At 38.7% G+C, this 102,184-nt stretch overlaps 1 protein-coding gene across 2 annotated transcripts; it reads left to right on the top strand.

Annotated features, from left to right (window-relative positions):
• The first annotated feature begins 2,657 nt into the window (after positions 1 to 2,657).
• On the top strand, positions 2,658 to 92,981 carry wts (serine/threonine-protein kinase warts). 2 transcript variants are annotated; one of them, XM_083134446.1, is made up of 9 exons: positions 2,658 to 2,791; positions 11,541 to 11,896; positions 27,945 to 28,472; positions 70,117 to 70,231; positions 71,326 to 73,664; positions 75,210 to 75,307; positions 77,876 to 78,054; positions 81,327 to 81,607; positions 90,688 to 92,981. In XM_083134446.1, exons 3-9 carry the CDS (start codon positions 28,137 to 28,139, stop codon positions 91,117 to 91,119), a joined length of 3,780 nt encoding a protein of 1,259 aa, XP_082990572.1. In that variant the 5' UTR covers positions 2,658 to 2,791; positions 11,541 to 11,896; positions 27,945 to 28,136; the 3' UTR covers positions 91,120 to 92,981. The 2 variants fall into 2 exon arrangements, with proteins under 2 accessions (XP_082990572.1, XP_082990573.1); XM_083134447.1 differs by lacking the exon at positions 2,658 to 2,791 and adding an exon at positions 2,888 to 3,096.
• Positions 92,982 to 102,184: the final 9,203 nt, after the last annotated feature.

Below are 102,184 nucleotides of genomic sequence, written 5' to 3'. Positions count from 1 at the left end.
GACATCCTGATTATGAACTATACACCATTCATCATCCACCACAATTACGACCACATTTATACCCTTCATATTGCAACTAATAATCAAACTACAAGAAGGGGTATTTATTTACTAACATAAGAATGAAAGTAGGGTGTTATATAATATAGCAATGAAAATCCAAGGTCATTTCAAGACTAGGTTAGTGTTCATTTCATAATCCCAAAAATAGAAAAAGTGCACTTAGCCTATATATTATTATTATTATATATTTAAAAGTATCTAGCACGTACCGAAGAGAGGGACATAACCCTCTAAACGGATGAACGAAAAAAAAGCTGTAAAAAGAAACCGATTACCAGGTGTAGTTAGACATTTGTTAATTCATGAAAATCTCCAGACTAACAATTGTCTATTTTGGTGAAGCAGGAAAAGTTTCTATAATATGTAAAGAGAAACTGTGACGTTGCAAACATGTAGTATATACAAAAATGTGGCAAGATTGCTAATAGCTTACCATGTGAAATAACCATATTTTAAATGTGCATTGCTATATTCGTAAATTACACAGGCAGCAAGGTAATGTTGCAAAAAAAGTTGTGGCAACGTTAACTCCTTACATACCTAACGTTGCTACATAATGTTCAGTATATGTTGCAAAAACGTTGTCAACCAACGTTGCAGCAACGTTGAAATAAATGACCCTTAAACGTTGACACAACGTTTTCGCAACGTTGTATCAACATACATTCAACGTTGTAACAACGTTAGGTATGTTAGGGGCTAACGTTGCCACAACGTTGTGGTAACATTACCTTGTTGACTGGGTCGTCACTGCACCAAATGTTCTGGGTTCGCGGGAGGACCCTCTAAATTATCGGACCAAGACCCTTTCTTATCATTTATTTACTTATTTTTCTATCTTGATGGGGGTTTGGAACATAAATTCGGAGTTTTAGTTTTCTACACCTCATCGAGGTTTTTTTTTACAAAGTTCAAATCATTGGATATTTTATACTACGTAGTCTATATATTTTCAGAAGTACGTAATTTTAATCTCCAGGAATGGGCGTCGGTAGAGAAGGGGTCGAACAGGTCGGTGAACCCCCCCCCCCCTGGAAATCGACATCGTTCATTTAAAGAAACAAGAAAGCCGAAAATTTGTTACTCTTATTGTTAAAAACAGAAAAATGTTCATTTAGTTTGTATTCGAGCAGAATAATCAAATAAAAATGCATTGATCGAAATCACTGAGTGAAAAATGCAGGAACAAGGTTGTATTCTACCATTTCATCCAAAGAACAAGTGGTTCCATAGGTTTCAAAATTCCAATAATTACAGTTGTTGAGTTGGTTGGTGTTTTAAGTCGACTTTATGCACAGTAAGGCTAATCGGGACTGGACCTACAGTTTAAAGTGGGATCCGAACCACTTGTGCCTCCACCGGGTATTGAACCCGGGACCCCTTGATTACAAGGCAATGACGCCTACCACTGCGCCATGGGGGAGGCCCTAATAATTACAGTTGTAGGTGAGGGGTCACACAACAAGATTTAAGGAAAAAAATCCCCTATCATTTAAAGCCTTTTCTTGAACCAGACGTGCAAAAGTTAATACCAAAATGCATTTCAGATACTAACTGCATAAAGTGCGACAGAAATAATGGAAAATAGTTGTATTCACTCGTTTTGTGGATCGAGTCTCCACATTTATATAATAATAATAATTATTATTATTATTTCGAATAAAATTGTTTTTATTAGTTTATAATATTTATTATTATATAATGACATTAATAACCATGGTAATAATACTCATTGTTATTTTTTCTGCTATTCAACTTTTATCATTTGCCCGACCCCCTACAAAAATTTCTGGCTACGCCCATGTAGGCAACAATTTTACTTTCGCTATGATTTCACCAGATCAGCATTTAAAAAATCACATTTTGTCAGAATGAAATTTAGACGATTCGAGTTTAACGGAGTTTGAAATTCCAATCAAACTTTTATTTGCTTCGTTTCTTCAGAGAATACTTTTTTTAGTATCAGATTTATTGATTAACATGTATTTTGAAAATTGAAAAACCGCGAATCGAAATGATCGTGTGTATTATCGCTCATGCTGTATTTATCTCACACAAACGCGCCCAGTTAAGCTAATACCGCAAACCAAATCCCAAAGAAGCGATTTGCTGCTGGTCTTCGTAACAATTTCGAGAATGTTAATTAGTTACCAAATCAAGGTCGACCGAGAAGTTTAGATATAACGTTCCAGCATGTCTGTGAAGCTTAATTAAGTTAATGGATAGTTGTAGTTAGTGGAACTTGGTTTTCTCTTATTATCTCCAACTCAATTTCCTTTTGAAACAATATATCAGCTTCCAAGTATGCCTCCTAGAAATACTTCTGCATGCTTTCGATGTTCCCTGTTTGCTCAAGGTCTGCTCAGAAAAGAATGTGGTGACCACTCCCTGCTAATTATAAATTTATTAAAGGTTAAAATAATAAAGATAAATAAATATTGATGGAAACAGAACCAAGTAACTTTAATTTGATTATTGATATTAAAACAGCACTATATTTACGTAAACTTATAGCAATTTGCTAGAAAAGTAGTTCATAGCATTGATGATGAGTTCGAGATTCTCCTTTAAGCTGCATTCCACAGACTACATCCCGTTTTTCGTGTCGACTATAATAATGTAGCAAAGCAAAGTGTTTATAGTGATACTGTGCAACATGTTTAAATTTTATGTATTTTCCGTAATTAGTCAAGATTTTGAAGGAACCTAATATTATATAAACATGGAGGTAAGTTTATTTTATTGCAAACTAATGCAAGAATGAGTGCGTTGAGTCTTGACTCGTAAGGCTGTGGAGCTGGTGTGAAGGAATGTGGGACTACAAGATGGCGACCTCGGGATTTGCCAATTTGGTGAACTGTATATAAAGTATACATTTTCCATCTGCTTACTTGATTGAGAGGAATTACGAAAACAAACAAGATTTTGATGATTATTTGAAGAAATGACATATGCTAATGTAAGAAATACGATACGTGCGGTATTAAAGAGCGGAGTAAGCAGCATTTGATGTGGAATGCATCTTCATGTCAGGTAGCTGTGTGTATAGCCTGTGGCTTTTTGTTAAAACTCTTCATGTAGATCAGTAATAGATAAGAATAAATATAAACAGAACTTAGTGATATGTATATATTATATGCTGTAATATGTTTGGAAATGTAACAACAAGTTTTTCAAACACGCAAGTTATTAATGATGTTGAGAATGATGTGCTTTTTCCAACTGACAATTGCTAATGAAAATAGCACATATTTTTGATTGGACTGTAATTCGGCTTTATATTATTTAAGAAGGCCCGGTGTGTTTCAGATAAATATAATTTTTCAGCGTTTATTTATTATGCATTTCATTTATTAATATTTGTGCCTTTTGTAAAACAGTATTGTGTCAGCATTGCATCACTCCAGGTGGAATATATGTGGCTAAAAGTAATAGCCTAATACAAAAAAGTGGTCTTGTTTTGACACTATTCACTAGTACATACTAGACCTACATATTTATTATGTTATGTACACCTAGTAGCTTTTGATTATGCAGTGCACTTTGTTTTTGTTGAGAACATGAACAAATGTACAAGTAGGACACACATTTATAGAACAGTTTGCCTTATTTCTCATGTGGGAAGCTAATTTAAGTAATTCTTGACCTTATTTCTCATGTGGGAAGCTAATTTAAGTAATTCTTGACCTTGTGCACTTCCCTATTAAAAACAAACCTTTTTAAAAATGCAAAGTAAGTAAATACAACAGGAGTATGAGTCATCAGTATGTAATTATTTTTATTTGCCATTGCATTGATGGATTTTATGTTCCTTGTAAACACTTTCATATTAATGGTGAAACTGTGACACTTAATAGTGTTAATGTGCACATAGCTGCAAGACATTTTGTTAACATTGGTGTATAACATTGGAAAACACGAGTCACAACAATATTTACTATATTCAGTGTTGTTATTTTTCTATATATTAAAATCCCCTTTATGTTTGTATTGCAAGATTTTATCTATTAACTCCAATTCCCATGTGTGTTGTTTATTTGTAAGTCCCTCTTAAATCCAAGGATTGTCATGTTGATACAATTATAGTTTTCAATCTGTTGCGTGGAATCAACAGAAATCAAACTGGAATCAATGTTTGTCAGTCCTATTTGTAAAAATTCTCCATAATTATTCAAATACCTACAATACTAATTCCAAATAAAAAAAAAAAATATTATATTTAATGGCAAAGTGACTATCACCGTCACTTTGTAATCAAGGGCCCTGGGTTCGATTTCTGGTGGAGATACATTGTACCATGGTTTGGATTCCACTTTAAACAGTAGATCCATCTAGGCGAACCTTTCTGAGCATAAAGTGAATTTGAACGTTCATGGGTTCTATATTTTTGTTACGTTGATTATGTAGTGAGAGCTGGAACGTAGATGATTATAATATTCCAATTAATCTTATGCATGCTCATTCATATTTTACAAGCTATTATGGAAGGGAGATCCTAGACAATTAATTTTGCCAGCCCCTGTGGCAGAATAGTTAGCCTATGTGAATTTTTGTTACTTAGTTTTACTGTTCTCACTTTGGCTAATGAAGACTATGAGTGATGATTAGATGGAACTATTGTCGTACACAGAATGTCCATGTGCAGACATGGACTTGAACCTGAGAATGGATGGTGCGATCGTGAACGTGGATCACCATGCTGGCTGGCATTGTGTGCTATGGACCAGCTTGATTGATTTGATTTATTTTATGTCACTTTTCTGCTACTTCTGGCTAATTGTGAAGCTGATGTGAATTGTGATAAGTAGGGAATGTATAAAAAGTTCTGAAAATGTTTTAAAAAAGGTGCAGATAAAATGCTGTTATTCAATGCTCTCTTTTTCTGCACCTTCTGTATATAATGCGCATGGACCGCATAGGGAACTGTGCTTCTTCCGAATAGATTTTGTTGAAGTTGTGTGTTTCCTCTCGCGGGTTTTGTCACATTATCTTGGGAACTATTGGGGCTGCAATGATTATATTATACCATTTTATACCTAGGATTTTATGTAGCTGCTCAAGAGTGAGAATCATTTATTTTTCTGTCCTAAATTTTTAACAAAATATGAAAGAAAAGGAAGGGAGATGGAGCTGAAACATCAAAGAGGGGGTAATAATCCTTTGTGCAACAGCCCATGAAGGGCCTACACATACCTACCGACTGCCGGTCTCCCTCCCACGCTTTCCTTCGTCACCTCTAAGCGTGGAGATCTTCAACCAGTATTGGAATAGTCGGGGGGTCAGCCCGACGTATCCCCAGCCGTTATAGTAGGTCGTCTCGACCGGATTACGCTCACTCACTCGGAGCTCCCCAATTTCCTCACGATGGTGGGTTGCCACCGGCCCTATACGTAGGCCGAATAAATTCCGACCAGAGCCGGATTCGAACCTACGCCGTCCCGCAGCGAACGATCTGAAGACGAGTAAACGCCTTAACCCGCTTGACTACGGAGGAGGACATCAAAGAGGGGGGTAGATGTGTTAATCTCTTGAAAAGGTGCAACAAAGTGTGTTCATTTTATTTGATTTCATGTCCTAAAATGCATATCTGAAACGACCTGTATAAAACAGCTAAAAATTCATTCCCTAGTGATAAGATTAAATTGGTGAAAAACACACGTGGACAGCACAAAACAAGTCTTACATAGAATTATTAATTCATTTATGATTTACAAGACCATTGTTTTTATTAAACTATCCTAATCTTGATCGAGTGAGTGAGATAACAAAGAGAATAGTCGCTTTAGCTGGTAATCTGGAGGATTTTAATGTTGTTGAAATTTGTCCTCAGAGGGTTATACTGGCTATGGGTTCAGATGCCAGATCCAGGTGTTGGAGGGTTGAATTGAAAGCAGTCATTGTGTGTGCAGTTTTGCCTCTTTTGTCAATTTGTCATTCATTCACATCATTAGAACTGACCCACTGGATTGGAAAAGTCAAGTTAAGTAAACAAACATGACAAATTCTTCTTTAAACTATACTTTGACTTCAAAACAATAATATCACATTGGGTGCTTTTGGCATGTTGGGCTGCTCTGAAGTGGCTTCGCAATAGATTTCTTCAAATGACATGATCAGTACTGAAGTCTCGGCTAGTGGTAAATTGTATGTGAAACATGCTTGCTGTAATGAGGGTCATGATGGTCAAGAATGAGGCAGACAACAAAATTGGATATAAATTCAACAAGACAATGCATGCAGCCATAACTGACACCACGTACAGTATTAGATTTTGCTAGTATAAAATACCCTTTAATTTAATTGGAAAGTAACCTTTAGTTGCTGTCGACGAGGTAGAATTCTTTTTGCCAGATCTACTGCAGGAGCATTCTACATGTTTTATGCTGTGCATCAATAGTAAAAGGCAGTTCATTCACTACAATCTGAATTGTTCCTCGCAAATTTATTTACTACAAAAAATAATGCATTGTTTTGAACTGGAGTACTGCATGAGATCGCTTTTGCACACTCATACTTGTTTGAGCCTCCCACCCTTGAGCGTACAATGGAATTTAATTGTAAAGTGACAATAATCATACATGTAAAATATCTGCTTTGGTAGTTTCACCCGACAGGCATCTATTTCATTTTCACATATCACTGTGTGTGGGTTAGATAGACTAAACTACATTTTAGCATGGGGATGAGGGCTATGTTCACGTAAGTTTCAGTCTTGCTGCATCTTTCACTTTATGATCGATCTTTTGGAATCCACTACTACAGACAAATTACGGTTACATGCATTCTAATGGGCTTCCAGTGCATACCGTTCATTTTGTCTGGTCAAGCCTCTTTCACTCGAGTGAAGAAGCTCTCAATTCCGAATGCTATCTAGTGTGGTCTGTGCAAACTATTTGACGCTTTAGCAAAATCCTCTCGCTACAGCAATTTTTGATTGATTTGCTTTTTGTGCCACTTTGGACTAATTTGTGAAGATGGGGATGTGTGAATTTGATGAACGGACACTCACAAACATCCATGCCCAGGCCAGGATTTGAACCTAGGACCCCTGGCATCGCAGCGCGCTGTGCTAACTACTCCGCCATGGGGTCCGGCGTTGCTATTATTGCATTCCACTCATGATGCCAGCAACCTCCTTTTGTTTAGCATGAGAAACACCAGGGCCACACACCTTCTTGAACACAGCTAAGATAGTATCGATGTTGGTTAGCAAAACCACTGGAGGCACTTGCTAGCTGGTTGTTGAAATGGATTTACTTGAGTCAACTTAAAATTCTCAGTGTATCAATAAATCTGCTGTAGTTGCAAGTAGGTGCATGCAGTATTCGTTGAGAGTGCAACATTGAAAGAGCCATCCTCTATGGTGTAATGGTGAATGCATAACAAAGTCAGAGATCCCAGGTTCAAAAAATATTGTGCATCAAGGCTCACAGCATCTACTTGTTTGTGTGTTTTATGTACCTATGCAATGGTTTTGGTGGCCGAGCACATTAACTTGTTAACTTTCATTTTTGCACCCAGGTTCCTGACCTGTGCATGGGTGTTCTTTGCGACTGTCCTTTCGTCACTTATCCTCGTTGTTGCAATTAGCCAAAAGTTGCAGAAAGGTGATACTAAATAACACAAATACAATTTTTTGTGTGCTAACTAGTCATAAACATATGATTTTTTAGTAATCTCGAATTTTAGCTACACCATTTTTTTTTGTCAAATTTTGTGTGAGAGATATGTGGCCTATGCGTGTCTATGTACAACATGTTGAGTATTACATAAGTTTTTTTTTTATCTTACTGTTATAGTAATAACAGCCCGTGAGGTCCAGGGCCTTTATATCGACTGCCAGCCTCGCTCCCACCTGCCGAGGGTGGGAGATCATCCAACATGTTACGGCATGATGTGTGGTCAGCACGATGAACCCCCAGTCGTTGTTGTCCCATACACAGGCCGAAATCTCTTGAGAGAGGTTGTTACGATTCCCCCAGGAGGCTTCAAACCTGCACACATCCCATGTCCGGAGCGCAAGGCATGACGTCTTAGACCTCTGTGGGACTTTAGTGTTATAGTAGGCTTGTAAAAGGAGTGTTGTTTCCATCTCAGCTACCAGTTTTGATTGACCAACTTACTGTCTCCCCACCAAGTGTTTCAGGTTCGAGTCATGGCGATGGCATGGGCATTCCTTTGAAAGTGTCCATTCATCAATTTCAGTATTTTACAGCAAAATTGGTGCAATGCAAAGAGAGAGTTCAAATTTTGCACAATGTCCATGACAGTTACACTCCCTGAAAGTGTGGGGCAGCAGTTTTGCAGACCCCATGAGAGACCGAACTGACGCATTCACTTTCTTCAAACACTGTAGCAAACATTCAACAAGCAAATCATGCTATACGTGAACATTCAATGTGCATAAACAGTAGGGCTGAGCCGATACGAGTGCCCATCAGAGATATTAGAGCCCAAATATGACTCAGAGTCTGAAGATTGACGGCCCTCTTAAATCAATAGTACAATAGAAATGTTATTGAGAAAAAAAAGAGATGATTTTTTGTTAAGGATGCTCTGAGAATAGTACTAGTTTGAATATATTTACAGAAATTATTTTATTACTCTGAATTGTACTAAAAATTGGCTGATTAGAACAATTCATATTCGAGAGGTATATGTTTGACCATTTCATAGATATTGATGAATGTATAAATAAACGAGTCCAAACACAAAATTCACTCTACTCTGTCTCTGTTATCTCTGGAGCAAGACTGCGCATAGCATGAGAGGAGGAGGTGGGAATCGAGTGTGCAGATCAAAGCAGTACACCCTGCTGCGAAGGTTGGTAACTACAGTCACTTCCCCCTCCATGCAATCCTAGGATACCTTGAAATTGAATAGTTAAATTTGAGTTTGAAATACTTATACAATTAACATATTTTGTAATTAGTATATTCCGTAACATTTGTGACTGGTTTTTGTAGATGTAGTTTGAGCCCGAGAATGTGAAATGGCAAATGTAAACTCCGCACTTTAAGTTAAATATATGTAGTACCGTTTAATTCAATTGAATTAAAGTTTTTTGGATACATTGCAATCACACCGACCCTTTATATTGTTAATATATTTGTGTTTGTGAGTGATAAGAGGCGCTAGGTAATATGTAAGGTTGAAATAGAGAAAACATCTGTTTGTACCCTTGAATTTTGGGCACCTTGAAAACCAGGAATTATACTTGAATTTTATCATGGTCCTAGAGTAGCCACACTGAAGATAAATCATTTTTTCAAAAATGAAATCAAACCATATGATATGGGTTGACCTTGATTTACATTTTAGAAATGGTAACTTGATTTCCTTTTTGAAACAGGAAAAGATGTCCATATTATCTGCCATTGAAGTTTGGGTGGTATGATACCAACATTTAAAACAGAATGTATGTTACACATCTTAATAAGAAAACAAATAAAGGAATATTTTATAGTTAGCAAAGGAATCTAGGCTCCGACACCACCAAATAGTTAGAACTGTTGCCTTTGATGCAAGCGGTCCCAGGTTCAGTTCCTGGTGGAATCCTCCAAAATTTCAGCATTGACCCAGAGTCTTGAGGATAACTGGGGAGCTACTTCAAAAGTAGAAGCAGGTTCTGGTCACGAATGCCAGAAAACAGTGTCTATGGGACTTGATGCACTGACCACACATCACCCAATGAAAAAACTTTTCTATCAGGCCCTGGCCCTTACATGGCTATTACGCCATGGCAGAGGCGTGGGGTAACAGTAAAATGTAAAGAATTAAAAAGTTGCTTCAATAAAATGACAACATTGTTAAATACAGGGTGACAATTAATGAACTATATGAAATAAAACCATAATAATTTCTGAACGGTTCGAGTGATGACATCCAAACTGCATGACTGGCCACAGGGCATGATGGGAATTCGTATGCGTATGCGCACGCAACGTGTTGATGTCGGCCATTTGCAAGTGAAAATGTCCTGGAGGAGTATTTTGGGGACCGCATTCTGGCTCTGGGGTACCCAGAGGCCACTGGAAGGGTACTATGTTAAGGATAAGGTGTACAGAAATAACCCCAAAACCATTGCCGAGCTGAAAACTGCCATTCAGGAGGTCATCGATGTTTCGACACTTCAGCGGGTCATGCAGAATGTTGCTGTTCATCTGCCCCACATCATCGCCAGAGATGGCAGACATATCGAACATGTCATAACCTAAATCCGAATGTCTGTAGTGCCGTTTACATGTGCAATACAGTTTGTGTACTACGTGGTTTGTCACTAATTTCCATTTTATTTCATATAATTCATTAATTGTCACCCTGTACGTTAATGAACACCATTGCCGTCGAGTGACAGAAGTGAAGAGGGAGGCCGTTCCGCTACCCTGAAGAGGCAACAAGGGAGAAGACAATGCAAGGAAAGAGCGAGGAAGGACTTTGGGGCATAGTGCACTATGGGGTTATTCATATGCCTGTTAAGGGACCCTGTTGCTATTCAGACTACCGGATCAGCCCGTGTTGTCTCATCAGATTGGCAGAAAAGAGCTAAGTCCCACCTAGGAATACCTTTTCTGTGAAGCAACTAGAGGTAGACTGCAGAGCCAAGGCTGGATTGAACTGCAACTGAGACCAGTTAGGTAATAGACGAATATATAGTTCCTTGGTGTGATTCGTGATTTGGACAAACCTTGTTCCAAAATACTAAGTTGGCAGCAGTAGTACGTACAGCTGGGCTTCCCTTCCTCAAAGGAGCGGAGTTCTGTCATCTGCTCAGTGCTCACCACACAAACGTCAAACTGACCCGAGAAAAGTGGTTCTTCTTCTTCCTCTTCGCACCTCATTGCAAAGAAACAGAGAGAGATGAAGAACTGACAAGGGTCTACCACTATTCATTGGATTTTTGTGGTAACTGTCTCATGAGTGGTAGTTCTTTCTAGGAGTGTTTGTGGCTAAATCACTGTGCTGATTGCAAAACAAGAACGAAATGAACAAACATCTAGCTCGAAGACATATTTTCTTTACCGAGTGGGGGGAGGGGGGTTATAATGTCTAGCAGTCATAATTGTCATACTGATAGCCGGCAATACTTTTGAAAAAGTCACACCACTACACCATGTAGTTTAATAGTTTAGTTCAACTGATGAATTACTATGAGAGTTTGACTGTAATCTTACCCTTGCCTGATGTCATACAAAAGTCAGTTTAAGTCCACTCTGTGCGTAGTATTAAGCAGGCAAGGTTCAGCCAAGGGCTGCTCTGGCACCTAACCCTGGGACATCTTGATTACAAGGAAACAGTGGGTCATTCAGGAAGTGAATGTGGGGGAGAACTGTACTATGTAGAACAAGCTCTATTTCAGGCATGTGTTGCTTTTATCTTTGAGTTAGTTTTATTTATGCACATGCTTATGAATATTGTTGAACTTTCTACTTATGGCATACATTAAATGTTTATTATTATTATTATTTTTTTTGCAGGTCCCTATAACACATCCGTCCAGCTAAGTGCCTTCGATTTATGATTTTTATATTGAATTACCAAGATTCTATCAAGTGAACTTAACTCTTTATTAACTCAGTCATAAAGTTCTTGAAGTGGTGTAACGACTAGTGTTTTATGGCAGTGCATGAGTGTTTTCCAAGTAATATTTGAAGAGTGCTTTCAGGAGCCAGTTTTTTGTGAAATATAGTGCCTTTTGTGTAATGAGAGCCTTAAATATGTGATAGATACGTGGCTACAATGTTTGTGATTGAATGGCTTTTATATATTTTAAAGTGGAAATTTGTTCTGTGCTATGGTGTGCAACTTCAGTATGCTGTCAGGATAATTGAAGGTATGTATATCTGTTAAAATGTATATTTTTTGAGGTTGTGATCTTTTTATTTTGTTACTCATTTAAAAGCCTTTCTTAAAGAAATGCTTATTTCTAAAGATAATATGTTTGGGATACTATTGAACTGATTTGCCTGTTTTGATATGACTGGGACATTCCTATTTGTGCTTCTATTCCAAACACTGCCCTTAGATGATGCTCAGAATACTTTCTTAGGCTTGTATGAACACCACACTTGCCTCACTTTTTCCGTAGTCTTTCATTTATTTTTCTTTGAATATGGACTCCTTGAAAGCAGGTACAGCATTCCCTAAGGGTGCAGCTGCATTTTTCTATGCATATCTTAGCTTCTGGCAGGGTTGGCATTTTGCCCGGGTATTTTTGTTGGGAAAACTGGGTTTTATTGGTTTTCTTCAGGTTATGTTTATAAATATATATATTTTAATAAATACATTTTCCCTGATAGTAATATATTGGAACATTCAATTTGTATTGTTTTAGTTCACTGAGTCAAAAACTATTTACATTTGACAATCAAGGTCTCACACCTTGAAATGATTAAACTATAAACATACATAATCTGTGCCACAACAGGCCATTGAGGGTCCAGGCCTACCTACAGACTGCCGGCCGCAGTCCCACCTGATCCTACTCTGAGGTGGGAGACCATCCAACCAGTTAGGGAGTGACGTCTGGTCAACACGACGAACCCCCAGTCATCATTCTAGGTTTTCGTGATGGGTTACACTACTCATTCGTAGGTCCCTAATTTAATCATGATGGTGAGTGTTCACCAGTCTCATTCACGGGCCGAAATCTCACAAGACTCAAACGTGCACACGTCCCATAGCCAGAGCCCCAAGCATGAACACACAGCCACAGTCCGGGACAAATGATTAAATTATCTAAAATACCAGGTTCTGAAAAAAAATTGACCAACAGTTTGATCCCACTCTTACTGGATGGTAGAACAGTTAATATACAGGGTGTCCACAAAGTCCTGCTACCGCTACAGTGAAACTTAACTCCTAAACTTTATGAGATAAATACATGCAGTTTTTTGCAACCTGTTCTTTAGCTCATGAACCGCCCCATTAGTTGCCATCAGGACGTCGAGACTATATTCGATCTCCACCCACACATGCTGCAGCATAGCAGCATCAACCTGTTCGAGAACTTCTGTAATCCGTGCAAAGTGTGACAAGATCTGGAATAGGGGTTTCGTAGACACGATCCTTGACGTACCCCCAAAGGAAAAAAATCCAAGGGGGTGATATCAGGGGAGCGCGGTGGCCAGAAGATTGGTCCATCGCAGCCAATCCATCTCCCAGGGAAATGTCTATCCAAAAGGTCCCTCACATCTAGAGACCAATGAGGAGGCTCTCCATCTTGCTGGAAGATTATGATTGGCTGCATTTCCAACACCTGAGGGAGTAGGTATTCATGAATCATGTTGTAGTAATTAGCCCCTGTAACCGTGTCCTCAGCAAAGATAAATGGACCGATTACTCTATCATGCATAAGAGCACACCAAACGTTCAGTTTTGGGCTAGCTCGAACATGTTCACGAATGACGTGAGGATTTTCAGAACCCCATATCGAATGTTATGGAGGTTAACATGTCCAGACACATGGAAAGAGGCTTCATCAGAGAACATCACCCTGTGCTGTCGTCATTGTCGCAAAGAAAAACAATAAAAAATTAAAATAATAATAAAATACCAGTACTTATTAAAACTTTGAGAGCTATATTGTTAAAAAATTATTTGTCACACCATAGCTTAAGAAATGCCCTAAAATATTGAAGTCTCTTTTCTTAATGTCCAAAAATGTAGTTTAGGCAGATATTTGAAAATGCCATCAGAATTTGGAGTTACCTCAGAATATGAAAAATCAGTTTTTTATCCAGCATCTTGAAATGCTTTCAACAAATGCACACAAGATAAAATTATTCCCTGGGTGTACCTATTTGCGACATGAATTTCAGCTTAAAAACTCTAAATTTGCTACAGATATCGTGGTCTCAAAATTGGTGACCCACCCTTCCTAAACCACACACTATATTACAGAGTTTTTATTAAAAACTTAAAGCTCAAGTAATGTCCTTACGTAGCTGAGACTTGGTCTTCTTAATCTACGAAAATCTAACCTCAAATATTTGTATATGTCATGTCAAATCGTCCACCATCTTTTAAACATGGTGACAATTTTTTCTCAAATACAATATGACAACGATCCTTTAAGTTATCTTGTAACTCTAAAAATTGCAACTCAAAAGCTTTACATTTATGACAAAGTGTATGTTTGTGATTTTACCACCACTCCTTTCCTAAACTATGAAAATTTGGTATGACTTAAGATGACCGGACCGGACCCCTCTCCGATTTTCTTCATATTGACATACTCACTAATTGAGGCCTCCTAATCACGAATCTGAAGTTAAAAATTGTCAGTCACGTCTAGAAATTGCGAACCATTGACGCTAGCCCCACGAACCATTGGCACGTGGTTAGGTTAGGCAAACATAGTTAAAATTTGGTGTCGTGGTAGTATCAGGAATAAATATATTTGGTTGTGAAACAAAAAATTTCGCGAAAATCGACAGTTTCCATTCCGAAAACTAACACCTTATTTTCGTTTATTTTGCAATTTCTAGACGTTTCCGACAAATTTTAACTTCAGATTCGTGATTAGGAGGCCTCAATTAGTGAGTATGCCAAATATGAAGAAAATCGGAGAGGGGTCCGGTCATCTCAAGTCGTTCCGAAAATTTTAAAAGTTTTACTTCAAAATTGCAGACCGACGGATTATCTGCAATGACTGAGTTTAGTTCCTTGTACTCCGAAAATGCATTGTAGACAGACATTTTTGGGATAAAAGAGTATGGTATAGAGCATGCATGCAACATGAGGAAAATCACTGTCTCAGTGCAAGCCTTCGAAAGAAAACAGAACATTTGCACGAGAAATGAAATTAATCATTTGAAAAGTGTTTGATTTAATTATACCACAGTTAACTTTATTCTACTTTCACGACATTTAAATAAAATGTTGTCAATTCTCGTTTGTAATGTTTTATGCATGGAAAAAATTATTGTGAAAGTTGATCGTCACAGGTGAAACTATGTGGCTTGCCCACATACGGAAGTGACTGATATATAAAGTGCTACCACATTTCAAAATTATAACCTTTGTTCGTTCAATGTTTTATATAAATATTTCAGACCCTTTTGATTTTTTTGTTTCTTGGATATATGTTCGTATTATTTCTTTTTTTTTTTGGTGGTTTTTTTTTTCAAGGTGGGTTTTTCTGAAAAAAACCTGCGTGGGGAAATCTGGGCTGATCCCACCCGGGCCAATCCTAGCTTCTGGGGGGAAAAAATCCCAGTTAAGATGATTTTTGTGGTTTCAAGAAGGGAAAAAAAAGTGACATGGGTTGCAAGTGACACATGTGTCTCTTGCAAACCAGCCCTAGGAAATATATGCAACTCTGTGAAATGATGCAACACAACAAGCTCTTCATGGCAGTTGCATGTTGCTCGTACTGGGCCGTTATCTCAATACTGTGCTTCGTGATGTCTCAAGTAGTCTATTGTTCCAAGTAGTCTATTGTTCACACATTCAAGATGAATGCTTGCTATAGACTGAAGGGCCCATGTCGCTTCTGCGAGAACACCCTGTGTTGCTTGTCAATTCAGTTGGAAAGTTCCCGAAGAGTAGACATTTCTCTGGATAAATTGGATGTCAATGTACATGTTCAGTGCGTAGTGTCCCATCACCACTGTTTTCGGACTTTTGAAGTTGGAGCCTGCTACTTATTCTTTTTGAGTATCTTCCCAATTGTCCTCTCAATGCTGGGTCAACCCTGACATTTTGGGGCTCCTACCATAATCGATCCTGGGACCACTTGCACCATAGACAGGAGCTCTTAACAATTTGGCTGCGCAGGAGCCACTTCAGTGTTAAAATTTCTCCTTAAAGAGTAAGATCAGAAAAAAAAACATGTCCCAACATGCACATAACAGATGCTTAGAAAACAAGAAACTATCATGCTGCCCTCAGAAGCACAGTCGCATCAAGGCTGAGCACACCAGGCAAGGCAAAATTCATCATCAGAATTGAAGATCACATCATAGATTTTTTCTGGACTTGATATAAGATGAAATCAACTTGACAAAATTGTTTATCTTGTCTCGGGCAACCAGCGTAAGTGAAACTAGACTGGAGAAAACCTGTATTTTTTCACAGCCATGGACTTGACACTTTTAGAGACAAGTGCTGAGGGGAAAGCTACATTCTGTACACATTCTTTGCTTGCGGCAGTTGCCCTGGGAGACGTTGCGCTTTTCGGCGACTTCAACCTTTCAATTGACTGGCAAGACCCTGTGAATGGAACAGCGAAGTGTACGAACGACGCATGGTTTATTGAAACTTTCATCTGTGGTTTAAACCTGAAACAACATAATTTGTTCAACACCAGGAAGGACAGCAACCTGGATTATGTTCTATCCACCCTAAACGATATTAGTATCACGCCACGTAAGAACCTCCTGACCTCCGACCACGACAGTTTGGATGTTTCTATTCTCATCCCCCCACCCCCTAGAAGAGGTCATCGCCCCTCCATCCAGAACAAACGCTACCTGTGGAACCGAGCGCCGTGGGAGGAGATAAGACTTTCCCTCGACTCCTTCCCCTGGTGCATCTTGGAAGACGGGACGGTCGACGAGGCAGCTGACCTATTTACAGGTGTCATTCAAGCAGCAGTGACGGACCACGTGCCTACAGGGAAAATATCTTCTCGGAGATTTCCGTGTTGGTTCGACTCCGAAGTGCGGGATGTACTGGCCAACAAGACACGAGCATGGCAACTTTGGAAGGGCTTCCCGAGTGAACACACGCACAATACCTTTGCGGCTCTGCGACGACACTCAAAGTATCTGCTTCGAAAAAAATATAAGGAACATATAGACAATATCACTGCAACAATCCCGGAAAACCCAAAAAAAAATTTTAATCTAATAAACTCAAGGAAAAATAACAGTAGGATTCCAGCTGAAATTACGCATGATAGTGAAAGTGCGATAGGGGACCGAAGGGCAGAACTCTTCAACGCTTATTTTCATGGTAACTTCTGCCCCCCGTCTTCCCTTGCAGCGTTGCCAAACGTAAGACCAGTCTGTTCCTCCTCCCTAACAACGCTTGTCACTACACCCGATGAGGTGAAGGATCTATTGTCGTCTCTTTCAGTTCACCGTGCCCTAGGACCGGACGATATCAACACCATGTTCCTCAGGAAAACTGTGCAATCCCTGTGCTATCCTCTTTCCATTCTCTTGAACAGATGTTTTTCGGAAGGCATCTTTCCTCACGCTTGGAAACAAGCTAACATCACACCGATTCACAAAAGTGGTAACAAAAATTTTGTTTCATCTTACAGACCAATCTCCTTACTCTCTCCTCTGTCCATCATCTGTGAAAAAGTAATCAAAGACAGACTGTACAAATTTGTTTCTCCGTACTTAAGCTCTAAGCAACATGGTTTTCTTCCTGGTAGCTCCTGTCTTACAAACCTGTCTGTTTTACTCTCACATGCTATGGAATGCATTTCAAATAATTCACAATTAGATGTAATATACTTTGATATGGCCAAAGCCTTTGATACTGTTAGTCATCGTCTTCTGATTCACAAATTATGCAACAGATTCAACATTCATGGCAAATTTCTCACCCTTCTCACAGACTACCTTAGCGATCGCCAACAACGTGTTGTTTTTCCTGGAACTGTTTCTAACTTTCTTCCTGTCCTCTCTGGAGTTCCACAGGGTAGTGTTCTAGGACCTATCTTGTTTATATTATTCGTCGATGACCTTGCCGACCATCTCACAGCTCCCTCTAGCAATTACCTTCTTTTCGCAGATGACTGTAAAATTTTCAGGGAAATCTCCACTTCCGACGATACTCATCTTCTTCAGAATGACATAGCAACATTTACTTCCTGGTGCCTGACATGGGACCTTACATTACATCCTGACAAGTGTACTACTCTCACTATCTCTCTCAAGAAGAATCTGTTAAAGTCATCTTACTCCATCTCTGGCAATAACATCAAAGCAGTATCCTCTCACAAAGACCTAGGCATTGTTTTCGACCAAAAGCTCACATTTGAGGAACATATTTTATGCACCACAAAAAAGGCCATGCGTCTCTTAGGTTTACTCTACCGTTTCACTGAAATTAGTGACATCTCAGCCCTCACTTTGTACTTCACATCATTCATCTCCCCAATAATAGAATACTGCTCTCCCGTCTGGTCCATGGCATGTCCCACTCACCTCTCCAGATTCGATTCAGTCTTTCACTTCTTCCTAGCTATAGTCCGTCACAGGGTTCCCTCATTACGCAATTTTTCATCTCCGCATCTCTTGTCTTTTCTAAACTTACAAACTGCTTATCAGCGACGTTTGCAGAATGATTTCAGTTACTTATACAAAATTGTGAATGGCAAAATCCGCTGCAACACACTCCTTGAGGAATTCCACTTTAGAGTACCTATGCGCACAACTCGCAATACAAGGTTATTTTATACTAAAAAACCTAGACTAGAAATTCAAAAAAGATCTCTCTTTTATAGACTTGCAGCACAATACAATGATCTCCCCTCAAGTATTGATATATTTTCCTCCGAGTTTGCCTTTCGGTCTTCTATCAGAAGAAATACTTGTAATTAATATCACATAGTGCCATCTCTTACTTATTTTTTTGTTCATTTGCTATTCACTTTTATGTTGTTTTGTTACTCTTAATTATTTCTTATTTATTTTTATTTATTTATTTTATTTTTTATTTTTATGCTTATTATAATTACTGCTTTCTCATTGTTGACAATTTCAGTGTAAAATGGCCACCTGTGCTGTATCTGAAATTTTCTCAAATAAATAAATAAATAAATAAACAAAAGTGTCCATGGCCCTCTGAGGCTGAAGGCCTACAAATTGGCATTTCACTATTTGATGCAAGGTCAGCCCAACGAGTCTTTACTTCTGTTATCTAGTTTTCTAGGGTCGCGTACCCTATTCTACACCCTCGAATTTTGATTTTTTTTTTTTCATTATGTAGGTTATGTGATCCCATTTGTGAATAAAAAAAAATTGGAGTGCGGAAAGAAGTAATTACAACTGTACAGCCGTTTAAAGTTGCGATTTTGTCGTTTCAAATTGCAGAGTCAAAATTTCCCACCGGTTCCGGGCTCCGCCCCTGGGGTAATTGACTTACCGCCCCGTACTGCTACCGTGGCCCCGCCTGTATCTATAGAGTCCCTTTTAAAGGCATGTTAGAAATTGGCCAAAGTCACCTGCCCCCAACACTATTTCTCACTGTTTTCCGCATTGACACATGAAGATACAAAAAATGAAGGCTAAAATTAAACCAAAGAAGGTAACTTACCTCTTTTTACCAAGGCCAGGTATTGAATTGTAGGTCGAAGTTCAATTTGTAAGTCCAAAAATGAAGTAACTCCTACGAGGAAAGTCCTTGGTGTTCTTTTCCACAGAATACCAACCTCCACTTCCTTCCCATCATGAAAATTAGAAGTCGCAAATTATCCCATCCCACAAGTCATTTAGAAAAAACAACCGTACCCTTTACGGCATGCAGTTGCCAAAAAAATATTATTATTTCGAATTTCTCAAGTCGCATAAATGAAATCGAATGTCTGAAATGTCCAATCTGCCAATATATCACACATAGGCGTAGCTAAGGGTTGCCTAATGGGCTGCTTTATCAAAGAGAATTAAAGACAGACATTTCAATAAGAAAGAAAATAAGCGGCAGTTTGTAAGAAGTTCAAAATATGATTACTTGGTACAAACGTGTGCATTATCGCTGATGAAACGAGTGTCTGTAGTTTTTCGATTTTTTGATGTTACTGGAGAAAGAAGATATTTACTGCATTCTACTCTGTACTACAGTGCTTTTCTTCTATACCTGTCACAAGCTGCACGTGTGAGAGAGCTTTCTCCAAGCTTTCCCAAGTTAAAACTAAATTAAGAGCAACTCAGAAGCAGGGTAGATTGGAAGCCCTGCTCTTGCTATTTGTGGAACAGGAAAAAGCTTAGTCTATTGATGTAAATGAAGTTATTGATGAGTTTAAGAACATTGTACCTTTTGACAGATGTCTCTTGTTATAGATGACTTGTATTTTGATGTATTTGTTTGTAACATTTATGAACATTTTGTGTGTGTGTGTGTGTGTAATTTCTATGCAATTTGATTTTTTTCTACTACATATATTCAGAAATTTTCAACACTGTCATTTAGTGAATTTATATTCCTTTACAAACATCAGTGCAGTTAAAGAGCCAAATGATTGTGTTGCAAAATATGCTATTAAAAAGGTACAAGACCTCATTTTTTTTCTTTGTGCACACCCAAATATAAAGTTCTAGCTACGCCTATGATATCACACAAAGAACATATCGCAATCGCAAATGTTCCTATTGCACAAGTCAATCATAAGAAGAAAAAGGAAAAAAATCAGACGTGCGCCTGCGACATAAATCGATGATCCGAAATCTTCAGACTTGCGCCTGTGACATGAATGCATCATTCGCCATCATAAAGTTGTTGAAAACCTTTTTGACGTTACGCAAGGAATTTTAATTTCATAAAAAACGTAAGTTTCGTAGCACATAGATCTAAAAAATTACTTTCCGCGCTATTTAGAAACATCGTTTATTATGAAGAACTAATTTTTGTAACGAGAATATTTGAAATGTGCGAAAAATCGAGGGTGTAGAAAGGGGTACCCGAGCCGTTTTCGAGACCAGAGTCTAGCCTACTGCTTTTGCTTTCATGATGCTGGATCAGCACCCCAATTTTTGGGGATCTCTCATTGAGGAACAAACCCCATTACAGTACAGAGCTGGGTACACTTGAACCCTCTGTTCTCCATAGAGAAAGTGAAATATTTTGCATGGTTTATGAATATTCCGTTGTTTATGAATGTTTACAGTTGTTTTTATCTCACGGAAATGTGTTATTGTGAAGTAAAGTACATCTTTACCTTAGCGTGTTATCTTACTGTGAAGCAGAACAGCCCGAAGGCTTTGTGCAAGTGATTATGGCACAACACAACATTCCACAACAGCAGCAATAATTTTACATTGTTTGCTTTGGAGCTGAAAGCATTTCCAATGTGATCTTTTTCTATTTTAATATGCATTCAAATAGTTTTTACTAATAAAAAGCAGCAAAAGTACTCCGAGATGGCAGGTTTTTCTTTACGCGAACCACACTAAGAGAAAATCTCTCCCGTTATTTGTTTTTTTCTGAGTGCTGTGACCAGATTTATATTATGTAAAACATTGGAATCTGTCAATTAAAAAAAATTAATTCAACATAATTCTCGAGGGGATACATTGGCAAACAACCCCAGAGTGCTGGTCATTTGGCTATGGGGGAGCTTAGAAGAAAATGTAAGTAGTAATGAATTTGGAAAATCTCTTATAATCATTTATATCTTGCAAGAACCTCTCTTCAGGATAAATGAACTTTTCACCACAGAACATCTAGCTGCACTACTAGCTTTACATCAAATTTCCTGTCCCAGTCAAGAACTAATTGTTTAGTTTCGAAAATTGGATACTTTCTTCTTTGATGTAACTCCTCACAGTCCCGTCAGACAAGAATTTTAAAGAGTCAGCATGGTTTCAGTGCTGTTTATTGCATGTAGAAACAACAAAAACTTTAGTGGTAGTTGATTTTCATTCGTTGTGCAACATTTTGACAAATACTTCCACGTGTAGTCAGGAGGAGGTGGCTGTTGGTAGATAATCATTCAAATACCCCAAAATTTCTACATTTTACAAATTTTATGGCATACAAGCCACATAATGTTAAAAATAAAAAAACCAACACAACTATCTTTTTGAGTTTTTGAGCACACCAGTAGTTAGAGTAATAGTGCTGTTTGAAGGTAGTAATCCTTTTAACAAAGGAGGCATGGCTAAGTCTCATGAGATTCAGGAGGCCCTCTGTGTTCTTTCTGACATTTCTGTAAAACATAGCACACTACCACCGCTGTTCCACTGTCTGCATGTAATGATAACCCTTCCATTTATGCCAGGATTTTTGACGGTTGAGAAGGCTCCAGTCCTTTGAAAAGTGCTACTTTTGTTGCTTTGATGAAGGACATGCATTATTGTGGTGAACCATTCAGGACTAGTTCTACCACATCTGTGTCCTATTCCGCTGCACCTTTTCTTGTAATTGTTGCATGACTTAGAACGTTGCATTCACTGTGGAACGATGTGGCCCAAACTCCGATCCCCTAAGAAAGTTTTTTGCAATTTCACACAGAATTTCAGACACACTTGCTGCTCTTCCCTTCCAGTTACTTCATAGTAGGGTAACTGAAAATCAACACACCTGCATTCAACATGATGTCCTGTGTTACTGCTGTTAGCAACAGCTTTGAATCTGGACCAAGTTAATAACTAAGGACACCGCTGTGCACCACCATTGTCGGTTCTCTACAACGATTGTATATACAAACTTTACAAAGGAGTTTGCCTTATACTTGCAGTGAGACAGTTTCGAGAACTGCATTTACAAATGTGACATTATTCTGGTTATTAATATTAGTACATGTACTACCAACTGGCTTGTTATTTTTGTATATTTATTTGAGTAAGTTTTTTAGACCACTTCATGTTCAGAAAGACTAATGAGGACTGGACCTACAGTTTAAAGTGGGATCTGAACCACACTACCAGGTATTGAGCTTGGGACCCCGTGATTACAATGTGATGAAGTCACTATGCCATCGGGGAAGCCATTATATTGTGTGTCCTTATTTTGTCCCTTATTTAATTTGTGTCTCCTATTCAATAATATTCCATTCCTTTAGACACTAATGGTCATTTGATTACATCAAAGTATGTGTTTTATGCAAGCCCTGCTATAAATTTACAATAAGTAAATAAGTTCTTGTATATTCATCAAGTCATGAAGTAGATTATGATGTGCTCTAAGTTTAGCTGAAATTAGCTGTGTGAGTAAGGAAACATACAGGGAACACTGATCATTGGTCTCACTGTACACAGTACTGTCTAGTTCACTTCACTTTTTGACACACTGTGTAGTGCAGGTGTATTCCAGTGTCAGGGTGGTGCAAGGAAATGACGTTCGGGTCGGGTACCCTGTTCTACACCCTCAATTTTTTTTTTTTTTTTCATTATGAAGATTATGTGATCCTCTTTGTGAATTAAAAAAATTGGAGCGCGGAAAGAAGTATTTACGACTGTACAGCCGTTTAAAGTTGCGATTTCGTCGTTTGAAATTGTTGAGTCCAAATTTCCCACCGGTTCCGGGCTCCGCCCCTGGGGTAATTGACTTACCGCCCCCTACCGCTACCATGGCCCCGCCTTTATCTATAGAGTCCCTTTTAAAGGCATGCCGAAGTCACCTGCCCCCAACACTATTTCTCACTGTTTTCCGCATTGACACATGAAGATACAAAAAATGAAGGCTAAAATTAAACCAAAGAAGGTAACTTACCTCTCTTTACCAAGGTCAGGTATTGAATTGTAGGTCGAAGTTCAATTTGTAATTCCCAAAATGAAGTAACTCCTATGTTGAAAGTCCTTGTTGTCCTTTTCCACAGAATACCAACTTCCACTCCCTTCCCATCATAAAAATTAGAAGTCGCAAATTATCCCATCCCACAAGTCATTTAGGAAAAACAACCCTCCCCTTTACAGCATGCAGTTGCCAAAAACAAAATTATTTCGAATTTCTGAAGTCGCATAAATGAAATCCAATGTCTGAAATGTCCAATCCGCCAATATATCACACAAATATCATATCGCAATCGCAAATGTTCCTATTGCACAAGTCAATCATAAGAAGAAAAAGAAGAAAATCAGACGTGTGCCTGTGACATCAGTCGATCATCTGAAATCTTCAGACTTGAACCTGTGACATGAATGCATCATTCACCATCATAAAGTTCTGAAAAACCTTTTTGACGTTACGCAAGGAATTTTAATTTCATAAAAAACGTAAGTTTCGTAGCACGTAGATCTAAAAAATTACTTCCGGCGCTATTTAGAAACATTGTTTATTATGAAGAACTAATTTTTGTAACGAGAATATTTGAAATGTGCGAAAAATCGAGGGTGTAGAAAAGATTACCGGAGCCTGACGTTCAACCAAGGAGATGGAAAGTGGTGTTCAAATTCAGAAGATTCAACAAATGCCTGTCTGCTGCTTTAAATGTTCATTTGATAGTTAGCACTCACCACGTGACCGTACACGGACCCAGAACGTAGTGCAAACTGTGCAGACACCAAACAGGGGCTGGTGACCGACCGTACCCCCTCGAAAATGCACGTCGAATTCATCGCTACTCTCACCACTGTCGCAACTTATTTGAAGAAATGTTCAACATACAGGCAAGAAATCATTGAAACATGTACAACAACAACGCATAATTACTATCATCATGACCTAATTCTTCAAGATAAATGATGTACATACCTTTAAAGCATACACTTGCCAATCTGTTGATGCAGTATGTGAAGTGGCAGACTAATCACAGTGTACTCACCACAAGCACATGCCCTGTACATAACGGGTCTCACTTATTGCGCAACACTTGAGCAACCTTGTGTTCTGACGTCACGTGAGAATGCTTTTTAATTTTAGGCCAAAAGCCTTGCATTCATGCTAATGTTACCTAACCTAACAGGCCTAACCTAACCTGGTAGGCATTCCTCGTCTGACATCCGAACTCTAATGGAACCTAACCTAACAGGCCTAACCTAACCTCGTAAGCATTCCTTGTCTGGCGTCTGAATGAGAGGTTGACGTAGTGTTGTGCGATAAGAGAGAAACCCGTCGGAACACGGAGGTGTCCGCCTCTTGTACGATTAGCAAGATGTCAATCACGCTGTGTGTGACGTCATGAATCACACACACAAAATCGCTAATTACTCACTTGTAGCGCATCTCCGCGAGCTAAAAACAACAAACGTTCATATGAATTATAATCTTCCTAACCCACTAAAAAGTTTCACGTTTTTCGCAGGGGTACGGTGGGTCACCATCACCACCAAATACACTACTTGAATCCAAATCAACAAACTAAACGACTCTGTATTGCACTGTGTAACCAACTAGACGCGTCGGTGCAAAGAGAGTCAAAGAGTGCATCGAACTAGACGGGCCTATTGTGTAGCTTGGATAGATGTGGTGTGACGTGGAAGTAGATTTGCTATAATTTATTGTCAGTTTGAAGTTTCTAATAAGCAAATATTCCTTTCAAGTAGCTGCTAATTGCATGCATGAGCATACCAGATCCAAACAATGGTGTAAGAAGCACAATTTTACAATCCTGAAAGATAAATTAAAATGTTAAATTATCAGATGTATTTAAGTGACATGACTGATTGTGTGAAGTTTACATGAAACTATCCTATGTGTTCCATTTGTGTAAGTTGTTCCTACTAGGGTAATGTCAGCAGAAAAGTTACTTTCACAATATAAAAATGTTAACATCCGAAATATTTATACTGTACTGTAATTGAGAAATAAGTACGACTGATTAGTTCTGCTGACCAATTTATAAAATCTTGACCATGGGTCATTGTTCGTATATCAGAAGTTTTCTTCTTTACCTGTCGATATGCCATTAATTATGTGAAGGCATGTTCTCTTGTTTTTTATGAGTTTTGTCTATAACTAATTTTTTTATCGAAGTATAGAGAATAATTGCATCCTAAATCTCCAAAATGTAACTGTGTAACTTTGTAAATTAAAGTTTTCACATTATTATTAAAGAATATGCAGTGTGTAGTTTGAAAGCGCTTCTTTTTTTCTAGTTTACGGTTGTTACAAGCATTGAAACATGTTTTTTTATGTAACATTTTGGGGCACACCCCCTTCATCAGACATTTATTTGTAGATTGGACTCCTCAGACATTGCATCAAGAAATGTGTTCAGATACTTGTAACTACCATAAACTAAAATAATTCTAAAATGCAAGCATTACATATATACAACATCAACTATGCATCAAAATGTCTGTAACTATGGAATTGCCCATTTGTTTTGCAAAGAAAAAATAACTCCGTGGAATACCAATCTCCCAACAGAGGTTACTACTAGAGTCGTTTTCACGTTCAGAAGACACAATGGGCTCTTATGGGCAATGCTTTTCTTATGGGAAATACGAGCGCGCTGTTGTGAAATTTCTGGATTTACAAATTTAAGTAAAATCGGTACCTGCAGTTTTGCAGGAAATTTTGTAGAGAATACGATGATGAACACAAAAAACTGGTAACTTGCTTACATAATTTTAGATAAATTTAAACGCAAATTTTCTGTGAAAACACAATTTTTACATTGTTTTCATTCCTAACATTGAAACATGCCGTAAAATTGAAGCATTCATTATTAAAAAAATTGACACTGTTTTTTAATTGCCATAGGTGATGGTGGTACTCAGAATTTATCAATACTTTAAAGCATATTTGCATTAAAAAATATTCAAATAAAGTATGTGGAGATTTTTTATATTCATGCAGTAGAAAATGTCGTCGCTGGCCATTTCTTGTTCTGTAATTCCAAGTAAAAACTTCCAGCGACAAAATTGTGGAGAAAATAATGAAATTATTTTTTATAACCACTGAAAGGTTCCCAGAAATATTGCTTCCATGCATTTGGAGTTTCTTTTTAACCCGAACCGCGCACGAAGTAAGGAGACGTCTGGTCATCTTGAGCTGGCTCACCGCAGCATTCCGGCTAATCACCACCAAGTTTTCGAGTTGTTATTTTATTTCCATTCAGTAAAAATATGAACTTAATGCAGTTTGTTATAATAGAATTGAAATTACTTAAATTTAATAATTGACAATTATTTCCAATGCTGCTGTTGTGAGCAACATTAGTTCTGTGGCAAATACACGTTGTTTTTGTTTACATTACTGTCGACATTAATACTGAAATGAAGATCATCTTTCAGTTTCCAATGTACACATACATTCATAGACACCATATTAACCTTTGAAAGGCTTTCCAACACGTGACAAAATATGGGGCTTCAAGATAGAAATATGACATGCCTTGCTTGAGAAATTCACGTCTTATCAGTTCAGGTGGGCCAAAACTCATTTGTTTGTTTGGCTTGCAATTTGAATGTAACCCATGTGCCAGGTTCCCCTTACTTGAGTGAGAGATCTGCTTTGGTCTGTTTAGACTTTTTCCCTCTCTCAAAAAAGTGTTTTCAGTTGTGTGAGCGCTCAGTGATTTTTACTTTTTTAAGTGATTTCTGAAGTGTCATATTTGTGCATTACACTCGCGTGTGTAGTGATCGCAATGGATCATAGTAAAAAGGGTAACTGTAACGTTCACAGTATAATATTAATATTAATAATTACATATAATTATCATTAAATATACAAAATATGTAACACCTTCATTGTGAAGGAAGGTCATCATTTCCCGGCGACATGAGGTAACGCTGTATTGGCAACACTGTGCGGTTTCTCCATAAGCGCCGTTGTGTCTTCTGAACGTGAAAACGACTTTAGTGTTGGGCAATATTGTTCAGATGATATATCATGATATTAAAAAATATTGTCCAGGCGATGTCTACTAAATGATATATCGTCATGATATTTTGGTGATATATATCATGTTGGCAATATATCATTATGATATTTTAGCAACATATATCATGTCGGCGATATATTGTCACGGTATTTGATGATATATATCATGTTGGCGATATATCGTCACAAAATTTAGCGATACGTATCGTGTCAGTGATATAAAGTCACCATATTTGGCTATATATATCGTGGAGATGATATATTGCCGATATCATGATACGGAGAAAATATTGTGTCGTATCGTCACAGATGATATTTTGTTGACGATATATTGCAGTATCAAATTTTCGATATTTCCATCACAAGTTACTACTCTCTCTTAAATCTTGTAAGTTGAGAAAACACTGAAGTTATTGCTTTTTTCTCTTTTTCAGGTCCCTGGCATCTTACATAACTATAATGCGGGAAGGAAGTTCCAGTGAAATGGCACTCAAAGGAATTGGTGTAGTGTGAAGTTTTCATATGCGTGTTCGTGTACGTGTGAGCATATCTATCATTGGGGGATTGTTGGTGGATAATTTGAAGCTGGAACTGCTGTGGCCCATATTAAAATAAATGGGACCTGTATGCAGCTCTGGCAATCATATGAATGTCAGTCCCCGACTAGTATGGGCCAGCAGACCAATATGAACCCTGCAGGGGGGAAATCGACCCGATCGGGATACCATCAAAAGGCATTAGCCGAAATTCGCAATTCGTTACTTCCTTTCGCCAATAGCGAGAATGGCTCGAGTGCAGCTAGTACTATCAGTACTCTGTCCACCACAAGTGGGGTTAGTTCGGCGAGTGGTTTAAGTGGCCTTAGTGGACTCAGTGCGGGATCAGGAGTAAATGGATTTGACAAGGAGATCGGAATTTTGCGGCAGGCTGTTCAGCAGATAGTAGCCATGGGGTTCACAGAGGTGAGTACAGAGTGCATGTAAACTTGTAGTGTATCAATTTATGTATACCAGTGTATGAAATTAAGAGTTGAAAAATGTGACTAATTTTTTTGTACAGCACTTAGAATGTTCTTATGAAATTTGGGCCATTCCATGCAAAATCACCCAGAGCAGGTTGCTTCATAGTCATGGATTTCCTTCATATTTTTTTTAGTGATAGATACTTGGTCCAATATGACAAATATGTAATATTAGACTTGCCCAACAAGTATTTTGAAAGTTACGAATTTTTCTCATATCTCGGAAACTATGTGGGTATTGTGATGATTTAGGTATTGTTGGAGAGGAGAAGGACAGTCCTAACACAAAATGACTATATTGCCACTCTTACCTACTCAGAAAGTAGAAACATCTTTAAATAAAGTAATATGTTGTGATAAAAAAGACACTCCACTTGGGTAATTGTTTGGTAGGGAGTCCCAGGTTTTACCACAATGAAATTGTTACACAGCATAACTAATTCATGTCAAACATAATATTAAAAAACCAGAAAGGTACTATGTTTCATGGTAAAAATATCACAGGTTTCAGAATAGGATGTATGAACCAATTTTCCACTGGCATACAGCTATATTTTTGACACATGACCCTAAAACACTAACAAATTACCGCTAATATGGGTACACATAATATTGTTAGAAATGTTGAATAACTGGGAGAAGCATTACTATGATGATCATCCACTTTTAGTTCACAGGAATTGTACTAAGACCAGAGTTTTTGTCCAGAATGCATGTGTGTCAATCCATACTGAATGTTCCAGCACTGGTTGCTTGACCACTTTTAAAATTTTCAATATTTTTGTTGTTCTAACACAGATGCAGGGGTAGTTAGTTCAAAGCAGGCATTATTTTTCTAAAACTTGACTTCGTATTTTTTTGTTTCATGACTTCGGGCATGTTTGACCTTTGCAGACAGTTGTGATAATTATGATCACACATCTAATAAAAATGATAAAAGTTGTGGTAAACAAAATTTTTTTTCAGTACATTTCAAACATTATTTTATGTTCTGTGCCTTTTTGCACAATCTCTAATGAAAATGGCTGAAATTTAGGGGCAAAATTGATATTCAATTTTGAACAGAAATCAAAGTGTAGGATTTTTTTTAGTAGGGAAGTAATATCATATAAGAGCTATATTTTTTTTTAGATAAAACATATGCATCCAAAGTTTTGGAAGAAAATATTTGAGCTCTGCTATTGGTTTCTTCTTCTAGTTAAAGCTCTTCGAAAGTGCTCATTAATGGGGAACTAAAAATATTGATATTTGCAGCATAAAGTGTACTCTGAGAAGTACACTAGCGGCAGAAAGTTTAGACTCACCTGTAAAAATTTGTAATTCACTGAAAGTAAAGTTTAAAATGTGACAACAGGAGACACTACTGTGCTGGAATTTCACTATTGATATTTATAGAATGTTTTTAACCCATCCGCATACCATTTAAATGGCAAATTTTTTGCCATGAAATACCATTTAAATTTGGCTATCTCCCGTGATGTTGCACAGCAAGGCAAGATGTCAACTATCCAAGCAATTTATGTGAAAATTTTATATATTGAAGTGGAAGTACAGTAATAAGTACAAGGTGCATTCAATAAATAACCGGAAAAGTAGTATAAAAAATCTAAAATACGACCGTGATTGTTATATGTTTGTTATTTTGTGGATACTTCTGTAAGCTATGATGTGATCAGCATCACGCCCCTAACCGCCTTTACCCCCCAGGGTTTCCCCCAGGTACCCATGTTATTCGACGCTGGGTGGGCGCCGGAGCCGCTTTCACCGTTAGAAAAGTTCCCGGATTTGAACCGGCCGGGGATCGAACCCGGGACCTTGAGCATGGTAGTCAGACGCGTTACCGACTGAGCGTGGCCGCGGTGGCTCAGTCGGTAACGCGTCTGACTACCATGCTCAAGGTCCCGGGTTCGATCCCCGGCCGGTTCAAATCCGGGAACTTTTCTAACGGTGAAAGCGGCTCCGGCGCCCACCCAGCGTCGAATAACATGGGTACCTGGGGGAAACCCTGGGGGGTAAAGGCGGTTAGGGGCGTGATGCTGATCACATCACCCCCACTCACGACCGGATCAAGAAAGTGTGGGGCGTTACCCCCACACCCCCTATACGCCTTCATGGCGTGGTGCTATGCACAGGGGAACACTTTACCTTTTTCTGTAAGCTATACATAGCTGAGGTTGGCACACCCACCTTGTGCACGGGACGCTGGGAAACAGTTACCCAAGATGGCGGCACCCTTACAGGAGTGCTTCACGCTGGAGCAGAGAAGTATCGTGAGATTTTTGTTGAGTGAAGGCATGAAACCGAAAGAAATTCATCGCCGCATGACAGTTCAGTACGGTGACAACTGTATGAGTCCTTCACAAGTGTACGAGTGAGCTGAGAAGTTCAAACAGGGCATAACCAGTGTTGAAGATTCACCGCATCCAGGTCGTGCTGTCACTGCAGTCACGGGAAGCAACATTGCTCAAGTGAAGGACTTGATACGGGAGAGCCAGCGTATTACTGTCAGTGAAATTGCTTCCCAGATGGTGATAATGTAAACAGTACCATTTACTCCCAACCTTTTGCGCTACGACTTGGTCTGGTGCCCACTTGTGTGCTTTTGCTCCATGACAATGCAAGACTACACACAGCCAGTGTCACATTGACTACCATCGAGGACTTAAAGTTAGTCCAGTTAATGGTGCATAAATGGTTACGTACGCTCCCGAAAGATATTTTTTCCTGTGGAATCAGTGTCCTTATGAAGCGCTGGCGTAGGTGCATTGAACTAAGGGGGACTATGTTGAAACATATTACTGTAGTTCTTTTGGTGCCTGTAATAATATTCGATCCCCGGCCGGTTCAAATCCGGGAACTTTTCTAACGGTGAAAGCGGCTCCGGCGCCCACCCAGCGTCGAATAACATGGGTACCTGGGGGAAACCCTGGGGGGTAAAGGCGGTTAGGGGCGTGATGCTGATCACATCACCCCCACTCACGACCGGATCAAGAAAGTGTGGGGCGTTACCCCCACACCCCCTATACGCCTTCATGGCGTGGTGCTATGCACAGGGGAACACTTTACCTTTTTCTGTAAGCTATACATAGCTGAGGTTGGCACACCCACCTTGTGCACGGGACGCTGGGAAACAGTTACCCAAGATGGCGGCACCCTTACAGGAGTGCTTCACGCTGGAGCAGAGAAGTATCGTGAGATTTTTGTTGAGTGAAGGCATGAAACCGAAAGAAATTCATCGCCGCATGACAGTTCAGTACGGTGACAACTGTATGAGTCCTTCACAAGTGTACGAGTGAGCTGAGAAGTTCAAACAGGGCATAACCAGTGTTGAAGATTCACCGCATCCAGGTCGTGCTGTCACTGCAGTCACGGGAAGCAACATTGCTCAAGTGAAGGACTTGATACGGGAGAGCCAGCGTATTACTGTCAGTGAAATTGCTTCCCAGATGGTGATAATGTAAACAGTACCATTTACTCCCAACCTTTTGCGCTACGACTTGGTCTGGTGCCCACTTGTGTGCTTTTGCTCCATGACAATGCAAGACTACACACAGCCAGTGTCACATTGACTACCATCGAGGACTTAAAGTTAGTCCAGTTAATGGTGCATAAATGGTTACGCACGCTCCCGAAAGATATTTTTTCCTGTGGAATCAGTGTCCTTATGAAGAGCTGGCGTAGGTGCATTGAACTAAGGGGGACTATGTTGAAACATATTACTGTAGTTCTTTTGGTGCCTGTAATAAATATTTGTTACAACATATTTCCTATTATATATTGAATGAGCCTTGTATGCACATGCAGTTTACTTGAAACATAAATAGAAACTCGCCTAATAATTTTGATCACACACATCTGTCCATTTTCATTCCTCAACCTTTTATTTTTTTCCTGCCACAGCCACCTCTTCCTCCACTTCAAAATCCACATTTTCCTCTTCATCGCTATTGAAAAGCAACTTTTCAATCGCAGAATCTTCTACAACATGTTTGCAAGACGTAACAAATGAAGGTTTGTTTGCATGAGAAATTACTGAACAAAACATGCTTGAAATGGTATGAAAAACTTAGCAGCACAAACATACACATCATAGATTTGAAAGATCATACAACCTCTGCCATCTATTGACAGAAAAAGAAACTACGTGATGAAAATCGGGAACCTGTCGATTTGACGACTAGGTACAGCAAGTGAACGTCCAGACAGGCCGTCGATTCAACGACTAGGTATGCGAATGGGTTAAAGCTGTTTTGATATGTCTTGGAAATTTTAATCTATTTATTGAATGATGTTTATGTAATATCAGTGTGCAGTCCTCTTCTATAAACTTTTTCCTCTGTTATCGGTCACTATGTTAATCTTCAACGTTGCAATGATATTACTGATTGTGAGTGGTTGCATCAGCCTACTGACGAGTTATTGTGGGGTCATTGACCTGCTATTGTAGTGCTATTTGTATTTGAACCTTGTAAAGTATTAGTGCCCAATTGTACGTAAAGGCAGGAACAAGTTCCCATTTACCAGCAACTATGGGGAAAATGGCTAATATATGCCAATAAATTAGGGCCAAGGCATGTGCATATAAGGAAATTGGATGGTCAAACCAACAAATAGCAAAACAATTAAACATTTCCGAATGCAGTGTCCGTAGAGCAGTTATACGAAATACGAAGAGAGGAAACTGGCAGTCATGATGATTGGCCATGCCGTGGGCGTCGAAGAAAGACTTCCATCATCGAGGACAACCACATTGTCATCCTCAGATCCTCAGTAAGCGTGACAGAAGGCGTTCGGCAGTGGACATATGCGAGCATCCACATGGAACACACTCCGATCATCCCAGCGCAGGGTGTTACTGAGAATTACGAGAGCATTTGGAACCACATCCACCGAGGCTCTCCTAGCCCTGACTGGAACTATGCCCATTGACTGTGAGCTTCGTTGGAGAGCGGCGAAATACCACTAAAAGAGGAAACAAAGCGGCACTGGTCGGCTGCGTGGGGGAATTCTATCCCACACTCCAGGAGATCAAGAACAAACTTTTGGCAGATTGGCAGAGGGAATGGAACAACTCGACAAATGGTAGTAGACTGTACGACTTCATCCCTAACGTCCTGAGCAACCCTCTTAGAGGAACCAGAATATCCAGAGGATTGGTCCACCTCCTAACAGGTCATGGCCCATACGGTACCTACCTCCACCGCATAGGCAGGAGGGGCACTGAACGATGTGCAGACTGTGGCTGTGACCGATATTTGCCTGAACACAGAGTTTTTCACTGTCCAGTGGCTGACGAATCGATGAAAAGACTCAGATCTGAACTTCCAACTGCGGACATTAGAACCCTTCTGTGCAAACAACAACTAGAGAAGCTTAACGAGCTCGCTCAATCCATCTCTGATGTGGAGCTAATAAAATACAGAACTCAACCCCGTAGGCGCCGGTCTCCCCAAAGGGCCCCAAATCCCCCTCCCTCCTCATCTGCGAAGACAAGAGTGCAACCAAAGAGAACCCAGTCTACTCCACGAACTCCGATGCCAGCGGCCCCCAGAGAGGGGCAGGAAGATGAAGAAGAGGGTTCATCTAGACGAAGGTTTTTCATCGTGTCGTCTGAGAGAAGAGAATAAGCGGAGAGAAGGAGAATTTGACCAGTTCAAATGCAGGGTGAACGCCACAAAGACTACTTGGTCAGAGTGGCACTTGCTAGAAACAATTCCATGTAAGAGTATTGGTTTCAACCCCAAGATGTGATGTAACAACCAAGGCTAATCAACTATGCCAACACTTCGGGAGTGCCGATAAGACCATAGTCTTCGCAGATCACCGGTACTCCTGTGATCCTCCCGAAGTGATATCGAACCCGTAGGCAGAAATTGCCATATTCCTTCCTTCACATGCTTGAAACAAACTTACTACTGTTCATATAATATTATCTCATTTTATTTCATATCCTTATTATATTCCATTGTTTAGTTTTTATTCATTTTACTTATTTTTGGCTTATATAGATACTTGTATTTTTTTATATTTTATATTTCATTTAACTTCATTATATTTCAACATATTAAACAAATACCACCTTACACTTTGAACACCAACACGCACCACACACTACACATCAATTAAAAGTACCAAACACAAGAACAATCAACATTTGTATATGCAACATAGCTGGATAACCCACGCAACCCTAAACTCTAACTATATGATCAATACCTAACAACAATTGAACAACACAGGCATAACACAATCCCAATCATCATAACAAATTATAAAGAGCATCAATAAATAATGAACATGGTGAGGCTAGCCATTTGACGACAGAAACACCTTGCCTTTGGGGTGGAGTTACTACCAAATAGAATCAAGATAAATTAACCAAAGGGCATTGAATGGCTGACCTCATACCACCAGTCAAGTTAAAAATAGACCTGGACCCCAGGTAACTAGACTAAATGTAATTCTGGCTGCCAGAATCACCAATACAGACTTTTCATCATCATTCAACACGGCATAACCTGGATGTCTGTGAATACAAATCAATCAAAAACAATTGTAAATGCATCATGCACACCATATATTCTATTTGTATTATTCTGTATTTTAAATTTACCAATAAAGATGTAGAGCAACGATTAACGGGGGGAACCGTAATTCGAGAAATTGACGTCCCAGTTTATTTACAAAGGCACTGGGACACAGCGTATACCCTCGAATGTATATGGGTGGAGGTTTGGTTATATTCGGGGGTTCCCCCCTTAAAAAAGAAAAGTGGACATATGCGCAGAAATAAATAAAACAAAAGAGCAACCAGTGTCTGTTACAACAGTGAAAAGTCGTTTGCATGCGGCTGGATTATTTGGTCAAGCAGCATTTCGTAAACCATTGTTGAAAGTCGTACACAAGCGTAAAAGGCTGGAGTGGGCCAAAGATCATCCTGACTAGACCATCAAACAATGGAAACAAGTACTTTGGACGGATGAATCAAAATATGAAAAATTTGGTTCTAACCGCTGCCAATACACTCGTTGCAACCCTGGAGAAAGAGTTTTGGTTATTCCAACAGTGAAGCATGGAGGAGGAAGTGTCATGGTATGGGGATGTTTTGGTAACAATATTGTTGGTGATTTAGTGAGAGTGCAAGGAACACTGGAACAGAAACAGTATCATCGTATTCTTTCACGCAATGCTATACCATCTGGGACAAGATTAATTGGTCGAGGATTTGTTCTACAACAGGATAATGATCCTAAACACACATCAAAATTGTGTAAGCAATATGTCGCAGGAAAGGAAGCCGAAAGAGCATTGAGTCAATGATTTGGCCTCCCCAATCACCTGATTTCTCACCAATTGAGCTATTGTGGGAGGAACTTGACAGGAAGGCAAAAGCAAGGGCCCCAAGCTCTGTGGAGGAGCTGTGGCGGTGACTACTGGAAGCCTGGGAAGGTATGAAAACAGATACATTAGAAAAACTCACAGCAAGAATGCCACACATATGTAAAGCTATCATCAAATCAAGGGAAGGACACATTGACGAACAGGCAGTGTGATGAAAATGCATTTTGATGCCTATTTTTTAACATTTTTAACTTTTTGTGAAAAATTGGTGTCTTCTATACAATGTTATATGTAGGTTGGTGTGTAACATACCCATACAAGTTCAAATATATGCACTGCGATGGTTGGTTTCAACTAATAGCATTTTATTTTCATAAATTTCATAGGTGAGTCTAAACTTCCTGCCGCTAGTGTACATGTAAAAAAAAAAATAGAGATTGATATTCCATGGATACAGGAAATTTGAGCAAAAAAGATATATTTACGTTATTGGTTACAAATAAATATTTGCCTTTAATGAACTATCATGTAATTATAATTATGGTATTTATTAATTACATAAAAAACACTAAGTTGCTGGCCAAGGCAGTTTATTAATATGTAAAAACACTTAACACATAACGTTTCAATCCTGTATCAGAACTAAACATACTGAAAATAATGTTGTTTACCACAACTTTCTATCATTTTTCTTAGATGTGTGATCATTTTAGTTTAGGTCTTCGTCTGAGGAAGACCTTGAAACAGGGTTGAAACGTTACGTGTTAAGTGTTTTTACATCTTAATAAACTGCCTTGGTCAGCAACTTAGTGTTTTTTAATATGGAAACAAGGCTTAACTATATTACAATTAATTACATCATGCAAATGGCATAGCAAGTCTGTTAGTAGCTATTATGAATGAAAAGACGTGTAAGGCAGAAGTTTGTCTGAACAGGTTAAGACATGCAAGCGGAGACTATTAGTGGAAAGCTGTTATTACTCCAGTCTTGCTCACTTCATTGGTCTGAATTGTTCCAAGTGCAGTGAATTTCTGAATTAATGTTTTTGGCAGGACTAGCAAAAAATGTTAGGGTTCTGAAAAACGTGAAATCTGATATCTGACTTTTCACAAGATATCTTTGTGATTGTGTAAACAAACATGTCCTTAGAAAATACAAACTATGTTTATTGTCGAGAGAATTCATAACCCCTTCGTCATTACTCGAACCCCAAAAGTTTCCCCATCAGAGATACAGGGGCTGAAATTTTAAATAAAAATTAAAATGAAGAATTTTCAAAGACCTTTAACTAGAAGAAGAGACCAGTAGCAGAGCTCAAATATTTTTCTTCCAAAAACTTTGGATGCATATGTTTTATCTAAAAGAAATATAGCTCTTATATTATATTACTTCCCTACTGAAAAAATCCAAAACATTGATTTTTGTTCAAAATTAAATATCAATTTTGGCCTTAAATTTTAGTTATTTTCGTTGGAGATGGTGCAAAAAGGCACAGAACATAAAATAATGAAAATAATGCTTGAAACGCACTGAAAACAATGTTGTTTACCACAACTTTCTATCATTTTTCTTAGATGTGTGATCATAATTATCGCAACTGTCTGCAAAGGCCAAAAATACCAGACGTAAAAAAAAAAAAAAAAAAAAAAAAAAAAAAAAAAAAAAAAAGCCGCAATTTTTAAACCAAGTTAAGTTTTAGAAAAATAATGCCTGCTTTGAACTACCCTTGCATACGTGTTAGAACAACAAACATATTGAATATGTTAAAAGTGTTCAAGCAACCAATGCTGGAACATTCGGTATGGACTGACCCATGTGCATTCTGGACAAAAACTCGGGTCTTAGTACAATTTCTGTGAACTAAAAGTGGATGATCATCATAGTAATGCTTCTCCCACTTATTTAACATTTCTAACAATATTATGTGTACCCATATTAGCGGTAATTTGTGAGTGTTTTAGGGTAATTTGTCAAAAATATGGCTGTATGCCAGTGGAAAATTGGTTCATACATCCTATACTGAAACCTGTGATATTTTTACTATGAAAAATAGTAACTTTCTGATTTTTTTAATATTATGTTTGACATGAATTAGTTATACTGTGTAACAATTTCATTGTGGTAAAACCTGGAACTCCCTACCAAACAATTACTGAATCACAACATATTACTTTATAAATAAAGATTTTTCTACTTTCTGAGTAGGTAAGAGTGGTAATATAGTCATTTTGTGTTAGCACTGTCCTTCTTCTCTCCAACAATACTTAAATCATCACAATACTCCACATAGTTTCCGGAGATATCTCATGTTGAGTGTCACATGGTGCGTTTGTTCGTCCACTTAAATTCTGAAAATCTTCAAATTTTCGTAACTTTCAAAATATTTATTGGACAAGTGTAATATCACATATTTGTCATATTGGACCAAGTATCTATCAGTAAAAAAAAAATATGAAGCAAATCCATGACTATGAAGCAAGTTTTTGTCTTCCAATTGGCTGATTTCACCTGGAATGACCCAATTGTATGTGTTGTCTGGGATCTTTTAAATTCAAGAGTATAGATCACATGCACTGGCATATGCAGGGTGAAGTTATTGGGAATTGATTATACTTCGCTTTTCTGCCACTTTTGCCAATCGCGAAGATGAGAATGATTGATGATATGATGAAATTGATGAAGGGACACTCATAAAGAACGCCCAGGCCAGGATTCGAATCCTGGGCTCCGCTGTGCAGACACCTCCACGGAAGCAGTTTGTTTTGAGTCTTGTGCAATAAGCGAGACCTCAATAAGACGTGGTCGTATTCCAATTCATTCACATCGTCGCAATGGAACTAGAGACCTAGACGTGAAATATCGAAAATGTAATGAAAATAAATCAGTATCAACCGTTTGATTGCCATTCTGCATTTTGCAAGCAAGACATACTTGATACATACAGTAGATCGCTCGTTTAGCCCAGTATATAGCCTAATTTAGGGTCCCACTATTGTCAGTGGTGATTGAAAAGAAGGAATTTTTAAATTTCTTATCATAAACAATAGACGCGATGATTTCGTGGAATTGAGAAGCAACTTTTATTTTTAGCATACCTTCTAGGAAAGAGGCTGTCGTGACAGTTAAATTAGAAAAAGAAAACGATAAAAAAAAACAACATTGTCTGGGTTCAACAAGCTACCCAAGCCACGTTCCTACCTTGCACGCATCTGATCACGCATGGCCGACGGCCACATGTATCGTGGGGATTCGGAGATCGGTGGGAGGGCGATATCGTCCCACGAGAGCGAATATAGGCAAGATTCCGTCAACACTGGCGAACTAATTCTTATGCGAGAAATGATAGTCACAAACCCTCTCCAAAAATACATGCTGATTTTATTGTTTATCTGAAGCGAATATGAGAGATCAGCTGGCAACACTGGCTCTAATTTCGTAAAACTGACAAGTGGTGAATTAATCGCCCCCTCTCGAAAGATAAGGCTGTCGCATGGACGTCCGCAGGATTTTTTCCAGGGAGGGGCAAGGAAGGTATTTTTTTTCCAGGGGGGGCAAACGAAGGCAAATTTTCCCCAAAAATAGTGTTGTTCCCTAAAAACAATGCTTAAATTTGAATTTATGGTGTTCATGTAATTAATAACACATATTATTGTGGCTAAAATGAAATTATATGTATATTTTTTGGTTGACTTTCATTTTCCAGGGGGGGCCACGGCCCCCCCTTGCCCCCCCTTCCGGACGCCCATGGGCTGTCGTCTTCTACATCTTTATTGTCGCGTAATATTACCCGTTAAGGGGTTATCACCATTCAGGAAGATTTCACACCGAAGCGACACGTGTGGCCTGAGGATTTCCCCAATCGAACTCAGGCTTCTGCGCCCTGCCATGCCACTACGGTGTGAAACGTTGCTGTTGATTGCTCGTTCCCAAGCAACATATGTGGCCTGTTGCTTTGGTCTCCCAATGCGACAGGCGACACGTATCGCTTGGAAACCAATCATTCTAAAGCAAAACATAACACGGCTCATACGCGAACCACAGACTGAGTCAACACGATACAAGGTATTGAGAAACCGGCCCAGTCCGAGCGACAAGCGACACGTACAGCTTGTGTTTCTTCTTCGAAAGGTTGCATCGATTTCTGAGGGAGATTTCTCACCAAAGCGACATGCAACACGTGTCGCTTGGGAGCAATCCAATAACAGCAACGTTTCACGCCGTAGCGACATGACAGGCCGCACAAGCCTGCTTGGAACCCGTGGAACGTATTGCTGTTCATAAACGCATCTCCCAACATGTTTTTATTTTAACTGTATATCATATGGCAACACTGAACAAGGCGGGGTTTATCAAGCCACCGCGCTACGCAGCCTGCAGCGAAGATAGTGTGCTTCTTTGCAATGCGCTGTTGCCAAGTTTCTCACTGCTGCAGGTGCTGTCTTGCCTTTCCTGACCCCCCCCCCTTTCCTTGCATCTGGAGTGCAAGATGTAATGTTGATAGCCTTTTTGCACCTCGACAGCAGACCTTGCAAGGCGACATTGGTTTAATGTTGCAAGTTAGCAGCCGCAAGTAAAAAAAACAACAACAAAAAAAAACGCGACCATAATTTTGGGTTTGTGCCTTTCTGAATCTATAAGGTAGGTATTTTTGCCGACTACACAAGTTTTTATGTTTATGATTAGGTCCAGGAGTTCTTTGTATGCAGCCAAGCAAAAAATTACAAAAGTCAGCGAATGGTGGCAGTAAACATAAACATGAATTCTTTGTATATATTTTTACATATTTTCCGTTCAGAGTACACATTCTGTTTAACATATATTACGGTATTTTAGCTATTTCTCTCGTACTTGCTAAGTAATGGAGATATATTTGTGGGTGAAACATACTAAGTAATGGAGATATATTTGTGGGTGAAACAGTTCAAGTGATTCCTCAGCAGTGTTTAAAGTGGAAATTCTTCGCTGAGAGATGCTTGGTCGAGATTGGGAATAGGTGAGGGATGCTTACATGGATCAACTGGTGATAATGCAGTATATACACCCCCCCCCCCATTTGGCCCAGTATTCCTAAGAAGAGAACGTCAAAAGACAGAAAAAGGTGGGGGATGCTTGTGCAAATGATCCAAGCTGGAGATGCTTCATGAAAATTTCCTACAAATTCCACAAAAAAATCAGCATTTTTTTTTGTCATGTTGTCAGCTGGAGTTTTTCCGAAGACTCCCAAATGTCAACACCCTGCACTGCTTTTTCCAGACATAGAGTCAGTTCCCGAGTTCTTTACTGCTTTCATCGGATTTTTAATTTTTTTTTTCAAAACCAGCTTAACGCCTCTCTGTGTAGGCCAGTGACAACACTGCTTACAAGATACATTTTAGTGCGAAAATAAGCAATTTTTTAATGGATTCGGATGATATTAATTCTATTCTCGCAAATACTAGTCTTGGTACAGTGGCGTGCCCAAAGGTTATAACCCCCCTCCCCCGTGGCCCATTATTCCTAAGAAGATTTCGTCAAAAGACAGGAAAAGATGGCAGAACGAGGACTGACTAGTAAAAAAGTATACGTATCCCCCATCCCTCCATTCGAAAATCCTGGGCACGCCACTGGCTTGGTCTCCCAGTTTTTCTCCCGAATCTCATTTTGTGGACTAAATTTACACCTTTGGCACTTCTTTAATTTGTATTTTTGTTATGTAGCGTAGCTTTACTTCCACTCGTGGCCATCGCGACGATGATACGAAATTGATGGACACTTATACAAAGAACATGCTCAGGCCGGGATTCGAACTTGAGACCCCCGTCGTCGTATAGCACGCTGTGTTATTAACTACTATGCGTAAGTGGTATGCATTATTGCTGAATGGCGCCTAAATTCTGAAATCGTAGTTCCAGACCCTCCTATACAAAAAGCACCCATGAGGGGAGATACACCCACCGCAAAATGACTTCGGACCTCATAACAAAACAAAAAATACAGAAAATTCATGTGAAATGCTATTATTTCAGACTTCGTAAAACATTTCATTCCATGTCCAATATTTAGGCTTCGTTTACGTGGGGAACCTTTCTAACAATGGGAAGTTGAATCTCATTTTTATCCATTGTTCCATTGTTGTTGTTTCCATGGAGATGATTTGAAATAAACAAGTACCTAATTTCAAACGCCCATATCTCCGTTTGCTAATTAACATAGAGAAATGATTTTACGCGCAATGGATTCAGCTCGATGCCTTCTATCGGATTCCGTTAAAAATTTCATTCCATGTCCAATATTTAGACTTCGTTTCCATGGAAACCTTTCGAACAATGGGAAGTTGAATGTCATTTGTAGGTAATAAATTACTTCCGAAGTCTTAGTGATTCCATGCCCAAGCGCATCCAAATGGTCTCAAAAGTAAAGGCAACATGACTCCGTATGCATTTTTTGCTGTATCTAATAGCTTAATAATAGCTTTTCACATGCATTTTCTGTGCTTTTGTTATGAGATCCGAAGTCATTTTGCGGCGGGTGTATATGTGGCGATCGGGAGGAATGCCCTATCGTGCAGAAACGTGTGGAATGTTGAATCTACTTTTCTCATTAGCTTGCTTAGGTTCGAAATATGCACCTTGCATGGCGAGCACACTGCACCACCACGTGTTAATACAGGGAAATATTTCTTGTGCTAATTAGTCACATGCTTCGACAGTCGTGCAAGAACTTTAGCAGTGATTAGAACAGGAAAGAATGTGTGGTATCCGTTATCGTAAAGTTCAAGTTTAGCTTTCTACATATTTGTGCATTTAGCTGTGAGTTTAAGTTCCTCCAAAATGTGACACAAGCACAGCACTCCTTTGTCATCGATCAAGATATGTTTCGAATAGAGAAGATATGAGGGTACTACTTTACTATACCGGAGACACCTATCAATGATTTATTTCGCAATTTTTTACATTGCTAACGTACTCTTCTGCATTGCGGAACATTTCTTTAGGTGAAATAATGAATTTATAACGAAAATAATGTCTATTTCTTACATTAATGAGTACTTACTGTTGTTCCTTATTTCGGTAACACTTTAATATAGCGGAGACGGATTTCTTCAAATTTACAGGAGAAAGTACTTACGCAAATCATTTTCTGTAGTGTTGTTGATGTTCGGGATGTAGTTTTGATCCATTTTAATGCGAATGCATGTGGTTTTCTACTAAAAATCTATTTCCGATGCGCTATTGCTGCTGCCGCCATGATGTTGTCCGTATATGCTAAATTGAACGAAAGGAGTGCTAATGGAACCTAACCTAACAGGCCTAACCTAACCTAGTAGGCATACCTCGTCCCCGTGATGGTTCGTGGGGCTATCGTGAATTTTTGGGCTAACGTCAATGGTTTTTGGGGCTACCCGTGGATGGTTTGTGGGAAATAAGGTTACTACTTTACTATACCGGAGACACCTATCAATGATTTATTTCGCAATTTTTTACATTGCTAACGTATGCATTCGCATTAAAATGGATCAAAACTACATTCCCGAACATCAACAACACTACAGAAAATGATTTGCGTAAGTACTTTCTCCTGTAAATTTGAAGAAATCCGTCTCCGGTATAGTAAAGTGTTACCGATATGAGTCTTCAAGAATATAAACCAAGGTGAATTGATTTAAATCACTTTATAAATACATAAATTATAGAATAATGATTTTGTAGATATCAGAATCACTTTTAGTGAAAGTACATTAATCTCGTGATCAGTTAATGGTGACAATTTTCCCTAGGTCTTTCTCGCTGCGGCAGCTGCCGATCACTGTTGCCAACTTCGCTCTTTTGAAGCCAGATCTGGCTCTTTCGTGCACTCGTTTGGCCGCGAACTGTGGTACCCGCCCCCTGCCCCACTATGATGCCACCACAAACTTGTGCCATGAGTGTACATTTTGCACGTGACGTTATATTGGCTGCGTCACCAACCCCCTCTTAACTCACCAGCTATTTTTATAAATCGCCGTGGCTAAGGTGAAGAGGACAACATTGTTATCCGGGAATCCTTTATTTTCGATTTCATATGTGCATCAGTGGATTATTGAGATGGGTGATGCCGCCAAATCTAAGCGGTGAAAATTAAGAATAAATTGCCATCACTTTAAAGCTAACGGTAATAGCAGTGCCCCCACCCACAGTCCCCTGACACCTAAAATTACCCTAGGAGGCACTTTATGCAGCCTTCAGTAATCTAACTCCTTGAAAGTCATATTAGCTCTATTTCTATTAATGGTGACAATTATCTCTTTTATGCACATCAGGTTTTGGCAACACTGCCAGGATGGCAGTAGGAGGCAAGGAGAAATGCATTAGGCTTATGGGACCATTATTTTATTCTTTCTCTCAGGAATATCAAACATCCAATGACATAGAAAAGTAAATGGACGGAAAAATACTGGATTGGCTCCCCTTTTCTCGAATACCTAATTAGTTTTTGAATAATAGGATTAGCTATCAATTTCTCTAATGTACGTAGAATTAGCTGCTGGTAGGTATTGTATCGAAATGAGCTTGTAAAAATTGAGACAAGAACGAGACAGCCTTCCTAAATTCAGACATGACCGTATTTATTGATTTTATGTTATTTGCGTCGATTTTCTATCACTTTTTACGAGGGCAATTCGGAAAAAAACCTCCGTTTGGTTATCAATGACATACATTCGTAGATACAGAACTTGTATTATATACATTTGAAACTTACAACATGACATTACTTTTCAACATAATCACCATTCAAATTGAGGCACTTATCATAACGTTTTACAAGGTTTGAAATTCCTTCTGCAAAAAAATCTGCTGCCTGGGAATGAAGCCACCTGCTATCAACATCGTGAAGCACATTGTCATTGTCGAAGCGGTGCGATGCAAGCCACTGTTTCATGTGCCTGAAGAGGTGGTAGTCGCTCGGTGCCAAATCTGGGCTATAGGGAGGATGACCAAAAACATCCCAGTGGAACTGCTCCAAAAGTTCTTGAGTACGTCCAGCAGTGTGCGGGCGAGCGTTATCGTGAACCAACACCACACCGGAAGTCAGCATGCCCCGACGCTTGTTCTGGATGGCTCGTCTGAGTTGTCGTAATGTTTCACAGTAGACTTCTGAAGTGATGGTCGATCCACGCTCCATGAACTTCACTAACAGTACACCTTTCACATCCCAGAAGACTGTTGCCATAACCTTTCTGGCAGACAATGTTCGCCGAGCCTTTTTGGGTTTCTTTGGTGAGTGCGTATGTCCCCACTCCATTGATTGCTGTTTGGTTTCAGAGTTCACGTACGACACCCAGGTCTGTTAAGGAATTGTTCTCCTTCTTCGGCATAACGCGACAAAGTCCAAAGCAGAGCCCATTCTGTTTTTTTTTTGTGCTCCTCCGAAAGGAGTTTTGGAACCCAACAAGCACAGAACTTGTGGTACCCCAACTTTTCTGTCACCACCTCGTACAAAACAGTCCGAGAAAGTTGGGGAAAGCGCAGAGAAAGTTCCGATATCGTGAACCGACGGGTTTCACGGACAGTTTTGTCAATTTCCTCCATGAGTTCGTTGCTGACTACAGATGGGCGCCCACTTCTTGCCGCATCGTGCACGTCGGTTCGTCCATCTTTAAACATGCGACACCATTCACGTACGACACTGTCACTCATCACGTTTGGTCCGTAAACATCACACAGTTCGCGATGAATCGCAGCCGCCGAAAGATTTTTCGCACACACAAATCGAATTACGGCACGCACTTCACATTTGGCGGGCTTTGCTATTGGAACGTTCATTTTCTATTGTTGTAACGGACGAGTGAACTGCAACACAACCTTCTCCTTCCACTGTTCACTGTCTACTGGACTACTGCACATACTGCCACAGGACTGACGTCGCTCTTCCCGGACATTTCTCGCGCATGCGCAAACGGAGGTTTTTTTCCGAATTGCCCTCGTACCTAATCGCGACGATGAAGCTGGATGATGATATGATGAAATTGATGAAGGGACACTCACAAAGAACACCCATGCCCAGGCTGGAATTCGAACCCGGGACCTCTGGCGTTGTGGCCCGCTGTGATAACCACTCCGCCACGGAGGTCGGCAAGGACAAACTGGTTCTTTGAAACTCGTCTCCTCGAGATCAACATCTATAGACAAGATTGAGACAACACGATGTCTCGTCTCGAACTCATCCCCATGTAGCGGTGTCTCGAATTCCTGATTTCCTACCAGTATTGTGGATTCTGAATTGATTGCCATATTCTCGGGCACAGGATAGGTTGTCTATATGTCTCAATACAGTATTGACTATTGAGTACCCGTTTCCATTGTCCTTCGACTGCAGGATTAATCTAGCTGTGCCTTTGTATCAAAGGAATAATCTACCTGCGCCTTTGTACTACATGATTAATTGTGCCTTAGTATTACAGGATTAACAGGCCCCCGTGGCGGAGCGGTTGGCACATCGCGCTATGACGCTACGGGTCCCGGGTTCGAATCCTGGCCTGGGCATGGATGTTTGGGGGTGTCTATTCATCAATTTCATCACTCATTCCGTTCTTCGCAAATTAGTCAAACGTGGCACAAAAAGCGAAGTAAAATAAAGCACATCAATCAATCAGTATTACAGGATTAGTCTTCCTGTGTCTTTGTATTACAGGATTAATCTTTCTGTGTCTTTGTATTAATACAGGATTAATCTTAACTATGCCCAGCGCTCGAAATATTTTCTTCAAAGCTAGGCGCCAGCTCTGAAAATCAGGCGCCAGGAAACTACCTACTAGCAATTGTGCATACTACAGAGTGTTTGAAAAGTCGCACAACCTAAACTTTGAAAATGTACATCATGAAAACCGTAAGAGGTATTTACACCAGGTTTTCTGCACTAAACTAATCATGTACGCTATCACTGGGTTAATAAATTTATGTTAACATGTATCCAAATAAAAGCAATTACATTATTTTAAGAAATATTGTTAATTTCCTGAAAACATCTGAGAATTGATTTTCAACAATATATACCAACGTAGAAATTTTCAGCGAAAATAAAAGTTCACATCTCTACGCTGGAGGAACCAGGCAATGTCGAAGTCTACTGTGTTTCAAAGGCAACAGATCCCGTTGCGGTAGCACTGTCAGAGACGATTCCACGCAGGTAAAACAGCGATAGCAAGAAATCAGGCGAGGCCAGGCCGGCTCAGTAGCTCAGTGGTTAGAGAAATCGTACGGTATGCCAGAAACCCAGAAATTTCTACGTAGTACATCTTCAGTGTGTGCCTAATCTTCAATAATAATACCAACTCTTAACAATTTTTGGGATCATTTGTTGGTGTTTGACTAGACGCATAACAGTCAGGGAGTCGTAACGTACCCAATTTGCGTTACACGTTACGTTCCATTTTGTAGGAGGAAGAGTATGGTTCAGCTGCTGGTACCCATGTAACGTAACGAAATGCAATATGTTACAGACTGACGTTACAGAGAACGTAACAAAATGTATTATGGTAGATATTAACGTTATAAAGGAACGGAACGAAATGAGCACATTGGAACATAACGTAATATGCAATATGGTATATACTACCGTTACAAGGATACAAGGAACGTAGTAACGAAATGCATTGTGGTATATACTAGCGTTACAAAAAAACGTAACGAAATGCAACATGGTAGTAAATAACGGTACATAGGAACGTAATGAATGCAATCCTCCGTAACGGAACGAAGTGAAAGGCAATATGGTTAATTAACGTTACATAGGAATGTAACAAAATGTAAACCACTGTAGCGGAACGGAACAAAATGCAGTTGGGTACCTACCATCTGCATAAGGAACGTAAATAAATTCAGTATGGTAGATGTTAACGTTACAAGGAAAGAACAATTCACAAATGTTTGCTAGTAACGTTATAGGTGCGTGACAAATATAATCTATTAAACATCAAGGAAGAAAAAGGAATAGCCCAAATCTCTTGCCATTCATTGGAACATTGCGAAAAATAACTCAGTATATTGTGTGGGATTAATGTTTCGTTAAAAATATGGTTGTTTGTAAATTAATGAATTTCCACCAGGGTTGTTAAAGGATCAGGAATTTTAAATCAATTCAATTCAGGTTCAGCAGGGAATATTAGCAAGCATAAATGGATCTGGACCGTAAAGAGCCTTTTTATGTTTAAGGTATTTAAATAAGTTCCAGGAACCTTTTTTCTGGATCAATTGAAATACGGCACAGGGTCCTTCGTTCCGGATCAATTTAAAGACGGTCTAAGTTCCATATTTGAAATGAAACAATACGCAACTTGGACCGAATTTACACTGTGATAGAACAGGTTCCGGTATTGTTGCGGAACCCAATAGAACCCATTAGTTGATGGGTTCGTGGACGTTTAAAAACCCTGATTTGAAAATTACACTTTTGGCTCGAAATTGAATAAACCTTCCATGTAGTGTAGAAATGAGTAGCCATAGGCGTGCGCACGAAGTCCAAAGGGGGGGTTAATGCCCCGCCCTAATCATGGACGTCTGCAGATATTTTCGACGGAGGGAGAAGCGAGGTATTTTTCCATGGGGCATATTACCCCGATAATAGTGTTGCCCCCTCAAGAAACACCACTTGAATTCGAAATTATCGCATTCCTGCATACCCATTATAATAATTAATGTAAATTACTATGACTGGAATCAAATTATACGTGTGAAATATATACTTTTAGCTGACATTCGTTTTCTAAAGGAGAGAGGTGGCCATCCGCACCCCCCTTTCAGATTTCCATGCCCCTATATTATTATACTTTAATCCAGAAAGTTAGGGGAGAGGAATTTTATCGCCGGTTATTAAACTATATTATGCTCTTGAAGAAAATGAAGTATTTTTAAGCCAATGAAAGTTCACAAAACAACTACGGCTAAAGAAGGTGCAGTGGCGCAACCACAGGGGGGGGGGGAGATTGGGCCTCAACCTTGGACGGAAATCAATTCTAAGGGGTAAGGTTGCAAACATTGAACTATGGAAAGAAAGGTTGCAGAATCTAAGAGTTGCAGGACAAAACGATACTAAAGACGGATTTAGTTTTCACGTCTTTCGTGCATTATTTCTTCCAGACGGTCAAGAGCATCTGCAAGGAGGCACAGAAGGGCAATTGCCCCCTTTCGATTTATATCTTTATACAAATGTAAATAAAGTTATATAAAATTGTCTAGCTCGTTTCGCTCGCAATATCTGCTTTTCTTACAGTCTTGTCAATTTCAAACCCTTAGCTATAGTGGAACCATGAGCAAAACAACCTGCGCAGACCCACGACTCCTGTACACCATACTCCCGCTTGTAGGGGAGGGGGAGAGTGGACCATGCTTCCTTATGGCCCGAGGTGGAGGGAAGAAGGGAAAGCTGCGCGGGGACTTTTCGTCCCAAGGTTTTTTTCCTTGTGGTCGATGTATAGGGGACGGCGGCAGTCAGCCCTGGACGCCGAACGATGTAAATAGAAAAAAAAATGTAAAAGAGAATGTCATGGGCCTCCATGATTTTTTTGCGCCATATTAAATCAATATTGTTTTCAGTTTGCAAAAATTTGGATCTAAAAGTTTTCTTGATCGCTTCGCTAGCAATTTATTTTCTGTAATGCATTGTAAATTACCAGAGGGAGAAGTAACAAGAAGTAAGTACGTCAGACTATTACAAACAGTTGAGTCTTAAATGTATGAACAATTGTTTGGGGGAGAAGAAGCGCACACATTTCAGAGGCATATTTTTTGTTGTTTGTTGTGGGGCGAATGAATTCATTATGTAATGTATTAATATAGGCTATATAAATTGTGTACGTATAATAATAGTGCCATTATTACTACTATTATTAATAGTTTATCCAAGTACTCCCCCCGCAGACAAGAATTTGTGGTTACTCCTCTGAGGGGGTGCATCATTTTCTATGTAATTGAAAACTATCGCGCTTCGTTCTCTGGCAAATTTCTTAAAAATAAAAGTAAGGACATTTTGAACAGGACACTTAATAACATAATGGCGATGTCTTCCATTCCTAACTCCCAGGTGTGGGCAGACGTTGTAACATGCACTTTTAGTGACCATTGATTTCTACCATAAATTGCTACTACTAGATAGTGAACATAGAAGTGCATGTTTGGACACACGCCAGAGATTGTGCTTATGGCAATGGTCATCGTTAGTGCTCGAAAGTTGATGTGTGTGTGTGTTCAGTAGACTTTCAGCTATGCAATTGCGGGCGCGCACTTATGTGTGTGTAACAAATTTACTTTGTTTTTATATAGTCTTGTGCAACGTACGCATACTGTACTTTAGCGAGGACAAGAATTTACATGACCCCAACTCAGCCATGCAAAAATTAAACTTTGATAGTTATTGGAGCCCATTTTAATATTACAATTGTGGGTTCAGTATTTTTGAGGTATCGATAAGACATGTGGAACGACTGATTCTAACAAAATGAGTCAAGTTCAAAAGATATGTGGATGCTATTTGTCATCTCCATTTACATTCCATGCTGTTACACGGGATGATTTGGTAGTAGAGTGATTGACTATTCGGTTTCCATTCTTCAAAAACTCATTGTCCAGAACATTAGAAAGTAACATGCTGATTTGGATACACACACAGGCAGACACGTGCGTCCATCAAGGTAATTAATGTACATTAATTTGCATTTGCGTGCGTCTTTTGATAATTTATCAGATGCCATGCAATAATTACTTAGACAAGATAATGACAATGATGTTGCCATTTTTTGATATTTTATTAAGAGAATTTTATAACAAGAGAACTAAACTTAACCTTAGGAAGTAGCGTGTTTGAAAAACAAGAATTGATTTTAGGTTACATATTAGGAGGCTAACAGTAACGTCTGTTATTGAGTGGTGTTCCTGAGTAATGTGCTCTAAATGTTACATTTTGAGGTACATTCTAAAATGGCTGTCAAATTTATCATAAAAAATCTAAAAATTTACACTAATCTCTCACAAAGAAACAGATATCATGGGAATTAATACAATAAAAAAAAATTAGGATTTGTTCACCAACCAAGGAATAACAATATTTGCCATATATTCAACTCCCTACAACATCGAAGCTCAATTTTTTTTAAAAAAATATCTTCGGTATCGTAGATGTGTGATACAAAGTGGAACAATTTTGAAAAAATACAATTTAGTCAGATATTAAATTATGAACGTTGGACTTTACATAGCAGCAACATTAATATTCGGATACACTTAATAAAATAAGGAACAAAGGAAGTAGCTAAAAATGAGTACATAAAAAATATTACGTGGTAGAGTGGCACAGCACGCTACGACGCCAGGGGTTCCGGTTTCGAATCCCGACCTGTGCAGGAGTGTTCTTTGTGATTGTCCCTTCATCAGTTTCACCATTTCGTCGCTCATACTCATCGTTGCTTTCTTAACCGCCAGATTACCATTTCGGATGTACAGACGGGATAAAATGAAATGTACTTCCGTTTTCCTACCAACTCAGAAGCGAGTTGGAAACTCTTCATTGCTCCTGTATAGATAAGAAAGTGGGGGAGGGCAATAGCAGACAAGGCCAGCACGCAAACTTGTTTCCGGCAAAGCGTCTTGTTGGAGTCTTGGCAGTTTGTGGAAGGATTTTGTGTTCCTCCCCCACCCCAACCCCGCCTTTCTCTCTCTCCTTGAGTTTGTGTTTGTGTGTGTGTGTGTGTGTGTGTGTGCGCGCGCGCCGACACCTGTTTCATTTTAAGTTTGACGTATTTTTATTGCATCGACTAATTGCTGTCATGACTGGAAATGAAACAGGTTAGCAATGGAGACATAATGAGGGATCAAAAATACAAAAATTCCGGGCATGAGTACTTAGTAGTAGTAAAGGTAAGGTAAAGTTCGTCGTGCGTATAGAACCGTGCCATGAAGGCACATTTAAGGGTTTGTGGCAGTAGGGTGTCGCATATTCTCGAGTTCGGACATTTTGGAGGTCATATGACCAGCACCACGCTCCAGCCGTCTTTACTCCCCAAGGATGTAGAAGAAACGAGAAAATAAAAATGTTTTACATTCTGCGTATGTGACAAGTAATTTTTTGGATATTGTCTTTGAAGTATCTGTTAACATCCTAACCCGCAATTTTGTTTAAGGATAAAACTGGTTGAAGGCCGCGAGTGTTCCTGAGAAGTAATGAACATATCACAGAACGCGCAATAGTTTAGCTCGCGTTTTTCTGAAAAAAAGAAAGAATGATATACAAATCAATTCTACGAATGCTTACGTCATTGTGACCATGGAGTGCATTTTGCACACTAACGAGGATCTGGCGTCATGACATAAGGTCAGTATAATGGTCTGTGGGGTTTGGACTGTGTCCTATCCATTTACGTTTGTAGTTGTCCTTTCACAAATTTCATCTTAACACACCTTTCATACTTATCTTTGTGATTACCCAAAAGTGGAAGAAAAGCGAAATAAAATAAATAAACACATCGATTATTGTGTCCCTGCGTTTTTCAATCTTTCTTCATGACCGAAAATTTATGTTTCACTGATGTAATGCATCACTTTAATCATGTGAATTATTTTCCGTCATCGTTGTGTGCTTAATCATTCCTTAAAGCATAGACTCTAATGCTGTTGTCCTTAGTGTAATTGATCTTATTGTGTGGAAGTTTTGATGTGGACAAAATAATGGTGAAGAATAAATCTCAATTGATTGTTCGAAATTTAAAATATAATAACTCCGAGGTGACGCATATTAACTGTTCTTAGTTCGATGTCAAAGAACGATTTCTCCTATACATTAAGAAGGATTCCGGCCTCCGTGGTAGAGTGGTTAGCACAGCTTGCTTAAACACCGGCTTTGGCATTGTGTTCATTCGGTGTTCATTGTGAGTGTCCCTTCATTAATTTCATCATTTCATCGACCATCCTCATCGTCGCGTTTAGCCAAAAGTGGCACAAGAAGCGAATTAAAATAAAGCAAATCAATCAATCAATCGATCATAGGGTCTCCGGTTTCATAGAGCAGTATGCAAAGCACTTCGTCATGGATGCCCTCAAAATTCAAATAATAATTTGCAACAGAAAACCTGCTATTAGAGTATTTTAATAGTTTAGGCATATTAACAATTCACGTCAACCAACAATAAACAATTTATTGATTGATTTTCTTTTATTATACTTCGCTTTTTGTGCCACTTTTGGCTAATTTGCAAAGATCAAACATTCATGGCCAGGCCAGGATTCGAACCCGGAACCCCTGGTTCTGAGATTTCGGCCTGTGTATGGGGTTGGTGGCCATCCACCGTCGTGAGGAAATTGAGGAGCTACAAATTAGTAGCGTGACGCGGCCATGGAAACCTGCAAAGACTGAAGACCACAGATTAGCTGAAGACTTGTCTTGTTAACCACGCGTCACCCCATAATTCCAACCTCGGCAGGTGGAAGTGAAGCCGGCAGTCGGTAGGTAGGACGTGGCCCTCACGGACCGTTGCGTCACGGGTTATTATTATTATTATTATTATTATCATCATCTTCAATCAAATAAAGCTTTATCGTTATATATTACCGTATTTCATCGCATAATCGTCGCACCCTGTTTTTCAATCCAAAGAGAGAGAGGAGGGGGGGAAGGCAGAACACAAAATCCTTCCACAAACTGCCAAGACTCCAACATAAAGCTTGCTGGAAACAAGTTTCCGTGGTGGCCTTGTCTGCTACTGCCCTCCCCCACTTTCTTATCTATACAGGAGCAATGAAGAGTTTCCAACTCGCTTCTGAGTTGGTAGGAAAACGGAAGTACATTTCATTTTATCCCGTCTGTAAAGCAGTCCCAATGTCTGCTCCAAGTTGCACAGCTGCTTTCAGAGCCCTTGGTTTGAGAAGGGGGTGGGGGTGAGGAAAGGGTCTTGATTTTTCATACCGAAGCTCCTTCATTTCTTTCTCCCATTTATCTTGGTTGAATTTTCTGAGATACGGAATTTACCTCATTTTGCTTTTCATTACGTTTTATTGCGTTACCCACGGTACGCTTACATGTACTTAACATTTTCAATTTCCTTGCACGTACCGACACCCTTTGGTTAGATACGGCAAATATAAATAGCTGTCGTTCGTCAAATGTTGTTTTTTTGTTTTGTTACCCATTTTTCTCGTACTTCAGTCAGGGATCAATGCAGTTACTCATAACAGATGTAGTCAGGAAGTAGCATGAATTGTTCTTTCCCCGCATTGTAGTTGACCGGTAAAAAACTATGTAACAGTAACAGAAGGCTTTCAAGATTTGTCTGAATATTAAAGTGATCTTTTTTTTCACACCCAAATATAAATAACTAATTTCAGATTTGAAAACGTAACAGGGGTGTAAGGGGTGACCTTCCACGCAGTACATACACCCAATCGTCAAAATCAGTTCCACGTAGTACACCCTGGGCTGCCTTTTGCTGACTAACAAGTCTCTGGCGACTGGCCAGTATAATTCTGTATGTTCTCCTGCTTTTTGTCATGTGTGCTGAGTGCCCCTTTACAGCCTCAGCTTTTAACCTAAGTCAGAATATTTTCATATTTCAGTTATGCGACCTTACAGTTATGTTATTTGTTGTGGTAAGGGGCTGGACCCAGTATAACGTGGCGGGTGCAAAATAGCCTAAGTGCTGAAACACCCAAAATTAAACAAAAAAAGAAAAACGTAACAGGGAATATAGCTTTAATAAATGCGTATAAATATTTCACAATGGATTATATTTATGTACATGTTGTTAATTGTGAAATATTGTGAAGAAATGAAACAAAATGCTACGTTTCGGTTACTAATGTGAGCCACTGTATATGTAATGTTTTTATTTCATTAACAATGTACAATGGTCAAATACAACTTTGCAGACCTCCGTGGCGGAGCGGTTAGCACATCGCAATACGACGCCACAGGTCCCGAGTTCGTATCCCAGCCTATGCATCATTTTCATTTTTCTTTGTGATGTCCTTTCGTCAATTTTGTAATTTCATCACCCATCCTCGTCTTCGCGATTAGCCAAAAGTGGCAGAAAACCAAAGTTAAATATAACAAATCAAAATCAAACATTACTTGGCATGACAAGAATGGATAGGTTATTTTGAAGCTGCTGTTATTAAAAGCAAATTTTATGTAGCTTTCCTAGACAGAAGTTTCAAACACAGAAACTGATTGATTGGATAACGCCTGTGGATTCCTACTCGAGCAGAAAATGTATATGTTTCCATTTATTACTTACAACAATAGCAGACTGATTTCCCGCTAAATCAAAGAAAACTTGCATTCACAGTTACAAATTGACGTGTTGAATGATTTCTCTCACTCCAATTCTGCTTAATCGAACAGCACACCACAACGTGGGTCATTAAATATTTGCAACTTACTCTCGAGTTCCTCAACTAAAAATAAATTGACTGCGAAACAAGACCTCGTCTGCGATAACTATATACCACGTTATATGAAGAGTATACGCAAGTTGAAATTCCATCATAATAATTTGAATTCTTCTAGTAGCTACAAACATATTTTTTCATACATATTTTCTTAGCAAAATATGAAGTTCCTCACTTCAACAAGGATAACATATACACAGTATTCCACAAGAGTTTTTAGTTCGAGCTAGTCGTAATATGAATATACACGTCACTTCATTACTTAGTTTAAAAAAAGTGCCAGGCAATGTGAATTCGACGGCATGCCTGAAATTATTTGCAGTATCTCATGTATCAAGGGGGCTTTTTAAGTAAAATGAAGGACACATACCACATGCTTGGGTCAATTGAGAGTAGTAGAAACGTAATTATACTGCATGTTGCAACTGAAACAGTATCCTCGAAGCCGAAGTCGTTGAGTGATCCACTCATAAACTCTCTACCAAACATTTCAAGTTCGAGTAGACACCTGGGCATGAGCGTTTTCTTTGGTAACCATCCCTTCATAGATTTAATATGATCATCATTAATGTTCATAGTCGCGATTATCTACAAGTGGCAGAAAAGCGATACAAGAACAATACAAAAGTAGAAGAAACAAAAGAGGATAAAAGGATGAACTTAGTTAATGATAGGAAGTTTTATAAAATTACTGTTTCTTGAAGAATCTTGTCCTTTGTTCCGATTGTATTTCTCAGTCACACGTTGCTCAATGTCCATGTCGACTGTCGTTCTTACATTCTTGAAAATTACTTTAATGTCTGCCTATGCTCTTCTTTCAAACGTGGTAGGCGCTCTGTCTGTTTCTACACCACAAAGTTTAATTCATCTCCTGTCCAAAAAGGCACGAATTACTGAAAGTAATTTTCAAAATTGTAAGCAGATGAGGGCCCTTGTAAAATACGTGTACTGTCCTTTCATTCGCTTAGTTTTGAGAATCACTCTCCATACAATTGTTGCCTACTTCAGAGTCCAAAGGCCCTGTCTAGCTACAGACCAGTTGCGCAAACGCGGTTTCATTTGTTTCGTACACAAATTCCATCCTTTATACGTATTTTCTACTTGCTAAAAGCAGCGGCGGCTCAAGGGGGAGAGCCGCCGTGCCATGGCACTACCCTCAGAAGAAATGCATACCTAGCCCCTAGCCCAAGTATTGTTAAATTAATACATTGATAGTTTACAGACAATGAGATTCGAATCTTTCAATCGGTCAAGCTGACGTGACGACCGCCCCAACCACAGACTAGATATGAACCGCCCCAACCTCCTCACTGCATCGCCAGCTGTTTCGTATCCTCGGCGAGGCAGCGGTCGGCGCCACCCAAGAGCTGGCCTAACCAAGTTGAAACGCGTGCAGAGGGTTGGTGAAGTCTCAGCGAGTAACCTTTGCACCATAAGCCGGGAAGAAGGTGGCAGGGGGTGGTGTTAGCCAATGGGGTTAGCCCATAAGACACCAGCCGTGCCCGTTTAGCACAGCGAGGGAACTTTCTCAGTGTTGACACCGTTGCCATCTTCAGAGATAAGTCGCTAAATACGACGGATTTGTACGACCCGTTGGGGAAGTAATTCGTGAAAAAGGTACTATCTACTTTTCTGCCAACATTTGGAGAAACGAACCTAGTATTTTTCCGAAGTTAAATGAACATTTTGATAATAGATAGATGCGCCTAGAGGGCCATCCAGACTTTTTAAAAATATAAAAGTAAAAATTCCTTTGGCATTTCGACAATTTCTTTTTACATCAAATGTAGAATATTTTCAACGTCCAGTTGGAATACGTGTGCATGGGGGAGGAGAAGGTGAGAAGATTTGCTTTCCCTTCCTCTTGTAATTGTGTTTTTAGTGAAGTGTCCTGTAGTGTTTAAAGATAGGTTAGTGAGTGAAGATGAATCGTATTAGTGTGTTATTACTTAAACACACTGTTTTCCACGTTACCAAACAAGGATATACATCTTGGCCAGTGGGGCAACCTCAAGGAGGGGGGCCAAGGCATTGCGGAGGTTTTTTTTCTTCGATTTCTTGATCACGTTGACAGTACCCGCCGGCCGCCACTGGCTAAAAGTGCCTTTCATATCGCCTCAGGGCGTTGTCTACTCGGATGCTTCGTGATCGAAGGTCACGTGTACAAAGTTTCAGATTTTCCGATTTGCGTGGTGCTGCTGCTATCAGTTCGGTTCGCCTTCTCAAGGTCGCGCAGCAAGCAATTATTTTTCGTCTTCCGATAGGAAAAAGCTTGCCTCTCGCTTATGTGGACGAACGCGTGGCACGGATGACTTTTTGGCTCGACCATGGTTGGTCCTTTATGTTTCGTCCTTCAGCATTTTAATCTAAGAACGAATCATTCTCATCGAAAAACATAATGTATTTTTTTTTAATTGATGTAACACATGTAAACCGAGAGCGAGAGATAGATAGATAGATAGATAGAAACGTTTTCCTTCAACAAACGTTTGTTTTCCTATTGTATAAAGTGAACGCACATGTTAAAATTCATCTTGCATATATATTCAAATTAGAACAAATTCACGTAAAGTGATTAAGTATGCAGAAAAGAAATATATTTGTGATAAATACATAGTTAGTCAGTAAATTCCGATAACCAGAATTCTGTCACGCCGAATGAAACGTTTTGTTTTACAATTTAATGTTTTCACTGACATCCAAAACGAAAATACGTATTATAACTTAATGACTTTCAAGGTGTCAAAATATTGTAATGTTACTATGCTGCCGATCACAATTATGAGAACGCTACGGGTCCCGGGTCCGAATCCCGGCCTGGGCGTGGATGTTTGTGAGTGTGCATTCATCAATTTCATATTGTTATCACCAATCACCATCTTCGAGAATTAGCCAAAAGTGGCAAAAAAAAAGCGAAGTCAAATACAGCAAATCAAAATCAAACAATTATGAGACTTCTTCGAAAACGCCTTCGATAACGGTATTTGCTATTCGTAACGGATATGTGTATCACTTTTTCGAAACAGACTTTTGTGGAGGAAAAGAACTGTAACGTTACAAAAGTAACGAGCACAATTATACGAGAGACCTATGTTATTCTCTCCGGAACACGGCATCGGACACGGTATTGCACATCGGAACGTCTGTATGATACCAGCTATAAATAACGTTGTTGCTTTGAAAAAAGGAGTGTAACGTTTTTTTCAGTAGTGACCTCAATTAAGTTACTGGTTAATTGTAACGTTACTATCACTTTCCACACACACTAAAGTTACTAGTCAATACGTGACGAACCTCTTTCTTACCCTGTAACGTTACTGGTTGCCGGCAATGGATGTAACGTTAAAGTGTCACGTGAAGACCTACTCCTTTAGAGATCAGTTATGGTTCGGTACCGTTATGCACACCTGTAACGTAATGTTCATATACCTGAGGTAACGTTTCTGTTCACGAAAAAAGTTATTCTGTTTCTGGTTGTAACGTAACGGAAACCGTAATTGAAAATACCGTTCCATTTCGTTACGTTACGACTCCCTGATAACAGTTGCTTTGTGAGGTACAGCAGAAGCAGGGGATTTTTCTTGGAAAACCTCTTGCACATGAGTGTAAGAATGAGTAGTTAAATACTCTTCAGCAATGCACACGCGCTGCTCCAAAGAATACGCCATGCTGAATCAAGTAAAAGAACAGGCATAGTAGAGTCGAAAGTGAGCGAAGAGAATTCAGTGTAACCAGAGGCAGACTAGGATTCTCTCAAGAGTCCAATTTCGGCACAAAATCTTGGTTTATGATTTTTCACGTAAATTTATAGCCAATACTTAAGCACATGTGCCGTGCGTCTGTTTACAATATTTCGACCTGCTAGCATTGCCATATATGTCCCAAAAATGGCACTTTTTCACTCAACCCATAAAATCGCCAATAAAAAATCCATCAAATGTTGCACATGAGCAATATTGGTCGCAAATGACAGATTGACATGGCATCAGACATCTAATTATGACCCTTCGATAATTTCTTAAGTATTTTTCTCATTCAAAAGTGCATTTCTTGAAAAATTTTAACGCTGCCTTCCGCCAGTTATTAATTTATCGAAATTTTGTGTATGGAAAAAACTGATATTAAGCATTGAAAAGAATCTCAATGGACGAGACTTTATAATGCAGAAAACCCGGTGTAAATATCTCTTACGGTTTTCATGATATACATTTTCAGAGTTTGGGTTGTGCAACTTTTGAAACACACTGTATAAGAAGCTGAGCATCACGGTATTAAAAACATCGCTAAATCATTCGAGAAAAAAGGAAATGGGGTGTTGGGGGACAGAGAGTAAGACATTATTACGGACACACTGGAATGTTCATCAAAATTTCGTACATATTGCAGCATAAGATCACAGTCGTCAGGCTGAAAGGTTTAGTCGGCGTGGCGACCGTGATTTTTCGAGCCCTGACTATGCCTTTGTATTGATCTATTACCACACGATTAATCTACGTGTGGCTAGAATACAGGATAAAGCCACGTGTGCCTCGAACACAGAATTAGCTTTGTCGTGTCGTTGGGATTCTTTACCGATCCTACATTGTATTTTCATTCACGGATACCTGGGGTCGAGATTTTTATATGTACAAAACCTTTTTAGACCGAGGGATCTATACAAATAATTTTAGAAAAAAATACCGTGCATCGCATTCACATTCTCCCTTCTGGAAACCACCAGCAACCTTACCAGACTGCAGTTGGCCGGATTCCACCTCTTCGTGGAATTTCTCTGGCCGTGACGTCAAATGTGTGTTTACATCAACCAGTATGGCCGAATTTACTTGGGAATATTCTCTGATTACGCGTTCCAGATCAATGTCCAACTGTTATTCGTTGCCATATCAGAGGTTCGTTTAGATTTTGTAAGAAAGGGATATTTCCTTGTGGAAGCGAATTTGTATTGACAGTCTGTTTTTTTTAATGATTTTGTAATGCATGTATGTCAGCGGGGATGGAGTCGTTGGGCCAGATCTCCCTCTCTCCACCACCCCTTTCGTCAATGTTTCACTCCAATGTCCCGGCTTTATCCATGTAAATTTTTTCAGCTATCTGTGCCTTGTTATTTGGTGGGTTTTACTCCAGGGATGTCACTTGGGAACGAACGTTCATAAATAAACACAGCACAACAAAATGCGCATGTCATTTCGCTCAGGCTGGAAATAATGAACATTGTTTACGCATCATGCACCATGACGACTGTGTCTACCCCTGAATATGGTTTAGTCTCTTCATCCAGTTAATCTTATCATCATTCATCCTTATCTTCGCAATTAGCCAAAACTGACAGAAACGCAAAGTAAAATGAATCATTTCATTCATTCGTGCATTCTCAAAATTCCCTGCGACGCTAGTTCCCCGGGTATGAGTCCCGGCCTGGGCATGGGTGCTCTTTGTGAGTGTCCCTTCATCATTTCATTATATCATCACTGATCCTCATCGTCGCGATTAGCCAAAAATAGAAGAAAAGCGACGCGAAGTAAAAAATCAAATTTCCCTGTGCCGAAGGAAATTTTCCTTCACGTGATAACACCGCCCTCAGCTGTGAATGTGCAACCAAGAGTTCAAATTTCCCTCTCAAAGTGAACGGCGAGCCCTGGCTGGCAGAGAGGAAAGGACGTGCTGGCCCTAGCGCTCGCCTTAGTGGGTGGAAGCAGTCACGTGATAGACGACAGACCACCCAGTGGCGGGAACTGTACCAGAATACATGTCCTTGCTGGCTGGAAGTCGCAGTCACGGCGTGCTTTATATCCGCGCAGGCCTCGATCTGTGCGCTGCCGGGGGCGTTGGTATGCAGCCAGCGTACATTTATGATGTGTTTCGTGGCCTGGCCAAGGATGTCGTAAATGCATCGCGTGGGTGCATTAACGCGAGGGTAATAATATTGTTATATTGTTTCCGTTGCACTTGGGATGCCTTTGCGACCTTGCGTTGCAGTGTTGCAATCTTCGTCACGTCTGGCACAGCCATGGACGACGCGGGAGGAAGGGGCTTGGGGGGGGGGGGTCTCACTTATCGCACCTATATTGAAGACACTCCGTGTTCTGACGTCAGTGCGATATGCATACGTGGTTCGAGTTTTAGTTCTAATGCAATATTAATATTTTGCTAAGAGAACTAAACAAGCCTAACCTAACCGCGAAGGCATACAGCACTGACGTCAGAACATCAATGTGAGTGCGATAACTTAAACCCTGAGACGAGCCAGTCAGTGAACATGGGCGTCACTAGATATTTTTTTCCAGGGGCCAGGCCATTGATAAAACTTGAATAGTAGACATAGTAACAATAATAATTAGTGCCACGGTTAAATGTTATAAATAATATTATCGTAAATTAACAAAAATAAACAAATTTTCTTCGAAATATTACTATTATTATTAATTATTGTGGAGACTTTGCTCCTCGATCCACCAAACGAGTGAATGAATATCCAGCCCAACTATTTTCAAAGGCCGCCCGCAGGATTTTTCTCGGGGGCACAGCATTGCTCAAATTGGAGGAAACGTGTAGTGATGCTTTACCCCAATGAAGAGAATTCTCATAAAGCACCCCCACCACTAGGATAATTTGCATCGACACTTAATCTACTGTCATTTACGGCACCCCTCGTTCATGTTTTTACGCTACAATTTCACCATTAGAATTATATGAAGTCTTTTCAGGTACCCCTGGCGCTCTGCGGGCGCCCTTGCTGTTTTCCATTATTTTTATTATTATTATTTTGCATTTCATATGGTTAGTGTGCTTATATTACTGTTATTATATTTTGTTATTAAATTTTGCACGTCTCGTCCAAGGAAAGACTTAAAAAAGATAGGGGAAAGGAATTTTTACTCAAAGTTTATGCTATGTTGTCTCCGACCTAAAACGATAATTTTTTGAATTTTAAAATTGTGGAATTCCTTTGATCAAATAGTAGAAAGTGACAATGTAACCTGATTCCTGTATTTTTCATTCACTTTTTTTCGATCTGATGCATTGTTTACTTTATTATTCTGTTCGAATACTAATTCGAATGAACTTTATTTCTGTTATTAACAATAAAAATAAACTTTTTGCTTTTTGTAACTTGAAATGAACGATGCCAATTGCAAGAAGTTATCGACGGACCCGTTCGGCCCCCTCCCGACCTGAGATGCAAAGCAATGAGTAAATGTAAGGATTTCGCAAACTTAAACAGTTATTCAGCAAAATAGTCCCGGAGTCCCCAAAAGTTAGATCCCAGGTTACGCACGTAGCCTCAGCAAGCCTTCCAGCGACCTTGAAATCCGAGGGCCGGGAATCTGCTTTGGCTGATGCGACCACAGAAGGCGACAATAGCTAATTAGATATTATATCACGTGTCTTTGGTTCCATAGGGAGGTTGGTCACGTGGTCAGGGAGAAAGCGCCCACTGGATGGACGTGGGAGAATGTGGGTCACTTCGCTTCGCACCTCACCTGCTTGTGACGTCACGCGCTCCACCAGTGTTGCCATCTTTCGTATGCGAATCCCCCCGTTCGTTACCTCTTTGAAATTTCGTTTAGTTTGAGATATTTTCTTACACCAACTTTGAATGCATATGGCTATAGTCGGATGTCTACATACAAGCAAACAATGGGGGTATTTTGCAGATGGCTTTTTTCTCGAAAAGTTGGCATCTAGATGTGTCAAATTGTAATGGACATTCCTCAAACATTGTATTGGCATAGAAAAGCAATGTAAAATGAACTAAATCAATCAATCCTAAAACACTGGATTTAAAACATCTACACGTACACACACACACACACACACACACTAACACACACACACACACACACACAGAGAGAGAGAGAGAGAGAGAGAGAGAGAGAATTTCTGCGTTATTTCGGGCAAATGAACACATTATAACCAGGGGGAGGCAAAACAAAAAATAATTCAGGAGCCAGCTTTTTTTTTGCCATGTAGGGGTAAGAAAACTACGTTTCCAAATAAAATGATGCTGAACGTTTTGAAATATGACCTTAAACATATAATTTATGAATTAATAAATACAGTATTGGATTAAAAGCAATCAATTCTTCGCCGGAGTGGCCTTCGTAAAGAACTTGATATCGGTAACAGTATGGATAACTATGCAGTGCTATGCTACCGATTTCAAAATTCGGCTAGCAATGGTGCAAAAAATTTTAATGGCATGTTTATTTATCTGATTTATTGCTAGACGTGATAGAGAAAACAAAAACATATATTGTACTCATTATTGAAAAAATCTGTAATGTAAGTTTCCATAAGGGATTTCGAAGTAAAAAATATTTTTTTGGAAATTGTCAAGTCACCTTGACGACAGGACGCCCCGTGTTTTTCTATCTCTCATTCGAAAATTACCTTCATATTAAATTAATCTTAATAGTATGTGTGCATGCAAATTGATTTACATCGAATTGCAATTGTACAAATAATACTAATTCTGTTTCAATAGCAACAACAAAATGTTATAGGCCTATCTATCACCTTCTCGTTTTCATCCAGTTTGAATTTTTTTAAGAATCTAAACTCGAGGAATATTGTTTTCTGCAAGAAATTACACATACATGTATTTGTAAATCAAAGTATGTCAAGGCTTTTTTTTAAATATTCTTTCAATTTAGCAATGGTGTGCTTCAAAATAATTTTAAATGTCTCAGAACATCCATTGAGTGGACGCTACTGTTGTGTACTCATAATGGGACTGAAATAATATTTTTTTTACGCCATGTTCAAAGCAATAATAATAATAATATCTGTAGGTTTTAAGATTTCTTTAGAACCTGTTTTAGTTTTCTTCAAATGAAACTTCCGTGTTTTAACGTACGATTTTACTGTTACTATTGGATCGGCTGGCTTGCTTACGTACAGAAAGAAGTTTTAAAACAATAGAAACAGCTTTCAAACCACACGTTTTAAAGGTTTCATTGCACATCTCAGTGTTTGAAAAAGAATACATGAATTTCATGAAAATGTCGAAGGAATAAGTATTATCCCACATTTGATGAGTAAGGTATGTATTTATAAAAATACATTATCTTAATTTGTTTCAAACACACAAGTATTCGTGTATCTTTAATATAAACACAATTTAACGACACCGATTATAATTTAAAAAGGTGAGCAAGTCTTTCAGTGGGCAAATTTCCCTTTCCCCCGAAATTCCCGTTGGTTGGCATAAAATTCCCTCGTTATAGCAACACTGGTGCCGACCACGACGGCTGCTTGAAATGTTGACACTGGCAGACTCTCCGCCGCAACCAGTCGTCATCGCTTTGGTATGCTGTGGACAGAATGGCGTTGTATTGACTGTCCCACGTTTCTGATAATTCTGCATATGGAAGTTTCACCACTGGCATACTTGCCAACTACAGCGAGAAGTCGCTAAATCTGCTGAAGCTAACCCATGGGTGGCTCCGAACCACTTCAGTTGTCAAGGGAAATTCAGGCCATGTTTAAAATAACTGTAATTTGAATTTTCTTCACAACGTGCTGATACTCGCTGGAATCGTGAGGGGATACCATTGACAAAACCGTCTGTTGAGAAATGCAATAAGTTGTAACAGTTACTTTTCTGTACATTGTGAGAGAAACTAATGGAATCCTGATTTGCTGTTTAAAAGAAATAAGTTTTTATGTATTCATATACAGGATGGCCCCTACAAAGTTGTCAGAATTTCTAACCTTTTTTTTGGGGTCATCCTGTATTTTGCTTGTAATTTTTAACCCTCTAATGCCCAGTGGGTTATATATGGAGCATGATAATTTTTCATTGCCAGAGTGCGTAGTATTTCCGTAACTGGCCACTTCAGCGGCAATATTGTATGGTTCACTCCTGTTCACATAAAGTGGCGCACTTTATAGGGTTGAACAATTGAAGAATGTGCACTTTAACTGAACAGGAATGTACCAATGCTGTGCTGCCATCTCATGACAAAAGATTCAGTTATTGAGACTGAATTGACGACGCGGAAACATGGTCAGGCTCTCAACAGTGCAACGTATTAATAAGCATATGTTCTTCATTTGGCTGTATTATATTTAGACAGCATTGTGTAGCAGAACAATAACTCAAAAACAATACTCAAAAAGTATCTAGCAGAAAAGCATATCTTATGTATAGCAGAAGAAAATAATAATGTTATTTACTTCGATGTTAATTTCTAACATTCGTTACCAATCCTCACAACCTTTTAATCGCACTATATTATGATAGTGATTATAATTTTATGAAAACGAATGTTAATTTACAATGTGATTATTTAAAAAAAGAGAAACAACTCCCTCTGCAGTTTACGAATGCAACACGTTGTACGTATCTTACGTAGAATAAAGCAACTATAACTTTGTCACACATATTTTTAATAGATTTATAGGCACACATATTTTAAATAGATTTATAGGCTTTTGCAGCCACGAAGTTATTGCGAATATTTAAACAGCAGAGGAAGGCTCACGTGAATGCTCTAGAAGGAATTCCAAGCAGATGTAATTTTTCAGTTGGAATATCATAGCAGGTTTTCGAAAACCGCATCGGTACCTATTTCTAACGTCCACCAGACTACTATAAATTTGTTTTGTCTGTATTACGCCCAGCAAATAGGCCATCCTCCTTTGGTGACGCTACTGATTGCAGGCCTGGTGGGGCATTCTAAAACAGGCCAGGCTATTTCGCATTTAACCCTTGGCACGCGGTGAGAGACTGACTGCAGGCGTGTTTAGATGCAAGGGCATTGACTGCATCGCCGACGATTGACAGGCACGCTCCAGGAAGAAGCGTAGATGTGCGTTCTGCACCGTAGCGCTGGAAGCTATTCTGGCGCGGAATTCTGAACGGGTGTGTTCCCGCAAAAATGTCAAACTGAATACCACCGCTATTCTGTGTGTGTTGTACATGGTGTCCATAAAGTTCCATTTCATTGCACGAAACTGTTTTAAATGCTCCATGTATTGTCCATTAGAATTCAGGCGTTTCCGGACCGCCTCCTGTGCTTTAGCAGAGCAGCATCGCCATCAATTTTGGCGCAGGTCTCGTGTATGTGCTCTTGTCACGCGACTTCACGATGTGGTGTTTTCTTAGAGTTCAATTTCATTTTAAATACTCGTATATGGGCTGGTATTGTAAAACTCAAATTATTTCCTATGGAGTGTGACTCGTTGATCACCCTGTAGAAGAAAAGACACAAATCCGTAATTCCTAAGTCTTTTCTGAGCCTTCCGGTGGCTTAGTGATAACGTCGTCTTGTAATCAAAATGTCCTGGGTTCTATACCCGGTGTAGCCACATAATGGATGGAATTCCATTTCAAACCGTAGTCCCAGTCAGGATTAGCCATCTGTGCATGAATGAATCCAACTAAGAGAAAGCTACACATTTTGAAATGCCACCTTAAACATCGAATTTATTAATTAATTCAAGATTAGATCAAAAGTAATTAATTCTTGCGCCGGTGTGGCCCTCCGAAATAACACACAACTTTACCGGTAACTGTGAATAAATATGCAATGCATTCTAATATATGGCCGACAATGTTCCACATCTCTGCAGATTTCAAAATTAAGCTGGCAACAGTGCAAAAAATTATAATGGGCTGTTCATTATTCTGATTTCATGATGCACGTGGTACAGAAAACACACAAACAACAAAACATATACTGTACTCGTCAGTAGCGTACGCAGGATTTCATCAAGGGGGTTGTTATTTCGAAAACTTTCTACAAATTCGCATTACCATTGTTTTATTATACTTTAATTAATAATAATAATAATTAATAATTCTTATAATTAATTAATTAATTAATTAGTTTAATTAAAATAATAACTACTAGTAATGCAGCAGCTATTTATGAAAGAAATAGAACAAAATTACATTTCTTTTGTTTCTTTGTTACAAAATAATTGTCTAGTCAACGGTTATTTGTATATGATAAGTGAGACTGTGAAGAAAATCCATAAAAACAAGCAAATATATTAAATTTATTGAAATAATCGAAATATAAAACTCATTCAAGGAGCCGCGCTGGTCTAGTCTGTCAACTTCGTGGGAGATCCAGGTTCGATTCCCGGAATTGGTTGGAATTTATCCAACCTTGTCTCCGCACCCAGCCTGATGGCAATGGGTACCTGAGAGCAACCCTAGGGGATGAAGGCTGCCGGAGCATGGTGCTGATCACATCACCTGCAAAATTGTTCGAGATCGAGAATCTTTGGGGCCCACCACACCACTACGTGTGCCTTCATGGCACGGTGCTATATGCACGGGGGAATTTACATTACCTTTACCTATGGAACTCGCCCAGGATGATGATGAAGCGCGAGAATACATGTTGCTAAATTCCACTGAGTCTATGTTTTCGTTGAAAAGTAAGTTTAAGACATTCCAACACATTTATCACTTCTAGGTGATTCACAAAGCACTTCTTCAACATTATTTAATGATGTGGATGTAGACTCAGCATCACTTGAGAGTTCACAAGGGGATGTGAAATCAGTACCGGGAAGAACGTTTGCAATAAGGACAAAGCAAGGAATTTTCACAATTCTCGCGAGAGTCACTGCGCGACTTTTTGCAAAAAATGCAAAATTGAACTTTGCGGCCGCTTAGATTGTGTTTGGAATGTTGTGTTTTTCTTCATGCTGCATGGGAATAATAATTCAAATTATTATTATTATTACTGTCGCAGATCTTTGACTGTGATAAATTAGCCATTTTTATTTTTTTTCTACAGCATTTTCCATAATATTTCAAAAGCTAACCCCCCACCCCTTGCGTACGCCATTGGTACTCGTTATAAAAAAGTAATGGAAATGTTCACAAGAAACTCGAAATATTTAAAAATATATATATTAGAACTGAATTTGAAAATTCAGACGCCATGGCGTCCTGTATTTGTCTAACCCCAAGGCTCGACCAAGCATCCTCCAGCTAACATTTTCCACTTTAGCCACTGGACGTACCACCCCACCTCTCCTAACGTCACATGTGCGTAAGATCGCCAAAAAAAAAGTCGGAACGAAGTTTATTTAAACGGTGATCTGTATAACGTGGACGTAAATCGTTGCCCCCTGGACATTCGCTTTGACGAGTACCGGGAAGAACCCCCTGGAGGTCTTTGGGCCTTGTCCAAAGAAGGCGGTCAGGAATTCTGTCTGGACGCCTTCCAAGTTCTAGCATTTCTCTGGACAAGTGAAGGAATTTCTGCGACACCCTTCACCTCCCCTCACCCCCACTTCTCCCCGCGTGCATGTGCAGTGTGCACGGAACCGGTTTTCCGCTTGTTGATAACTTCAGCTTGCAAGTCAATAAGTTACACCGTTGCCAAGTCAATATAAGCAGGGGCCAGTGTGGCCAGATCCAGACGGGAAAAAAAGGGGCCATCGGCCCACCCAATGGCCGACAGGGGTATTTGCAACACTTCCATGTTATTGGTTTGTTTGATAGATTGAATGAGTTAGGTTATTTTACGTCGCTTTTTACCCTGTGGAGGACAGTGGTTCGGATCCCACTTTAGACTGTAGGTCCAGTCCCGATTAGCCTTTCTGTGCATAAAGTGAAATTAAAACAATTCAATCAATTTATGTCGCATTTTTTCACTTTTAGCCAATCGCGACGATGAAGATAAGTGATGAAATTGATGGACACTCACAAAGAAAAAAAGGGGGGGAACCCCCATCGAACACTCACAAAGACCACTCATGCCTAGGCTGGGATTGGAACTTGGGACCCATGGTACCGTATTGCGCTTTGCTTACTATACTATCAGGGTGGTCCACTCACTGTTACTGGGTATCAAGGGAAGGGGGATTGTAAATGATATATTTTTATTATCCCAACTGAGATTAAACCCAGATAAGATGCTATGAAGAAAGAGGTGTCAGGTTCGAACCCTGGCTAGGATATGAATGTATCAATCGGTTCATCTTTGCCATTAATTTGCCGGACCCTGTGGCCGAGTGGTTAGCACATCGTGCTGCAACGCCAAGGGTCCCGGGTTTGAATCCCGCTCGGACTTGGTTGTTTGTGAATGTCCATTCATCAATTTCATCATTTCATCACTCATCCCCATCTTCGCAAATTAGCCAAGAGCCACAAAACTCGAAGTAAAATAAACTAAATGCCATTAACCTAAGAGATAGAAAAAAAGATTCACAATAACTCAAATAGAAAATTTAACCATGGTAGAAGTAGTAACCATCAGGTTACACACGGACCTTGACAATAATTCAGTGTGATGTAGTACAGCATTTTGCATACTCCAAGATTGTCACTGATTGTCCATGTAATTGCAGCATTATATTCAGGGTGTCCACAAATATACTCCATGGTATTCTAGCTCACGCCACCCTTGCTACAGGATGTTCAGGATGAATTCATAGGTAGTGGCAAAGCATAGTCACAATGTTAGGTATGTCATCAAAATTAATTTCATACCTGACATTTTTTTATAGCTATCACACAACCAAGATTTTACGATAATGATGTATTTTACACATTGTGAATTAAGTTTGTACTAAAATCGTCAACACCTTAAAAATTTAGGCAAACACATGCAAAGCAAAATATAACATTTTCTTACATGATACATATCTTACACTTTACCTTGTTTGATGATATTTCTGGCACATATCAGTTTTCAACAGTGTAAGAACAAGAATGCTAAGCCTGGTGTTGAACAGGGCGTAAAAGCCAAACATGTGCCAGAAATAGCAACACACAAGTAAGATACTTATATTACTTATAAATCATGTTAGCATAATGTGTTTATTGTGTTATCAAGCGATGTAATTTGAATAATAATCAGATTTATTTTCTTTTTCTAACACAGGAAGCATCTTTGAGGGCTTTAAAATTGTCCGGGGGAAGGTTAGATACAGCCATAGAATATCTTCATAAGCAGCAGAATGAACCTGCTAATGGACTGAGCAAGGGACCATCATCTGGTAAGCCATTTTTTCCCATTAAAATAACACTATGAAAGGAATAAAACATACCATATTATCATAAATACACAACATGATAAATGCTCATGGACATTTACTGAATCAAATGTTCATACCAAAATATTTTTAAAATGCTCAACAAAAAATGAAAATAGTTTTATCCGGTGAGTGGGAAATCATGATTCTGGATTTTATTTAGTGTTATTATAATTATTGTTACACTTTTTAGTATTAAGTCTCTCCACGGTCAAAATCTATAGGAGTATCTACAGTTACTTCTTTGTGGTTCCTGAGTTAAAATGAGGAATAAAATGGTAAGCATGTTTGTGCATTGATTGTGTATGTTCAACATTTACTGACTCGAGTTGGCAACTCTGGAGTAGTTAATAATAAGTGACTGCTGCCTTGGTGGGAAACTGCATTGATCTATTGACCCATGATCTTACCACCTAAGATTCTGTAGTTGACTAGTTAAAAAAGTGGAAGAAAATGCAAAGATGAGAAAAATAATAACAAATGATTATCCTTAGAAGCTTTTGAATTTGCCTTGCATTTGTAATCCTACGCAGAATTCTCGAAATTGTTTATTTATCGTCCTCTTTTTTTCCTTCAGCCATTATCTCTCCACACTTATGAATGAAGTCAGAGTACAGATGTAGTTGCAAGTTGACTAATTCTAAAGTCACGTTCGTATGTGTATGTACAGGTCATGGAAAATGTTCCACATCTTTTTTGCAGTGGTATTTACAATGCAATTCAGTGAAAGGTGAAACTACATTTTCAGGCTATCTCTATCAATTTTGCGTAACATTTTATAACTGTATATTTCACTGTATTTACAAAGTATGTCTCTGGCCTCTGTCATATCTCGTAAATTCTTCACAGTGGTTTTATATCCAAAAATTAGATTAAAGTTATAAATAACACTGAATACGGACACTATAAAAATTACCATGTACAGTCGATATTTCTAGGGTGAGTTGTTTTGTCACGGACTAGTAAAGTTGTCTGTACATATAATCTTGGAAATACTTTCGAGATGTCCTGAAACTTGCATATGCTAAAATCTTTCCTTTATTTTCCTTTCTTTACAGGTTTACAAGGTATTGCCACAAAATTAATCCGGAAACCAAGTTTGGAAAGGGAACTGAACCTTCGTGGAAGTCCGGCGCTTGATAGCGGTGCTGCAAGCTCCCGTTCCGATAGCCCTCGGCTCATGTCTCACCCCTTTCCATCACCATCACCTTCGTCTGAAATCTCTCACCAGCAGCTAAGTCGCCAGTACTCGCCAAGTTTCACCGAACCACCACCTCCGCCACCGCCGCGGTGCAATTCTTCCTCGCAAGGTCCGCCAACAACCCCACCCCCACCTCCTCCTCCTCATGTTGGTTCCGAGTACCGTGCTCAACAGTACCCGTATGTTCCAAGTCAAGTACCCACCAATGTACAGCAACTTCTTAAACGAATGACACCACCGACTGTAGGAACTCGTTCCCCAGGCCAAGTTATGAATATGAATTCGGGGGGCCAGAACTGCCCGACACCCCAACGAGGGACAAGTCCTGTTTCTATAAATAGTGGTGGCGGGGGTAGGCAGCCAATGATTGTTCAGAATGGGCCTCAGGTTCAACAACAGTTGACTCAGCAAATGCAAGCTTTAAGTTTATATCAAACAAACGGAACCGTAGGAAGTGAACCGCCACCTCCATATTCGCTTGTTCCATCAGCGTCTGCATCATCTAGTTCCGCTCCAAAGTTGATGACGCCTCCCCCTCCTTCATACAGTGCTTCTATCCAAAATAGACAAAGTCCTACTCAAGATTACAGGAAGAGCCCTTCGGCAGGTGTCAACATGTATCCAGGGATCCCTCACGCTGTGCCTTTACCTCCTAACACTTGTCTGTCCGGTTCGTCGTCGTCGGGTTCAACTGCAGCTTCATCTGTAACTTCGGTCACGTCAGTGGCGAGGCCCACGCCCATGCATTCCTGGGGAGCACGGCAAGCTAAGACTCAGCCTCCGATCATAATGCAATCTGTTAAAAGTACTCAAGTCCAGAAGCCTGTTCTTCAGACTGCAATAGCACCAACATCACCATCAGTCACCTCTCCGCCTCCCTCGTATGCATCGTCCATCCAGCAGAAGCAGGGACAGGTCACGCAGACGCAAGCATCTCAGCACCCCCCTCCGCCATATGCCATCACAATACAACAGAAACAGCAGATGCAGACATCACAGCAGCAACAGCAATATCCGGTTGCCTCAAGCCCAATGACATTCCCTCCCTCGCCCTCGCCAGTTACAACATCGAATTCTACAGCTTTAAACATACCCACGACAGACCCACCAAGTTACGCCACAACAATGCAAGCGCTCCAGGCTCAGAGGGGCTTGGGAACACAAGTTTCTCAAGCTGTTCATCACCATCCGCAGACCGGTCCTTTGCCGCCTCCACCTCCGTACACGTTAGCTCACTCGGTGCCTTCAACGCCTGCGACAGATGGGCAGGATAGCTCGGGTCCAACTCGAGCATCGCCTTGCAACAATATCCCCATGAGCGGAATGAATGGGTGCAACTCTGTACATACGAATCATCATACGCAGCATCCGCATCAGCAGTTGCAGCAGAAATTCTCCCCGGTTATAGCCGACACGACAAGCAGCACGTCGCGGTCAGACAGTCCAGTGTCTTCCACTTCGCAGTCCGAAATCCGTCTGATGTCTCAATCGCCAGTGAGCTTCACGTCCACGTCTCCATCGATGCATTCGGAGAACACTGTGTCGTCGAGCCCATCTTCTTTAGCTTCCACACAAAATTGTGTCTCAAATCAAAATGGTCGTGTCGGATGTTGTATGGGAAATGGTGGAGTCGGAAACCTGAACAACTGCAACGGCTTACCGACTTCAGCACCTCCTCCCCCACCTTACAAAATAAACCACCAGTCTCCGATCCCGGAAAGGAAGCATATTAGTAAAGAGAAAGAGGAGGAAAGAAGGGATTCAAAAGTACGGAACTATTCCCCTCAGGCCTTCAAATTCTACATGGAGCAGCATGTTGAAAACGTCATCAAGTCTTACCAGCAGAGACTATGCAGGAGGCGCCAGTTGGAGAACGAAATGATTAAAATTGGTCTTAGTTCCGAAGCACAGTGCGAGATGAGGAAGATGCTCTCGCGCAAGGAATCCAACTATCTCAGGCTGAAGCGGGCAAAGATGGACAAGTCGATGTTCACGAAAATAAAGACTATTGGTGTGGGTGCTTTTGGTGAAGTAGCACTAGTGAAGAAGATTGATTCGAATCATTTGTATGCAATGAAGACTCTTAGGAAATCGAACGTTCTGAAACGTAATCAAGTGGCCCATGTGAAAGCCGAGAGAGACATTTTGGCAGAAGCTGACAATGAGTGGGTCGTAAAACTGTACATTTCTTTTCAGGTAAGCTTGTATTTTTACTGTGGTTTTAAGAAGTGCACCTTTAATTTGTATTAATTGGAAGGGTTCGGGTGTAATACATGGTAAGTGACATGTCTGAGTTCATTAAGAAAAAAGGTTATTAGAAGCTATACTGTAGATAAATTGTTTTCGTGTTGTGTTTACCAATTTCATAAGGCTTCACAGAGTTCAATGCAAATTGTATGACATAGCAATTTCAATCAAAAATTAAAGGATGGCATATTTTACTTTGTAACTAAAAAATTACGAAAATGTCACCATGTTTCACACCTGAGCCCTTCAATTAATAGCCTACTGCTGTATTGCATTTTGATTGCACAGTGTGTGTTATTATTGGTCCAATTGAAAGGGACTCTTGGACAGCAACCCAGATTGGATTCCTTATGCAAATGTTTCTAGGAGAGGAACTTTTCCATCATCATCCCTGTATAAGTGGTTCCAGGCCTCACCCAGCCTCTTATCCATGAATGCAACTGGAGCAATTTTGCTGATCACATCGCCCCTACTATGGCCAAGATCGAGAATGTGCAGCCCCCAGTTTCCACACCTCGACAAGGGAAAATTTACCTTAACAATCAAAATCTAGGACAGTGACTAAGTTTTCTAAAATTAAGGTAATACCATTTAAGACTTCCCACTGATCCTACTTTTTCTGTTATCTCAGGCAACTATTATTGCATTTTATTTAATAATTTATTGAATAAAAATGAAATAAAATTTTATTATGTTTTTTGGGGAGAAATGCCTCTTCTAATGTTTTTACAATTTTATTTATCATTTTTTCACAATACTTTTTTTCAATTTTCTAAGCATTGTACAAACATTTACGTATTTAATTCTTCACGTGTTATATTCAACAAAAACCAAGAATACTATTCACAACCAATGTTTATATTTACTTTTTTATTTTGTACATGATCCAGAGTGGTAATTATCATAAAAGCATGGAAAACGAAATTTCTCGACAATTCTCATAGGGTAAAGGACAAATTTTTTGCAACAAATGAAATGCAATAAATAGTTGCTTTTGAAAATAGAGGTTTAATCAAACCCAGAACCTTCGTCTTGCGAAACTTATAATATGATACCACGTGGCCAGTTGAAAGTCCCAAAAATTTATTCGCGTCATGAGATGCACTTCAAAAGCTTCGAAACCTTGAAGCTCTTTTTCTTGGAAATGGCTGATTCGTGCTTGCTAGTACCTTGGCATATCAATACCTATAGGGTATCACCAATACATGAAGTCCTGTCCTAAACTCATTTTCCCAAGTCGTGTCCTCTCCTTGTTAATGTTCCACGTTAGAATGTTTTAAACTAGAAAGGTGGTAGATAGATGTGGAATAATTTCATATTAATATTTATAAATATCCTGAACACAATTTTAAATTGTAACAATGTTGAAGCATTGGTGTTTCGAGAATTTGTAAGCATATCAGCAGTAGTATTCAGCACCTTGGCTCTAATAAATATGTGAAAGTGGGAGCTCATGTTCATGTGTGTAATGTATATATTTTCTACTTCTTGCAGGACAAAGATAATCTATACTTTGTGATGGATTACATCCCTGGTGGGGATTTGATGTCCCTTCTTATAAAACGCGGGATTTTTGAGGAGCCCTTGGCGAGGTAAGTTACTTCAAGTTGTGTTCATGTGAAGTGTAGCTCATTGATGGTCATTGTGAAAAGCATGATAAACGTAACAAGTTAATTCACTTCTTGCAAAAGTAATGACTTTTTGTTAATTTTTGTTTGTTTACGTTAATTTAAAGCTAAACCAAAAAGAAAGTTTGAAAAGTATATTATGGTTCGCATTATCTTGGCATGAGCGGTTCTATATTTACCACTTTATCAACATTTTTCTTACAAAGACTAATTGTTTCTCACTTAAAGATGACTATGAATCATAGCAATGTGTTTAAAGAAGTATTTTTTTATGTATATTTTCTTTAGTTAGGTTTTTTGCCTAATGTGTCACAAATGGCCACATCTGGAAAGTAGATAAAATTGCTCTCTGTAGATAGTAGTAATGATAAAAAAATACATATTTTCTCATTAGGTGATGCTTTATGGTGTGGTATGAGTGCTTTAATTTTTGAATTGGTGACAGTGATTGAAACAACATAAAAATTGTATAGTGTAAGGAACATCAATGTTTTGGATTACATTGTATCTTATGTAGTTCCATGTTGTTAAAATTGTATCGTAATTTTTAAAAAACAAACCTTTCTGGGGAAATATACTTCTGTATGTGTTACATGGGTTATACATTATGTCAAACATTATGTCAACACTCCCTTTTGCTGTTGCATAACAATTTTCTCTTTAGTGTAAATCAGTTTATATTAAACCAGGACACGTTATTTCTAATTTGCATTATTATTATTTTTTTGCTCATTTGTCTTTCCTCAGTATTTTTTGCAGTTTTATTATTGCATTTTAACCTTTGGTGGCAGAAGTTACATAATATTATGCAGTAGCAGTGGACAAATACATATGAGTTAAGACTAAGAAACATGAGAATTTGTAAATTTTTATTCTCTATTTTGATCTGTACATTATATAAAATGCAAATTAAATCCTTTCTTTAATATTACCCATTTCATAAACATTTGCTGGGTGAATCTGCATTGCTAAATCTGCACAAAATTTGTCACAACTAAATCTCCTGTAATCTCAATGCTGAAAGTTGGAAATCTCCCTTAAATTCATGGCCGAAAGTTGGTCACCCTATTTTCAAGTGCAAAAAGAGATTGCGTAAGAAGGTGGATAACTGATACACAAAGCCCACATCACCGTCCCCGTGGTTTACCTGTATTTAGCATGTTTTTAGTTGAAACTTTATAGCACAAAGATGGTTAATTTCTCTTCTTCATGTTGGAAGATGGTTACAGTGTTGTAGAATTTTTTTTTTACGTTTTTGAGGACGGTGGACCTTTTTACACTGTTTCTGACTATGTTTTTAGATTATCCTTTTATCTTTTGTAATGTGTTGTGCAGGTCCTTTTACAACTTGCACTTTTAATCTTTTGCAAAGGGCTCTTTACACCCTTTTTTAAGGTTCATCTGGACCTTTTGCTGGTGCCAGCACATGTCCTCACCTTCCCAAGAAACCACTCTTGATATTCTAAAATCTGAAAAATTACACCTGCTTAGAATTCCTTCTTGAACATTCATGTGCATCTTTGTGTGGTTTATTTTCACTCTTGCCTAGATATTTTCAATAGTTTCGGAGCTACGCAAGTCTATTCAACTTTGCAAATACGTGAATGCTCTAGAAGAAATTCTAAGCAGAAGTAATTTTTCAGATCTTGAAATATCATAGCGGTTTTTCAAAAGGGGATGAAATTTCGAAAACTGCTTTGCTGGCATCAGCCAGAGGTCCAGCCAAGCTTTAAGGTATGGGTTTTATTAGAGAAGGGAATATTTCCTTGTACAGTAGACTCGCGATCAACCGAGGCTCTGAGTTAACATAGGGAGTGGTTGGAAAACATCACGCTTCATAACGCACCCCCCTGTTTGTTTATGGAGTCAAGTCACCGTCCGCGCTGCACGTGTTCGTTACATTGTCGGCGTATCCGATTGTTACGGTGGTTGTTAGGCAAATAAAATAATATGTTCACATAGCTTACATGTAGTTGTTATAATTTACGTAAGAAGACAATGCCTTTTATCATTTTTATCTTGGGTCAATATGTGTAAATGTTTTGTCACTACTAAAGATACTACATATTTTTTTTATCATTTTGTGATATGAAGGACATGAACATGATATGAACAATTACTAAGAACTTTGATGTCAATACTTTTATTGGTATGATTACAATTAAACCATTACAAGTTTTAGTAAAGTAAATATTTTCCACATCTATGCTAGGGATGGCCATTAAATCCAGATAATGGATATCCTAATAATTCGGATGTCCAGGTAGTAAAGATTGGATGAAGGATTTGCAGAAAATCCGTACAGTGAAGTATGAAAAGATGAATAAAAGAATATGTGGATAGCCCGTAAAATGGATAAATGGTAATCCTCTCCATTCGGATATCTGGACATTTCCTATATTCCAAACATCTACATAATTTGGATAATCTGGGCAATATTTGAAAACCAGATAGAAAATTATCCAATATCCGGATTTGGCCATCCCTAATCTACGCTTGACAGTTGATTATCATATTTTTACCCTTTTGTAGGTTTTACATTGCGGAGTTAACATGTGCCGTGGAGAGTGTACATAAGATGGGCTTCATTCATCGAGACATCAAGCCAGACAACATTTTGATAGACCAAGATGGCCACATAAAACTCACAGACTTCGGTCTTTGTACAGGTTTTCGGTGGACGCACAACTCAAAATACTACCAAAAAAATGGTAAATGAAGTTTGAATTTTAATTGTAAGGTAATTATTTCTCTTCCAGTTTACGGTTCTTGCAAGTACATAAACACAATTTTTAATGTAACTTTTTGGGGGAACACATGCTCCCTTCATCATACATTTATTCATATTTTGTTTAATGTTAGTTATAAAAATAGTAAATTTAACAAAAATAAAAGGAAGCAGTTATACAATAAATCTTTGTTGAAACATAACAACTGTGGCACAAGCAATTTATTTTTTTATGAATATTATTATTATTTTAAATGAAGATATTATCAGATTTTAATTATGGATCCCAAATATAAACAGGTAATTGAAAATCACCGTCCTGTCTACAAAGATTCTTGTCTTTTTTAGGATTAACTTTGAAGATGGTGGCTTATCCCACGTGTAAAAGAGATAACTCCATGTGAGTCTTATTATAGTATTTATAAAAAAAAACAAATTGATTGTTTTACAGTTAAGCTGTTATGTTTCAACAATGTAGTGTTACCGACACGTTTATTTGTATAACTGCTTTCATTTTTGTTAAATTTACTACATTGTTATAACTAACATTAATGAAACTAAAAATAATATGTCTGACGAACGGAGTGGGTGTTCTCCCAAGACATTATATCAAAGGTTGTGTTTATGTCCTTGCAAGAACCGTAAAGCAGGGTTGTTATAGGTCCAGGAATTGTAAGTAAAGAGAAGTCCGGAAGAGAAAATCATCAAGCTTAAATGGGTTCTGGACCATGAAGAAACTTTTTATCTTTAAAGTATTTCAATTGTGTTCCATAACCTTCTTTTCAGATCAATTTAAATATCCAAGTTCGGTATTGAGATGAAACAATGCTCAACTTGTTTCTCAAGAGGACTGAATGTAAATTGTTCGAGAAAAAATGTTCTGGTCCTGTTACGGAACCCAATAGAATTCATGAGTTCTTGGACCTTTCCTGTAAACTTCAAGAAAAAAATAATTGCAGCAATACATATCTAGAAGAAAAATTGTATGGTTATTCTTCCATAACTTGCTATTAATGTTTTAAATCAAAGTATTGCCATGTGACAGTCATCTAAAATTGTAGGTCTCTGAGGTGGCTCTGTCCATGGTGAGGTGTAAGCTCGTGATGTTGCCACCAGTGGACCCGACCCAGGTTTGTGTCCTACCATGGGTATGGGAATTCCTTTATGACTGTCTTTTCATCAGTTTCATGCAATCGTCATTCATTCTTGTCACTGTAGTTAGCCAAAAGTGTTACTGTATTGTCCTTGCTATTGTAAATATTGTTTGTTTATTGATTGTAATGTTTTATCAAATGAGACGTTAAACTGGGGGGAAATAGCAGTAGCAACAATCCATTAACAACGACAATAATAAAAACAAATCTAAATAGTAAACTTTGTAGCTAGAAAATAAGGAAATATTAGGAAATATCGTCACTCATGAAATCAAAAATTCATGGCTCAGCTTAATCAAAATGCATTTTACAACAGTTGGGACAGTAGTAAGAAATAAAAGGAAGGATTATTTATAAAGTGTGTCGCAAAACAAATGCAGGATTTAAATTAAGAAAAAATACATTTTATTTATGTATTAGTTGGCAAAATTAATACATTATTTGAAAGGGTAAACATCGCCATTAAATGTGTACACAAATCTACAGATGCAAATGTTTCATTAAAATCTTCTGCACTGTGCTTTTTGAAATATCCAATTGAAGTGACCAACGGCACACTAAGGTTTCAGGACACTACCACCCTTTCGCTCACAATGGCAATATTTTTGGCTGAATTGGTGGTACGAGGTCAGCCTGTTTTTTTGTTTCCCACTGATCCTGTTTGTTCAAATTTTTCAACTAGTCTTTTCACGTTTGTTACATTTGTGGCGTTTCTCCTACCGAAAGTGTTACATAATTTGCTTATATCTCAGCAAAACATTCTCCGAACTTGTAATGAATTTCAATAATGATCACTAGGCCTAGGATTTTCATGAGCATATTTTTTTGGGTAAGAGTGATGTGTTCCCTAAATATATAGAAAATCATACTATGAAGAAACTGATTAAGTTAAGGTGCTTTTTAAGGGCATATTTGGCCATTTCTGTGTGATAGAGCATATTTTGATGGATTTTTGTTTATATTCAGCATATTTTTGCATTTTCAAGAAATATACTGTCATTTTCGAAGTGGATTCATTCTTACTCCCATGTTTACTAGAGATTTTTTTTTTTTTTTGGACTGCAGCAAAATCTTGTTCATTTTTATTTGAAAATTTAGAGAAAGTATTAATTGTGCATTGCAACTCAAGGCCCATAAGGATGGCACACAAATTTAAATCTCATTAATTTAGGGACACCCTTCATATTTTGTATTGAAATGTTGGTATGTGGTGTAGCAGAAGTCATGTTCGTAGTAAGTTGCAATTGATTGAAAGAATCTGTCGTTACACCATCTCTTAAGTAGATTTTCAGTTGTGTTGCATAACAAGTGCCAAAGCCACAAATATGCTAAATCTCACTTTGAGGTAAAACCATTTTAATATTCAATGTCCTGGGGAAAAATATGGTTTTACATTTCGTTAAATATTGTCATTTGCATAATATTTACCTATGTATGACTGTTAATTAGGTCATGTAAGTTAGCATACAAATCTATCAACAAAACGTCGTCACAAACTGCTCCAGGTGAAAAAGGCAGACATGGTTTTGGCATTCGTGCAATGATGTCCCGAGCTCTACAATTCTACATTCTCTAAAATAATCTGACTTTTAGCACCCAAGAAATGAAACTGTGTGTTAAAGTCTGAACGATAAAGAACATACCCAGACTTGCTGTTTCCTGATGTGGGAGTTTCCAAGTGCAAAGAGCAATGTTGCCACATGCCTGAGTTTTGTCCAGTCATAAACGACGCCTTCTACTGTCAACACGCACACTTCACTCAGTTTTCAGCGAAAGGCAGGGAATGGAATTGCTTAGCTGCACTGTTGCTCCTAGACACAAGTTTGTCAATGCAGTATACCACAAGAATTTCCCATCACCATGGCAACTGGAACCTGATTGGTTCTTCATGTGATCCTCCCTGCCTTCTGACCCAAAGGCAAAAATAGAATTCCAAGTTTGTTCTTTGATCGCATGGACTTTAGTACATCATTTTTTAATATTTCTTTTGTTTCTGTTTCTAATTTACCGCAGTAGTGACTTAAGAAAATAACATGTTTTTCACATTCCTGCATGCATAAGAACAAAAGCAAACACATGCTTACATGTTACTTGATTCCAGGTGAGCATGGCCACCAGGATTCAATGGATCCAGCGGAAGACTGGAGCAACGAGTGTCGATGCAACCAGCTGAAGCCACTGGAACGGAGGAGGCGGCGCGAACATCAGCGATGTCTTGCGCATTCGTTAGTGGGGACACCAAACTATATTGCTCCGGAAGTGCTTCTAAGGACTGGATATACGCAGTTGTGTGACTGGTGGAGTGTGGGTGTGATATTGTATGAAATGTTAGTTGGTCAGCCCCCGTTCCTGGCAAACACGCCTGCAGAGACTCAGTACAAGGTGAATATTGGTTTTATTTTTGTTGCAGCATTGTTGTTACATTTCAATATGGTGCTCACTACGACCTTAACCCTTATCCGGGCAAGCTATTTTTGTAACGTACTGCATTGTTTTAAATGCATCTTGCCCTTCTAATGCGAGATTTTTATGTTTCATCGCTGTGGAAACAATTGTAACGTGTTGGTCGCGTACGAGAAAAAGGGGCAATGAAGCCTCGTGGGAAGCGTGCAAAAAGAGGTCCGGGATCAATTAAGGTACGCGCTTCAAATTAAGCAACAACCAACAGTTACAAGTCACTAGTTTGTTGAGGTTAATGGCCAGCGTTTATCCCGCCACCTCAGTCTCAAAAGAGAACCAATCAATAAGAGTGGGCAAAAAAGAAAAGAAAGGGATATAATCCACTATGCGCACCCCACCTAAAACCAATCAAAATGGGCTTATAAACAAAATATGTTTACAAAATATCGTGGAAAATTCACTCTGGTTTGGTTATTCACTAAAGAGTCCTGCAATACGAAAGGGCACACTAATCAATCATAAAATATATAACCAATACTACTCAATTAAATGCACCACTTCATTTCTTACCAACAGTAACCTCATTACTTCTTTTCTCGTGAAGGTTTCTAAAGAAAGAATAGGGCAGTACGCAAGGTTCAAAGACTTGAGTCAAAAATTTATTAGATTTAATCTCAAACAAGACCGATTAATATCTCAATTAACAACCAACATGAGAAACAATTTATCATGTACATACCCACTTTAACTTCCTTAAATATCATTCCAATTATAGCTTCAACAAATCGTCCATTTGATCTACAATCTGTGATTTGACATATTAAGAATATATATTACAAATCTAAATGGTAACAAGAACGTGAATGTAATTCCAATTAAATCCTTTCAATTATACACATCGTAAATCTATTAGTACACGAGATCAAATACTCACAATTGATTAACAAGTGATCCACTTTTGCCACCTTTCTCTTTCTTACAATAAATTATACAACTCTTCTATCTTTACTTTGATGCTCCCAGTACCTTAATTTAATTTGTGCCACCCTCGCGTTAATTACTTAGTGATTAAACATTCGCAATGGTGAATGGTAATTTGTCACGCGTACGCCTTGCTTAATTTTTATGTTACGTAAACGTCGCAAGTTCCATCTTTCCCTTTTTTATTGTAACGCAATAGATCTAACAACTCGTTGCTCATTAATTAGTTAAATGTGTGTTAGTTTGCGATTTTGAATAGGTTATACTTTTGTCGCCCTTTCTTTCCCTTTTTTACTTATTTAAACTTTGACTCAGTCATAATAAATGTACACGGATCTGTCACAATTCACGATTTGCACTTCGCAGAAATAAGGGGGGGGGGGGGGTTGACACTGTACATACCTCCGTTAACTGCTCAAAATGTTCCAGGGACCAATACAACTCTGCTATGGGCGATACGTCAAACGAAACCCTGGCTTCCTTCTCGTTCTGACATCAGAGCATGGGAGTAACGTCTGTAAACGTCTATCAGCTTATTCCTCAGTCACGATCCTGTATACTGGTCCGCGTTGTTGGAGACTGGACTAATCTGACAAGGCTCTGGTAATGTTCTCACTTCAGTCAAATGTCACTCCATTTACGCGTGCAAAGTTCGTCTAGAAAAATGCAGTTCTGCCGCATGTTAATTTGTAAGCGGCAAAAAGGTGTGAGAGGCGAAGGCACTTACGGTACTCGGCGTTGAATTCAGAGAGCATATCCAGTAACGTTGCGTGCAAACAAAATCAAAAAGGTAAAGTCTCGACCCGCGAGGCAACTTGCACACTTAAACATGCCTCATACTCTCTCTATCTTCCTCTCGTGACCCGAGTCACGCTGCTTGTTTCGCGAAGCTCTGTGAAGTCGGAACTGTACTGAGTTTGCCTGCTCGAGAAGCGAGCGCCGAGCAAAAGGTCAGTGGAGACCTCTAGCGGGGACTAGTATAACCAACAAAAGACAAAAGTGACGCAAGGCGTACGAAGAATGAGGAAGTGTGGCGCTTTTCCACGCGGAATTATTACGTAATATTTTTTATTACGAAAAGCGTGGGAAAAACGTCACACAATCGAGTAACATTATATTTTACCTAATCATCATTGTTATCTCCATAATTCTTGTATTCATCATCATCATCATCATCATCATAATTGCATGTTGTTGTAATTTTTGCAGAATAGTGTATGAAAGATATTAGGCCGGAAGGTAGTGTGAGGAAATTGTTTTATTTGCTCATATATTTTTTATTTTTTTATTTTAGTGTTAATTTATGTGATGTCTTATTAAATACTTTATTTTTTATAAACATTTCTTAATACATATTCAAGTAGACTTCTTTACATATCAATTGCTCACTGTGTCAGACGGACACTGCTTGCCCGTTTACGTAAATGAAATGGAAAATATTTTTTTTACACCTGACCTTCTTTATCAAACAATGTCAAATATTGTGAAATGAGAAAAAAGAGAGAAACAAAGAAATTCAAAAAATATCATGTTCACAGGAAATATCGTTTGAAGTATGTGACAAGAAATATAAGCAACAGTGTCTGATAGAACCTGGTTGCCCGGTTAAGGGTTAAAGAACCAAGATTTGAGATGATATGATATAAATGCTCGGCTGGACCTTTGCCTCCCGTCAGGGCAGCTATTTTCTAATTTTCCTTTCCTTTTGAAAAACTGCTATGATATTCCAAAATCTGAAAAATTACATCTCCTTTGAATTCCTTCTAGAACATTTGGTTTGCTTTCACTTTCACTTAGATATCAATAGTTTCGTGACTATTCAAGTCTAGTAAACTATTGATAATTTTGTAGACAACAGCGAAAGCAAACCACACGAAGATTCACATAAATGCTCGAGAAAGAATTTTAAGCAGATGTAATTTTTCAGATTTTAGAATATCATAGCGGTTCATGGTGGATGCGGTAAATGCAGTTTAAGTATTACATACCCTTAGTGAGTCTTCGAAGTTAATTCTGAAAACGAACTATCCAATTCTGCAATGTGGAAACACGGAACTTCATATACTTATCACAGTGCTTTTTCAAGAAGAGAGGAACATTTGAAAAAAACACCTGCCCTGCCATCAGCCAAAGTTCCAGCTGAGCCTAAATGAGATTGATGCATCATCTTTTTCTGACAGAACTCATCAAAGTCATAATCATGAACTTACTTACATCGGGCCTAAAGTCCTTATAGGTCCTAGGCCTCCTTGATCACCTTCCTCCATTCTTCTCGGTATTCAACTTTTGTGCTCCAGCCTTTGCCTCCCAGCTTGCTAAGATCTTCTTCCACATCGTGAAGCCATATTTTCGTTGGTCTACCTCTTCTTCTCCCATCAGGTTTTACTGTGAATACTTTCTCGATGATCCGAGTTTCCGACATTCTCCGAACATTATCCTCCGCTACAGTATCCGGCTGACCAAACATTTTCTGCACTCCAGCATTTTTCCTCATTCTCCATCCTTCCTAGTCTTTGATTGTTCCAAATATCTCTCTCAGGATCTTCCTTCCCCACCTCAACAACCAATCTTCTCTAGTTGTCATTACCAAACATTTTGAGCCGCACATGACTATAGTTGTCAATGTTGTATATATTTTTATTTTCATGTTCCTGCTGACCTTCCTGGATTCAAAAATATTTTGCAAGGCATAATAGCATCCGTTCCCACTTGATATCCTTCCGTGCATTGTCTGCTGTTACGTTAGTGTTGAGCGTAAACATTTATACTGAATGCAACTCCAACTGGTGGTTGGGAAACAGCAAATCAACGATCAGTTGAATTTTCTTCAACTGAGATCTGGCATTTTCGAGTCACAAGGTACTGAACGTTGTTCGCGGGACAAAACAAATGAGTGTTGGGTCCACCACATGTTGCCAAACGTACTGTAAAGCGAGAAAAAGTTTTCTCGGTCAGCACCAGAAATCAGCGGGTCAACTGCACACGTGGTTCTGCACGATGAAGTTTCCGGAAGGACCACCCACAGGTCGGAATGCAGGCGGTCACATAGTCATATAAAGACAAGTGGCAAGAACAGAAGTATGCTTTGCAACGTTGCTTCGGGAGAGCGATGTGATCCCTTCAGTTTTTACTTCGCAACTGAGTTTGTTGACACCCATTGAACCACACGCCCCCGAAAATGAAAGGGGGACAGAAAGAGCCAGAATTAGCCTTCAAGGTCAGCCGTCAGTACGGGTTGCGTTCAGTATAAACACTTTTAACTCTTTGATACCCTTTTCCATTTAGTTTTGCATAAGTTATTCAGCCTGGCTACTTCTGCATTTCCCATCTTCGTGTATTTTGCTTTACTTATATTAATTTCCAATTCTAGCCCCCGTTCTTTTTCTTCTAGCAAGCGATACTTATCTTCAAGAGCTCGTTTATTCCCTGCAATTATTGCTACATCATCAGCATATGCTACCACTTGCACTAATTCATTACGTATTGTTCTTCCAAGATTGATGGACAGTTGACACTTTTTCTAGTGCTAAGTTATAGACTTACCTTACACAACCTAATCAGTTTCCAAGGGATTCCAAACTGTCTCACAATTCATGAAATATTTACTATTTAGTATTGGTAAGTGCAGTATACATTATTGGTATCAGCACTGGCATACACTGATGGGGGCTACAGCCCCCTTCAAAATTTTGAGAGAATCAACATTTTCAAATGAAAGCATTGAGGAACTGTTGGAAGCAGATTTACCAGAATGGTAAATACAACTCTCCCTTAAAATGACCCCCGATTGTAATTTTTGAGAGTGGACAGTTGTAAAAATATGAAATATCTTGTTAATGGTGTGTCCCTAGACAGCAGCTGTGCACTGTCCACCTTTACAATGCCAGCCCCTCCCAAAAAAAAAAAAAAAAAATGCTGCGTACGCCAGGGGGTATCAGTAGAAATATTTTGACAGCATCAACCAGAGTAACTCAGTGGCGGCTGGCAGCGAGTATGATGGGTAGTGCCAACGTGATAAAGAAATCGAAAAATTTTCGCTAGCATATGTCATAGAAATCTAATGAAAGACATAATTTTAATGGAACTTTGTTTACTAAAAGTGCAGACAAAATTTCACAAGAATTCAGAGTTCCTAAGATTGGTTTATTTTACTTTGCATTTGTACTACTTTTGGCTAATTGCGAAGACCACTCATATCCAGGCCGGGATTCGAATCTGCAATCCCTGGCATCGTAGCATGCTGTGCACGGAGGTCAGCCAGAGTTTCTAGTAAATATACGCGACTATTAAATTTTCGACGCCTGTCACCTTTACCACTTTTTTTAAAAAGAGAATATAATTGATGTTTAAATCTGCTGTGGGACGGCCAAGTTGTTTAACTTTTAATTTAATATCATATAGTACCTTGGAAAACAGTGTATGTAAAAATGCTCTAATCTGACTCATCTTCACTTACTACCCTTCCTTTCACACACCATTGGACACTTTCACTACACTAAAAAGAAAAACCTTGAACAATCAGAGAGACAGAGTTGAACACGCTATTCTCACCTTGCTTTGTTTATAATTTGCAACGCCAGCAAGGCAGACGGTACATCAACAATTGGTGTTACTATCAACTGAAATATGATTATCTGCTAAATGAACTGTGGCTCTACAATTTTTAAAATTCAATGCAAGAAATTGAATTATATCTCCAATTGAAATTCTCATACTGATAGATTTTCCGTGTGATTTTTTACAAATATATAAGTAAAAAATCCCCTGGTGATGCGAATTCCCTTTGATATTTAGGTAATTATTTTTTACAGAAAATGTCTTCAATATTTTGACAGCGTCTGTTGCAACACGTGAGTGTCTGTGCGCGTGAGAGCAAGGTATATGTATTTTCTTAAGGAAGAAATCGATAACATGAAAGTCTGGATGGCTCTTTAGATGCTTCTATCTAAGTGGTGATATAAATTTGGGGAAGATATTACGTTCGTTCTTGCCAAGTAGGCAGGATAATATCTTTCTCGTGAATTACTTCTCCAATGAATATTACAAATCGGTCAGGATTAGTCACTTCTCTATGAAGTTTGCAAGATGTCATCACAATGAGATAGCTCTTGCGTCATGCCAGCCGAAAATGGGCACAGCTGGTTGTCTTATGGCTACCACCTCGTTGCTTGTTTCCTGCGGAGACTTTTTCATGCTTCCAGGCAAGTGAGAGAACAGCTGGATATGTGGCGCAGGAATTGAAGCGGCCATAAGCTCGAATGCTTACGAGATTCGAATCTCAATTTAACTATTTTGGCAAAGCAAGTGCTTTTTCTTTTTCTGAGGGTAGAGCCATGCTGGAGTAACTTGGTTTTCAACTTTGCCACTTATACTAACCCAATTGCACAAAATAATAAAATACTTAATCATTGTCAGATTTAAGGAACAATATTTGTTGGGGTGGTGTTTGCCTCAACTAGTAACAATTTTACAATTGATCAGATCCAACAAGTAAATTTTTATTTCTTAATTATTCTTTTTACTGAAAAAAAACAAAAGATAATATCCATGGATGTGATAATTTGTTAATTTGTTCCATAGCCGTAAGAGAAGGAATAAATAAAGTTTGTAAACTAAATATTATTTTCTTCTATTAATGTAGGGTATGTTTATACATGGGAATTTTTTTTTGTACAGAGCATTCGAAAAGTTCCTGCACTCAAACTTGGAGAATTTTATGCATGTAATTTATTGAACATGTCAGCGTAATGAATACATACATTTGTTAGCTATATCTTGAAATACACAAAAGATAATTGGTAAAATAAATGTGAGTAATACTGCAATCTCCGAGGTCAATAACACTGACAAGACGGCAAACCACTTACCACACGTTGAAATACACAAAAAGAATATCAAACTTACACTGCACTTTTACCTGGTGCCGGAACATCGGGAAATATACTTCTCCATTTCTCTACACATCGTCATCTAACTTAAACTCAAAATGTGCTTCCAACAAAGCAATTCGCTTTTTATGTCACGCAGAGGCATTTGCTTTGTGCGGTCATGAAGAAAGTCAACGACGAACGTGTTTGAAACTTACTCTCTGTCGATTTCCCTTCCTCCAAGTCCATGGTGATTTTTCAAAGCTCTGAACAAGGCAAAATGTTTGGTGCCACTGTTACCTGTGCAATCCAAAGTGGCCTGATCTGTGTGGTCTTGCTCACTTTCTCGTCTCTTCGTTCCTTTGTTTCATTCACGCCTTCCAAACTAACATTTCAGCATTGAAGTTTGCACCACTGACTATGTTTTGGTTGAAAGGTTATTTTCAGCATATAAGATGATCCTCGCAGACAAAATTGTGGAGTTTGACTGTGGATAACATGAAAAGGATTGTTACCTAACTATACGGATTTTAATAGCAAATTTCCAATATTAAGTTACGCCATCGCCGTAGGGTTAGGCAACACACATAACGTTATTCAAAGTAGCGCAGCATTTTTTAGGAATTTTGAACGATTTTCTTGAACCTACTTCAGGATTTTTCGGGCCTAACTTAATATTTTTAGGATCTATTTTATGATTTTTAGAGCCTATTTAGAACCTAAAAGCGCACCACTTATAGACCCTAAAAATCCAAGGTCTAGTTATGAGATAGTATACAAGTTTGAAAAGGAGTACAAGAATGATCCTTGCAAGTGCACCCAAATGTCATCCTTCCTTCCTTCCACTCGGTACACCCTGGACTACAGAGTAGAGTAGCAATGCTCTGGCGTCTGGACTAACAGTCAGTATAATCCTCTGTGGGGCTTGTGTGTCATCCTTATATGTTTGTGATTGTTCCTTCATCCATCCCATCTCATCACTATTCATCCTCATCTTTGTGATTAGCCAAAAGTGGCAGAAAAGCAAAGTAAGATAAATCATACCATATCAATCAACAAGTTACAAAAGTTACCATTGAAAGTTAAGCAAGCATTAATAGAATAAAACATATCCATAAATGTTAATTTTTTTCTTCAAGATATTTCTCTGAGAATGCACAATTAGCTTGCTTTAATTCCCACCAAATGGTGGTCAAGTTACATTTGATATATGTCACTTCCAGTCCATGGATGTGATTTGCTTTTGAGTGTGCTGTAAGATTTCAGAAATCAAAGTTTTTACATGAAATATTGAGGAGCTGTGGTGGTCCAGTCAGTCGGGCATCTGACTGCCATGTAGGAGACCTGGATTCAGCCTCCGGAGTGGGTGATATCTAAGACTGTAATTTTTCCAGACTTGTCCACGCATAAATCAGATCCAGGATTTAACCATCCTCAAAAAAATGGGTTCCGGGGGGGTACTGAAGACTATTGTTGATTGCATTACTTCCCAATGAGGTCAAGATTGAAAATGAGAGGGCCCACATAAAAGTAAATAAATAGAATCATCTGTATCTACAAGCACATATTCGTTTCTTATTTCTGAACAAACTTAATCCACGTAGTAGTTTAAAGAGTTATGTATATTTTTAGTTTATGCAGTCCAAGAATGTGACAAGTCATATTGTCTGCAACAATTTAAAGTAATAAACAATTTTGTCTCAATTGTCCTCGAGTTCTGTTATTAACAAAAAAAATCATTTTCAAACCTTACTGTTTTGTAATGAAAACCAGGAACACAAATTACTGATTTTTCTGCCAACAATGCCCCAGTTTTACATATCATTAACAGTTATCATCAAAGACAAATGATGCATGTATTTTTCTTAATAAATCTCAATAAACTTACCAAATTAATTTAATTTTTTTGTCTGAATTTAAAATGACACTCTCCAATTGGAAAAGGCTGTGACTGCCTTAGATACATAAGAGCAATATTGAATTAGTTCCTTCTAATCAAGTTACAGTTAGTTTTTCCTTGGCGATCAATTTTGCCACCTACTGGCAGCTTTTTGTCAGGCATGTACGAAGCTACCAGACAAATGGCAAAATCACAAACAAAAACTGCATGGAAAAATGAACTGTTAAGTGCCAAACGGAAATCTTTAGATAAATTGTGCAATATTGAATGTATTTTATGTATTATATAATTTATATACTTTTAATATTTTTTAGGTAATCAACTGGGAAACAACACTTCATATTCCCAAGCAGGCGAATTTGTCTCCCGAAGCAACAGAACTTATCTTGAAACTGTGCACAAGTGCAGACAAGCGTTTGGGGAAGAATGCCAGTGAAGTGAAAGCTCATCGGTTCTTCATGGGTGTGGACTTCGACAAAGGACTCCGGAGGCAGCCGGCTCCTCATACTCCAACGATTAAAAATGCCACTGATACTTCTAATTTTGATCCTGTGGATCCCGACAAGTTACGTAATAGTGGTTCAAACGACTCTGACAAGTCTGATGGTTCGAACGACCAAGGCAACCCCTTTCATGGATTTTTTGAGTTCACGTTTCGACGTTTTTTTGATGACGGTGGTGGACCCACCTATCCAAATAGGACTAGTCTCGACGATAACGACAACCAGGGGGCCGTGTATGTGTGATCACGTCGCAATGCTTGAGGTGCCTTTATCAACCGTGTGAGATTCGACAAGTGGTTGGATACGCAGATTGTGTACACAGGGTAACGCATGTCATTGCGTTCCTTGATATGGTATATATCTATATCTGCTTCCATCAGAGCTTAAGTTGCCAGTATATCTATTCAGACTAGATGATTGGATCATCTCATTTTTTGCCCAGTCATATTTGTTCTGCTTTAGCTACTCCAGAGGTATTCAGCAGTACTTCATAATATTATACAGAGCTTTATTACAAAATATGTACATTGTGTATGTCCCCCTCCCTTCTCAAAGTTACTCTATATGTATATTTCCTTCAATATTAATTTTTTTTTTGGTCAGTCTTTCAGTTCAATTGTTGCTTTGAATTAATACTGGCATGCTTTGCATCAACACAAGTGAAGGATGTCAGTTGTGATGAGTTTGATATTTTTAACATCTGTAAAGTGAACTTAAAAGTTTTTTTTTTAGCTAACCTCAGTTTCAGAATCTTTACAAGTAGCAATATATGTATATCAATCTGACGGAAACCATGGTGCTAAGTTAATTCTACATTTTATCAGTGTTCACCAACACAAATTTGCCAAGATACACTTGTTTATAAAATAATGAAAAAAGGTCATCGTTTTAAGTATGAATCGTACTGGTGAACCAACATGAGCATATATTATATATATTGTCTAAAGAAAACTGTGCCTTAGATGTTTAATATTTACATAAATTGTCTACGCGAAAGAAAGCAAAAAAAAAAAATGTAAATGTTGTTACATATTTCATGTAATGTACATGCCTTGTTACTATTTATTTTTTCAACACGTTGTTGATTTTTGAGTAAACTCTTTGAAAGAGTTTCTTGCAGTACAGCTACAGGAAAAGAAACATCTATATATTGGCTAAAAATGTTAATTATATGTGAATAAAAGTAACATTGCCTTTGTTACAACATTAATGTAAACACTGTAATGAGTACCATCTGTATTTACCATTGTGTTTAATTGTGATAGTAGATGAATATATATATATAATAATAATAATCTGAACCTAAATTGACTGCTATAACAAAGCAAAAGTATACAAATATATTTTTTGTAGTAATGCTTATAAACCTTTAGAAATTCTTATGTTACTTTGAAAAACTGTGTTTATATACGTGATCTGTTTTCACCAAAAGAATCAACAATGCGTACATATATATATATATGAATAAATATATATATATATTTTTAAAACAAAGTTCGAAGAACTGAAGTATGTCCTTTTTATTCTTAAAGCAATTGTGATAAACAATTTTAAGTGTGCAGTGAAATTTTTGCAGCTGGTGTGTACCATACTCTGCTGATAACACACTTTGAAACAGTGTTAACAGAAATTCAACAGTTAAATATTTAAGGGAAGAAAGTCACATTTCTCCATCGTGCTTTGCAGCTACTCATTCTTCACATTGGTGGGCCCACCAAATAAATTTCATCCATCTGTTAACTTCTTCCTTTCCTTAAATATGTAACTGTTTGTTTTCATTAGTGCTTTGTAAAGTAATATGTGTTGCAGTCATTTGTAAGCAGTTTTTTTAAAGTATGAAATGGAAAAAAAAATTACCTTTGAGGACAATTATAGTTTTCATTTTGGAATCTGTATGTGATCGATGTTGCTGAGAATGAACGTAAAAATTCAGTGTAGATAGTTCCTATTTATTTTAAAAATAATAATGCATTGGTTGGTTTTTGACAACTTGTGCTACATTGAAACTAGCTCTCTGGAAGTGACATTAATATTTTAGTTGTTTGTGTGCTGTGCTGTACATATTCATAATGGAAACTAATAAGATTACAAAGAAGTTAAATGCATTCTGTGTTGTAATTGCATTTTAATTATTCATTGTTTCATCCCTTGTCCTTTTCCTTGCTATGGTCCTCTGCCAACCTTTCTTGATGAATACATTGTCTTGAATCTCTGCAAAAGAAACGAGAGAAGTACAAGAAGAAAAGAAAACAATTTGACAAAAATGATTTAATTTTCCTACTAAGATACATTATTAAGGCTACTAGATCATTTAGAGGCGAGTTTCACGTAACCCTTAAAGGACGGACCATGACACAGGTGTCACAAGCAGCTTTTGATCATAGCATGTTCATTTTTTAACATACTGTAGCTTGGATAATGGTCGGAGATACATGTTTAGAGTTCTGCATCAATCTAGAGGTATTTAATTAACATTAGTAAAGTTAAATTTCATTGTTACTATTGGGGGAAGGGCGAAGTCTTTTTTTTTTTTCTTTTTCCTCCTTGGTTTAGAAAACATTGCTTCTTTGTCAGTTTTGGCGTTTCAAAACACACTTTTGGCAATAGAAGTACGACCTCCCAACATTCCTGCTGCCAAAAGCATGGAAGGGGGTGGTGGGAGTGGGAAGGGGGAGGGAGAGGCATCAGGAAAAGAACGAAGGGTTGGAAAACAGCAGACTGCTCTTTGCTGTTTCACAAAAATAGTTATTCCTTTTTTTTCTTCTAACTGATTACGGAATTTTTTTTTCCAATCAGGATTATAGTAGTATACTGAACAAAACGAGGTATCATTTGTACCTCTTAACGTCCTTGGTTCCAGAAATATAAAATTTCATTTAGAAGCATGCAGAATTTCAAATTTTCCACTGAAAACACTGTGTTAGTGCATTAGAAAAAAAATTCTCCGAAAGTATTAGCAATAATTGCGCAAATGTTTCCACATCAATGTCAAACATACCAGGCATTATACAGTACAGTACCTTTTGGAGATTCACGTCCTGTCGTAGCCTGCATGGGGGGTCTGATAAATTTTATATTTTGTGTTAAAAAAAAGTTACTTTACCTTTTTTCTGCTTTGAACTGATTACGGAAAATTATTTTTTTTACCATCAGGAATATAGCCCAAAGCATACTGAACAAAACGAGGTATAATTTGTACCTCTAATGCTCTTAGTCTCAGAAATATACAATTACATTTAGAAGCATGCAGAATTGAAAATTTCCTGCTAACAACGGGCTTGGCGTTAGTGCAACCTTTGTGTCTAAAGGGTGAAGTCATCAAAATCCATATTATGGGATGGAGTCATGATAATTGCGAACCTGCTAGATAAATAAATGCAGCCTAACTTTGGAGCAGGGGAGATTTGTACACAATCCATTGTGCAATTAAGGGTTTGTTCAAATTCAGTCTCCTTTTTGTCATTTCATGCTTTTTTTCTGCATCCCAACGATTATCAAAGCTAAATGTAAGAGGGCTGGAGAACGTGCTTGCTACAGCTTGATAGAATGCACCATGCTGACCTTGATGCAAGAAACAAATTTCCATGTGCGTAGTGAACATTTCATCCTGTAACTACAATTATCATGTATTTCTCTGTAAAAGTGCAAGTATGTTCAACAAATGTTAATGAGATTTTTTTTTATTTTTTTTTTTGTGTCAAAGAGTTAATATCCCTTATTTCATAAGGCAAGGAATGGACAGACCATTTTTTTTTCATTACCGTAATGTAAATGACAGTGTTTCAAGAGTAATGAGACGATAATATAAAACCTTAGCAGCAGTGGCGTGGTGTGACTTTTTCAAAAGTGTTACCGGCTATCAGTAATTATGCCTGCTAGATGTAACCCACCCCCTCCCGGTAAGAAAATATGTCTTTGAGCTAGATATTTGTTCATTTCGTTCTTGTTTTGCAATCAGCACAGTGATTTAGCCACAAACACACTTAGAAAGAACTACCACGAAAATCCAATGAATAGTGGTCGACACTTGTCAATTCTTCATTTGTCTCTGTTTCTTTTCAATGAGGTGCGAAGAGGAAGAAGAAGAATAACACTTTTCTCGGGTCAGTTTGACGTTTGTGTGGTGAGCACTGATCAGACGACAGAACTCTGCTCCTTTGTGGAAGGGAAGCTCAGCTGTACGTACTACTGTTGCCAACTTAGTATTTTGGACCAAGGTTTGTCCAAATCACGAATTGCACTAAGGAACTATTATTTTCTTCTATTACCTAATTGGTCTCAGTTGTAGTTCAATCCAGCCTTGGCTCTGCAGTCCTCAAGTTACTTCACAGAATTCCTATTTTAGGCAGGATTCAGCTCTTTTCTGCCAATCCGATGAGACAACACTGGCTGATCCGGTAGGTCTGAATGGCAACAGGGCCCCTTAACAGGCATATGAATAACCCACACTATGCCCCAAATTACTTCCCAGCTCTTTCCTTGCATTGGCGCCCTCGTCTCCCTTGTTGCCTCTTCAGGGTAGTGCAGCGGCCTCCCTCTTCGCTTCTGTTGGCTGCAGAAAAAATGTCTTGGGCAATATCTACTTGACGGCAAGGGTGTTCATTAACCTATATAACAATGTTGTCATTTTATTGAAACAACTTTTTAATTCTTTACGTAACACCGGCCATGCCTCTGCTTAGCAGTTGATCAGGAGTGCACTTGCCCAACATCATAAACTTCACGATAAGGCATGGAGAGTAATTCTCCTGTAACATAATGTTGGTATGTCTTATAATGAGATCCAGCCCAGATTAACTTGTATGACTTTCAAAATACAGTTTTCAATGAAACTTGAACAGACAGCGGAATCACCCATGCTGATCCATATTGTGTACAGCTTATTATTTGAGTCAATAAAACCATTTTATTGTTTTATATTGAGAACGTTGAGAAAAATTGCCACTTTTCCTACCATTAGTATATTCCCATTGTCCATAATTGTAACTTTTGGCTCTTCAGTCTTTACTGTCGAGTTGATATGGATCAACTGCACAACACAGTCACCTTTTCACCATCTTTTTTTTCTGTCAAATGCTCCAAGATGTACAGTCACTGACAATAAAAGTGGGACACCTAGATCCTGAAATGCTTGCTTTTCTGCATGCCCAGCTGGAAATTTTCCCAATTGGTTCCGATAGCCAATATGAGTTTTTAGACACACTATCGGAACCGATTGGTCAATTGCAATGAATTGGTTTCTATTGGAAAGTATTTTATTGTTTTCAATATATTGCTTATGAAGAATTCTTATCTATACATCTGTAAATGCAATGGAGAAATCGTATAAAACAAAGTAAATCTGTGGTAAAGCATGTGGAATTTGTAACTTAGAAAAACTTTCACATACAAAAATTTTTCAAATATATATGAACACATTTTTAACTCTGTAGCTTAATTGTGTTTAACACATAAAAAATCAAAAGACATGCTGCTTCAATCATAAATTGACATGTTGTTCTTCCTTTATACTTGCGAAAACAGCAACAAATTAGGTTAAACAAAGAATCTGACCCACAACACTTGAAGTGATAAACAAACAAAACACTGTGGAGATGAACTTAGCTGATGAAAAGATCGCTCGTTTCCAATTGCATTACATACATACAAGAATAACCATGGAAATTCCATATTGCAGAAAATAGGAACTAATATGAACATTTATATTCCAACTACTAGCTGCTTTAAGGTTGAGTTGGTTCTTAAGAAAGATATCTTCTTTGGTATCTATTAAGATAAATCTGACTTCAGTAGTATGCATTAGAATTCAGAAGAAATGCAATTCAAATGTGCTGTTTTTCCAATGAACTTCTAAATCACAGGAAATGTGGTGTCAAGAATTAAACTACGTATGCTTTGAGTCAATAAATTAATTTATAACATTTATTCTACAATATATACAAACTTACAATTGGATACATTTCACCAATTGAGATTCCGATTAAAACCAATACATTTTGATAGAATCCGATTCATTCCAATTGAAACTGATTGAAACCAATTCAATCCAATTGGAATTTCAATTGTAACCAATACAAAATTCCAGCTTGGCCATTGGAAATTTTGTTATTAAAATCCACTCATTACCATAGAATTAGGCAAGACACAATGCCATGCAGAAGTGAGTATTTCAGGGTCTAGGTGTCCCATTTTTATCGGTGACTACATACTATACATAAGAAATATTCATAAAGAGGCCAACATATCACACACCCCTCTACATATTGAAAGTGAAAATTGTCATTAAAGTTTGCTAAAGTACAGTGAATTCGAAAGAAAAGTATACCCTAAATGTCCATTGCCTTATTAGTCTTCTTTACCTCCTACATGGCTGATTACGTTGAGTGGTCAACCCACGATAGCGCCACCAAAAATTCAAGATTTCATTAATTCCATATAATAATCTTCATGACTTCAATTAGTCAAAGGTGTCAGAATAGCATCCTAAAATAAGTAAACCACAAATTTGTTTTCCCCTACATAAAGTTAACAAATTTAAACACCCACTCTGGTATCCTATGTAATACCAACAGAACAGTACAAACCATACACTCTAAGAGCATAGTATGTAAAATAAGTGCCAGTGAATGAAACTTGCCATGGGCAATTTGTTGCCATGTTGTAAGGGGGGGTGCATAAGTATTACCAAACAAGTTCTCCATCACTATGTTTATTCTCTTTGTTTTATGCAATAAGAGCTCCAGGAATTGAAACAATGCACTGAACAATCTGCTGAAAACCTCTGCACGAGCATATGTAAATATGTAGTCCTTTAACTAGAGGCGAAGCGTCCAGTCATCGAGAGATGCAGCGATGACCAAGCAAGATAATAAAAATATTGGAGAAGAGTAAAAAAAAAGTCAGAATACTCGCATATTTGTTCGAAATAAGCCAAGCGACAGCATGAAACAGCTCGAAATACGCAAGAAATTCGCTAATCTCAGCGCATCAAAATGAGGTCCCAGTACTGAATTTAGGTAAAAATGGCAACAGTAGAAATGGCGAGAATAAAAATTGCTTTATAAAGGGTGCGGCAGAAATAGTTAGACGATGTAAAATGAACATAGAAACGTATCCCGATAAATAAAGTGTTCATTGTTGGTTTTGTTTTGTAAAGTGGTTCAAAGCATTTTGTATGCATGTAGTTTTGGTCGAATGTTCATTGCGCATGCATGAAGTATTACGTAATCCTTCCGCCAGTAGACATGGAGCGTTGGCCGAACGAACATCGCGCTTTCGCTGTGGAGTGTTTTTGAAGAACAAAGACTCTGCAACAATTACGCAGCAAGTTCAGGCGTCATTTTAACATTGGTAGAAATGGACAAGTACCGACACGACAAACTATTCTTAATTGGGTGAAGAATTTCCGAGCTTCGGCGTCTGCAACATCAAAGAAATCCCCAGGTCGTCATCGTACAGTGAGGACACCAGGAAACATAGAGATGGTTCGAGAGGCATTGGAACAAAGTCCGAGGCGTTCAGCTCGTAGGCATGCTGTGTCACTTGACGTTTCAGATACGAGTATGCGGCGAATATTACACCAGGACCTACACTTCCACCCATTCAAAATTCAGATGATTCACAAGTTACTCCCTCAAGATTTCAATGAACGCGTTCACTTCTGTAATTGGGTGTTACAAATGACTAATGAGAACCCTAACTTTCTGCACAGGTTAATCATGTCAGACGAGGCTCATTTCCACATTAATGGTTGTGTGAATAAGCATAATTGCCGTTACTGGGCAAACAAACATCCAAGGTTGCTGCATGAAGTGCCCCTTCATAGCCCTAAAGTAACAGTATGGTGTGGTGTCTCTTTTGATGGAATTATTGGACCATACTTTTTCGAGAACGAGGATGGTGACACTGTAACTGTCACGTGCGCTCGATATGTGGCCATGCTCGAAAACTTCGTTCTCCCAGAACTGAGACGGCGTCGCCTTACACGGGTGTGGTTTCAACAAGACGGAGCCACGTCACACACAGCAAATGCTTCAATCAACATTCTTGGGAGGATGTTTCCTGGAAGAGTTATCTCTCGTCGCGGCAATGTTCCTTGGCCTGCACGCTCGCCGGATCTATCGACATGTGACGTCTTCCTATGGGGTTACTTGAAGCAAGTAGTGTATGCAAATAAACCTGCAACATTACAGGATTTGCGTGACTCAATTCAACTTGCAATCCAACAAACCCCGCTCAACATGGTGCAATGAGCTGTGAGTGCGCTGAGGCGACGTGCAGAGATCTGTTTGACTACCCATGGTGCACACCTCAGTGAAATAATTTTCAAGAAGTAATTACCATATGTAATGCTTTTGTATGTAAATTCTTGCCATATAAATGTTTTTTTTTTAAATAAAAGTTCATTAAAGTAATAATTTTGCAAAATAACATCGTCTAACTATTTCTGCCGCACCCTTTATTAAGATTTTACATGAAAATTGAGAAATAATATGTCTTGCATTTCACAGTTTCAAATTAAAAGTTAATATAATTTTGGTGTCTTTTAACAGTAATTTGTATTTGAATGGATACATTTTATTTGATGTTTCCAAAAATAATTATAATGCTGTTTAATTCTTTATTTCTTCTGGCAGAAGTTACTGCCGCTATAGAATCACATGTTAATAAAAGGTAACCTTTGTAAATAATTTGAAGCATGTGTGATTCATGAAACTTAAGGGGGCTGGGGCGGGTGCAGCATAGCATGGGTTTTCATCTTGACTGAAAACAAGTTTACGCCTTGCGCACACCTGCTGACCAATCACACATGTTTGTTACTAGCAGGACTTCAAGCCAGCCCTTATCTCCCCCCCCCACTAATTTGTGTCACCAGGGACGTCGTTAGGGGGGCCGGGGGGGCACTGGCCCCCCGAAACGTTCACGTGGCCGCGGCAAACTGTTCTACATTTGCTGAAAAATTTTCATGACAAATATTGCAAAATAGTTTTTCAGTAATTGTTTTCTTTCAGTTAGAAACACTGTTCTCAATTTGAGTGGCACGAACCCAAAATCAAATTTCTTTCTCGTTTTCCTGATTCTAGCTATAGTGGATGTCAGTGTAGGAACCAAGAACTTCGTTGTTTCTCGGAATTTTGAGGGAGCGGTTTTTCCACCCCTAGCAGTCGCAGGTCAACAACAGGCAGGGTTGGGCTTTGAGTGTTGCCGTTGCGTCCAAATAATGTTTTGAGCTTGAGTAGATTGAAGAACAACCGCTTGTGCAGCGGTAAACCACATATATGCAAACAGTTACAACTGGTCCCGAATCAGAGCGCAATACACGCTAAGTAAGTATAATGGTGGCAGGATGCCTCATATCTCCGAGTAAGTAGTATTATTCGCACCAAATATCTATTGTACTATTGAAACAGTCTAAAACACGCAACGTGTTAAAAGTAATTATCTTCACAAACTGTACGATTTCTCGAGTCGCATATTTTTCTCGATAACGTGAAGACCGATTTTGAGAATCCTTCTTAACAAACGATGCCTCCCCGATTACGCAGTGATAGCGTTGTTGCCTTGTAATCGAGGGGTCCCGGGTTCGATACATGGGTGGAGGTACACAGTGGTCCGGATCTTACTTTAAACTGTAGGTCCAGTCACGATTTGCCTTACTATGCATAAAGTGGACTTAAAAACACCAACTCAACTCCTCAACAAACATTTCGAAGAATCGAAAATTTAAACAAGAACAAGTAAATACATTTTTGTAATTTTGCAGTAAATTATTATTATTATTGTTATTATTTTGGATATTTTTGGTTCGTATGAATCTGCCTCACACAGTAAGTTTATTTTGTTGACTCAAGTACAATAACAAACCCTTGCAATAAGTCACTGGAAAGACATGTGAGGTTGCACATATATTTAAGCATCTATAAATAAATAATAACCCGTTGTTCGAAAGCCCTGGAAGGGCCTTGGCCTATCTCCCGACTGGCAGTCTCCCTCCCACAATCCTACCTAGAGGTGTGGAGATCTTTAACCAGTAATGGGGTGACGTGGGGTCAGCACGTCGAACCCCCAACCGTTACAGGGGATATCCGTAAAGAATAATTATACTCGTATTCTTGTGGTAAGGAGTCGTTGTCATTTAACAAACTTTATTGATTTATTCCATCAGCATTATTAAAAATGTAGTGCCATACTGAACTTACCAACTTAACAAAGGCACATTGATTGCTAAATGAGGCATTTTCCTTGTGTTGCAGAGCAGGTTCAGTTTTTGGAGTATTGCAATGTTTTACACAGTCCGTTCGAAGAATTTTTAGAATATTGATGTTTTGTCAAAGAGACCACCCCCGAATAAATATCTGTGAATGTTTTACAGGTTTCATCGTATTTAAGAAGGTAATTTTTCCGGTGCAACTTTCCTCCGAACAACATGTCTTTTGCCACTCAAGCTGAAGAGCCGATTCATAGGTGCAACGACCTTGGCAGAAAGAAACTCTGATTGGCACCATGTTGACAAAAGACTCAAGAAGCCCTGCAACCGACAGAACTCGAAGCGCTCGGATCCTACGGTGACCTACACTTTGGTTGAACACAAACAGATGCATTGGTAGGAAATGCAGTGATTTTATGGGCCGTCCCTTTCTGGGAAGTCGGGGACCTTTTGAAAACACACTTTCCCTTCATGCACACTAGGGGGCCTAAGCCAGGTCACCCCTTCCCACAAAATCTTATCTTCATCTGGCTCTGGTTATCGGCCGGGACGAAACACACTGCAGGTAGCTATGACTTTCTGGGTTAATTACTTTATGGTTCAGCATGGACATAGGCTTTTCAAATTGCGAGAGACAAAATTCTACTGTTTGTCCCTTTTCTGGCGGGAGATGAATGACAAAGATGTCGCGGTTCCTTTAGGTTCCCGCACTCAACCCTTGTGCTCATAACCTACAATGAAGGGAAATGCAATAATAAGCCTTTGTAATGTACCGATTTTATATCCTTCTGCTTCTTTTTGTCCTACTGTGTTGATTGGTCGACAATTGACGACTGTCAGCTAGTACGAATAAGAGTTTGATCAGAGAAGTGGTTTCATAGTTAGCTTCTGTAAACGTGAGATTCCGGTAGGATCACTAAGTGCTTGAGATCTCATTTTCATGCATTGCGAGTGAAATTTCGATTGATTTGGTTCATTTTACTTTGCTCTTCTGCCACATTTGGCTAATTGCGAAGATGGGGATGAGTGATGATATGATTAAATTGATCAATGGACACAAGAAACACCCATGCTCAGTCCGGAATTCGAACCCGACACACC

Source organism: Lepisma saccharinum, chromosome 13 (assembly GCF_977018435.1).
Source record: "Lepisma saccharinum chromosome 13, izLepSacc3.1, whole genome shotgun sequence".
Taxonomy (NCBI): domain Eukaryota; kingdom Metazoa; phylum Arthropoda; class Insecta; order Zygentoma; family Lepismatidae; genus Lepisma; species Lepisma saccharinum.
This window is presented reverse-complemented; position numbering and strand designations above follow the sequence as displayed.

Bases quoted from the DNA above. Each gene is read 5' to 3' on its own strand.
- wts (XM_083134446.1), top strand. From the start codon at position 28,137: ATGCAGCTCTGGCAATCATATGAATGTCAGTCCCCGACTAGTATGGGC. The intron at 70,232-71,325 runs GTAAGCCATTTT...CTTTCTTTACAG, and splicing joins GAGCAAGGGACCATCATCTG to GTTTACAAGGTATTGCCACA. The intron at 75,308-77,875 runs GTAAGTTACTTC...ACCCTTTTGTAG, and splicing joins TTTGAGGAGCCCTTGGCGAG to GTTTTACATTGCGGAGTTAA.